The 138,709-nt window shown below is 43.6% G+C and overlaps 5 protein-coding genes across 9 annotated transcripts; 4 read left to right on the top strand and 1 right to left on the bottom strand.

The window, feature by feature from the left end:
- The first annotated feature begins 14,842 nt into the window (after nucleotides 1–14,842).
- Nucleotides 14,843–21,977, top strand: LOC129828612 (uncharacterized). 2 transcript variants are annotated; one of them, XM_055889689.1, is made up of 7 exons: nucleotides 14,843–15,232; nucleotides 15,360–15,458; nucleotides 16,118–16,180; nucleotides 16,288–16,393; nucleotides 16,580–16,851; nucleotides 17,898–18,084; nucleotides 21,172–21,977. In XM_055889689.1, exons 1-7 carry the CDS (start codon nucleotides 15,116–15,118, stop codon nucleotides 21,327–21,329), a joined length of 1,002 nt encoding a protein of 333 aa, XP_055745664.1. In that variant the 5' UTR covers nucleotides 14,843–15,115; the 3' UTR covers nucleotides 21,330–21,977. The 2 variants fall into 2 exon arrangements, with proteins under 2 accessions (XP_055745664.1, XP_055745673.1); XM_055889698.1 differs by having other exon boundaries at nucleotides 14,845–15,232; nucleotides 16,121–16,180.
- A 31,550-nt stretch (nucleotides 21,978–53,527) lies between these two features.
- Nucleotides 53,528–63,741, top strand: LOC129828604 (proline-rich protein 15-like protein A). Of its 2 annotated transcripts, none has more exons than XM_055889666.1 (2): nucleotides 53,528–53,928; nucleotides 61,986–63,741. In XM_055889666.1, the coding sequence occupies exons 1-2, from the start codon at nucleotides 53,887–53,889 to the stop codon at nucleotides 62,358–62,360; spliced, it is 417 nt and encodes a 138-aa protein (XP_055745641.1). In that variant the 5' UTR covers nucleotides 53,528–53,886; the 3' UTR covers nucleotides 62,361–63,741. The 2 variants fall into 2 exon arrangements, with proteins under 2 accessions (XP_055745641.1, XP_055745649.1); XM_055889674.1 differs by lacking the exon at nucleotides 53,528–53,928 and adding an exon at nucleotides 56,936–57,211.
- An 8,074-nt stretch (nucleotides 63,742–71,815) lies between these two features.
- Nucleotides 71,816–95,083, top strand: LOC129828591 (oxysterol-binding protein-related protein 7-like). 2 transcript variants are annotated; one of them, XM_055889646.1, is made up of 22 exons: nucleotides 71,816–72,034; nucleotides 81,193–81,403; nucleotides 81,887–82,027; nucleotides 82,332–82,385; nucleotides 82,559–82,672; nucleotides 83,082–83,264; nucleotides 83,465–83,597; nucleotides 83,742–83,863; nucleotides 84,040–84,141; nucleotides 86,398–86,560; nucleotides 86,805–86,938; nucleotides 87,611–87,712; nucleotides 88,012–88,207; nucleotides 88,813–88,863; nucleotides 90,715–91,004; nucleotides 91,651–91,788; nucleotides 91,918–92,060; nucleotides 92,308–92,452; nucleotides 92,655–92,805; nucleotides 93,065–93,191; nucleotides 93,546–93,668; nucleotides 93,941–95,083. In XM_055889646.1, exons 1-22 carry the CDS (start codon nucleotides 71,964–71,966, stop codon nucleotides 94,050–94,052), a joined length of 3,006 nt encoding a protein of 1,001 aa, XP_055745621.1. In that variant the 5' UTR covers nucleotides 71,816–71,963; the 3' UTR covers nucleotides 94,053–95,083. The 2 variants fall into 2 exon arrangements, with proteins under 2 accessions (XP_055745621.1, XP_055745628.1); XM_055889653.1 differs by lacking the exon at nucleotides 88,813–88,863.
- A 242-nt stretch (nucleotides 95,084–95,325) lies between these two features.
- Nucleotides 95,326–109,705, bottom strand: LOC129828577 (TANK-binding kinase 1-binding protein 1-like). 2 transcript variants are annotated; one of them, XM_055889628.1, is made up of 11 exons: nucleotides 109,608–109,705; nucleotides 101,604–101,860; nucleotides 100,480–100,608; nucleotides 99,654–99,758; nucleotides 99,210–99,360; nucleotides 98,935–99,116; nucleotides 98,687–98,751; nucleotides 98,385–98,494; nucleotides 97,585–98,096; nucleotides 97,191–97,451; nucleotides 95,326–96,996 (listed from the first exon to the last, which is right to left on the bottom strand). In XM_055889628.1, exons 2-11 carry the CDS (start codon nucleotides 101,835–101,837, stop codon nucleotides 96,868–96,870), a joined length of 1,878 nt encoding a protein of 625 aa, XP_055745603.1. In that variant the 5' UTR covers nucleotides 101,838–101,860; nucleotides 109,608–109,705; the 3' UTR covers nucleotides 95,326–96,867. The 2 variants fall into 2 exon arrangements, with proteins under 2 accessions (XP_055745603.1, XP_055745611.1); XM_055889636.1 differs by having other exon boundaries at nucleotides 98,687–98,748.
- A 10,421-nt stretch (nucleotides 109,706–120,126) lies between these two features.
- LOC129828568 (pyruvate dehydrogenase (acetyl-transferring) kinase isozyme 2, mitochondrial-like) lies at nucleotides 120,127–127,878 on the top strand. Its single transcript, XM_055889615.1, has 11 exons — nucleotides 120,127–120,417; nucleotides 121,043–121,184; nucleotides 122,317–122,388; nucleotides 122,676–122,860; nucleotides 123,670–123,759; nucleotides 123,997–124,074; nucleotides 124,245–124,321; nucleotides 124,476–124,574; nucleotides 125,493–125,603; nucleotides 125,812–125,925; nucleotides 126,053–127,878. The coding sequence occupies exons 1-11, from the start codon at nucleotides 120,300–120,302 to the stop codon at nucleotides 126,194–126,196; spliced, it is 1,230 nt and encodes a 409-aa protein (XP_055745590.1). The 5' UTR covers nucleotides 120,127–120,299; the 3' UTR covers nucleotides 126,197–127,878.
- The last annotated feature ends 10,831 nt before the right edge of the window (nucleotides 127,879–138,709 follow it).

Below are 138,709 nucleotides of genomic sequence, written 5' to 3'. Positions count from 1 at the left end.
CATTGATGGGAGAGAGAGAACCTATGGACAATAGACATGCACACACACACACACACACACACACACACACACACACACACACACACACTGGCTCTGCAGCCCCGGCGTCTGGCCTCCATCAAAGCTGGTGTGACGTAGAGGTGGGAAGCGCAAACTTACACACATTCAGCCCCCTTTGTGAGAGAGAGCCAAGTCAAATAGGGTGAATTATGTTACACAGATCTGACAGAGTGACAGGGGGTGATTTGTACAAGCCAGGCAGAGGCAGTGCATGGCCATGATGGGGCCATGGTGCTCTGGGTAATGGGAGGGGTTCAGGAGTGGAATGGGGATTTGGGGCTGGGATTCCTAAGATACGTGGACCGCAGTCGGGCCGTTGGGTCAGATTCTCCCAAAGCTGGGTCATAGGATTATCTAGGGAGCACTTAGCTAAGACAACACTGGACAATGTTACAGACAGACATAGAATGTGGTTATGTCATTCTGTAAATCCTGCCCTTGTCCACTCGCAATGTATTTTCTGTCTATTGTGTAATGTTACTAATGTGTTATTAACGTTTTTAATGTTCTTAATGTAGGCTACTTAAGTAGTTGGTATTGACAAAATCTAATTCAGAAAGGACACCCACATAAATAGGTGTGTATATTATTTCTTTCTGCCTTTCTGTTCCCCTAAAAATAGGCCTACATCCCAATACACAAGTAATCTAGTTAGATCAACTCCATACCTGGCTCCACCAATACGCCTATAACATCAGCCTCAAGGTTTGTTCTGCTCAGTTTAATTTAGTTCCATAAGATGATCCAGCTGGCTCCCAACTGTCTATGTGACAGATGCAGCCCAGATCCTATATATATATATATATATATATATATATAGCCACGAAGTGCAAAGGCTGACTCTTATTGGTTGGAATGTATTACCATATCCTTTGCTGATTGGTGTGTGACCTGACATTGACAAATTGGTCTACAGCTGATTGGATATTCCAGTGATGATGTAAAAGTGGGCTGAGCTGGATGGAGACAGGGAAGGGTGGGGCGGAATAGGGGGTACGCTGTCAATCATCAACTGTGGTCAAAGACGTGCTATTTTTTGTTTTCTTTAAATAAGACTGTGGGATTACATATAGGTTGTGTCTGTAGTCTAACGTCTTGTTAATGAAGAATAAAAATGGAAAGTGCTTTACTGCTAAACTAGCCTATGATAATTAAAACATCTTATGCAATTACAATTTAAATAAGATCGTAACATTTTCATGAACTGCACTGTATTTTCTAGGCTATAACTGTCAAATGCCTCTGCCTTATTGTTGTACACTTTAATGTGAGCCTTTCCACCCTGTGGGTCTATTATTGACGGTCTGTGGAGTATAGACCATAATCATTTTTGCAACTATAATTTGACTGATAGTAGTCCCTATATCTATTATGTTTTAATGAGTGCATTGGTTTTAATTGAACAATCAATAACCCCCTTCCCAATCTAATTATCTTGCAAAGATTGAATTCGTTGAATATGAAAGTTTAATTTCATATTCTCACCTGCACTATGGAAGCACAATATGTCCTAAAATGTGCACATTTTTTACTCTCCAATATTTTCCCATTGCCAAATGGTTTAGTCTGTGAAATGTCATCTTGAAATGTAATTACATTTATATGAAGTTCCAGCTGGACATATAAAATTAATTATCACATTCACACCGGGTTGCGAACGACGCCATAAAGAATACGGACAGCCAGTATTCGAGGCCAGTCATTCTCTGTGCCCCGCGCGCCCTGGCCCGTGGAAACAGTCGGGTCTGTTTCAACAGAACACCAGTCCTGTCTCCTGCATCTTGTCAAAAGTCGAGCCAGGCTGCCAAACTCTCGTCTCTCAATCAGCGACGGGAGGACCACATGCTCATTGGGGCCGTTTTTTACCCTAGCGTGCCACATGCTCCATTTCAAATAAACAGCCCTGTTTGGCGCACCAAAGCCAGCCATCTGCCCAAACAGAGCGCGCGGGATATAAATGATGGCCAATTCTTAAACAAATAAACTTGCACACAATCTCAGACCGCGGACGCACACAATCTTCGTAAAATGGAGCCGAATTAGAAAAAAGAAAACGATTTGTCGTCTTGAAAGGTAAACAAGGCGACAGGTTTCTGAAAATATGAGGTGACAGGCGGGACTGAGAGGTTTCACAGAAAATATAATAAACAGGAAGTCAATCAAGCCAAAGTAAATTCGAGCCTTATGTTGTAAATTAAAGGCTAAAGTAGGCTAACCTAGACTACCATGTTTTGAAAATGGGATTCTCAATGCCATATAAGGCCGAAGCTTGTAGGCTATTTCCCCAATATTGGACCTGGCATATATATATATATATATATATATATATATATATATAACATAGCATATAGCCCTGCTTTAGGGCTATACCCTACACATAACTTTGAATTCCGTTTCAAATTCATTCAAATTATGTAATGTATATGGTAAGCTATTTGAAAAATCAACATGTAGGCATTAGTTACATTTGATAATCTATTGAAATGAAAAAGGGCCTATATTTCCCCAAATCTGGACATTGTAATTGTTTTGCCTACCAAATGTTTATGTGTTTTTAAAAGTTCACATCAAGGTCCATTTCATGCAAAATATTGAGGGCCAATTATGGAGTTTTTATTCCTTCAACGCATACACTCTAACGCACATGATTGAAAAAAGGAATTTGGTACGCTATGATTTGTTTGTTTATAACTAAGTAACCCTTAATCAATTAGTAATATGTATTAAACTTACATATTTAAAGGCTTATTCATAATTATTCGATTTTGGGGAACAATAATCATTTGTAGTATCTCATAGAAACAGCAGCTTTTTTCCCTATACACTGAGTATACCAAACATTAAGAACACCTGCTCTTTCCATGACAGGCCACTCAATATTTAGATGTTCCTAATATTTGTATAGTCAGTGTATAGATAGGCTACGTAAACATGATGGGCATGCAAGTGGTACCTCCTTTTGACCAGTAGATGGCAGAAGAGTACAATGGTCTTCAGAAAAGCAAAAGCACACTATAATCACTCCTCAGTGTCTCGCCGGCACATCTCTCGCTCAATCTGTACGTAAAATGAAACTGGTGACGTGTGTTACATAAAAATGACACCAAAAGCAACCAACGTGGGCTCATATTTTTATCATGATATATAATGATGGTATCCACCTTGACTGAGTGCATATTTAGAGCTTCTTTCTTACATACATTGGCTTACATTCAGTTCAAAGTATGAACCCAGACATATCAAACTGGTTTTCAATAGCAAATGTGGTCACTGCCGTTCGAGAAGAATCTTCCCAAAAACAAAGATATTTACTTCAAACGTGCGACAGTTTGAAGACAAAGGAGGAGGATTAAAACATAAACAGTTACACAGTGTGGGAAACACAAGGTAATCATACATGGTTAGAGGTTTACAGAGCTGTAGTGTATTTATGTGTTCTTTCCAGTACAATCACAAACCATTGGTTTACAATGCATATCAAACCATTGCCAGAGTATTATGAAAATGTCATGGTGTGAGTTTTGTAAACAAGCACTCTCTCACCCCCATCCTGTACATGATAAAGTCAATTAGGAAGGCATATGTGGAATGCAGCGTTCTTAAAACGTTGCCATGACGTTACTTTGGAGTTTGACACCCATGGGTCTAGTCTGATCGGGTCAGATGGGGACCAAAGCTTATTCAACTTTCAAACGCTGCCGCCGTCAAATGCTTTCAATGGCCGTCACATGCCTTCAACTGCTGTTATTTAGCTGGACCAAATAGTGGTGGTGACTGGGAAGTGAAGGCTTCTCGCTTGGCTGTGGCTGGCTATGATTGACAGAGCATGGCAGTTAGGCTGGTTGTGTGGGAGACTGATGTAGCCTCAGTACCCCGTCACTGAACAGATTTACAAAGGCCGACAGAGTCAACAAAGGCTTGTCAGAATGCTCACACAGGCACAAACAAACACATTTCTCTGTCTTTGTCTGTCTGTCTGTCTGTCTGTCTGTCTGTCTGTCTGTCTGTCTGTCTCTCTCTCTATCTCTCTGAGAAATTGGTGGAGGGCTGTCAGAGTGTTGTGATGTCTGACGATGGGTGTGACTATCAGACACACATGTAATTGGTGGCAGGCCTTAGCAAGAGAGAGGGCGGGGGCGGGCGGTGGCGGGGGGGGGGGGGGGGATGTTAGCGCCAGAGAAAAAAGGCTTGAGAGGGAAAGCAAAAGTGATAGAGAGAAAGGTTTTACACAGCGTCCAGGTTACACACCTGCTGAATGAAGATGTCCCCATTCAGAGGGTACAGTAGTTCAAGCTGTTACCTACCTTTGGAGATTGTTGCAGGGCCACATAGAGACCCATGATCCCCCTTGGGAGTATAGTGAACTTGGAGTAAGATTAGCCACCGGTCTGGAGAAGCATACATATACAGCATGACACTGTTATCAAATGTTTGATTAGTCCTGCAAAATGGTCTCTCTGTAAGTGTTTGAGAAGAGTTCACAGCAGACACTGTGGCACTTACAGGACATCACACTACATTCAGACACTCAGAGATTCTTAGATATTTCTTTGCATTCCGTGGACGACAGTACCAGATATAGATAACATCAAAGAACATGTTTCGCTAAAGCACGTAAGATACCTCAGCTTTGCCTGGAGGTGTGCGGTAATGCTAAATGTAAAAAATGGATGACACACTTTCAACTATGTGTGCTTTGTCTATTTCTGCTAACTGGTGATTCAGCTGACTCGCTCTGGATGGAACTGCTCTATTCTTCTAGGAAATCAGATGCCATGAGTGGCTAGCGGGTACCAGGAATCATCCACCACAGATAGTAAAGTTCCCCCCGCTCTGAGGCTTTGATGAGTTTTTCTTCGAGTTCGAGTTTTACTTTCTTTGTCTCCCTTTTCTTGTAACTAAACTGCATCTAAACTGTTCAATGAAATGTAAAAGAAAAAAAAAGAAAGACCGCTTGCTTTGGTAGCATAAGGATCTGAAAATCACTTGAAGAACAAGAGATTAAGTACTAAAGATTTCAATTGGCTCACATGCTGCACCAATGGGGAACAAAGACCCCTTTTGTGTTACATATAGAGGTACAAGCTCAGCAAAAGATTCCCTCCAGGTGTGATGTGACCGAACGCAGCCTGCCTCCCAAGTCCCCTTGAGGCCATGCCAACACTGGAAAGCCGGAATGGAACAACGACTAACCAATGTTGCTCCCTGAAAAAGGAAGACCTCAGATGTGACTAAAGGTAGAAGAAAGGTAATGCCAATACACTGGTGGATAAAAAAAGACGGGCAAGTGACTGGGTGCTCCTCAATAATGTCAATCTGTCACGCTCAATGGATCACTTAGTAAGGCACATAATCATATGAAGGGGGCGAGACCTGCCGTGACACTAAATCAATCCGCCAACCACGCTTCATCCCGGGCCTCTGTCTCTTAGGCGCTGAATTATGACACGCTAGGCAGCCCGCAAAGGTGTCCGCCATGTTGCCCACTCCGATGGCCTCCTCTCCTTCCCCTGTGCAAACTCCTACTTTTAAGGATCCGATAAATTCCGCCACCCCCTAGGGGTTTTGACAAGGCACGGTCTAGCGTGGTGTTTATGGTCGAGGGGACCGTGGTCGGTAATTAAGGCTGACCGGAGGATGGACGGGGATCAATGGAAGCGCGTCGGAGTGGCATAGGACGGTCCAGTGTTTAATGGCCGTTGGGGGGGGGGGGGGGGGGGGCGGAGGATTCTAACTGAACTAATTGCAGGGCAGGCTCCTGTTATGATATTAGAATGGATTTAATGTGCAAGACGTTACGGGGTAGAGGGATGAGGATCAATGAGCAGGGCGGGATGGGACAGCAGGCCCTGGAGTGCAGGTTGATGTATCGAGATCTCTGAGGAGAACCATGGAGGAAAGCACAGGCAGGCAGTTACATGAAGGAGTGTGTGAGGCTGAGTGAGAGTCGAGGACGTATTCCCGCCCGAAGGAAGAGCAAAATCCTGACTTATGTCAGACGTGCTCATAATAGTAAACGCACGTAAGGAAGCGACTGACTTGATTGTCACGGCGTAGCCCGAACTGTCAAGGGAATCTTCTATTGGCATCGATGCATAATATGTAGCCTATGCTGATGTCAGTGGAAGATTTGATTGAAAGCTTTGACTTACTGGCACATCTCAAGTCAATGGACCTCCGAGAGTGTAGTGCCTAATTCTAAGTACAAGCAGGCATTAGTATCAGTGTGTGAGGCCATACTGGCGGAGGGCTGAGAGAGATTTATGATGGACATTATGCTAATTGCACCCAGCAGTGTGAGGCTGGAGCTCTAGTCTTCTCTTACCCCCCACGTCAGCTCTCCACGTATGAAACAATTACGCACGGTAAAGGATCCAACCTCCACGGGTTGGAACGCTCGTTTACGTCATACAGGAATAAAAATACACCTCTACAACTGACACAGGTCACACATCCCACCGTGGGTCTTTCTTCTCTCTTGACGCAGAGCCGTGTTTCTGCTAATCAGGACCCCGCGTGCGCTTACAATAAATCTCAGGGTCTTGACGGGCCTTGCAAATAAAGCAAACAGCCCCCATGGTTCTGTCGTGATGTTTGATTTCCATCCGCCCACTGGAAAGTAGGCCCAGCCATCTATCACCCGCTGGATCTGCCGTCCTCTCAATCTCTCGGCACTCACCAGAAACGAGACCCAGCCTGATTGGGCTTAATGTCAAACACATGGTCCTGATCGGCCGGCGCAACTTTCCCACCAGAGCTCCAGAAGAGACGCCCTCTCTGATCAAGAGAGGAACCAACCGAAAGCCAGGCGTCGTAGACCACCGCTCTGGCAAGCGGCAAACAAAACAGGATTTTCTCAGGGATTTTGACGTGTGGTTTGGTTCGGGCCAAGGGATTTTTTTTCTCGCTTTTGCATTTTGGTTAGCAATGGTGGTGGGGTGGTTTCCGATGAATAGGAAAATCATTTATGTTTGGATGGATGGTGTTTGAAGGTATTGGTGTGTGTGTGTCTATTGTCTATGGTCCTGACTAAGGGTTCTTGATTGAACCTCCCCCCCCCCCCTCTCTCACTCTCTCTCTCTCTCTCTCTCCCATTCATTCATTCACAGTGCGGAAGGCCTTTGGTGGGCTGTAGAACCCTTTTAACCTGGAAGTGCTCTGATTGGACCAGGGGTCAGTCTTTAGGCCTCTAAAGCCGCTCTGCCCCATCCGTCACTGTCACACCACTATTAGTGCTATTATCATCAAAGTAACACTGTGAATTATAGCACATGCAAAAAGCCCGCTGTCCGGACTCGGTGAAACTCCCATCGGTGACATCACTGAGGAGAGAGGAAAAAAGGACTCTAAGATGCTTACACAGAGGCTAAAATGGCTGACACAGAGGCTAAGATGGCTGACATAAAACGTGACAGACTGGCTGACAGGGTTTTGGCTGGGTGAATGGCATCTGGACAACTAAAGCACCCAAAACTATACTACTAGTCAGACACCTGAAGACAAAATGGCTAACTTCTCTAAGACATTTGTAGTAATGTACTGTATCTGGCACGTTTGGGGTCAATCCAGTCTCAGTATCAATCGATTCAGCAGATGAATTTAAATTCTCTTCAGATTTATACCAAGGCTATACATTGCCATATTGTATTTTTTATATGACTGTGCTCACAACATCACAGTAATGCACCTTGGCCAAACAAACCACTTCCCTATATTTTCAACCAAACTACCTCCATACATTTTCAACCAAAATACCTCCATATATTATCAAACAGAATTAGTCCCATTGGAGAAATAGAAAACACTGTCTTTATAAGTTGCTGAGCAGCTGGAGCTTCTGCTCTCCACATGGTTCCTCGTGTCTGAGGCCTTTCCCTCTACTTGTGTCTCAGGAAGAGACATTCACTGTTCACAGCCTGGCCATGCCTGCGACACAGAATGCCAGAGCATTGTCCCACAACACCATGTGTCAGTCTTAGTTATGGCCAGAGCATGCTTCTCCCAGAAAACATCATTTCCCCCAGAAATCAGCCGCTGCATATTCATGAGGGGCGAACAAAACGGTGTCAGCGGAGAGGAAAAATCGGCGCGGCGGGGGGCAGATCTGAGAGACAGGGCGTGGAACGTTCTCTAAACATTAGCCTTCAACCTGTCCATCAACGGTAGGCCTGTGGACTTGAAGCACAGCAGGTAGCCACAGACTCACTCATGCTACAGTCAGAGAAGCACAGACAGCCAGGCACACACAGATAAGCTACGCTCACAGACACATATGCCCAGCACAATGAAACAAACAGACTCACATTTCATTGATTCACAATCACACACTAGATAGAAATACAGGAAGAGGGTAACAAAGTATTAGATACATCTACATTGGGTTGTGTTATGTCTATAAGCATGACTTCTTTCATTCATGTGTAACGTATGTGTTCTTGTGTGTGTGTGTTTCTATTTGTATGTGTCATGTGTGAGTGTCTAGGCCTCAGCAGTGGTCACTGATCCCATGTGAATGTGTGTGTGTGTGTGTGGGTTTGTATGATAGTGGATTACAGCTTGTATGAGAGTACTTGTGTGTGTCCACCTCGGCCCCCACCGGCTCTGTTCATCAGCACAGAAATCATTTACAGCCCTACAGGGCTGCTGGGGGAAGGGGTTAAAGTTCAAACCTGATGCCCCCGTCTGGTCAATCAAAACCCACTCAATGCCAAAGTCCAGCCTCTCTTTTTATAGCCCCATTCATTCTATCAATCTGTAATGGGGGCCAGGCCGGGGAGGGAGGGAAAAAGTCCTGCTTCTGTTGGATGGAGCCTTCGTTTTTCAATTATCTCCAGGGGCATGGGGCCACAGTTTCAATTTCACTCTGGAGGAGAGGTTCCGTGTGTAACCTTATCGCCGCCTGATAAACATGACTTTTTCCTTTGAACCCCTGGCCCCTCTAATATTGCTATAATCTGTGTTTGGCTCCTCAGCTGTCAACAGGGACACCCCTGAGTGGGGAAGTCAGAGCTCTGAGCAGGGGCCAGTCACCTGGCTTGGCGGAGATAGGCTTCTAAAAAGAAGTGTGATTGCATGGGAAGGAGGGGCGTGAAGCAACAAGCTATAGCTGGGGTTGGGTTTGTGTATTTTGTGTGCTCTCTCTCTCTCTTTCTCTCTCTCTCTCTCTATTTTTGTTCTCCATCAAAGACAGGAGGCAGAGTATAGAGTAGATTGCTTGCTGGTGCTCTGCAGGCGAACGCTCCTCAGAGAGAACAATAGACGTCGATGCATTATCAATATTCCTCCTCTTTCAGTGTCAGACCCACTTAAGTGTGAAAAATATGCAGTGGATGAATCAATAGGTTATTCCTAGGGGGTGCTGCCCTGTGCTATCTGTGACACAACTGCTAGGGAAAGGGACTGTTACATTTATGTAGCTCCTTTGTGTCTAGCTAGAGTGAAACTGTACACTTCTTGGATAGACTGACTCAATAGCCATGTCATAGTTCAATGCCACACTTTATATAAGTTCTGACATTTTAGGTCACGATGAGAGTAAGTTCTACAAACATTTTATTAGAAGAGCACAAGGGGAACTATCAGGATATTAGGAATGAACTGTACATTAATGAATAGGCTATTGATTCACATCAGGAGACAAGTTGTGGGTCATATTGTTTACTTCAGTGGTTATTATGAGTCGCTACCAGTTAGGCACAAACGTAATTTCAACGTCTAGTTTGGATTTACATTTGGTTGAGTTGTCAACTAGCATGAATTAAACGTGACATCAACAACAACAAAAAAATTGGTTAAAGTTGGGTGAAAAAAATACCAAATTCTTACGTTGATGACCTTTTGCAAATCCAATCAGTTTCCCACATTGATCCAACATCATCACATTGCATTTTTTTGTTGAAATGACATGGAAACAATGTTGATTCAACCAGTTTTTGCCCAATGGGTAGAAAACACCTAGAAAGGGCCTCCCGAGTGGCGCAGTGGTCGAAGGCACTGCATCGCAGTGCTAACTGTGCTTCTAGAGATTCTGGGTTTGAGTCCAGGCTTTGTTGCAGCCGGCCGCGACTGGAGACCCAGGGGCGGCGCACAATTGGCCCAGCGTTGTCCGAGTTAGGAGAGGGTTTGGCTGGCAGGGATGTCCTTGTCCCATTGCACACTAGCGACTCCTGTGGTGCAAAATTTGTGAACTAGGCCTTTATAACTCCAATATTAGAGGAGAAAAATGCTACTCATATGACCCATGTCGTTTTGGAAAACTTTACATGTGATGATATTTCACATGAAGTTTCACATGTGGATTAAAATCTTCACATGATGCCCTGCAAACAAATACTAGTCGTTAGGATGTCCCTGGAACATTACAAAATAGCACAGTGTTTCCCACTTACTTGACACACTTTGACATGCATTGTGTATGTTTATTTATACAAGCATTATTATTCAACATGTCCTCACCTGGGACTTTAACTCACATACTCTTGGTTCACAGCATTCCAGTCTTCCTGCTATGCCATCATGTCTGTGTCAATGACTGATTTCACCTGTAGTCCTACACTTTAGACTTCAAAGTAATTCTCAGCTTTGTATAATACACTCAAGATAAACTATTACATTCATCATAGTGATTCAGGAGTAATACGCCCCTACAACATTAGACAACTATACAGAAAACCCTTGAATTGCTAAGATAAGTCAATGAAATCAAGGAATAGAGAATAGCCAGATTAACTGATAACTAAAATAGCAGTGCAGATGGCACTTTTGCCAAGTGCAGAGATGTATTATAGATAATGAATGTGTAGGGGACTTCAGAAAATGCTATAGATTTTGTAGCGCAGCAGAAAGATCAGCGTACCCCAAGTCAAAAGGTTATGTGTTTAAATCCTAGGTGGGGTCATATTGAATAGTCAGCACTAAGTGATCACGTCAAATGTAATCATATTCTCATTGATTAAAGTTGTATTTTTTTATACACATTTTAGCTGAACATAACTTAAAATCCCCATACCATCGAATTACTTGCCTTACAAACAAACAAAAATGTGACATTTTCAGTTTCACATGTTTCAAATGTGGGAAAATCGAACTCTTACATGTGGAATTGCATTTTCACATGAAAAATGTTCAAAAATTTTGTCCCGTGGTTTCATGGTATCACATGTTGACATTTTGCATCCCTATGTTGTCACATATATTTGACGAGGTCATGTGCTCAAATGTTTTCACATGTGTAGTTTCATGTCATCACATGTTGCTTTTACATGTTATCACTTCACATAAGATCACATCAAAATCATATGTTTTTTTGTAAGGGACAGTAGCCTAGCCTAAACTGTAGTGTACTAGGGGGTAACTAGCCCCCTGGGGTAACTGACCCCCCTGTAATTCACAATAACAACACAAGATGTTATTTTCCAACACTCACTGGCTGCCACTGCCTCTGCTCAACAAAACATTTCCTCTGTGTCATCACAACTTTTGGAGATATTTCAACAAAATGTGTTTTGTGGTACATTGATAACATTTATTATTATAATTTTTTATATTCCAATGAAGTTAGATCTATATACAGTACCAGTCAAAAGTTTGGACACACCTAATCATTCAAGGGTGTTTCTTTATTTTTACCATTTTCTACATTTTAGAATAAGCGTGAAGACATCAAAACTATGAAATAACACATGTGGAATCATGTAGTAACCAAAAAAGTGTTTAACAAAAAAAATATATATTTTAGATTTTAGATTCTTCAAAGTAGCCACCCTTGATGCCTTGATGACAGCTTTGCACACTATGGGCATTCTCTCAACCAGCTTCATGATGAATGCTTTTCCAACAGTCTTGAAGAAGTTCCCACATATGCTGAGCACTTGTTGGCTGCTTTTCCTTCACTCTGCGGTCCAACCTATCCCAAACCATCTCAATTGGTTTGAGGTCCGGTGATTTTGGAGGCCAGGTCATTTGAGGCATACTCCGAGCATGCGCTGACCAACTGGCAAGTGTCTTCACTAACATTTTCAACCTCTCCCTGTCTGAGTCTGTAATACCAACATGTTTCAAGCAGACCCCCATAGTCCCTGTGCCCAAGAGCACTAAGGTAACCTGCCTAAATGACTACCGACCCGTAGCACTCACGTCTGTAGCCATGAAGTGCTCTGAAAGGCTGGTCATGGCTCACATCAACACCATTATCCCAGAAACCCTAGACCAACATCCATTTGCACAACGTCCTAACAGATCCACAGATGATGCAATCGCCATTGCACTCCACACTGCCCTGTACCACCTGGACAAAAGGAACACCTACGTGAGAATGCTATTCATTGACTACAGCTCAGCGTTTAACACCATAGTGCCCTTCAAGCTCATCACTAAGCTAAGGACCCTGGGACTAAACACTCCCCTGTGCAACTGGATCCTGAACTTCCTGACGGGCCACCCCCAGGTGGTAAGGGTAGCTAACAACACATTCTCAATGCTGATCCTCAACACTGGGGCCCCTCAGGGGTACGTGCTCAGTCCCCTCCTGTTCTCCCTGTTCACTCATGACTGCACGGCCAGGCACGACTCCAAATCCATCATTAAGTTTGCCGATGACACAACAGTGGTAGGCCTGATCACCGACAACGATGAGACAGCCTATAGGGAGGAGGTCAGAGACCTGGCCGTGTGGAGCCAGGAAAACAACCTCTCCCTCAACGTGATCAAGACAAAGGAGATGGTTGTGGACTACAGGAAAAGGAGGAGCGAGCACGCCCCCATTCTCATCAACAGGGCTGTTGTGGAGCAGGTTGAGAGCTTCAAGGTCCTTGGTGTCCACATCACCAACAAACTAACATGGTCCAAACACACAACAATGGTCCAAGCACACCAAAACAGTCGTGAAGAGGGCACGACAAAACCTATTCCCCCTCAGGAGACTGAAAATATTTGTCATGGGTCCTCAGATCCTCAAAAGGTTCTACAGCTGCACCATCGAGAGCATCCTGACTGTTTGCAACACTACCTGATATGGCAACTGCTCGGCCTTTGACCGCAAGGTACTACAGAGGGTAGTGCGTACGGCCCAGTACATCACTGTGGCCAAGCTTCCTGCCATCCAGGACCTCTATACCAGGAAGTATCAGAGGAAGGCCCTAAAAAGTGTCAAAGACTCCAGCCACCCTAGTCATAGACTGTTCTCTCTGGTACCGGAGCGCCAAGTCTTGGTCCAAGAGGCTTATAAACAGCTTCTACCCCTAAGCCATAAGACTCCTGAACATCTAATCAAATGGCTACCCAGACTATTTGCATCCCCCCATCTTTTACACTGCTGCTACTCTCTGTTATTATCTATGCATAGTCACTTTAATAACTCTACCTACCTGTACATATAACCTCAATTACCTCAACTAACCCGGTGACCCCGCACATTGACTCTGTACTGGTACCCCCTGTATATAGCCTCGCTATTGTTATTTTACTGCTGCTCTTTAATTATTTGTTACTTCTATATCTTATTCTTATTTTATTTTTATTTCTTTACTGCATTGTTGGTTAGGGCTTGTAAGTAAGCATTTCACTGTAAGGTCTACACCTGTTGTATTCGGCTCATGTGACAAATTCAATTTGATTTGATCAGCAAAACACCCCCACACCATCACACCTCTTCCTCCATACGTCATGGTGGGAACCACACATGCAGAGATCATCCGTTTACCTACTCTGCGTCTCACAAAGACACCAACTATCTTAAAGGACAGATTTCCACTTTTAACAAGGCACACCTGTTAATTGAAATGCATTCCAGGTGACTACCTCATGAAGCTGGTTGAGTGAATGCGAAGAGTGTGCAAAGCTGTCATCAAGGCATTAAGGGTGGCTACTTTGAAGAATCTCAAATCTAAAATATTTTTTGATTTATTTAACACTTTTTTGATTACTACATGATTCCATATGTGTTATTCCATAGTTTTGATGTCTTCACTATTATTCTACAATGTAGAAAATAGTCAAAATAAAGAAAAACTCTTGAATGAATAGGTGTGTCCAAACTTTTGACTGGTACTGTATATTTTTTAAATATAGAAGAAGGAAAGCCTTAAGATAAATACTCCACTTGTTTAGATAGAAAAATGTAGATATTTTTTGAGTAAAGTAGTAATATGTTGGATGAGTGTGTTGTGGGCAACTCGACCCAACCCCCTCTCTCTACTAGGGGGTAACTGCCCCCTGGGGGCTAGTTACCCCTTTATGGTTATGAATGTATTTCTACCTGTCATTTAGACAATGACTAGCCCGGTAAGCGCTAGTTTATGCTAGCAACTTCACTAGCAGTAAATGCTAGCCAGGTATCTAGTTAGCATAAGCTGCTAGGAGTTACCCCGGTACTTAAAAAATGCCCCTTTTCCAAAAACGAAATTTAATGAAATAACAAAAAAAAGTGTAAACTGTAGCCATTTATTTTCCTTTATAGTTCATTTGCTTAAGCATGATCTTCATCCACAAACCATTTTATTTCCCAAACGTTGCTTTTTTGTATCAGCAATTAGACATTGTTTTTAGGGAATTAGACATTGTTCTTAGGGAATTAGACATTGTTTTTAGGGAATTAGACATTGATTTTAGGGAATTAGACACTGTTCTTCGGGAGGGCTAGTTACCCCCTAGTACCCTATAGCATCGTGATGCAATTGAAATTCACATAGTGTACGTTATCCCTTCGAATAAACCCTCCCATTCAAATAATTGTTAAATAATTAAACATGTACTTGAAAGTCATGATCATGCCCATGTGCTTTCATCTTGAGCAGGCTTTGTCCAGTCTTGCCATGTCATGCCACGGTACATTTAACCGAACATAGCTTAAATCAAGTGTGTGGAACACAATTCTACTAAATGAGCTGCAATAAGTACAATAAGTACAACCGTAACAAATATTGTTCCCGGCGCCACGGTTGCTGCTGGTGCCTACCCAGCATTGACGCGAAAGTCGGGGAGCCGAGCACAGTGTATTGACCAGCATGTTCAAGAAGCAGCCAGTGTTTCAGCGGGGGGAAAGGATAATGGGAGAAAGATGAGAAGGAAAACAATAGCAAAGCGCATTTTCGACCTCGAATATGAAGAAGAGGAGGAGGAAGACCCTAAATATGAAGACTTTGGCATCACGACATCGCACAGCCAGCCTCCATGTGTACGTAAACGTTTAACGGTTATTTGTAGTCTGGTCTTTATACAGTAGCTGCCCATTCGGTGAGGAGCGAGTATTTGTCGCTCACGATTTATGTCGCTAATTACCCTACCCGGACTGTCTATTACAGCACAGACTGCAGAAGAGAAGAAAGCACACACACCCGGTGAAAGAGAACGTAGAAGAGAACCCACCATGCAACACCGCTCACCAGAAGTTGAAAACGAGGGTTTGGCTCGAATATTATCATACAATATTTTTGGGACAAAGTTTTCTCTAGTATCTGTCGGGGTTGGCACGCGTCTGCTCATTATGGTGGCATCATATGCCCATCTTGACCGACCGACATAAATCCTATTTGTACGTTAGTAATATAGCACCTCACTTCCTCGCTTGAGGGTTTACAACTTGGAAGCCACAAGGCTGTAGTAGTAGTAGTGACACAGAGAGCATTCACCTCTCAGCGGTGTTTTGTCATAATGGCGCTAATGTGAGAGAGAGGCATGGTGGGGGCAGCCATTGATCTCAATGATGGAGCGAGGGGGAGAGGAGAGCAAAAACCTTTGGCAAGGGGAGGTGGTGAAAAGAACGACAAGCCAAGACAGCAACAAGTAACATGTTGCTGCTACTCCTAAATAAAAGAAGGATTCTGAATCATAGCTTTACAATGCAACTTTATTTATTTTTTGTCAAGACATGAGAATTTATGAAGACTAATATTTTATCATCATCACAGGGATTTTCTGATGTTTCAATCTAGCTATGATTTTGACCATAGCGGACCATAGCTGACAATACATCATATAATAAATCAAATTAAAAAACACTGACTGACCCACAATTACATATAAGTGAGACAACTTGTACGATTAATTTCTTATCTCCAAGCAGGTACTAGTGTCAGACAACCCCAGTGTCGAACGCATCGAGGATGGCGACTTCATGGCAGAGGTACACTGGATGATGGCAGTGTGCATGTGTGTGAGTGCGTGTGTGAGTGCTTGCATGTGGTTTAGACTTTCTATGTATGACTTTTTGACATCTTCATTTCTCTCAAGGGTCTTGGAGGCCTACAGTCACGCTCAAAGGCTGACCTGGTTGCCATGGTGCTGAGCATGCAGCGAGAGATGGACAACCTGAGGGAGCAAATCAGATGCCTCACAGGTGAGGGCCAGCAGGAGAAGTAGGAGGAAGTTGTCCCGAGACACTGATCTGAGTTCATTTTTATATTTTCTCTGCTAATGATTAAGGTCAGGAGTGAGGGAGGAAATGCTGTTCCTAGATCTGTGCCTAAGAACAACCCAGGATGCTTTAATCTCTTGGATTTTTGTGGGATTCATACTATGCTAGCGTGTGGAAAGTTGGCACGTAACCTGGAGGCCCTGATCGAGAGGACGGAGGTGTGGTCGAGCAGCACGGACCGGAGAACTACATCTCCCAGCATGCCTGAGATCCTGGTGAGGAGTGGTGCCATGACAACGTCGGCCCTGCTGGCCTCTCCAGGGGTGCTGAACGGGTGCTGGGCGGGCAAACTAGAGCCCCCCCACCCCCACCAGAATGGATACCCTCCGGGGTCTCATGAGGGGGGTTCCCAGATCAACGGACCACCCCTCTATCAGGAGGTGATGAACCCTTTAAATGTCTTTGACGTCAAAAATACATGGCATAAGTTTTCAGGAGAGGTAAAAACTGTACTAGAAGTCCTTTTTGATGTCATGCAATATGCAAAATAATATCTATTCTTTGAAGTTGACTGAATAGGCCTTTGGTCTTTGTCTTATAGCAGAATGCCAATATACAGCCGGGTCCATAATGATTGGCGCCTTTGATAAAGATGAGCCAAGTAGACTGTATAAAATAAATAATACAAATACTGAGCTATATTGTATGCAAAAAAAATGGGAAATGTAATTATTTTTATACTAATACAATTGCTCAGAGAAAGAGATTTTGTTTAACAAGTGATAAAATACAATATAAGGGTCAACATTTTTGCCATCCCTGTTTTCAATACTCTAGCACCCTCCCCTTGTGAGGATAATGACACTGAGCCTTTTTCTAAAATGTGTTATGAGTTGGAGAACACGTTGGGAGGGATCATAGACCATTCCTCCATACAGCATCTTTCCAGGTCCTTGATATCCTTCGTCTGTGCTTATGGACTGCCCTCTTCAGTTAAAACCCCAACATTTCAATGAGGTTCAAGTCCAGAGACTGAGCTGGCCATTGTGAAATGTTGATTTTGTAGTCAATTAACCATTTCTTTGTGAATTTTGATTAGTGCTTGGGGTTATTGTCTTGCTGGAAGATCCACTTAAGGCCAAGTGTCAGCCTCCTGGCAGAGGCAACCAGGTTTTTAGCTAAAATGTCCTGGTACTGGGTAAAGTTAATGATGCCGTTGACCAAACAAGGGCCCCAGGGACAGTGGAAGCAAAATCATTTGGACCCCTATCTCTTTCTCTGAGGAATTGTATTAGTATAAAATAATATAATTGCCAAAAATGTTTAGCTTATAATGTAGCTCAGTATTTGTCTTTTTTTTTTTTTTACACAGTCTTTTTTGCTCATCTTTATCAAGGGTGCAACAATTACGGACCCCACTGTATCTCTAAAATGGGATGGGCCACTACAATTTTAAAGATGCAACCTAATGTCTTATACCATCCAGTTCATCACTGCGGAGCTGCTTGACCGCTGTAACACGGGGACCACTGCCCAGAAGCTGACCAATGACCTGCTCCGGGGCCTCTATGAGAGGGACTGCCTGGCCTCTCACTCCATCTCCGGCATCGTCAACAACAAGAGGGGCCAACCCAAGCCTGCCCTGCCTGCAGACGAGATCCAGGCAATACTGAGTAAGGTCTCGTCTGTACTACAGCCTGAGATAGCTAAACACATCCCCTCATTACAGCTAACCACATCCCCCCCATAACAGCTAGTCACACCACCCTCATAACAGCTAAACACATCCCCCTCATAACAGCTAAACACATCCCCTCATTACAGCTAAACACATCCCCTCATTACAGCTAAACACATCCCCCCCATAACAGCTAGTCACATCCCCTCATTACAGCTAAACACATCCCCTCATTACAGCTAAACACATCCCCTCATAACAGCTAAACACATCCCCCTCATAACAGCTAAACACATCCCCTCATTACAGCTAAACACATCCCCTCATTACAGCTAGTCACATCCCCCTCATAACAGCTAGTCACATCCCCCTCATAACAGCTAAACACATCCCCCTCATAACAGCTAAACACATCCCCTCATTACAGCTAGTCACATCCCCCTCATAACAGCTAAACACATCCCCCTCATAACAGCTAAACACATCCCCTCATTACAGCTAAACACATCCCCTCATTACAGCAAAACACATTCCCTCATAACAGCTAAACACATCCCCTCATAACAGCTAAACACATCCCCTCATAACAGCTAAACACATCCCCTCATTACAGCTAAACACATCCCCTCATAACAGCTAAACACATCCCCCTCATAACAGCTAGTCACATCCCCCTCATAACAGCTAAACACATCCCCTCATTACAGCTAAACACATCCCCTCATTACAGCTAAACACATCCCCTCATTACACCTAAACACATCCCCTCATAACAGCTAAACACATCCCCTCATAACAGCTAAACACATCCCCTCATTACAGCTAAACACATCCCCTCATTACAGCTAAACACATCCCCTCATTACAGCTAAACACATCCCCTCATTACAGCTAAACACATCCCCCTCGTAACAGCTAAACACATCCCCCTCATAACAGCAAAACACATCCCCCTCATAACAGCTAAACACATCCCCCTCGTAACAGCTAAACACATCCCCTCATTACAGCTAAACACATCCCCCTCATAACAGCTAAACACATCCCCTCATAACAGCTAAACACATCCCCTCATAACAGCTAAACACATCCCCTCATTACAGCTAAACACATCCCCTCGTAACAGCTAAACACATCCCCCTCGTAACAGCTAAACACATCCCCCTCATTACAGCTAAACACATCCCCCTCATTACAGCTAAACACATCCCCCTCATAACAGCTAAACACATCCCCCTCGTAACAGCTAAACACATCCCCCTCGTAACAGCTAAACACATCCCCCTCATAACAGCAAAACACATCCCCTCATAACAGCTAAACACATCCCCTCATAACAGCTAAACACATCCCCCTCATAACAGCTAGTCACATCCCCCTCATAACAGCTAAACACATCCCCCTCGTAACAGCTAAACACATCCCCCTCGTAACAGCTAAACACATCCCCCTCATAACAGCAAAACACATCCCCTCATAACAGCTAAACACATCCCCCTCGTAACAGCTAAACACATCCCCCTCATAACAGCTAAACACATCCCCCTCATAACAGCTAAACACACCCCCCTCGTAACAGCTAAACACATCCCCCTCATAACAGCTAGTCACACCCCCCCATACGGCAGTTGAACATGTCACATTTCTCGCACTTACCTCATGCTACAATGGAAATACTGTTCACGTCAACTTCGTACTTTCCTATTAAAGTTCGTTGAGTGCAGGGACTGTAGGTCGATCTGGATAAGAGTGTCTGCTTAACCACTACGGTAGCAGTGTTGTTGTTTCCGTTTGACTTCAAGTCTGCCATTGTCTGGGACCCGAACTGCCGTGTATAGACCCCGGTATTCTAGGTACAGGCTTAGAGATGTATAGAGATCTCACCTTTGTATCTGTGCTATTATGGCATCTGACAACATGGGCTGCGCCATTGAGGCTATCGCCATTTGAAAGCTTTCGATGAGCTTGTTGTTTTGAAGAAAAGCGTAAAGCTAATATTGGTGATTTACCCACACCTGCAGTGCTGGAGTCTTGAACCTCATCTTGCCATTCATTTATTGTGCCCACTAGATGGCGGTGATATAGCTTAAAGCCATTTACAAGCTAGACAAAACAATTTGCAGAAGACACCAATGCGCCAACAAAGCTCATCGCGAGCATCGACGGGGCTGAAGTGGAGCGGGTCGAGAGTTTCAAGTTCCTTCGTGTCCACATCACCAACGAACTATCATGGTCCAAACACACCAAAACAGTTGTGAAGAGGGCACGACAACACCTTCTCCCCCTCAGGAGATTTGGCATGGGTCATGGGATTTGGCAGGGGTCTCCAGAGTCACAAAAAGTTCTACAGCTGCACCATCGAGAGCATCCTGACCGGCTGCATCACCGCCTGGCTTGGTATCTGACCGTAAGGCGCTGCAGAGGGTAGTGCGTACGGCCCAGTACATCACTGGGGACAAGCTTCCTGCCATCCAGGACCTATATACTATGCGGTGTCAGAGGAAGGCCCAAAAAATTGTCACCCAAGTCATAGATCTTTCTCTCTGCTACCGCATGGCGAGCGGTACAGGAGCGCCAAGTCTAGGACCAAAAGGCTCCTTAACCGCTTCTGTCCCACCTCTGTTTTTACACTGCTGCCACTCGTTGTTTATTATCTATGCATAGTCACTTTACAAATTACCTTGACTAACCTATATCCCCATGCATTTACTCGGTACCTGTACTCCCTGTATATAGCCTCGTTATTGTTATGTAATTTTCTTGTGTTACTAGTTTATTTAGTAAATATTTTCTTAACTCTATTTCTTGAACTACATTGTTGGTTAAGGGCTTGTAAGTAAGCATTTCACAGTAAGGTCTACACCTGTTGTATTCGGCGCATGTGACAATAGAATTTAATTTGATTCGACAATGCTCTGATCATTGGTGGATCACCCCCAACCCATAGGAATCCCCACGCAGTTGACTACTTTAAAATGGCGGAACCCCTTAATGGCAATGTCCTTGCCAAAAACGGGTTATTTCCAAGTAATGATAACTTTACATCTCTATAGGTTTCTGATCTTTGACCTCTCACCCACAGGGGCGGTGCAGCACTACTTCCCAGGGAAGACGGACTCGGAGATCAAGGGCTACATCCGCCAGAAGCTGCAGAACGAAGCCAAGCGGCTCCGCAAGAAGCCTCATCTGGCCGTGAAGGTGGAGCCAGAGGCCGGGGCGGAGAGTACTTTCTACATCTAAGGGGTGTGGCCCCACCAAGCCCCACCCCCTGTTCCACCCAGGGAGTGAAGTGGCCCGCCCCTGTCCAGGTTAAAGTGCAATTATGGGAGAGAGACTCACATAATAACTGCTGTGAGAGGGAACCAAAATGGAGCAGCCTTATCAACACCAGTCTAGTCTATCTGTTTGTCTGTTCATTCCCAGCCATGTCTCTGGTCTGGGAGAGAAATAGGCTAGTGAGGGAGGAGTCTATTTGTCTGACAACGTGATCATTCCAGGGGAAGTGTTATTGACTCCAGTCTGATCGAGACTAGTTACTGCTCAGGTGAAGTTAGATGATACTGTCGCTTATTCTTCCTCTGCCCTTTGGCATCGTTCTCAAGCCTCAGCTAGCCAGCCAGCAGTAGTAGGCCTAGTAGATGGCAAGTGATTTGTATCCATGTTTAGTACTCTTGTTTCTTTGAAGGAGGTAGCAGTCAGTCGGTGCTCTGTAGAGAAGTCGTAACAGAAGCCCTGAACAACATGGCCGACAGCGAAGCTGCGCTGCACTCTGTGTCACTTCAGTTTGATTTACAGTATTGTCATTGACCTCGTGAAATGAACCTAGCCTTAGTATTGAATTAATTACAATGTTGCTGAATAAAAAATGACATTTTTTCCCCCCCAAAGCATCATTGTGCTTTTCTTGCCATTTTTTTGCCATGATTCTGTCAGAACTAGACGAAACTAGAACTGATACTTACACGTCATGTTATCATAGCAGTAATGCCCCTCAAGACATTTTAGAAATGTCTTAGTTTTTACATCTATGGTATCTTATAAAACATAACATTGAAATTATTTTAAAATGAAGAGATCTAACCTACCCTTTTCTAATGATTACTCTTTACGTTGCATGCTGCATCAAAATGAACCCCTAATTATTACCTAACAATTATGCCAATGCAACTGGAGACCAATAACTTGTCCAGATATTGGCCATAAGATTCAGCTGTCTTTCAAAAGGACCTGTGTTCTTCCTGAAGCCCCAGGAAGAACAAGAGTTTTCCCCAGGTCCTCAGAGGAACCCAGCCTGGTCCTCACTCACCAGCTGTGCTCCTCACAAAAGACCCACAACGGAGAGGCTCCCACCGGGAACAAAGGATGGCGTGGGAACCACATATGCTCCCTAATCAATACACCCCTGTCCTATCTCTCTTATCCCACACCCACACACACTCAGACAGACGTATGTACGCCACAAATCTGCTCCGTCATTATCTGTGCTGCATGAAGCTAATCCATTTAGGTGTCAATATCACTGCAGATAAGTGCGTGACAATGGTTTGTGTAGGACCAGGGTTTATTTAGACCTGGGTTGGACAAGGGAGTGTGTCTTTTTAGACAATTGGTTATCTCAGCCATCAAATCAAATTATATTTGTCACATGCACCGAATACAACAGGTGTAGACTTTACCGGGAAATGCTTACTTACAAGCCCTTTCCCAACAATGCAATTACATTTGTAGCATTTTTACTAGCAAAAAATGAATTGGTAATACAATAAAATAACAATAACGGGGCTATATACAAGGAGCATGGTACTGACTCAATGTGTAGGAGGTAGTTGAGGTAATTAAGGTGATATGACATGTAGGTAGGGGTAAAAGTGACAGGATAGGATAGAGGATATCAGGATAGATATGCAGAGTAGCAGCAGCGTATATGAAGAGTATGAAAGTGTGTGTGTGTGTGGCATCAATATGTATTTGTGTATGTGTTTTGTGTCTGTGAGTGTATGTAGTGTGTGTGTGTTTGGAGTGTCAGTGTAGTATGTGTGAGTGTGTGTGTAAAGTCCGGCGAGTGTGCATAGAGCCAGTGCAATAATCAAGTCTGTTTCCTGTAATCTAACCCCTTTCTGTGGATGGAATACCTTTGTTATGTGTATCTGCCTTGTTTTGCCACTGTATCTCTGTCCTGCAGTTTCCATGACTGAAATGTGTTCCTGTCATTTCCTCAGCAACTCATCAAAGATGTTGCTTTATATCTTGAAAATATATATTATGCCAGTGGTGGGAAAAGTACTCAAAAAGTACTCAAGTAAAGACACCTTAATATAAAATGACTCAAGTAAAAGTGAAAGTCACCCAGTAAAATACTACTTGAGTAAAAGTCTGAAAGTATTTGGTTTTAATATACTTAAGTATCAAAAGTAAATGTAAAAGTACGAATAATTAAAAATTCCTTATGTTAAGCAAACCAGACGGCACAATTTTCTTGATTTTTTTATTTACGGATAGCCAAGGTCACACTCCAACACTCAGACGTCATTCAAAACCAAAGCATTTGTGTTTAGTGAGTCCGCCAGATCAGAGGCAGTAGGGATGACCAGGGATGTTCTCCTGAGAAGTGTGCGAATTTGACAATTTTCTGTCATTTTGAGTGTCAGGGAAAATGTATGGTGTAAAAAGTATATCATTTTCTTTAGGAATGTAGTGAAGTAAAAGTAAAAGTTGTTAAAATATATAGTAAAGTACAGACGACTTAAGTAGTACTTTAAAGTATTTTTACTTAAGTACTTTACACCACTGTATTATGCTACCCAATGCATTGCTCTGTGACACCATAAATATACATTTGTGATACATCTTCTCTTTCAGTAGATTTTTGAGACCATCTAACATCTAGATAGTCATCTCTCAATTAAAGGAGGCAGAGGTTTCGCCTAAGGTGTGGCGGTAACGATCGGACCTAGATAACTGTGGCCCCTTCAAGCCCCTCTTCTCTAAACCGTGGGGGCCATAGATAGATGTATAACCTTACCATGGCTCTCTCCCTGAACTGGGTCAGAAACAGCAGGGAGGGAAACAGATTAGATGTGTATTAAAAGTGAATTGAGTGTCTTTCCCCTGCTGTGATTTTTAATATATCATTTATGCCACATTTCTGGTGGCAAGCAAACACATCCCACAATGCCTTGGAACGCAGGGCGCCAGCGTACCCACAGTGCCACACACGCACACTACACGCACCGCATTTACTTTACATTCATCTTCCATCTCTGTCAAACCGCAGACAAATATTTCTGGGGGGAAATAGACTGTCTTAATTGACAGAATAATGATTTGTCTTTGTTGTGAGTAGTTTGCCAACAATACATTTCTTTCAACAAAGTATTTTAGATTTGTAGCTCTGTAAAATATTTTTTTCGTCTGTAATATTAATGTATAACTGTTACAGTTAGGATTTGAAGTTGTTCTCTGCTCAAGAATGCTGTAAGCTATGAGCAATATTTCTTCAAATCAGCTTTATCCCAGTGAATGTATGTGGCCAGTCAGTTGGCGAGGAACACATACTTTCCCAATGTCCTCAAATGTGATGTGTCCCGTAGACCGAGCATAGAGAGGCTTACAGATATTACAGTACTCAGAAATAGGACAGTATGGAATCTAATAACACTGATAAGAGTGGCTAACACGGTAGCTGCCCAGTCATCCATGCTAGCACTACTATCTTATTCGTTTCACATGACACTCAGCAGACAAACCAGCGTCCTGTGATGTCACAACAACATTGGGTCCCGTACAGTCATCACAGTAATGCAGGATAATGTTGTTGAGATGGGGTAATTTTCCTCAAGTCCCAATGAGGATATAGGCTAGTGTGCGGAACAGAACAGGGTAAGGCTCCTAGGAAAAGGGTCTGGTCTACATGATTGAATGGCTAGTGATCCGCTCCTCTGCTCAATGTCATGGCCTCGCTCTCTCTGAGAAACAAACAGAAGGGTTAGAATAAACGAGAGGGTAGAATAATGGAATTGACGTGTGACTATATGTGTGTGTAAACTGGACACACATTTTGTCTTTACATACAAAAACGTGGCGATCCATATGTATTTGGAGAACACACATATTAATGAATGTCCACGTGAGTGTAATCTCTTTGTCGTGGCGCAAGGAGCAGTGTTCGTGCTCTCTCTGATGGTAGCCGCTCCTGTCTGTCTGTCTGTCTGTCTGTCTGTCTGTCTGTCGGTCTGTCGGTCGGTCGGTCGGTCGGTCGGTCTGGAGCCCCAGGCGGTAAAAGAGGTGACCATCGCCCCAGCAGCCAAACACACAACGCACCAATCACCACAGCATGGGTGGTTGCCCAGGTAACTACAGCCCCTCGAGATGCCCGATCGTGGGTGTGTGTGTAGAGCAGGGGGATGTCTGACTCTGAACCAGGGGACAGGGCTCGACTCAGCCCCAGCCCTGGTCTGCCTCACAGAGCACTAACACCTGCCCACCCCCGATCTGTGGGGAATAGTGGCAGAGAGCAGATGAGGACCCTTAAAAATATAGTGAGGGAAGAGAGAGAGAGAGAGAGAGAGAGAGAGAAGGCAAAGGGAAAAAGGGAGGTGGGCTGGGTACGTAGGCAGGCAACTAGGTAGGGTTAGGGCCCAAATGAGAGCAGCTGTCCAATGAGAGGAGTGGAATTTATTTATTATCTGCTTGGAAGAGGTTGTTCCACAGGGTGGTTTGATTAATGTCCAGCCCTCCATCTTGTCAGTCTGTTTTTGTCCGCTGAAAGGAAAACAAAGCGCAGGGGGCCGGGGGGATGCAGCGAGGGTGTGGGGCGGCGGTTAATGGCTGCCGCCGCCGCTCCTTTTCATGTCATCTGGGCCTGTCAGCCCTGATTGATGGCTCCGACAATGATTGGACAGACCCCCGGCTCAGTGCTTATCACGGGCAGCATCGTGACAGAGAGAGAGAGAAGGAGATATTTACTTGTCCAATGGTGTAAGAGAAAAAGGTACAACTCACCAATAGCAAGGGAGAAGCAGATTGAGCGAGAGAGAAAAGAGAGAGAGAGGGATTTGGTTGCCCTATCGCGTTGCTGGGAGAGAGAAAGAAAGGGAGAGAGAAAGAAGAGAGAGAGAGAAAGAGAGGGAGAGAAAGAGAAAGAGGAGGGAGGGATTGTGAGAGGTTTCTATTGAGCCTGTTCAATTACTCTAGATTACATATTTGGATACAACATTCAGAAAACGTGCCTAGTGTGTCCAAATCTTTGTCTTGGCACAGTGGGCACTGACACATTTGGTGTTAGTGTATTAATCTGCCATCACCAATAATGCTCAGTTTACAAACCTGCTTCCATTCCCGCTGTTTCGAACCCCTTACCTCTGTCAACCTCATTGGGTTATACAGAGTACACTGGATCACTGAACCGGAGTCCTGTTGTAGAGCAGAAATTAAAGAATGCAACTATGAATACGACCCTGGAAACCAGATGGTATATGTGCTTGTTTCAATTAAGATGAAAGAAAAGAAAATATCATCACAATTACTTAGGTCATTTACATTTACCAAGTCAATTCGGAAAAAAAAATACCAGGCAATTACTGTAAAATAAAGTATTACTCGTTAATCATATTTAGAATGACATACATAACACCGTAGCACAACAAGCTTCAAATGTTCAATATGTATATTCTTCTTCAAAGTAATGCCAGCTGTCATAATCTGCCCTAATTTGTCAAGGCCAGAGTATACAAAATATTAGCAATACCTTCTTTATCTTGATTTACACCCCCCGCTCCCACTTTCTGCACTCAGAACAGCCTCAATTTGTCGGGACATGGACTCTACAAGGTGTTGAAAGCGTTCCATGTTGACTCCAATGTTTCAAGTTAGCTAGATGTCCTTCGGGTGGTGGACCATTCATGATACACACAGGAAACTATTGAGCGTGAAAAACCCGGCAGCGGTGCAGTTTTTGACACAAACCGCTGCACCTGGCACCTACTACCATACCCCGTTCAAAGGCACTTCAATATTTTGTCCGCCCATTCCACATCTGAACGGCACACACACAATCCATTTCTCAATTGTCTCGAGGCTTAAAAATCCTTCTTTAACCCGTCTCCTCCACTTCATCTACACTGATTGAAGTGGATTTAACAAGTGACATCAATAAGGGATCAAAACTTCCACCTGGATTCACCTGGTCAGTGTACGTCATGGAAAAACCAAGTGTTCCTAATGTTTTGTACACTCAGTGTATATACAAACACGCATTCACATGGGATCAGTGACCACTGCTGAGGCCTAGACACTCACACATGACACACACAAATAGAAAAACAACCACACCCAAGAACACATACGTTACACATGAATGAAAGAAGTCATGCTTATAGACATAACACAACCCAATGTAGATGTATCTAATACTTTGTTACCCTCTTCCTGTATTTCTATCTAGTGTGTGATTGTGAATCAATGAAATGTGAGTCTGTTTGTTTCATTGTGCTGGGCATATGTGTCTGTGAGCGTAGCTTATCTGTGTGTGCCTGGCTGTCTGTGCTTCTCTGACTGTAGCATGAGTGAGTCTGTGGCTACCTGCTGTGCTTCAAGTCCACAGGCCTACCGTTGATGGACAGGTTGAAGGCTAATGTTTAGAGAACGTTCCACGCTCTGTCTCTCAGATCTGCCCCCCGCCGCGCCGATTCTTGTTCATAATGTTTTATACACTCAGCGTACGTCAACTTGTGACAGTCTTTATGTCGGCATTGTGTTGTGTTGGGATATGTCATGACTAAGGGGCAGGAGTTTTTCCTGACCACATGAACAGACCGGACAAGGAAAACGTCTGTGACTGGTCATGTCACATGATCAGGAAATACCCAGAGCCTTAGTTGTGACAATAGATTTCTGGGAAAATGTCTCGGGAGGTTGTACTGTACGCATAGTGTCCCTGTCACCATGGTATTACGGGGCAGGACTGCCTGGTGAACCCTAGTCTCACGAGTCAGGTAGCAGCACGGAAGTGAAAGACAGACTTCAAGGCTAGTTGAATCCCTCTGGATAACACTCAATTCAAAGGAGACTGGGAGATAACCCCTCTCTCCTTCATTCTCATATTTTCCACAAGTTATTCCACCTATCAGTGCTTTCCTCAGTTATCCATCTTGAAAACCAACACCTTTCAGCATGTGGAAGATTACATAACCCCTATTGCACTGACTCCGAGTGATCAGAGTCCTGCCTAGTCTCTTAGTGGTTCTTAATTTGGACCCCTCTTCCTGACCAAAGCTGTCATAGGGGAGAGAGGAGGAGATAGGAGGGGGTCTCCCAGGGCCCTCTGAGTTACTGTGATTAGGTTTGGGAACGGGAACATATGCAAACGGAGCCTCGGTGGCTGGGGGGACTCCTGATCCCGTGGCGCCGCCCGGTTCCTCCGCCCCCCCCACCTCCCCAGTGAGCCAAATGGATCCACAAATTGAGTTGGTTCTGCTTAGTAAATCAGATTTAGCATGGGAGGGCCACGCCATTACTGGGCTGGAGAGTGTTTAGGGTCATCTGGTTTAGTTGGGAAATTGATTATTTTTGTTTTTTTTGTTTGTCCCCCTCCTGTTTCCCTGCCACCCGTGTACCCGTTTCTCTCCTCTTTTTGACCCCTTCTTTCCCCATTTCTGTCTCCATGGTCTGTCTCTATTTCTCTTTTATATCATTTGATTCCTCAGCTAAGTGAAACAGTTAACTCACAGCCTGAGCACATTGGAAGCTGTACGTGTAGTGGAGGTGTTTGAACTAACCAAAAAGTGAAATGTATCAGGAAATATGTCAACAACTTCCCATGATTTCTCAACTAAAATTGGACATGACCATGTTAAAAATGCTTCAATGTTTTTTTTTTTAAATCTAAAGATACGTTGCTGATAATATGCTAGTGGAAGATAAAACCTTTGCTAGCAGATAGGCTACACTAACAGTTCCTCGGAAAACGTATTACAAAAAACACGACGTTTTAAAGTGTTGTTTTATTCTCTTTCCATTATGCTGCGTGAGGATGAAAGACAGACACTCCAACGAAATACCACTCGCTCTAACCACCTTCCCCAGAGCTACAACGTCTAAGCTCCCAACCACAGCTCTCGACTTCTAGAAAAATCCCAACGAAGGATGGTATACATCAGGGGTTCCAACATTTTGCACGTTTAAGCTTATTTCCTGTAATTCTACACACTTTGTCATGGGGTGCAGGAAAAATGTTGCGGTTTTAAAGCTCATGTCTAATGTGTATTTATGTGGTATTTGAGTGACTCAAACCTTACAACAAAATCTATAGGCAAAAAAAAACCTAGCTAAAAAAACACTAGCTGACATGGGCTAGTTGATCTGGACATTTCTGACAAGCTATAAATAGCTCTCTATGGTATGCAACAACTGACATGACAAGAGTGATGATGCACTACCCAATTTCAAAATTGCGCCTCGTGCATTCTACTATTTCGATTTTCAAGAGTAAGTTGAAAGCCAGACTGAGGGTTCGCCCTCCCTGCCGAACGCTCAGTTTGGGAACCACTGCTATACTAGCGGCTAGAAGCTCACTACTGTTGTTGTTCAAGTGAGTCACACACTGCCGGCACAGCTTTAATAGCTACATGGTGATAATCAATTACCCCAAATTAATTAACACTCCTGTCTCATTGCAACACTCCCAACCATCCATCCACCCACACACACACTTCTCCCTCTCTGGGAGTTTGTCACACACATCCAGTGAAGACAGACTAAAGCGAAATACAAAGTTCTAGAGCCAATGTTGAGTCGTGGCCCGGTAAAGGTGAAATTATACAATCGTGTTGCTACGATATGAAAGCTAATCATACTGTTACATACACTCTTAGAAAAAAGGGTTCCAAAAGAGTTCTCCCCATAGAAGAACCCTTTTGGTTCCAGGTAGAAACTTTTTTGGTTTCAGGTAAAAACCCTTTTGGGTTCAATTTAGAACCTTATGTAGAAAGGGTTCTACATGGAACCCAAAAGGGTTCTAATTACAACCAAAAAGGGTTCTTCAGAGGGTTTTCCTATGGGGTCAGACGAAGAACCCTTAAAGGTTCTAGATAGCACCTTTTTTTCATAGAGTGTACTGCCTGTTGTGACTGTGTCAAATCGATTCTCATAACTGCACTTAATATAATATGATATGCCATTTAGCAGACACCTTAATCATACGCGCACACATTTTTATATATAGGTGGCCCCAGCAGGAAACAAACCCACGACCCTTGGCATCACAAGTGCCATGTTCTACCGACTGAGCCACACAGGACTGCTCATAACCCGTTACGTGATGATATTGGTGGTGCATAAGTGTTTGCGGGAAGGGTTTCCTAATGTCTGAAGTGACTTAGCTGCTCTGTTCACTCAGTTAGACATGTCTCTCCTCAGCCCTTGTCCATTTGTCTCCCTCCTTTCCTCCATGCATCTGTCTCTCTATCTTAAAAGGCCTATCTCTTTCCTTCCCCTCTTCTCCACCAGTGTGTCTACCTATCAGTGCTTTTCTCAGTTCTTTCCTTTGAGCTTTAACCTCTGTTCCTCCATTGCCCTGGTCCCATCTCATTTCCTCTTGATCCACCCCACCTACGTTTCTCCTCTCACTCCCTCTATTTTCACTCTGCATCTTAACCTCCTTCTACTTCTCCTCCTCTCTCCCCATCCTCTCTCTGTCTTCCCTCCTCTTTTTCTCCACCCTCTCCCTCTTTCGCTCTATGCATCACTCCACCTCTCTCTGTTTGATTGGTCTCCTCCCCTATTTTGTGTGTGTTTGTGTGTGGCTGTGTGTGTGTGGAGAGTAGGATGGCTACAGGCCCAGAGGGGATTGTTGTGGAAGACGAGCAGGCAGCCAGCAGGGATTCTAACATCAGCCAAGCACAGGAGGAGACCAAACAGACAGAGAGAGAGGTGGGGTGATTTACGAAACACACACACACACACACACACACACACACACACACACACACACACACACACACACACACACACACACACACACACACACACACACACACACACACACACACACACACACACACACTGAGAGAAGCTTGTAGTCAGCTGGAGGCTGTAGAGGGTTGGTATGGCAGGACCACGGGGGAGTAGAGGGTGTTTTAGGGGGGTGACATCCCTTCCCAGCGGTACGCACAATAGGGGGGTTTCTTCCGCGCCCCTCAGTGGCAAGGGGCCCCCTCCCTCACCCCTGGGGCCCGAGCCCCTCTGGTGTCGTTAAGTGAGCCCTGAGTGAGATTGATTGGGGTCAAGACCCCCCCACCTCCTATACCCCGGGGCAGTGCCCAGCCCTCATCCTCTCCTTTTCCACCCCCATCTAAAATACGCTTGGATCAGTCCAGCTGCTCCTGTTCCTCTCACTCTCACTCCTCTCTCTATAGCTTACTCTCCCCTCTTCCCTCTCTTTTGTGACCCTTCCCTCCTATTCTTTTCCCACTCTGCTCTCTGTCTGTGGATCCTCTCTGATTAGGTTTGTGTTAACTGCCTCTTTGCTGGAAGACCGTAAATGACACTGGTGGGAGGAAATAGGGTCCTCCGGAGTCCTCCGTTCCCCCTCTTTCTCCAGAGAAAAGAGAAAATAGACAGAATGAGTGAAGTCAATGACAATGTGTAACACGTTTCCCCCTAACAAGCCGTCTTTGTTGAGCTGAACTGATGATCAAATGAATGCGTTGTTTGTTGAGGAAATAAGGTTTTGAACCCAAAAACATACAGATACTCATCCCAAAAAAATCGGTGAATTTGTCTATTTTGAATATGAGCCACTGTGTTGTTGATGGAGTACACATGGGATTCCCAATACACCCACCTCTCTCTTTCTTTCTCTATACCGATCTATCTCTCCTCCCTCTCACACACACACACACACATCCACACACACAGAAGCCCCCTTTCTCTCTCGGCCCAGTGGTTGTTGTTTATCTTCAGCTGAGATGAAACCATCGGTCCATTCCTCTCAGTGCAGGGAGGACATTTGTCTTGCCTGGCAGCCTTGCTCCCCCTGACCCCTCCGTTGGTCATCTCCAGTGACCAGTCATGGAGCATTCCCATCCCCCCCCCCCCCCCCCCCCATCCTCCCCTCTGCACCCCCATACCCACCCCATCCACGCGCCCCATCCAGCAGAGGATACCACAGTAAACAATGGGTCCTTCAGGACCACAGTTAAACAACATGCTGGTCTGAGGAAGACCTCAACTTTCTTCTTCCTGAAAGTTCTCTCAGCCTGCCAGTCATTCTAGTATGATACCTTTTTGCATAGCCTCATGGGACATGTAGTAAATGACCAACCTTATTCAGGTTTTCTGTGTGGGTCTCCTACGTTAAGAGGTGCACTTGTTACTGATATCGCACATAAGACATTCTTAAGTGCGACCTATGAGCGAATGCATTTGTCAAATGGTTATGAAAGGACTAAAGGCAATGCTAATGCGTTGTCAATAGCTTTAAAATATGCATTTGATTCAAATGGCATTGCAATGACAAGCGCATCAATGCATTCTGAAATGTGTCAATAAAGCGGCGTTAAGAATCAATAGCCTCAAATCTGATGTCACAACAGTAGTGCATTGAAGGTATTTTACACACCGTGCCACATGATTTGGTTTGAATGAAAAGCCAAACACAAAGACACACAACATCAACAACAGTTGAAGCCTCTGCCTGACATTACCATAAGGACAAAATTGTGTTTTTAATGGACCTTATTTTCTCCTCTCTCAATTGCCTCATTGTCTCTCACCTGCCATTCTATGGTTTCTTACTTTCATTCTTTCTCTCGCTCCCTCCTTTATTGTTGCCCCCTTTAATAGTCTCTCATATTCCATCTCTCTGTCTCTCATATTCCATCTCTCTGTCTCTCATATTCCATCTCTCTGTCTCTCATATTCCATCTCTCTGTCTCTCATATTCCATCTCTCTGTCTCTCATATTCCATCTCTCTGTCTCTCATATTCCATCTCTCTGTCTCTCATATTCCATCTCTCTGTCTCTCATATTCCATCTCTCTGTCTCTCATATTCCATCTCTCTGTCTCTCATATTCCATCTCTCTGTCTCTCATATTCCATCTCTGTGTCTCTCATATTCCATCTCTCTGTCTCTCATATTCCATCTCTCTGTCTCTCATATTCCATCTCTCTGTCTCTCATATTCCATCTCTCTGTCTGTCATATTCCATGCCACTGTCTATCCTCAAAGATCATCTTCCTATCTCTGTATTTCCTTTCTCTCTGCCTTCCCCCTCCTTCTTAACATTTTACCCCCCTCCCTCCGACAATCCCTCTCTCTCCCTCCCTAACTCCTTCTCTCTGCAGGAGCAGCGCTGTAGCAGAGAGATAATGGCCGCCGGCTCCTCAATCTTGGGAGTGTAATGTGTTTTTGACGTGGGATTGTGCCGCCCGCCCCGAGGGGAAGCATGGAGACGACACCATGATCGAGTGTCAGGTGCTGCTGGCAAATATCTCTGTGTGTGCACTGTGCAGTGTGTGTGTGTGTGTGTGTGTGTGTGTGCATTGTGTGTGTGTGTGCATTGTATGTGTGTGTGTGTGTGTGTGTGTGTGTGTGTGTGTGTGTGTGTGTTTGTGTGTGTGTTTGTGTACAATGTATGTGTGTGTGTGTTTACAGTGTGTGTGTGTGTGTCTCTGTGTGTGTGTGTTTACAGTGTACAGTGTATGTGTGTGTGTACAATGTATGTGTGTGTGTGTGTGTGTGTGTGTGTGTGTGTGTGTGTGTGTGTGTGTGTGTGTGTGTGTGTTTGTGTGTGTGTGTGTGTGTGTGTGTGTGTGTGTGTGTGTGTACAGTGTATGTGTGTGTGTGTGTACAGTGTATGTGTTTGTGAGTGTGTGTGTGTGTGCATGTGTGTACAGTGTATGTGTGTGTGTGTGTACAGTGTGTGTGTGTGTGTCTGTGTGTTTACAGTGTACAGTGTATGTGTGTGTGTACAATGTATGTGTGTGTGTGTGTGTGTGTGTGTGTGTGTGTATGTGTGTGTGTGTGTGTGTGTGTGTGTGTGTGTGTGTGTGTACACAGTGTATGTGTGTGTGTGTGTGTGTGTGTGTACAGTGTATGTGTTTGTGAGTGTGTGTGTGTGTGCATGTGTGTACAGTGTATGTGTGTGTGTGTGTACAGTGTATGTGTTTGTGAGTGTGTGTGTGTGTGCGTGTGTGTACAGTGTATATGTGTGTGTGTCCATGCTGGAGGGCTACTGTGAATCGCTCTGCATATCAAAAAGTTACATAATGATGTCTATTTTTTAGCTAGTGTCCTTGAATGGTGGGACCACCAATATCATTTTCCCTCTTGTAAAAATATATTCTCTTCTAACCCAAGAATTTCTTCAGAAATGGTTTGGAGCAACTCTATTCAAACATAATAAAGTGATGGCCTCAAGCTCCTACTTTTATGACCAAGGAATCTCCATGCCATGCTGTGCTCTTCAGTTACTGCAGTGTGACTTGTGGTTTGATTGTACTGTGTGAGTCTAATGGGCTGCGTGATGCTGCAGGAGAACACCCGCTGGCCCCTCGACCCACTGTGCCAAGGCGCTGATTTGTCCTACCCTGCAAACCCCCTGTCTCAGGTATTTGATTTGAACTTTACAAAAGGATAATAGAGAGTCTGCTACCATATCATTCAGCACTCTCACTCTTAGCCCAAGTAAATCAAATCAAATCAAATGTTATTGGTCACATACACATGGTTAGCAGATGTTAATGTGAGTGTAGCGAAATGCCTGTGCTTCCAGTTCTGAATATGCAGTAAAATCTAACAAGTAATCTAACAAATTCACAACTACTACCTTATACAGTGGGGAGAACAAGTATTTGATACACTGCCGATTTTGCAGGTTTTCCTACTTACAAAGCATGTAGAGGTCTGTCATTTTTATCATAGGTACACTTCAACTGTGAGAGACGAAATCTAAAACAAAAATCCAGAAAATCACATTGTATGATTTTTAAGTAATTCATTTGCATTTTATTGCATGACATAAGTATTTGATCACCTACCAACCAATAAGAATTCCAGCTCTCACAGACCTGTTAGTTTTTCTTTAAGAAGCCCTCCTGTTCTCCACTCATTACCTGTATTCACTGCACCTGTTTGAACTCGTTACCTGTATAAAAGGCACAAGGCTGGGATGGGCTACAGGACAATAGGCAAGCAGCTTGGTGAGAAGGCAACAACTGTTGGCGCAATTATTAGAAAATGGAATAAGTTCAAGATGACGGTCAATCACCCTCGATCTGGGGCTCCATGCAAGATCTCACCTCGTGGGTCTCACCTTGCAATTGTCCGTGATGTGTACGCTGAGGAACTTAAAAAGTTCCACCTACTGTCCCGTCGATGTGGATGTGGATGGGGGGGGGGGGGGGGGGTGCTCCCTCTGCTGTTTCCTGAAGTCCAAGATCATCTCCTTTGTTTTGTTGATGTTGAGTGAGAGGTTATTTTCCTGACACCACACTCCGAGGGCCCTCACCTCCTCCCTGTAGGCTGTCTCGTCGTTGTTGGTAACCAGGCCTACCACTGTAGTGTCGTCTGCAAACTTGATGATTGAGTTGGAAACGTGCATGGCCACGCAGTCATGGGTGAACAGGGAGTACTGGAGAGGGCTGAGAACGTGGGGCCCCAGTGATGAGGATCAGCGGGGTGGAGATGTTGTTTCCTACCTTCACCACCTGGGGGCGGCCCGTCAGTAAGTCCAGGACCCAGATGCACAGGGCGAGGTCGAGACCTAGGGTCTCGAGCTTAATGACGAGTTTGGAGGGTACTTTGGTGTTAAATGCTGAGCTGAAATGAACAGCATTCTTACATAGGTATTCCTCTTGTCCAGATGGGATAGGGCAGTGTGATGGGGATTGCATCGTCAGTGGACCAATTGGGGCGGTAATCAAATTGGAGTGGGTCTAGGGTATCAGCTAGGGTGGAGGTGATATGATCCTTGACTAGTCTCTCAAAGCACTTCATGATGACAGAAGTGAGTGCAATTGGGCGATAGTCATTTATTTCAGTTACCTTAGCATTCTTGGGAACAGGAACAATGGTGGCCATCTTGAAGCAAGTGGGGACAACAGACTGGGATAAGGATTGGTTGAATATGTCCGTAAACACACCAGCCAGGTGGTCTGCGCATCCTCTGAGGACACGGCTAGGGATGCCGTCTGGGCCAGCATCCCTGCGAGGATTAACACGTTTAAATGTTTTACTCACATTGACCATGGAGAAGGAGACCCCACAGGCTTTTGTAGTGGGCCGTGTCAGTGGCACTGTATTGTCCTCAAAGCGAACAAAGAAGTTGTTTAATTGTCTGGGAGCAAGACGTCGGTGTCCGCGACGGGACTGGTTTTCTTTTTGTAATCCGCGATTGACTGTAGACCCTGCCACATACGTCTCGTGTTTAAGCCGTTGAATTGCAACTCTACTTTGTCTCTATACTGACGCTTTGCTTGTTTGATTACCTTGCGGAGGGAATAGCTGCACTGTTTGTATTCGGCCGTGTTTCCGGTCGCCTTGCCATGATTAAAAGCAATGGTTTGCGCTTTCAGTTTCACACGAATGCTGCCATCAATCCACGGTTTCTGGTTAGGGAAGGTTTTAATGGTCACAGAGGGTACGACATCTCCAATGCACTTGCTAATAAACTCGCTCATCGAGTCAGCCTATACATCAATGGTATTGTCCGAGGCTATCTGGAAGATATCCCAGTCCACATGATCGAAGCAATCGTGAAGTGTGGATTCCGATTGGTCAGACCAGTGTTGTATTGACCTGAGCACAGGCATTTCCTGTTTTAGTTTCTGTCTATAGGCTGGGAGCAACAAAATGGAGTCATTGTGAGATTTGCCGAAGGCAGGGCGGGGTAGGTCTTTGTATGCATTGCGGAAGTTCGAGTAGCAATGATCCAGAAAGCTACCAGCTCTTGTCGTCCATTCGATATGCTGATAGAATTTAGGAAGTATGATTCTTAGGTTAGCTTTGCTAAAATCCCCAGCTACAATAAATGCATCCTCAGGATGTATGGTTAACAGTTTACATAGAGTCCAGTGAAGTTCTTTCAGGGCCGACGAGGGATCTGCTTGGGGGGGATATACACGGCTGTGACTATAATCGAAGAGAAATCTCTTGGAAGATAATGCGGCCAGCTTTTGATTGTAAAGAATTCTAGGTCGGGTGAACAAAAGGACTTGAGTTCCTGTATGTTGTTGTGATTACACCAGTAAATCATAAGGCATACACCCTCGCCCTTCTTCTTACCAGAGAGATGTTTATTTCTGTTGGCACGATGCGTGAAAAAACCGGGTGGCTATACCGACTCTGACAATATATCCCGAGCCATGTTTCCGTGAAACAGAGAATGTTACAATCTCTGATGTCTCTGGAAGACAACTCCTGCCATAATTTCGTCTACCTTGTTATCTAGAGATTGGACATTGGCGAGTAATATACTCGGAAGCGGTGGATGGTGTGCTCGCCTTCTGAGTCTGACCAGGAAAGACGTATTCGTGGTCGTAATGATGGTAAGTTGACATCGTTTGTATATCCAATAGTTCTTCCCGGCTGTATGTAACAACACTTGAGATTTTCTGGGTTAACAATGTAAGAAATGATACATAAAAAAAACAAATAACCGCATAGTTTACCAAGGACCTGAAGTGAGGCGAACATCTCTGTCGGCGCCATCTTGTCATCAACTCCAAGTTGCTGTATATCTCCGCAGAGCAAAAAGAGGGTAGCATTGTAGCCTATGCAACATGGCTGTCGTTATGTTCCATCTTGAAGTAGGCCCATATACCACTATTCCTTCAATATCTAACCATCACACATACAGGTTCCACAGCCTAACCACGAAAACTTAAAAAAATATTTAAAAAATCTGAACATGCGTCCCTCGGTACCTCTGAATACTCCAAATGTCAGATTTGGAATGCCATAGATCTGTGACGTGACAAAGGGCCCCGGAGAACAGCGGGAGAAAAGGACACTGCCTGATACTGCACATCTCTGTAAGAGGGGCCTTCCTCTGAGAGAGCACCGTGCTTTATGACTTCAGGGCCTGACCTCAGAGGCCTGAGCAGAGAAAGAGAGAGCCATTAAAAAACAGATATTTCTCTGTCCTGCTGACACGGGGGATCCCGTCGTCAGAGGCCTGCGGCAACACAGAAGCCCTGTGTATGGATCATGTCCACGTTCTGATTTCAGACAGGTGTAGACGATTAAAAGATGCATTGTGAACTGACTGTGATCCGATTTTTACCTGATTTTGATCAGATCTTGTAAGTATAAACGGACAAGATCAGGAAAAAAGGCAGCATGTTTGAACCATTTAAAAACTGGGCTATTGAGGCCATACATTACCAGCCTGATTGAGGTTTTTTTTCTGGTATGAAGAAGAGAGTTTGCTGGGAAGAGGGGGCAACTGATGACAGCTCTGAATTCAAAGATGTTGGGTTGTTTCAGTGCATCTGAGAGGGTGATTTTGTATGTCTGTGGGTATATATCTGTGTTCTGTACATGTGTACAAAGTACAAACCTATGCTGTAACTATCTACAGTAAGGGTTCATTTGGCTGGCAAACTAAATACCAGTTTCTTCATCCCATCCATGATTATTGTGTTTGTCCTTGTATGTTTGATGTCTGTCTGTGTGTGTTTGTTTGTGTGTGTGTTTGTGTGTGTGTGTGAGTGTGCGGGTGTGTGTGCTCGGCTAAACCGAACAGCTGGCTCATTTCCACTCTCTGGGTTAGTGACGGCTCTCACTCACAGACACACCAGAGGATTTTGGGGCCACACAGGGCCACACTGCCATCTGATAGGGCCACTACAGGAGTGCTATTTATCTAAGGTTAGGTTACAGCAATTACAGCAGGGTCAGCCAGACTGACACACACACACGAATGCTAACACACACGCATGCACGCTCACACACTCACACGATGATACGCACGCACGCACGCACGCACGCACGCACACACACACACACACACACACACACAATTATAACAAAAGGAGTCAGATTCTCTCTCTCTTTCTCTCTCACACACTCTAAACACAGCGAAAGCACTACCACGTCTGTCACTGACAAGCTTCTAGCGAAATTACAAATCGGACATCGACCTCCGTCACGCTGCCCTCTCCTTTCGTCAAACTCTCTACCCCGTCTCCCCTGTCCCCCATCCACCTTCGCTAACCCCTTTCCTACCTGTCACCTCATCCATGACAATGCTTTTACAGCCAAAGCCCTCCTCACCCCTTAACGTCCCCCCTCCTCACCCCTTAACTTCCACCTCCTCCCACCTCCTCTCATGGCTGCTTCTCTGTTCAAGAAACCAGATGCTGCTCTGTGAAACACTGGCCTACCGCCAACAACCTCATTATATTATGCATATGGTGGATCACACAGTACTGGTTCACACAGTACTGGTTCATATAGTAGTGGTTCACACAATACTGGTTCATATAGTGCTGGTTCACACAGTACTGGTTCATATAGTGCTGGTTCACACATTACTTGTTCATATAGTACTGGTTCACACATTACTTGTTCATACAGTAGTGGTTCATACAGTAGTGGTTCACACAGTGCTGGTTCACACAGTACTGGTTCACACATTACTTGTTCACACAGTACTGGTTCACACATTACTTGTTCATATAGTACTGGTTCACACATTACTTGTTCATATAGTGCTGGTTCACACAGTACTGGTTCATGTAGTGCTGGTTCACACAGTATTGGTTCGTATAGTCCTGGTTCACACAGTACTGGTTCATATAGTGCTGGTTCACACAGTACTGGTTCATGTAGTGCTGGTTCACACAGTACTGGTTCATGTAGTGCTGGTTCACACAGTATTGGTTCGTATAGTGCTGGTTCACACAGTACTGGTACATATAGTACTGGTTCACACAGTGCTGGTTCACACAGTACTGAATCACACATTACTTGTTCATATAGTACTGATTCACACAGTACTTGTTCATATAGTACTGGTTCATATAGTACTGGATCACACAGTACTGGTTCATATAGTACTGGTTTATATAGTACTGGTTCATATAGTACTGGTTAACACAGTACTGGTTCCTACAGTACTGGTATCAGTACTGGTTCATACAGTACTTGTTCATATAGTACTGGTTCATATAGTACTGGTTCACACAGTACTGGTTCTTACAGTACTGGTTTATATAGTACTGGTTCATATAGTACTGGTACCAGTACTGGTTCATATAGTACCGATTCACACAGTACTGGTTCATATAGTACTGGTTCACACAGTACTGGTTCACATAGTATTGGTTCACACAGTACTGGTTCATATGGTACTGGTTAATACAGTACTGGTTCACACATTACTGGTTAACATAGTACTGGTTTACATAGTACTGGTTTATATAGTACTGGTTCGTATAGTACTGGTTCACACAGTATTGGTTCACGCAGTACTGGTTCCTACAGTACTGGGTCATACAGTACTGGTTCACACAGTACTCATTCATATAGTACTGGTTCATATAGTACTGGTTAATACAGTACTGGTTCCTACAGTACTGGTTCATACAATACTGGTTAACATAGTACTGGTTCATATAGTACTGGTTCTTATAGTTCTGGTTCACATAGTACTGGTTCATATAGTCCTGGTTCTTATAGTTCTGGTTCACATAGTACTGGTTCTTACAGTACTGGTTCCTACAGTATTGGTTCATATAGTACTCAGCTCCGAGAGAATGAGGTGGATATCTGGGTTATATGTGTGGGAGTAAATCAGTAGAGGTTACCCTTGATTCAGAACAAGCGGGGTTAGTGTGTGTGTGTGTGTGTGTGTGTGTGTGTGTGTGTGTGTGTGTGTGTGTGTGTGTCTGTGTGTCTGTGTGTGTGTGTGCGCGTGTGCGTGTGTGTGTGTGTGTGTGTGTGTGTGTGTGTGTGTGTGTGTGTGTGTGTGTGTGTGTGTGTGTGTGTGTGTGTGTGTGTGTGTCTGTGTGTGTGTGTGTGCGTGTGTGTGTGTGCATGCTTGACATGTTTCTTTGTTATTGAAGAGCGAATTCTATACGAGTCTGTTCCTAGTGACACATTTTAGCCCCTGAATTAAATTGTGTCCCTTCAATTAAAAAAGTACAAGACATGAAACACATCATGTTATATGAAGAGAAACACTACCAAATATTGTTGACACATTGGAATCCAGCTAAAGATGTTATTTGTTATAAATGGCATCTTATTAATTATTAAGTGATGCCCTACAATTACTACCAAATTCACACACATTGAGAAAATTGTAAAATGGTAATTGCATAGTAATTACCTAATAATTACCATTTTGTTTCTTTGGGATTAATTAAATGTAGCACCATAATATATCATTTAGCACTCGATTGTTATCACTTGTGTTGAATTAATGAATAACTAATTATTAATAACATTTGAAAACCTCTATTTATTCAGATAATTTTAAACCATGTGGACTAGCAAGAGAAGTGTGTGGGTTTCTTCTTTTCCCCCTCATGTTATTCAACTCTTCCCATGCACCTGCAACAGAGATGTGCGAGCGGCTTTTGAATTGTAAAGCCACGTGAACTATTACACCTACAGTTTGAATGTAAAGAAATTGAATGTTGACTGTATAGAGCAGCATATTTTGTTTGTCTTTATTTTCATCCAAAGAACCAGCTTGAGATACTATGATACTAAATGTTTGTGGGGCCTATATGTACGTTTTTGTGGTCTATATCTATGTTTTTGGGGTCTATATCTATGTTTTTGGGGCCTATATCTACGTTTTTGGGGTCTATATCTATGTTTTTGGGGTCTATATCTATGTTTTTGGGGTCTATATCTATGTTTTTGGGGTCTATATCTATGGTTTTGGGGCCTATATCTATGTTTTTGGGGTCTATATCTATGTTTTATGGGGCCTATATCTATGCTTTTGGGCCTATATCTATGTTTTTGGGACCTATGTTTAGTAAAAAAATAAAATAATTAGCCTATACCATTTAAAAACATCTTGCTTAGCAGTTTTGATTGAATGGGAACCTCACACAGCAATCCTATTACTTATGCTCTATTGGGTTTGAGTGACTCTGGAACTGTCCTTCAACCATTATGGATCATATTAGAGATAAAGCCGTGTTCTGTTCTAGCCTATGATAAACAAAAGCCAGACTTTATATGGTAAAAACAGGCCCACCCAGTCAGTCACTGCTCTGTGGTGCCACGGTCTCCCCCTCCCCCTCCCATGACCTCTGACCCCTAACTTAATGTCACCCCCGAGGCGCTGGTAAATTGACCCCCTTGGAGATGGACGCACAAGGACCCTCTGTTTGCGTTGTCGGAGGAGTGGGGGGGTGGACGAGCGGTCCAGACGCCTTGGCTAGGGGGTGACAGGGAGGGACACTGGGGTGTGTCATCTATTCTATCCTTCTATCCTTTCTTCTCCTCTTCCTTTCCTGTCTTGTCCTGTCCCTGGTGCTTTTGCCACGGCGCCTGGCAGATGTCACCAGGTGGTGGCACCTCTGGTAGCCGGGTGACAGCCAACCAGAGCCCATGGTTTATGTGTCTATCACTTAGAACTCTGTTACCCGACCCGAGTCTGATGGGTCCCGGCATTTTACAACGGGTTAGAGCTGGATAGGGCCTATTTTTTCATCAATAACGAGGATACGGACAGGGCTCGGGTATCACTAGATTGATCACTAACATTTTGAAGCTGAGCCCTTTGTGCGTGCTCTTCTGCGTTGTGCAGTCATTTCCGACTAAGATCATAACATGGTGTCAGACGTGCTTCAACCTCGTCAAATATAAAACAGGAGAGAATATATTTCACAGGAAAGAATGTTTCTTGAGTTTTGTCGGAGTTTAGAGTGACGAAAAGTAGCTAACAGCCAAATGCTCTCTCATGTCTCTTCATTGAGCAGAGCAGCCCAAGTGACGCTGTTGCTATGGATACTCACAGACCCAGAGCCACCATGAGCAGAGTGCATGCAGAGTGAGCTGCGTGCAGGGAGCGAGTGACAGACAGAGAGGAGCAGCTAATGGATTTACTAACAGAGGAAGTTATTTCTGATTTCGGGTTTTGGGCAGGGCTGGGCCTTAAATTTGGCAGAAGCAATCGGGCCTGGGCAGGGCCTGAAGGTCGTGGGCTTTGGGTAGGGCTCGGGATTAAAATCCATGCCCGGGCAGGGCTCTAATGTCACTGTGTGTGTGTGTGTGTGTGTGTGTGTGTGTGTGTGTGTGTGTGTGTGTGTGTGTGTGTGTGTGTGTGTGTGTGTGTGTGTGTGTGTGTGTGTGTGTTTGTGAAGCTTCTATTTCAAAGACACTATGCTACACTAATAAACTGTTCTGAGATCAGAGTTAGGTTCACTGCAATCATTCAGATTCACATTGACAAAATACCCAAACACAGATTTGAGGGGTACGTCCAAAATGGCGTTACTTTTGACCAAAATAGTGCACTACTTTTGACCAGCAGTGCAAGCAGTAGTGCTCTATTAAGAAAATAGGGTGCCATTTGGGATGTCACAACACGTGTCAGATGAGTGGCTTGAATATGAGTGCGTCAGCCTTCTATAAATCCTCATATAAATCCTCATCTGTGCAGTCGAATCACTGATGTGTCCATGCAGGCAGAGCTATGGTCGTCATTACCACTAACGAGGATCATTTCTATTCATGTATTCCTCTCCTATCTTATATTCGGCATTTATGTGTTTCTATGTTGAACCGTTAATCAGCTGGTCCGGTTAATTAGGTGTCACTTTTCCATTTACAGTAAATAACATAATGGCAAGACGTGTGATAGTTTAGGTACCAATGGTTACCAACGGTACCAATACAGAGTTCCGTATCTTTCCATGTAATGTCTCTGTGAACACCAGATAAACTCATCTGAAATAGGACTGTGAATAAATACCATCTGAAAAATACCAGTTACAAGGTACCTCTACGTTTTAATTTATTTTATTTAACTAGGCAAGTCAGTTAAGAACAAATTCTTATTTACAATGACTAGGAACAGTGGGTTAACTGCCTTGTTCAGGGGCAGAACAACAGATTTTTTTACCTTGTCAGCTCAGAGATTCGATTTAGCAACCTTTCAGTTACTGGCCCAACGCTCAAACCACTAGGCTACCTGCCGCCCCGTATACTACATACGGTAGTATAACATGCTGTGAGACCCACAGTTGTAAGGGGCAATATAAATGTGAGGCATAACTGTCAAATCATTACTGTTACACACAGTTTCCCTTGTGTTAGAACTGATGTTCCTCTAAAATGGGCCTCGGGACATTGCGAAGAAACAGTTTGCCATGGTAATGTAACGGAGGAAGGGCAGAAGAGAGAGAGGAGAGGGGAGCGAGGGAATTCCAATTTCGACGGCTTCGAGGCTGCCACCTCCTTCTCCAGATGCCATCGCCATGGCAACAACAGGCTGGGAACCTGACCTTTGACCCTGCCTGGGGTCTGTACTGAGGGTCGTCGGCTGACCCCTGCCGTTTGTACAGAAAGTCCCGCGGGCCACAAGAGAAAGAAGGGGGGCCGAGGTGGGAAGGGACATCTGCTTGTGTGTGTGTGTGTGTGTGTGTGTGTGTGTGTGTGTGTGTGTGTATGTGTGTGTGTGTGTGTGTGTGTGTGTGTGTGTGTGTGTGTGTGTGTGTGTGTGCGTATGTTAAATTATTTCTGTTATAGTGTACTCTTGTGTATGTACTGTGTAGTTAGTGTGTCATGAAGCACATTGGCGCTGCATTACTCAACTTTACTCCTAACTGCATTACTCAACTTTACTCCTAACTTTTTTTTAATGTTGGTGTTTTTTTATTGGGCTAGACAACTCCCTTCATTCATGATCACACTAACTCTACACAGACATATTCTATATGTATCCGTGCCCATAGCAAGGCTAGGTGCCAAAACCACTACTGCCATTTACTGAGTAATGTCTTTTTCCCACACCCTCAGCTACACTGATGACAAAGTTGTTCCTGTCAATCAAACTGGCACTCTCAATCCTGATTGGATAACATCTCTCTCACATTAATGTGATTGGATAACTCTCTCTGTGTAATGAATTAGTCTCTCTCTCTCTCTCTCTCTCTCTCTCTCTCTCTCTCTCTCTCTCTCTCTCTCTCTCTCTCTCTCTCTCTCTCTCTCTCTCTCTCTCTCTCTCTCTCTCTCTCTCTCTCTCTCTCTCTCTCAACCTAGGCTCCACCTCTCTCCACTCTTTGTGCCAGTGGTTTAGGGGTTAAGGAGCATGCCTATCTCTTTCTGATGATTGCATCCCAAATGGCATCCTATTCCCTATATAGTGCACTACTTTTGCCCAGACCTCTATGAGTCCTGTTTAAAAGTAGTGTACTGTGAAGCAATAGGGTGCATTTTGGGACGTATCCACGGTCTCTGAATATACAGACACCATCATAACATGAAGGAGGATTTCTGGGAGTGATGATCCGTTATTGCCGAGCACAGTAGACCGGTATGCAGAGAGAGATACAAAAGGGCATCCTATCCACTTAATAGCGTACTACTTTTGTCCAGCACCTGGTCAAAAGTAGTGCACTACAAAGTGAATAGGTTGCCATTTGGCAAGCACACAATGGTTCTGCTCCAAGACCTGTGTGGGTTTGTGAGTCCTACTGTATGAAAGGGCCTAAAGGGGAGAGTGAAGGGTGATGTGCACATACAGTTGAAGTCGGAAGTTTACATACACCTTAGACAAATACATTTAAACTCTGTTTTTCACAATTCCTGACATTTAATCCGAGTAAACATTCCCTGTCAGTTAGGATCACCACGTTATTTTAAGAGTGTGAAATGTCAGAATAATAGTAGAGGGAATTATTTATTTCAGCTTGTATTTCTTTCATCACATTCCCAGTGGGTTAGACGTTTACATACACTCAATTAGTATTTGGTAGCATTGCCTTTAAATTGTTTAACTTGGGTCAAACGTTTGGGTAGCTTTCCACAAGCTTCCCACAATAAGTTGGGTAAATTTTGCCCCGTTCTTCCTGACAGAGCTGGTGTAACTGAGTCAGGTTTGTAGGCCTCCTTGCTTGCCTTGACTTTGTTGTCCTTAAGCCATTTTGCCACAACTTTGGAAGTATGCATTGTCATTGTCCATTTGGAAGACCCATTTGCAACCAAGCTTTAATTTCCTGACTGATGTCTTGAGATGTTGCTTCAATATATCCACATCATTTTCCTGCCTCATGATGTCATCTATTTTGTGAAGTGCACCAGTCCCTCCTGCAGCAAAGCACCCCCACAACATGATGCTGCCACCCCCGTGCTTCACGGTTGGGATGGTGTTCCTCGGCTTACAAGCATCCCCCTTTTTCCTCCAAACATAACGATGGTCATTATGGCCAAACAGTTCTATTTTTGTTTCATCAGACCAGAGGACTTTTCTCCAAAAAGTATGATCTTTGTCCCCATGTGCCGTTGCAAACCGTAGTCTGGCTTTTTTATGCCGGTTTTTGGAGCAGTGGCCTCTTCCTTGCTGTGCAGCCTTTCAGGTTATGTCAATATAGAACTCGTTTTACTGTGGATATAGATACTTTTGTACCTCCAGCATCTTCACAAGGTCCTTTGCTGTTGTTCTCGGATTGATTTGCACTTTTCGCACCAAAGTATGTTCATCTCTCGGAGACAGAACGCGTCTCCTTCCTGAGCGGTATGACGGCTACATGGTCCCATGGTGTTAAATCTTGCATACTATTGTTTGTACAGATGAACGTGATACCTTCAGGTGTTTGGAAATTGCTCCCAAGGATGAACCAGACTTGTGGAGGTCCACAAAATATTTTCTGAGGTCTTGGCTGATTTCTTTTGCTTTGAGTTTGAAGGTAGGCCTTGAAATACATCCACAGGTACACCTCCAATTGACTCAAATGATGTCAATTAGCCTATCAGAAGCTTCTAACGCCATGACATCATTTTCTGGAATTTTCCAAGCTGGTTAAAGGCACAGTCAACTTAGTGTATGTAAACTTCTGACTCACTGGAATTGTGATACAGTGAATTCTAAGTGAAATAATCTGTCTGTAAACAATTGTTGGAAAAATTACTTGTGTCATACATGAAGTTGATGTCCTAACCGACTTGCCAAAACTACAGTTTATTAACAAGAAATTTGTGGAGTGATTGACAAACGAGTTTTAATGACTCCAACCTAGGTGTATGTAAACTTCCGACTTCAACTGTATATGCCGTGTATAGTTACAGTATGTAACACATATCCATACATTTATACAGAATACAAACCCTCACCTTTGGCTATTTAAAGTGTCTTCTCACTACATAAGAGGAATCTGTTTGACGGTTTCGCTATTTCTCAAAATCTTCATAGGGCCATGTAGTTTACAGTGTCAGGGTGTGAAAGGCACACACACTCACACACACATACACTAATCTCTCTGGCCTCCTATCCTTTACAGGTCTCTTTATAGAGCAGCAAGGCCTGTTGGGACCTCAGGGGACTAGGACCAATGAGGGAGGTGGGGGAGTGGCCAGGGCCCACAGACACATCCTGTCTGTAATCAATGTTCCAGGTGTAATGGATGCCATGTGACAGCTGCACACACACACACACACACACACACACACACACACACACACACACACACACACACACACACGCACACACACACACACACGCACACACACACGCACGCTCACAAACAAACACATGGGTCGGCCCACTATAACGTCTTGTCCAGCCACAGTGTGTGATGTTAAACATACGGCCCAGCCGCCTGGCAAGCCCATGTATTACCAGTGGGGTTAATGTCAACACAACTAGGAGTATAAAGACTTGGATGAATGAGGCAAAGCTATGATATTACACAGAGTGTCTGTGTGTGTGTGTGTGTGTGTGTGTGTGTGTGTGTGTGTGTGTGTGTGTGTGTGTGTGTGTGTGTGTGTGTGTGTGTGTGTGTGTGTGTGTGTGTGTGTGTGTGTGTGTGTGTGTGTGTGTGTGCGTGTGTGAGTTTTGGTGTGTGTGTACTCTTGAAAAATGCTGATCTCTCTCTCTTTCATGCTGTAAAGACGTAGACCAACTTAGTGACAGCGTGATGGTTGTCAGATTGAAGCGTCTCTCCTGTAAGCCCACTGTCAGGGGGTGTTGTTTTATAATTAGCTACTAATTAATACAGCTGTTGTAGCCCGGGCCCAGTCACAAGTTGACACAATACAACTACTGGTAAGAACCAAAACCATCCAAGTGAAACACGAAGCCTGTCTTCCCAGACTGGATCCGTCTAGAAGAGGATTTCTCCTGGGATCTCTTCCATAGGCTAGAACATCTGTTTATTATAGCATGTATTGTATTTCTGGGTATTTTCAACATACAAAATAAAAACTTGGGAGCAGTCATTTCAATACTGCTGTACCACCAGCTTGATGTTGAGTATTTGTTCTTTTTAGTTCATTCAAAAGTATTCAAGTTAATCTAATGTCTCCCAATTCATACATTTAGACGAAGAAAAAAAAAAAGCATTTGAAAATCGAATTCAGAAATGTTTCATTTAGAAACCGTTGATTATGCAATTGTTTGTTATGAGGAGCTTTCATCTAATTCTGTTTTAATCTTTGTGAAAGAGCAACACCGTAGCCAGGATAGCCTACATACAAATGCCTGGGAGGCATCTCATCTTAGAAGAAATAGCACGCCGCCACTGTAAAGGCTAAAATGGATATTTCTGTGGAGGGAAGCATGGCAATACATTGAATAATGTCAGCAGATTGGGTATCTACGTTATATTTGATCTGCTGGGACAGACCTTATCTGTCTCTTAGCTATGGAAGTAGTATGATGGTATTGTTTTAACAGCCTGTGACACAGGGTTTTAATATAAATGACGGATGTCGTGTTTTCGTAGCGCCGAGAGATCCTCGCCACTTACCACTGATAACTCAGGTGGTGCGTTAACCCTGCCACTCGACAACCGCATTATTAAACGTTCCTGGCTGAAATATGAAGTGGAGGAGAAATGGATGTGATTATTTCTCTCTCTAATGCTTCATATTTATCTCTGTGTATTAATCTGGTCATGGACAATTGTACATTTTCATTTTCACACACACACAGACACAGACACAGACACAGACACAGACACAGACACACACACACACACACACACACACACACACACACACACACACACACACACACACACACACACACACACACACACACACACACACACACACACACACACACACACACACATACACACACACACACAGCATAATACTACACTAGTAATATAGTCAATATAGTGTACTTTTGGCCGTATAATGTAACACATAAAATAACTGTTTAAATCAACTAATGTAGGCTTTACAGACTCAATGAAAGCCTACAGCTCAGAAAATGTGGGCTTCGAGGCCCCTCAAAATGTGCCCAGATCTGTCCAGAGTATTATCATGGAAATGGTGTCAGATACAATGCAGTGAATTCATTATCATGCCTTTATTAAGATCCAATTTACATAGAACTACAAAGACAAGCTAGCAAAGAATCCAGACATGATTTACATGTGTGTGCCTCTTATGCAGTGTGTGTGTGTGTGTGTATACACAGCATCATGTTTCTTGTCATTTATGGGGAGGTAAACATGCATGTAATGAGGCCTTTGTGTGTGTGTGTGTGTGTGTGTGTGTGTGTGTGTGTGTGTGTGTGTGTGTGTGTGTGTGTGTGTGTGTGTGTGTGTTTATGTGTATGTATGTATGTATGTATGTATGTATGTATGTATGTATGTATGTGTGTGTGTGTGTGTATGTATGTGTGTGCGCGTGTGTGCGCGTGTTTGCGTGTGTGTGTTTTCCTTTGTCTTTAAGGTGTGTAAATCTGTCGTTTAGGTGATTGCATTTCTCTATGCGGATGAGAGTAAGCGTTTATCTGTGCTCTGCAAGAGGAAGGGGTGTGAAAATGCTGATGCAATGTGTGTGTGTGTGTGTGTGTGTGTGTGTAAAAGTCCCATGAAACTGATTGCACGCTTATCAAAGCATTTGATACAGACAATACAAAATGCATAAAAACAACCATTTTGGCAAGCCTCTTGCAAACCACAGATCCCATAGTAGAGTTGCTGTGGTCGAGTGTAGCAGCATATTAAAGCGCCTTCATTAATTCTGAGTGTGTGTCGGATACGTCACGATCCCTGCTCTTGAGACAGCCCGGGCCTCATTTTTAACAGTGGATTTATTCATTAATATACCTGAGATGGATAAAAGGTTAGTCCTTAGCATCACTAAAGTGTAGGAGACTACCAGATTGGCATGGTCCAAAACTGGGATGAGTACCAATCGTTGCTGACCAGTCCAGAGCAAATTAAAGGGACAGTTCACCCTAAAATAAACGTTTCACAGACGCTTTCCCAGCTCAAATGTAGTTTAGGAATGGACCATAAGACTCCGTATCTCACTCTATCTGTTCTTTAGGTCCCAGGATGCAAAACCATACATCTACAGGATTGGGAATGAAGGGAAACATAGGCGCCGTCTAATGACATTTTAAATGGTCATCAACCCAATCATCATGCGCGCTATAGGGCTACAAAAACGTTGGTGCTGTTCCCTAAACCAAGAACACCATCATCTTTCCCTAAACCTACAGACCCAGGTCTTAGTCTAGTTACTCTTCTAACATACTACGAAGCGGAAGGTAAAGTGTTAATGCCGATCGGCAGCCATCAGTTTAATCATAATCAGGAGGCTAAAGAGGAGTAATGGAACTCGGGCTCCGGGCCGCGCTTGTGTTCCGCCGTAGATTAGCCGCTGATTTGCATAGCGCCTTCCTTCATCCCGGTAGCGGCGGAGACAGGTTGTCCTCCTCGGACACAGTCAAGCGTAGCCCCCGGAGCCGCTTTGACAAATGGATCTGCGCAGCGCTTGTCTTTGGGCTGGAGGGACCGGGGGGGGGGGGGGGGGGGGGGGTGGGGGGGGGGGGGGGCGTGGAGGCAGGGAAGGGGTAGTGGTGTGGACAGTGATTGATAGCCGACGTGGCAAATAGTGCAGAACTTTTTTTTAATAGGAGTACAAGAGGTGTTTAAAAATCGCAGTAATGGAGAAATATGGAGCCGCGGGAGGGAGGGAATGGGAGGGAGGGAAGGTAGAGGGGGGGGGGGTGGGGCAGAGTGAGGAGATTTGATTTAAAAAGATGGGTTTTTGACTGGGTTTCTCTGTTGACTTTTGAGAGGCATGTTTCTGTGAGCGTGTGTGTGTGTGTGTGTGTGTATGTGTGTGTGTGTGTGTGTGTGTGTGAGCGTGTGTGCGTGTGTGTGTGTGTGTGTGTGTGTGTATGTGTGTGTGTGTATGTGTGTGTGTGTGTGTGTGTGTGCGTGCGTGCTACTGTGTCACTCTCTTGTTGTATCAATTGAACATATTTTGCTGAACCAAATGGAACTTTTCCATTCCATGTCAGATGATCTTGGAAACAATCCCAGTTGTCAAGATGTGATGGGATGTTGACACCAGCTGAGAGTGGTGACAGTGCTTTGTATGTTAAGCAGCAGCTCTAGCAGGCTCAGATTGTATTCTGAAACCAGATGTTTGGCCTATCTGTCCATCGATGGAGAGGAAGTGCCGGTTAGCTCACCTATTACATGTAGAAAAGGGTAAAAAACCCTCCTGGGACTCTATGTAGTTTGTACTTTTATGCTTTCAACTAGTGTGATCCACTATCTTGCCAATTCCAATGTCATCACTGTTGTCATTACAGTCACTGTGATCGTTGCCGACATTCGCACAGTCGTTAGTGTTACCATCATCTTACTATCATCACAGCTTTGACCATGAACGATGTTACTGTCGGATCATCATCACCATCATCACCATCATCATGAGTTATTGCGGCGCTGACACAGCTCGATTACCCACCATTTGAAATGGGAAGTGGCTATTTAGGTAAATGGAAAAGAAGGACCATTCTACAGTCTGACTGAACGGGTGATCCACTGGGCAGGGCCTGGAGGTATTGAAGGTAAATAGAATAGTAACAAAACAGCAAATACATCACTGCCAATCAATAAAGGATGCTATGAATTGGTTGTGTCAAACGTGTGCTGCAAGAAACCATTGCTGCAAACCATTGCTGCAAGAGGAGAATAGAAACCGGGGTGTAGTCCGATGCCCCCCCCCCCCCCCCCCCCCCCCACACCTAACCTGTTACGCCCACGTATTCTGAAGAGATGGCTGGGGGTGAGGGAAGAGGGTGAGAGTGTTTGTGTGTTTGAGGTGGTTGTTGTGAGTGTGTGTATGCATACATTTGTGTTAGGGGGGTGGGTGTGTATTTGTGAGTCAGGTGTGTGTGTATGAGTGTGTGTGTATGTGTGTAGGACAGACGGTGGTGGTGGGGTTCTAATGGATGGCTCCCATCATTCACTGTGCCTCCTCCGCCGCCCTCGGTAATGAGTGACTGGAGTGATGGGGTGGGCATGAAGAGAGGGAAGGAGGGATGGAGGGAAGCAGGAGGATGTAACAGTGCTTTGAGTGTCCTGCTTGACAGAGAGCGAGAGAGAGCGAGAGAGAGAGAGAGAGAGAGAGAGAGAGAGAGAGAGAGAGAGAGAGAGAGAGAGAGAGAGAGGGGTGTGGCACTGGGGTACCCACTGCCATGAATTAAGCCCTCTCTGCTGTGAAATTAAAATGGAGTCGCACGCGAGCGAGAGGAGAGAGGGGAAGGAGAGCGAGAGAGGAGAGTGAAGGGGGCTACCTTGTGCTTAAGGGGACAGCCCTCCTTCAGAATCACATTTACAGAGCACCTCTCTCTCTCATTCTCTAAGTCTCAATTCAAAGGGATTTACTGGAATAGGAAACATATGTTGACATTGCCAAAGGAAGTGAAATAGATTATAAACAAAACTGAAATAAACAATAAAAAATGTACAGTAAACATTACACTCACAAAAGTTCAAAAGGAATAGAGCCATTTCAAATGTCATATTGTGGCTATATACAGTGCTGTAACTATGTGCAAATAATTACAGTACAAAAGAGAAAATAAATAAACATCACTCTCCCTCTCCTCTTCCCTCCACTCTCCCTCTTCATTATTCTACCAATGATCCACCCATTGTTCTTGACAGCTGTTCCCTCTGATTGAGTAGAATGCTGTATTTCTAAACTGTGTGTCTGAATCCTGAAATATACAGGACATTATCAACTGTTATTATGAAATCACGAGGTTTTGAGTGTAAATATGCCCAACTGCCACCTGGTGTCCTATCACCACACTACCGCAAACAAAGACAGTACAAAAACCTTTCAAACCATTGTACCCATCTGATCAGCTTCCCTGCAACGATTGGGTAAGACCACAGGGTGGCAGTGTTACTTAAGACTCCCTTTACAACTTTAACCATCTCGTTTGCGCAGACAACAGGCATTGGTACGAGAGAAGAAAAAAAAACACACAACATATTCAACCTGGTTCTTCTCCTGACATCAGTCATTTCAGTGGCGTCGTGATACAACAAGCCCCACTAGCAACCAGTGGACTGTAGTCTGTAAGTCTGTAAGACGCTCCCCAGGACTTGGAGCAGGACCCAGAGTTTCTAGCTGTGCTAGACTGACCCGGTGGACCCACAGCCAACGTGCCACATGGGAGAGCAGCACGGAGGTGCCACGGAGGTTTCCTAGCGCCAGAGAGCAGCGTGGCCTACTCGCTTTAGAGGTCTGCCACCAGCAGGACAGCACGAGGGAAGTTACTGCCATGGCAGAGTGCCAGCCCTGTGTGTGATGACAGAGAGCCCAGCAGTGCCCAGTGATGTCATGTACAATGCTGGTTGGATGCCCTCTGCTGGGTAATGTGAGTACTACACCAGGTGACATGCTATTTGATAGTCTCTATTGCTAGTGGGGCTTGTTGTACTAAGGAAATATTTGACCCAAATGCCCTGACCCAAATGCTTAGTCTGGCATCTGTAGTAGATTATAAAGAGTGACTATTACAGTTTCTGTTAGAGAGGTCACATTGCTTTTTGGGGGGGATGGCCAATGTGATGGAATCCTTGCAATGTCTCTTCTGCCATTGTGTGTATGTGCAGTTCTAGTCTCTGTCCACAAGGAGGTACTGTTGCAAAAACCACTTCAACCTCAATAAACTATTTATACCCCCTGGTTGATTATTGGCAGACAACGCCTAACAACACATGCTTAACCAACATCATATCAAAATCAAAACACTACAGACACTCACACAGGCAAAATGACAAGAATAGCATACATCTAGTGTAAAACACAGTGCACATTGTATTGACATGCCTTTACAGTGCGATGTGATAGTGGCAGTGTCTCGTAGATTGACAGGTAGATTATACTGCACGTAGAATCAGTTTGACAGGAAAGAATCTTCTATTTGGCTCGGTGGCACGGCTTTCCTTTATCTGCGAGCCAGTTGTGATTGATGCCGGGACGTATTTGCTTATCTACGTCGCTACAGTTCTGTACGAGGCACCTGCTTTGAATGAACACGGGCCCTTGACTATGTTTTCACACAGAGTTGATAATCCAGCCTCCGCAAACAGTCATGTCAAATTGGCATCAACGAACGGTAACGTTATTGTTGATCGCAAGTGCTATTGAATCAGATCTTCTCTCACAAGCGAATGACATTGTGTCTACGATATATCCCCCCCCCCCCCCCCCCCCCCAGCTCTCTTGTTATCCACCAGGTAAACCAAACCGACACCATCAACTAGGACCTAGCAGTAGAGGTAAAGTTCACCCCCATTTTCCCCACCCAGGTACAGACCAGAGCAGAATTGTTCTGTGCTTTCTGTGATCGACCGCCAGAAACGAGGCTCCGTTTGTAGGGCCACGTGCTGCTTTCTGTCTAAGGCCCCTGTCACCTTCAAGTTCAGATCAAATCCAATTGTATTTGTCACATGCGCCCGAATACAACAGGTGTAGTAGACCTTACCGTGAACCACCCGTAACCAACAATGCAGTTCAAGAAAGAGATTTCAGAAAATATTTACTAAATAAACTAAAGTCAAAAATAAAATAAAAAGTAACACAATAAAATAACAATAGCGAGGCTATATACAGGGGGTGCTGGTACTGAGTCAATGTGCGGGGGTACAGGTTAGCTGAGGTAATTTGTACATGTAGGTAGGGGTAAAGTGACTATGCATACATAATCATTCTCCTCCTCTCTGCCCCTCTCTGTCACATACTAACACACACGTGACCCCTATGGCCCTTTCTCATTCTCCAAACATCTATTGGTTTGAAGAACTGAAACACTCATTTCAGAGGTCAGAGGTCAGAAGGAACAGTATGTGTAGAAGCCATGTGAACTCTTGTGCAGTGCTGGTAAAAGATAGTGTTGTTGGGTGTTGGATGGTGTGTCCCTTTCAATTGTGTTTGTTTTCCAGGCATCTGCCATGCATCTGCCAATAAAACACTGCCGAGACACACGCCCAGCCTATCCCAGAAAGGGGGAGAGAGAGAGATGAGATCAGACAAAGAGAGGGAGGGAGGGCGCATGACCACTTCTGCCCAGAACATGCAAACTGATATGAAGCTGAGATATGCTTGAGATCTAAGGATGGCATTGTTGGGGGTTTTACATGGTGAGATTGATAGGACAGGGGCCGCTGCTCAGGCCTATTTCCTCCCTCTTCAATCTGATCTTTCATAATGCTCATAGCGCCATATCAAATAAATGTATTATTGTAGAGTTCAGATAGTCATAACATGATATTATGATATAGGATAATGGGTTCATATCTGTGCTAGTTCAAGTTGTAGACTACATCATGTAGGTAGTCAGAGAAACTGTACGTGCCCACTGTCGCCCTTATGCTTCAGGGAAAGTCACTGGCGAAACATGTATATGAAACAGCGAACACGTTCACCCAAAAGACACGCCTTGATTGTGTTGTTTGTCCATATCGCCCTTCTAGAGACACGTATCGCACGATCACAGGTTTATGGGCCTTAGCAAACAGATGGTTGACTACTTGGAGCTGGACACAAGGAGCCATGCTCTCTAGGCTTGTGGGGAGAGATGAGCTGGGTTTTATAAGGCCTCTTTGGTTTTATGGCAGCCATTTTGGGTCATAAGGATGTTTTCAACTGGCATGTGATCTGCCAGTTTCAAGCTTTCTCACAAGCTGTCTTGGAGATTGTTTTATTGTGTAGCTGACGTTTGTGTCTGAGTAGGTTTCGCTTTTTGGGGATTTATTGGCAGAGGGCTGGAGAGGGTCGTACGAGACTTCGGCTGTCTTACTCATTGAATGAAAATACGTAATATATATATTTTTTGCCTCGTCGTTGTATGTGTCTGAACGTGTGTGTTGTATATTCAGGCGAGCGATAGTGATACACATGTGGTTTATGTATCCAAGAGCTTCTAAACAACACGTTGACATCCAACCATGATGCCAATACAAACTGAAGCCATGGAGATGGGCTTTCTTAATACCTCCGAGGACTAAGCCTTTTGGTTACATATTAACCAACGTCCTACTTCTGAGGGAGTTTTGAAAACTGTAACGCCAGGCATGATGAAAATCAACATGGATACAACATGATATCTGATGGCGCGCAGATCCCCGGTATAACCATAAACAACGATCGTCCCCTCTAACCTCTCAAGGCTTGACATAGCTGGTATTAACAAGCCTTCTTGTCCGACTGAACCAGCAGACACGGTGAACGTGTTGGCAGAGTGATTTGGCAGAACATGTAATAAGTCGAGCGGATCTATTGAGCGTCTATCTACGCTCTTCCCGTCTCACTGTCACCCTGGTTGTGTTTACCCAAGTCCCAGTGGGCGGAGTCTATAGTGTTCAACTCAGCTAAGTGTGTATTTGTGTGACAGGAGGAGGGACAAAGGTTGCACCTGTAGCTGTACACCTGACTATCAGAGAGAGAGAGAGAATAGACTGAACAGGGGAGGACGAATAAGACGAAGGGAAGGATAGCAGTAAAAGGATAAGCGTGGAAGAGGATTCTGGAGTGGATATTGGAGTGGGAATGATCTGATATTTGAATCAATGAATTTGGCTTTCCTAGCAGGGTTTTTCCCATAAACTATTAAGCTTTGGGAGGAAGGTCGCCTCCAGATCTCTACATATACACAGGTGAGGTTATTACACACACACACACACACACACACAGTGTTGTACAATCACCTTGTGGGGACACACAATTCAGTCCCATTCAAAATCCTATTTTCCCTAGCCCCTAACCCTAAACCTAACCTTAACCTGAAAACCTAACCTTAACCCTAAACCTAGCCCTACTCCTAACCCTAGCTCCTAACCCTAAAACTAACCCTAGCTCCTAAACCTAACCCTAAAACTAACCCAGGCTCCTAACCCTAAACGTAACCATAACCCTAACACTAATTCTAACTTTAACCCTAAACCCCCAACCGATAGCATTTAAGCTTGTGGGGACCAACAACATTTTTGTAATAAGCATTACTATTCTTGTGAACACACACACACACACACACACACACACACACACACACACACACACACACACACACACACACACACACACACACACACACACACACACACACACACACACACACACACACGACACACACACACACACACACACACACACACACACACACACACACACACTAAGCTGTACCTTGACAGTACACAATTAACAACATTTTGCCAGATGTACAGCAAGATTGCAATGGCAAAATATGGATGATCAAAATCGAAGAGCTTGTTGTATCGTTCTCCACAACGTCAAATGTTGTGCTTACTGCACTCTTCGTGCAACATACCTAATTCAGATGGACACCGCTTAAACTGACTGAAAGTGGACTTCAGACACAATAGGCTTCCTTGGGCCCCTCCAGTTAGCAATAAGGACCTTTGAACGGTGAGCCTTTTGACCATACACACACACTGAGTAAACACTAAGCTGTTAACACACACTGCACCTAACTGATTGCACTGTGCCGTGGTGACTGTATGTCAATGTGTCTACATTTGTATGGATTCAATACAATGCTCCCACTAACTGCGTTAGCTGTAAAATACCAACATGACACCATCATTTGTGTAACTCGCCTTGACATCTTACTCTTCGCTAATAAGTAATAAGTATAATCTTAGTCACGGCATCAATTTAACCTATACCAAAACACGCATAGTATATCCTAAGAGGAAATGACCACTGCACTAATGGCCAGCATATTGGCCACTGTTGTGTCAAAGCCTGCTTAATGCAATAGTTTGACAGATGCATGAGAAGTGAGGTTGTCATTTTAAGGGACTTTCCCCTCATGTTTGACCATGCTCCACATTTCGTAAATATTTGAATTCCCAGATAAGAGTCTAACGTTAGCATGGGAATGGAGCTATAGGCTTTATTGCAGACAGAGTTATCACCAAAGGTGACTTTCCTATCAGTGGCGTTAACCCCAGTCTGCACACACAGGTGGATGTTTACCGTAGTGTAGACTCTCCACATGACTGGAAGGATCGCTACAGAGTGTACGGTCACATGGTCTCACTAGAAATCTGGGCTCTAAGCGCAGGTTTACTACCTGTAATGGAGTGAAATTGTGATTATGTTTGTTTGATTGATTTTCTGGATGAGGAATATGGACATGATCATTGTTACCTTGAAGGGATTGCCTCTGGCCATTCCAAATAGTCACGCAACACAGCCATAAAATGAATGATTCTCTAAAATGGAGATTTCCTGTTTTCTTATGGAATTCCTCATGACATCATTTAAACCAACTCAGTGCTTGGAGCTTTACTGGCAGTAACCTTGTCTGTTGAGCTGGACAACTGGCTGCACCAACGACTAGTCCAGGACACGGTCCCGCTACTTGACCGATGGTCTGCTCTGAGGAGGGTGTGAAATGGGAAATCTAGGTTACTGATGGCTAAAGGACAAGAGGTGGAATGACGGAAAGACGGACCGGGAGGATGACCCGAGCATGAGCTGCGTTGAATGTCACTGACTGACTGGCATGCCGATGGGCAATATAACGGTCAATAGAACTAATGAGGAAAACCGCTTGAGAAGGGTCATAAAATGGGTTGCACTTTGACTGCAAAATAACCACCCACACATAGGGCAGTACAACAACGTCCGGTGAATGACATATGTGTTCGTAAACCCAGCTAATCAATTTATCATTACAGATATGTTAGGTTGAATAACAATTGACCAGTAAAATATCAACTGTCAACAAGAAATGATTCCACATGAAGCCAGATATTTAACACAAGACATATCTTAGACGGACTATTATGCTGAGGCAGATAAAAAGACGGCCAGACTAGCTTTGCCTCTGAACGTTTCACCCTGGCAGGAAACCAGTCAAAGGAACTCAAACATTAACATGTTGGCCAAGTGTATCGGCTGTTTTGTGTTGAGAGAAAAAAATCTGTCTTGGTTTCTGCTTGTTCATCTACACAACAAAACCCAACCCTCAGCTATCAGAACAAAAGTCACCAGAACCAGTGGTGTAAAGTGCTTAAGTAAATATATATATATATTTATTTTAGGGGGTCTGTCACTTTTAGGGGGTCTGTATCTGTACTTTTATTTACTATTTATATTTTTTACAACTTCTACTTTTACTGCCCTACATTCCTAAAGAAAATAATGTACTTTTTACTCCTTACAATTTCCATGACACCCAAAAGTACTCATTACATTTTGAATGCTTAGCCGGACAGGAAAATTGTCAAATTCACGCACTTATCAAGAGAACATCCATTGTCATCCCTACTGCCTCTGATCTGGTGGACTCACTAAAACAAATGCTTTGTTTGTAAATGATGTCTGAGTGTTGGACTGTGCCCCTGGTTATCCGTCATTTAAAAAAAAAACAAGAAAATCATGTCGTCTGGTTTGCTTAAAATAAGACATTTTGAATGATTTATACTTTTACTTTTGATACTTAAGTACATTTAAAACCAAATACTTTTCGACTTTTGCTCAAGTAGGATTTTCTGGGTGACTTTCACTTTTACTTGAGTCTTTAAAAAAAAAAGGAATCTTTATCTCAAGTATGAAAATTGGGTATTTTGTCCACCACTGATCAGCACCCAAACAGATCACCAAAATTACATTAGCATATTCTATGGAAATTTCCACAGCGTTGCTAGGCGACCGGCGGGTAACAGCCTACTCCCTTCTTCTGGGGGGAGAGTGGCACAAAGCGGAGGCTTTATCTGTGTGCAGCGAGAGTAGAGCAGTATGTGTTTGTGTATGCTTGTATGCTTGTGTGTGTGTGTGTGTGTGTGTGTGTGTGTGTGTGTGTGTGTGTGTGTGTGCGCACGTGTCTATTTTTACGTTTACTACATGTGTGTCCCTCCGTTTTCATGTGTGTGTTCGCCTTTGTCTGCGCTTCACATAGTTAGTCTTGTCTTCATGTTCTAGATGTCCATTTGTGTTGATATAGTATGTGTGCTGGTAAATCAGTACATGTTTGCTAAAGTGGGAAGGTGGACTTGTGTAGAAACCCACAGGACAGACAATACAACCTGCTCTGCCTGTATTACACAATGAGCAGCCAAAATCTCCCACGGCTGTTACAGTCCGAGCAAGAGCACTTAACCTGCACCGACGCACTACAGAACACATGACTTCTGGAAGTCCCTTTGATATTTTGTTTGCAGAACGGTTTACCTGGAGTTTAATAAGCTTTTCACTCGCTAACACCAGGGTACCTTTCTGTCTAGTCCTAACAGGGAAACTTCCATTGAGATGAAACACGAAACTGAAACTCCCGGTTGAAAGAATTATTCTAATGACTGGTTAGATTTGAACCAAGGCCAGGGGAATTTCAGCTGGAAAAATAAGTATATTAATTATCAGAAATGACTGCATCAGAATGGAACTAAACCCAATCTCAGGTTTGCATTAGCAGTAGTCGTTGTAGTAGTAGTAGTAGTCATGTCTATTGTGATAGTGGTGGCAACAATGGTAGAGGGATTGATAATGGCAGTAGTTGTGGAAGAAGTAGTGACAATGGTAGAGGGATTGATAATGGCAGTAGTAGTGGCAGAAGTAGTGACAATGGTAGAGGGATTGATAATGGCAGTAGTAGTGGCAGAAGTAGTGACAATAGTAGAGGGATTGATAATGGCATTAGTAGTGGCAGAAGCAGTGACAATGGTAGAGGGATTGATAATGGCAGTAGAAGTGGCAGAAGTAGTGACAATGGTAGAGGGATTGATAATGGCAGTAGTAGTGGCAGAAGCAGTGACAATGGTAGATGGATTGATAATGGCAGAAGTAGTGACTTGCTATTCAAAGAGCAGCACCTCAGTACCAGAGATTGGGCAACTTGTGAGTGTTACCCCATCCTAGAAAGGGTTTCGCTGAAATATGAGGCACTGTATTAGCAGCCAGCACGTTTAGCTTGGCCACCGCACAATAGGAGTAACCCGATCACCAGCGGTGCCCTGTCATCACTCTACCATATGGTGCCTATCGAGTTCCCCTGAAATATTCAGGAGAGCTCAGTCCGTTCCCCCTGACACGGATCTATCTGACACGGATCGATCTGACACGGATCGATCTGACACGGATCGATCTGACACGGATCGATCTGACACGGATCGATCTGACACGGATCGATCTGACACGGCTCTATCTGAGCTGGGCGGTGTTGGGAGTCAGGTTACTGTGGTTAGGGCTTATGGTAAGAGGTGTGGCAGGAGTTTGAATGGGGAATGAGAAGGGAGTAGTTAGGGGATTTTACGTAACTCTCCCTCCCTCTCGCACTCTTCCCTCTGAGAGGTCATGACTCATGTCTGATCCATCTTCATTGTAAACGTTGGAGCTATAAAAGCTACAGTTAACTAACTTATTACTAAACCTCTCTCGCTCTTTCTCTCCCCACACCAACCCAAGGCCCCTCCATTCTTCCATCCCGCTCTCCCTCCTCTCTCTGTGTTTGTGGTCATGGCTGACCCATCGCCTGGCTGGTGGAAGCTCACCTTCCTACGTAAGAAGAAGTCGGAGCCCAAGGTTCTGTACGAGATCCCAGCGGAGTACGGCAGCAATACCACACCCCACGGTGGAGCGCCCGGGCCAGTAGAGGGCGCCACAGAGGACAGCCAGTTGAACGCCCGTCTGGAGAGGATAGTGGATAAGACCACCACCAAGGGACGCCATGTCAAAGTGTCCCACTCAGGACGTTTTAAAGAGAAGAAGAAGGTCAGGGCCACGTTAGCAGAAACCCCCGATCTGTTCCCTGGTCACGAGCCTAGCAACGAGAACCTCTGAGCTGGGAAACAAAGTTCACACACACATGCATACACACCAAAAATGAATGGCTTTCTCTATTCAACTCATTCATGCACACTCAAACACAGAAGACGTTCTCTGCCTCTCCCTCTGCCTCTCCCCATTTCACACGGTGCCCTCTATCACACTCAGTAACACACACAGAGATGAAGGGCAGTGCATCCCATTGGGACATGTCATCTGTGTCAATCCAGCCAGAGATCTCTGTTCTTTATTCCCTATAAATGTGGGACTGACTGGGAGTCTTTGTATGCATCTTAGTATCACACTCTCTGTCTCTTCCATCTATAATCAGTGGAGCAGTGGAAGAATGGGACACCTGATTCTCCCCTGTCTGTCTGCTTCATACCTAGGCCATGTTTACATAAACAGACTACCTTTAATGAGGTGCTATTAGTCATCTTCGATTTTAAATATTCAACAGATCACAGGAACAGGGAGGAGTTTCAGGGCATGCATATTACACTGTACAGTCATTGTACGGTACAGAATGTGTACTTTACTGGTGTTGCTAAGTTTGTCATCTGTACAAAGCAAATAGGTAACGTATGAAACAGACGTTTGCATAACAGCTTTATGACCTAGAGGAGATGGTTACCGACTGTTGGAGGTTGACTGGTTTCCATAGCGACAGACTGTGTCACGTGTCATTCATAAACATGTCACCTCAAAAATCAATTGTTCTAAAATCAATTGTTCTTAAACTAACCTGAGTATATTTTGTTCTGTTTTGTTTTTTTTAAAGCTTTTTTAAAAATACCGGTAGGCTTCTCTATCCCTTTAGAATTTAACCTCAAACTAGACAAACGTTTGAGTTTTTCTTTGAGTTGCACTTTCTAATGTATAAGTCAAGGACTGCTTCATAGATAGACTGCAAGGTTTCAACACAGGTTCTATGCACTTCTCCAGTGTTTCTTCAGTATTTGCAGCAGTCTTTTCAAGATATTGGCAGACACTGAAGACAAACCAAAACCAGAGATGGAAGAGGAAGCGAGACACCCCACTTGCTGTTTTTTTTCTGGTTCAATGAATGTCAATGAAGTACTGTAAGTGGACCAGACCTAGTTGCTATTGCATTGGTGGCTATGGGAGACACACCCAGTTAAGTAGACCGGAACTGACTATTTATTTTCAATGGTAAAAGGCCTGAGTGAACTATCTTCATTTATCCACCATCTTTGCTAAAACGACACATGAGATCCCTCCTCAACAAAGACTGAAAAAGTATCTTCCATTTCATTTTCACCTTCTACACTTAATGACAAAAATCCCTTTCGTTGAAATTGTGCTGTACATTTGGAATAATTTTGTAAAATAAATACAGACTTGTTTTTCTAAATAAAATATATATCGGATTTTATTGAAACGCTTAAGGTTCTTTCTTGTGTTACTGTGAACTCATTCCATGATAATGATGATAATGATCATGCAAAACGGTGTGACAAAAACAACAACACAGAGTTACACATAAACAAATGTACAGTCAATGACACAAAATAAAAGAAAAACAGAAAAATCTATGTACAGTGTATGCAAATGTAGAAGAGTAGGGAGGTAAGGCAATAAATAGGCCATAGAGGCGAAAATAATTACAATTTAGCATTAACACTGGAGTGATAGATGTGCAGATGATGATGTGCAAGTAGAGATACTGGGGTGCAAAAGAGCAAGAGGGTAAGTAATAATATGGAGATGAGGTAGTCGGGTGTGCTATTTACAGATTGGCTGTGTACAGGTACAGTGATTGGTAAACTGCTCAGACAGCTGATGCTTCAAGTTAGAGAGGGAGATATAAGACTCCAGCTTCAGAGATTTTTGCAATTCGTTCCAGTCATTGGCAGCAGAGAACTGGAAGGAAAGGCGGCCAAAGTAAGTGTTGGCTTTGGGGATGACCAGTGCAATGTACCTGCTGGAGTGGTGCTACGGGTGGGTGTTGCTATGGTGACCAGTGAGCTGAGATAAGGCTGGGCTTTACCTAGCAAAGACTGATAGATGACTTGGAACAAGTGGGTTTGGCGACGGATATGTAGTGAGGGCCAGCCAACGAGAGCATACATGTCGCAGTGGTGGGTAGTATATGAGGCTTTGGTGATAAAACGGTTAATGATGCCCTCTAGTGGGAACAAGCACAATGTTTATCTCAAAGTTGGCACATTCGATCTAGGCAGCAGGGTTGGGGTCAATTCCATTTCAATTCCAGTCAATTCAGAAAGTAAACCAAATTCCAATTCCAATTCGACATTTCCCTTATTGAAAAGCATTGAAGAGATTTGGAATTGGAATTTCAGTGTACTTTCTGAATTGACTGGAATTGAAATGGAATTGACCCCAAACCTGCTAGGCAGTGTCTATTATGGCGGTGGATCACAATCTGTTAATTCCCATGAACCCTCCAGGAACATGAAACAATACACAAGTAACAACTAATACTACGTATCAGTTATAAAATATTAATACATGCCATTTTGATGCTAATACTGTCCTTTGGACCTGCATATCCAGGCTTATCAGGTGTGTAGGTAGTGCTACTATGATCAAAATTGTATTTGTAAATTATGTTAGGGATTATACGGGATGGAATATCCTGTACATTAAAATATAATGTCATACATTCAATACACTTGTACAATAAAATATCCTATGGCTATGATCCAACATTTTACAAGTCTGCTATGGCAATTGACTACCACCAGAGGGCAGTGATAAGGCAGGGAAATCAGAGCCATACGCAAAACTCCTTTGACAGAGAAAGAGAGAGAATGAGAAATAAAGAGAGAGAGAGAGAGAGAAAGAGAAAGAGAAAGAGAGAGAGAGAAAGAAAGAAAGAAAGACAGAAAGACAGAAAGAAAGAAAGAAAGAAAGAAAGAAAGAAAGAAAGAAAGAAAAAGAGAAACAGACAGAGATAAGGGGAGAAGTTCAATCGAGGAGCAACAAGGGATGACAACATAGAATGAATGACACTGAAGAGGCACATTGACAAAAAGGAAAATGAACGTGTGCCTGTGTGAAAGAAGCTAGGATAGAGTAGCAGAGGTAAATAAGGTCTGATGACATGGAGTCTGAGCTTGCTAAACATATCAAGAATCTCGCAGACCAGTTTCATGGGCTTAGTAGCCTCAAATGCAGAGAACTTGCTTACGAATTGGCACATCGAAACAACAGTCAAGAAATAGAAGGGTAAGTTATATTGAATAGAGAGGTCTACAGTATACTGAACAAAAATTTAAACGCAACATGCAACAATTTCAAAGATGTTACAAAGTTACAGTTCATGTAAGGAAACCAGTCATTTGAAATAAATACATTAGGCCCTAATCTATGGATTTCACATGACTGGGAATACAGATATGTATCTGTTGGACACAAATACCTTTAAAAAAAAAGGTAAGGGCGAGACCATTGCCTCATGCAGATCTCCTTCGAATAGAGTTGATCGGGCTATTGATTGTGGCTTGTGGATTGCTGCCCCACTCCTCTTTAATGGCTGTGTGAAGTAGATGGATATTGGCGGGAACTGGAACACGCTGTCGTACACGTTGATCCAGAGCATCCCAAACATGCTCAATGGGTGACAAGTCTGGTGAGTATGCAGGCCATGGGAAAAACTCTGACATTTTCAGGTTCCAGGAATGGTGTACATATCCTTGGAACATGGGACCGTAGTTTATCATGCTGAAACATGAGGTGATGGCGGCGGATGAATGGCACGATAATGGGCCTCAGGATTTCGTCACGGTATCTCTGTGCATACAAATTTCCATTGAGAAAAATGCAATTGTGTTCATTGTTTGTAGCTTATGCCTGCCCATACCATAACCCCAGTGCCACCATGGGGAAAACTGTTCACAACGTTGACATCAGCAAACCGCTCGCCCATACAACGCCGTACATGTGTTCTGTGGTTGTGAGGCCGGTTGGACGTTCTGCCAAAATCTTTAAAACAACATTGGCACGACAATGGGTTTCTTATGGTAGAGAAAGAAATTAACATTCAGTTCTCTGGCAACATCTCTGGTGGACATTCCTGCAGTCAGCATGGCAATTGCACACTCCCTCCAAATTGAGACATCTGTGGCATTGTGTTGTGTGACAAAACTGCACATTTTAGAGTGGCCTTTTACTGTCCCAGCACAAGGTGCACCTGTGTAATGATCATGCTGTTTAATCCGGTTCATGATATGCCACACCTGTCAGGTGGATGGATTATCTTGGCAAATGAGAAATGCTCACTAACAGGGATGTAAACAAATTTGTGCATGCCATTTTTGAGAAATAAGCTTTTTGCACGTATGGAATATTTCGGGGATCTTTTATTTCAGCTCATGAAACATCGGACCAACACTTTACATGTTGTGTTTATATTTTTGTTCAGTGTACATCTGAATGTAGGCATATATTTAACATATACAATATACCACACCCCCATTCCTTGATTTAAACTTTGACCTACCAGCACCATCACACACTGTCACAGGACACCATCACCCACTTACCCCAAGGCCGCTCAACTTACCCTGTCCATAAGCTGAACTTACCCCATACCCGGGGTAAGTTGTGCCAGAGTCCACTTTTTTGGGACAAGCTAGGTTTTCAAAACTGTTCTGTTTAAATTAATTGTGATTATTTCCAGTGATACACACAAACACTCTCTTATCAAAAGGAAACTTCCACCAAAAAAAAGATTGGTACGTCTTACTTGATTTAAAACCTTTTGCTCTTCTGGGAACATAGGTCCTTCACAAACTTCCTCCGAAGACGCTATGTGGTAAAGAGTCCCATTTGCACCAGTCACATACGTTGTTCTAAACTTCAAGCCGCAGAGATACCACATGAATTGAGTCGGGACTACAGTTTACTGTAAGCGCACTCTTCCCGTGGACTTTTTACATCAAAGTACTGAGAGAACTACCTGTTATCTTATCTTCAGTTGAGGCGGAAGAAAAATGCTGTCAGTTGACAGAGATGTAAGACACATGTTAACAACTGAACTCTACAGACATGTGTATTAGGCTTTGGGTTCCTTTAGTAACTCTGCAGTAGCTACTCATCAGTGATCGGCCTTAAGGCGACACCGACACTTGTGAAGCATGTCACCTTTTCCTTCCACCAACTAGTTGTGGTTTGGAGGTTATCAAATGGATGTGTTGTCACGTTTATGTATAAAGTACTTGACGTGCGTGTGTGTATAAGTTGGACGTTCAAGAGGTTTACGGTCAGGATGTAGAAAATTAATGCTTGTAGGTCAAGTAGGTATCCGTAAGGCCACTTAACCGAGGTCAGGTCACAGGTGAGTGGATGGGTTGACCCCTGTTACCTTATCCGTATGTCGGACACCTTAATCATAAGCTCCAAGAAAACAAAATGGAACTGCTATGAAAAATGTAAGCCTATCAAAAATGTAGCATTTGTACAGGAACAACTACTGGTCATACATCACAGCTTACTCGCGCTAGCAGCTTACTTGCGCTAGCAGCTTACTCACGCTAGCAGCTTTTACTCCCGCTAGCAGCTTTTACTCGCGCTAGCCAACTCAGTCAATAGATTCCAGTACACAGGCTGAGGCCAAGAGACATACCATTGTAGGTAGCCTCATCCATCAGTTACTGTTGCTGTTACATAAGGAGGTTCTTGCAGGTTTCTAAGGGAAAACACTGTACAGTATACATGAATGTGGCATCAGGTACTGTAGCCTTGTGGTGGCAGGTAGCCTAGCGGTAAGAGCACTGGGCCAGGAACCTTAAAGGTTGCTAGTTCGAATGCCTGAGCTGACAAGGTGAAGAATCTGCCGATGTTCCCTTGAGCAAGGCACGTAACCCTAATTGCTCCAGGGTCGTTGTTGATAATGGCAGACCCTGGCTGTGCCCCCACTCTCTCAGGGAGAGTTGGGATATGCAAAAGACACATTTCCAATTTACACATCCATACACTCTTGTACGTGTGTGAAAGAGGACAAATATTAGCGCTTACTCCCCTGAATGTAATGTGGGGAAAATACACATAAATATCACATTTTTGTGCAATACTATGCCACCTGGTTTCAGAATGTGAGGTAATCTGGTAAATAACTAAATACAACTAAACATTTCTAAGGAAAAACCGGCACAATCATCTCCAGGACTACATAAGGTCCATACACCCTCCTCAGCTCTGTACAACTGTCCCACTGGGCACAGACGTCAATTCAACATCTGTTCCACGTTGTGCCTTTCTTGTGGAGCTGGAAATATTTTTTTGTTATTTACCAGAGGACCTCACGTCTTTAAATCATGTGTCATTGTCTGGCTACAGGTAATCCACGTTGGTGGAAACAACGTTTATTCAACCAGTGTGTGCCCAGTGGGGTCTTAAAGATGGACTTCAACCGTTAGCAATATCAGATTTCTCTCACAACAAAATATTACTGTCAATACGTTTATCCAGTGGTGGAAAAAGGACCAAACTGTCGCGCTTGAGTAAAAGTAAAGATACCTGAATAGAAAATGACTCAAGTAAAGGTAATTACCCAGTAAAATTCTACTTGAGCAAAAGTTTTAAAGTATTTGGTTTAAAATATACTTAAATATCAAAAGTAAAAGTATAAATAATTTTTAATTCCTTATATTCAGAAAACCAGATGGCACCATTTTCTTGTTTTTTTTATTTACGGAAAGCCACGGGCACACTCCAACATTCAGACATAATTTACAAAAGAAGCAGGCATGTTTAGTGAGTCCACCAGATCAGAGGCAGTAGGGATGACCAGGGAGGTTCTCTTAAGAAGTATGTGATTTTGACTATTTTTCTGTTCTGCTGAGCATTCAAAATGTAAGGAGTACTTCTGGGTATCAAGGAAAATGTATGGAGTAAATAGTATAATATTTTCTTTAGGAATGTAGTGAAGTAAAAGTAAAAGTACTCAAAAATATTAATAGTAAAGTAAAGCACAGATACCCCAAAAACTACTTAATTAGTATTTTTACTCTAAATGTTTAACTCGAAAACCACTGCGTTTATCATATAATACATGTACACAACTTCTAAGATCAAATATTCTGAAATGTTTAACTCAGATGGGACTTTCATCTCACCTGTATTATTAGATTGGCTACTGTACTCATGCGTGTGATTTTCTGTGAATGTGCTCTAAGTGTTTCATAATGGTGGTACGGCATTGAGTTGTACATCTGTGTCAGTGGTGTAAAGTACTTAAGTAAAAGTACTTTAAAGTACTACTTAAGTCGTTTTTGGGGGTATCTGTACCTTACTTTACTATTTATATGTTTGACAACTTCTACTTTTACTCCACTACATTCCTAAAGAAAATAATGTACTTTTTACTCCTTATATTTTCCCTGACACCCAAAAGTACTCGATACATTTCAAAGGCTTAGCAGGACAGGAGAATGGTCCAATTTGCACACTTACCAAGAGAAGATCCCTGGTCATCCCTACTGCCTCTAATCTGGCGTATTCACTAAACACAAATGCTTTGTTTGTAAATGATGTCCGAGTGTTGGAGTGTTCCCCTGGCTATCTGTAAAAAAATAATATCAAGAACTTGTGCAGTCTGGTTTGCTTAATATAAGGAATGTCAAATGATAATAATTGTACTTTTGATACCTAAGTATATTTAAATCCTTCTAGACTTCTAGACTTTTACTTCTAGACTTTTACTCAAGTAGTATTTTACTGGGTGACTTTCACTTTTACTTGAGTCATTTTCTATTAAGGTATTTTTACTTTTACTCAAGTATGACAATTTGGTACTTTTTCCACCACTAATGTGTGTGTATTTAGATGTATATACATACATTTTTTCTATGAGTGTTTAAAGCCTGTGTGTAGTCCCGTGTGGCTCAGTTTGTAGAGAATGGCACTTACAATGCCAGGGTTGTGGGTTTGATTACCACAGGGGACAAGTACAAATGAAAACACTTGCACTCACTATTATAAGTTGAGCTGGATAAGAGTGTCTGCTAAATGACTAAAATGTAGCCAACACATGTGACCACATACTCAGCAGCACTACATACATGAATGTGCCTAAGTTGAGATGCACGTCCTCTGATGCTTCTGTTAACAGCTGAGAGAGAGAGAATACCTTACATTCCTTCACATCGCTAGGGCAACTCGCATTGGCCCATTCTTGGCCCTGCACTTTTTATTTATTTATTTTACCGTTATTTTACCAGGTAAGTTGACTGAGAACACGTTCTCATTTGCAGCAACGACCTGGGGAATAGTTACAGGGGAGAGGAGGGGGATGAATGAGCCAATTGTAAACTGGGGATTATTAGGTGACCATGATGGTTTGAGGGCCAGATTGGGAATTTAGCCAGGACACCGGGGTTAACACCCCTACTCTTACGATAAGTGCCATGGGATCTTTAATGACCTCAGAGAGTCAGGACACCCGTTTAACGTCCCATCCGAAAGACGGCACCCTACACAGGGCAGTGTCCCCAATTACTGCCCTGGGGCATTGGGATATTTTTTAGACCAGAGGAAAGAGTGCCTCCTACTGGCCCTCCAACACCACTTCCAGCAGCATCTGGTCTCCCATCCAGGGCCTGACCAGGACCAACCCTGCTTAGCTTCAGAAGCAAGCCAGTAGTGGTATGCAGGGTGGTATGCTGCTGGCGCAGCATGGGCTTATGTTTGAGGTGTCGGTCATACCGGTTTAGCAAGGCCCAGGCATCCTATTAACAGTGCATCTTGTGTGTAACTATCACTAGATTCCTCCTGCCCACCACAAAAGCTGGTTCACAACCCTGGAGCACTTGGGGAGGTGTATGTGTGTGAGAGAGAGAGAGAGAGAGAGAGGGAGAGAGAGAGAGAGAGAGAGAGAGAGAGAGAGAGAGAGAGAGAGAGAGAGAGAGAGAGAGAGAGAGAGAGAGAGAGGTAGGCAGTTTACTAAGTGAAACTGCCTATCTTGCATGTAGATACGGATGTGATTGATGATGTGATGAAATGCCAATAATAATAATAATAATAGCACATTGGAGTGTCTTTTTGTTTATGAGGAAAAGTTAGGTGTTTTATTTCCCCCCAAAACAACACCAAACAAAGGCTATCTTTCCACTAAAGAAAAAAAAATACTATTCTGTGTGTGACTTCATTTTGTAAACATGTGGTTTATTAGGTCTACTCTGGTAAACAATTGTCATTTAAAATATATTACTAGTGAATATAATATATTACTAGTGAATATAACCTACAAACGATAACCTACAAACGACTAATTCATGCAAAGTCAATCAAATCATGTGTGCACTAGTGTCACAACATTGATGTAAAAATGACCTGTTAAATTCATGTTATCTTTCTCTGATGCGTCAGGAATTTGGAGAGGTAAGGGTTTATAACTAGTGCGTGTTTTGGCAACTGGGAAGTCAGAAAAAACGAATTCCGTCTTGGAATTCCGAGTTGGATTTTTCCCAGTCGGAGTTCATTTTTCCGAGTCCCAGTTGTCGTGAATGCACTGAAGTAGGACATTTCCGAGTTCACAGTTGTTTTGAACGCGGCATATAGATCGGACACACCTTTTTCACCTGAGACACTCGAATTTCGACGACGGAGTGACGTGGTGCTACGATATGACAAATGGGAGGAAGCAAAAGAAAGTCAGTCTCCTTTCACGCTGGCCAAGTCCCTGCGTTATCCACGGATTTCAGGTTAGTTTTTCGTTCTTATTTGATTAACAAAACGGAATAAATGAACATAATACAAGTGCATTGAATTGGTTGAAACGAATGTTTGATTTAGAGAATTATTAGTAATTGTTTAACTTCCATTGAGTTTGATCAATTACGGATCGAATTTCGAGTGTTTTTGTTTTCTTTGCTTAGGCCCATGTTTTAAGTAAAACCACTCATATTTTGTTTGAGGTTGAACACCTTGAACTTCAATTGTGCCACCATAGGAGATGTAAGTGACTGCTGCCTGCTGCAATTAGCTCTCACAGTCCCACATCAGAATTAGACGTCAATCCATGTTTTTTTAAACATCTAATTTGGAAGTTGTATCAAACGTTAACTTTCGAAGTGTTTACGGTTAAGTTTAGGCATGATCTCCTAATGGTTAAGATTGAGGATGGGCTTAAAACAAAAATCTCAAACAACTTTCTATTGCTGGGTTCGAACTTGCAACCTTAAGAATTGGAGACAGATGGTCATCCACAATGATCACCGTTGCCCCTAGTGGTTGGTTTCCACGTCACTTCCCGATGTCCTCAGACATAGATAGACATCGAATACTGACTTGTATCACGGATGACCTGGCTGGCCTTTTTAAGCGTTCTCAACATTTGAGCCAAACTTTTCTGAGGCCACAAAAGTCACAACAGTACTGTAATTAGGCCTACCTTTTCTGAGCAGCAATTGGTCCCTTTGTCGTAACATTATATGGCTTTGACGCGTTTGTGTGTTAACACGAATGTGCTCAAATCCAGGTGGCCAACTAATTTTTAATCAATGCATGGGATACAGTGAGGATCTAGTGATACGTTTCTTGTTCTTGCTATATTTGCTTATTCTCACAGACTTCTGAGATTCAGTGAAAATGAGGCTATCAAATGCTGTTTATTTTCAACTCTCCATCTCTGCTTTTCACTCGTGTTTTCTGCTTACCATCTTTGTAGAAGTATATACATCCAGTTACTCTCTGGCCTCAACTGATTTAGGACTTGAACTTCCATTGACCATGTCCTAGTCTTGGTAACATTCTAAGGTAAAATGGTAACATTTGTATTGCGCTCATATTGGCTTTTAGAACTATGAACAAGTTGGCTATTAACACATTTCTGGCTCTTTAGTGTAGCTATTTTAATGAGGAAGATTGTCAGTCACACTGTTAATGGCCTAGTTGGTGATAAAGGTGACAGTCCATACTTCCCTCAAAACATATATGGGTAGTGCTGAATGTCTGTGGTTTTATATAATGCTTTACAGATGGCCAGCCAGGGTGAGCATTTAGGAGTGTTGCATCCCAGCCTTACTGAAGGTTGCACCGTGTGTCTACCCCTGATTCTGATCAACCCAAGTTGTAGACAAGGGAGTGGATATGGTACGCATGGGGGCCCGTCAAATGTGATTTCGACCAATGCTACGGTACGAGTATGTCCCACAGCCATAGATACAGTCCTGCAGAATGTCAGCCATGTTGGAATTCTCTTGGAACAGGCTTGGAACATGCAGCGCCAACATAGCTTACGTTGGCAATCTCTCCAAAAAAAGCATCCTCCTTACCCCACGACACTTTCATTGAATGCCTCATGTTGGATTTCTAAACCTTCGAACCTAGTCTAGAAGGTGGAACATCCCAGGTGTCCCAGTAGCAGCAGCAGTGTCATCGAGGCTGTAAGGGGCCCTGTGTGTTGGTGCAGCATGCAGCTCAGGCACATTCCTGGAGCACAGGAACCTGTCTGATCACCCTGTGCCTGCGGCACCTGAGGCTCTCTTTCTCTCTCGTGACTTTCTTTATCTCTTCTGGCAGTTTTCTCCTTGGTGTTCCCGTGATCTGCTTCAGAGATCATTCTTATTTATTGGGCGCTCCTCTTCCTACCAAGACTCCGACGTTGCGATTGCTACTCTGGACTGCATCAGGAGTAAGCTACAGCGGCTGGGTTGTTTGTAGATGTTATACTCTTGGTTGTTAGGAGTTCCTTGGCAGTTGCTATGGTTGTGTTACTGTACACAGCTGTTCAGAACATTTGATCCAGATCCAAATGAATCAAGCATCCAGAACAGGCTCATGTTTTGTTGGTGTCGGGTATGTGTCAATAATTCTCTAATTCAAACCATAAGATATGCAGCTAGCAAGAGCCCTTTATCAATGCTGACAGGACGCTCTGGTTTTTCCAAACGTCGCCACACTTTCAGTCCGCGTGTTTTTAAAGGCCTGAGAGACATAGTTGCCCTCTTACTCAAAAGAAGTCCATTTGTGTCCTTGTTTTCTGGTTGAACGACATATTCCACATCGCTATTGTGTGTGTCAGTCCCTGTAACATTCTTCTTCGTCCCGACTTAGCATGAAGCTGACCATGTATCATGACGACATAAGCCTCAAGTCATTTGGTCTGCGAGATTCAGGAATGCCATTGTTTGATGAGTGTATTTTATTTTTTTATGATTTCAAAGCCACCCAAGAGGGTGTGAGTGCAGTTTCAGTTGACTAGTGTGTGCTACATTTTTCATGACATATTGTAAATAATCAGCAACAGCAACTCATATTACTCCCTGTAGAATGAGAAAATACAGTCAATTACCTAGAAAGTTGTTTGTGTTCGCCACCAGTTGATGGAGAAACTGTAATCAAAATGGCCTCCTCAGCTAAATGTAATCTGCGGGATATTGGAGTTTTTCTGTTTTTTTTTGGACTCTGCTGATGCCCCCTCAGTCAATTTTGTCAGCAATAACTACCATGAAATATACTCGTCAACAACCTATTTTTCTTGACAAAATACTGACGATAACAAGACGAGAAGCCCTGGAAAAATACTATTACAAATTACTTTTCATTTTAGTTGACAAATGTAACGAAACGAGAATTCCACGTGAAACGAATGCACATTCAATTTGACATGAAGCTCCTTTTCATCTGTTTTGTCCAATCATAAGCATGCCAGGTTTAGCAGACTATTTCATGCAATCCTCTGATTACCTCTTCGTCTATCATGTCTTTCTGTTGCGTGGGCTGCTTGGGAAAATCTTGCTCTCCCAACACACAGCTCCTGGAAGGTCACTCCCCTCTCTTTTGAACTGATGTGCAGACAGGAAACTAATTGTAACTTACCTCAGTTAGAAACAACAATACTGTCATTGATTCTTTGCTTTCCTATAGGCCGTTTTTGCTCTGATCCCACCAGAAGCTCAATTTTGCCATGTTATTGGCTGTTATTCATCTGCTCTTGCAGTCTGTGAATGTAAGTTGTGGTTTATTGTTTTTGCTGAATATTAGGAGTACAGTTATACTTCTGGCATTGTTGGAAAACTCACATTATCCCCTTTTGAAGGAAATCACTTATTTCAGGGAATGTCTTCAATTTTTTTGCATCTGTGAACTTCAGTTCTTAGAAAGGATTTCCTTATAGACCACTGATCTGTTTGGGGATGCATGGCTTCAATGTCGGTAATTTTTCTTTCATGCGAGTTGTCCTTAAACATGCTGTCATCAAATACCTTTGCACTGTTTGGGTAATGTATCACTTGTTACAGTTGACAGTTTCATTATTGATGTCCAGCCTGAATCTAGACATCTCATTTGGTCGTCAATCAAGATGGCGACAATATGAAGATGATGTACACGTGGTTGCTGTGGTGATCCTGTATGTATGGTATTGGGGTGTGGAACCTACTTTCCGTCTTGGCTCCACCCACTCACCCTCCAGTCTTTGATATGTAACATAGCCCTGCTTGGTAACCAGATAATAGTCCCTTTATAGCATCTAACACGAGAATCCAAGAGAACAGTGACGCACCAATGTTGATATATTATATTGTTTACGTATTTAATTGATTAAATACATAAACGAGAAACTAAAGACATTTACATGTGTAATAGTAGACATAGAGGAGAAAAGCCAAGCCCTGAAATAATTTGGGATGCTTTTAAGGCGTACATTAGGGGAATGATAATCTCGGCAAAAATTACATCTGCGTTAGTGATTTATTTCTTTAATTTTAATTACTATCTTAGAAAAAGCCCATACTTATTTACAAGGTAAAGAAGAAAATGCAATTTCAGAATTTAAGCAGGAATATGATCTTTTACTTTTGAAGAGCGCCAACAATTACAGGTTAAACTCAAAGCATACTATTTAATGGTAAATAAACCTGGTAAACACCTCGTAGCGCTCACAAAAATAATACAGTTATAATTTTAAAAGATAAGGATACGAAAGCAATAAATAGAGAACGCTATAAATAGCCATTCTAAAAGCTACTAGGGATTTCTATATAAATCAGAATGAAATAAATTGGACTGATCCTACAGCCTTCGTGGACTCTAGCCCTGAAGCAACTATCAGCAGATAAAAAATTATCACTAAAAATGGAAAGTAGCCCCCTATTTTACTCAAATGACAACATCAGTCACTCGATTCAGTGCTTCCGAGTTCCATGTATCAAACAGTTATTTCCGTTATATTAAAACCAGGAAAATCTGGAGTCCCCTGCAGATTTTAATAAATTGCAACAATAAAATAATAACAAAACTCCAATGTAACAGACTGGCAGAAGTCTTACCAGACTTGATACATTTGTATTTACTATGGATCCCCATCGTTTATTTTATTTAACTTTTAATATAACTAGGCAAGTCAGTTGAACAGATTCTTATTTACAATGACCCTATCCCGGAAGATGCTGGGCCAATTGTGCACCGCCTTATGGGATTCCCAATCACTGCCGGTTGTTATACAGACTGGAATCGAACCAGGGTCTGTAGTGACGCCTCTGGCACTAAGATGCAGTGCCTTAGACCGCTGCGCCACTTGGGAGCCCAGGCAGCAGCTACTCTTCCTGGTGTCCAGCAAAATTAAGGCAGTTATACACAATTAAAAACATTACATTTCACAACACATTGCAAGGGCTTCATGTTCAGTTTTTTGTCCTAGCACTACACAGCTAATTTGAAAAATAATCAACTTATCAAGTTTGGGAAATGCTGGTATAGTATGTATGTTATCATGTGCGTGTGTCTGTGCCTCTTCAGTCCCAGCTCTTTCATTAGGTGTATTTTTACTTGATGTGGAACAGAGTTCCATGTAGTCATGTGCCACCTCCCATAGTCTGTTATGGACTTGGGGTCTGTGAAGAGACCTCTGGTGGCATGTCTTGTGGGGTATGCATGGGTGTCTGAACTGTCCGCTAGTAGTTTAAACAGACAACACGGGGCATTCAACATGTCAATACATCTCGCACATATGACTTTGAGCCAGGAGAGATTCACACTATTTTAGCTCTCGTGTACATTTAAGGGCCAGTTGTGTTGCCCGGTTCTGGGCCAATTGCAATTTTGTTTTAGTGAATGATTCATCCCAAATACAAGGCTTTCATTTTATGAAATATTTAGGACTTATTTCTTGCCACCCATTCTGAAACTGACTAAAGCTCTAAGTGTTGCAGTGATTTTACTTGCTGTGGTAGCTGATGTGTGTAGTATTGAGTCATCAGCATACATGGACACACAGGCTTTACTCAAAGCAAGTCGCAGGTCATTAGTAAAGATTGAAGAAAAAAATGGCCTAGACAGCTGCCCTGGGGAATGCCTGACTCTACCTGGATTATGTTGGAGAGGCTTCCATTGTGTTCTTTAATGATGATGTCAAAAACTGAACTAAAGTCTAACAAAACAGCTCCCACAATCTTTTTATAAATGTATCTAAGCCAATCGGCCGCAATCTGTAAGTGCTGTACATCTTGAATGCCCTTCCCTATAAGCGCTATGAAAATTTGTTAACTGTAAAAGTTAGCAAAAAAATAATCGTCTTTTTTCAGGACCCTGTCTTCCAAAGATAATTCGTAAAAATCCAAATAACTTCACAGATCTTCATTGTAAAGGGTTTAAACACTGTTTCCCATGCTTGTTCAAAGAACCATAAACAATGAATGAACATGCACCTGTGGAACGGTCGTTAAGACACTAACAGCTTACAGACGGTAGGCAATTAAAACTTAAGACACTAAAGAGGCATTTTTACTGACTCTGAAAAATACCAAAATAAAGATGCACAGGGTCCCTGCTCATCTGCATGAACGTGCCTCAGGCATGCTGCAAGGAGGCATGAGGACTGCAGATGTGGCCAGGGCAATAAATTGCAATGTCCGTACTGTGAGACGCCTAAGACAGCGCTACAGGGAGACAGGACGGACAGCTGATCATCCTCGCAGTGGCAGACCACGTGTAATACCTGCACAGGATCGGTACATCCGAACATCACACCTGCGGAACAGGTACAGGATGGCAACAACAGCTACCCGAGTTACACCAGGAATGCACAATCCCACCATCAGTGCTCAGACTGTCCGCAATAGGCTGAGAGAGGCTGGAATGAGGGCTTATAGGCCTGTTGTAAGGCAGGTCCTCAACAGACATCACCAGCAACAACGTCGCCTATGGGCACACACCCACCGTCGCTGGACAAGACAGGACTGGCATAAAGTGCTCTTCACTGACGAGTTGCGGTTTTGTCTCACCAGGGTTGATGGTCGGATTCGCGTTTATTGACGAAGGAATGAGTGTTACACTGAGGCCTGTACTCTGGAGCGGGATCGATTTTGGAGGTGGAGGGTCCGTCATGGACTGGGGTGGTGTGTCACAGCATCATCGGACTGAGCTTGTTGTCATTTCAGGTAATCGTAACGCTGTGCGTTACAGGAAAGACATCCTCCTCCCTCATGTGGTACCCTTCCTGCAGGCTCATCCTGATATGACCCTCCAGCACGACAATGCCACCAGCCATACTGCTCATTCTGTGCCTGATTTCCTGCAAGACAGGAATGTCGGTGTTCTGCCATGGCCAGCGAAGAGCCCGGATCTCAATCCCATTGAGTACGTCTGGGACCTGTTGGATCGGAGGATGAGGGCTAGGGCCATTCCCCCCAGAAATGTCTGGGAACTTGTAGGTGGATAGTGGGGTAACGTCTCACAGCAAGAACTGGCAAATCTGGTGCAGTCAACGAGGAGGAGATGCACTGCGGTACTTAATGCAGCTGGAGGCCACACCAGATACTGACTGTTACTTTTGATTTTGACCCCCACCTTTGTTCAGGGACACATTATTCAATTTCTGTTAGTCACATGGCTGTGGAACTTGTTCAGTTTGTGTCAGTTGTTTAATCTTGTTGTGTAAATATTTGTATGAACATATGTTAAGTTTGCTGAAAAGAAACGCATTTGACAGTGAGAGGACGTTTCTTTCTTTGCCAAGTTTTATCTAGTCAAACAATTTTTTTTACAAAAGTTTACTAAGGGTTGTTAACATGCTGTTTTATTGAATGACTTGCTTCACTCCAGGCCTGAGGGGGCACACTTTCCTGTATGTTTAGATTGAAGAGATGGAAATAGGAGTGGCAATATCATCTGCTATCATCCTCAGTAATTTTCCATCCAAGTTGTCAGACTCAGTTGGATTGTCATTGTTGATAAAAAATAAAAATTCACCTCTTCCACACACTTTAAGTAATATAAAATTACAATACTTGTCTTTTAATAATTTGGTCAGTAATGCATGGCTGTACAGGTTCCGAATTTGTTGTTGTCATGGACTTTGTTGAAGCTCCTTTGGCAGCGATTACAGCCTCGAGTTGTCTTGGGTATGATGCTACAAGCTTGGTACTCCTGTATTTGGGGAGTTTCTCCCATTCTTCTCTGCAGATCTTCTCAAGCTCTGTCAGGTTGGATGGGGAGCGTCACTGCACAGCTATTTTCAGGTCTCTCCCGAGATGTTCAATTGGGTTCAAGTCTGGACTCTGGCTGGGCCATTCAAGGACATTCAGAGACTTGTCCCGAAGCCACTCCTGTGTTGTCTTGGCTGTGTGCTTAGGGTCGTTGTACTGTTGGAAGGTGAAACTTCACCCCAGTCTGAGGTCCTGAGCACTCTGGAGCAGGTTTTCATCAAGGATCTCTCTGTACTTTGCTCTGTTCATCTTTCCCTCAATCCTGACTAGTCTCCCTGTCCCTACCGCTGAAAAACATCCCCACAGCATGATGCTGCCACCATGCTTCACCGATGGGATGGTGCCAGGTTCCCTCCAGACGTGACGCTTTGCATTCAGGCCAAAGAGTTCAATCTTGGTTTCATAAGACCAGAGAATCTTGTTTCTTATGGTCTGAGAGTCTAGGTGCCTTTTGTAAAACTCCAAGTGGTTTGTCATGTGCCGTTTACTGAGTGGCTTCTGTCTGGCCACTGTACCTTCCCCAGATCTGTATCTCGACACAATTAAGTTGTGGAAACATGATGCACCGGAGCTCAATTTTGAGTCTCATAGCAAAGGGGCTGAATAGTTATGTAAATAAGGTATTTCTGTTTTTAATACATTTGTAAAAATGTCAACCTGTTTTCGCTTTGTCATTATGGGGTATTGTGTGTAGATTGCTGATTTTAAACAGTTTTATTTAATCTATTTTAGAATAAGGCTTAACAATGTGGAAAAAATCAAGGGATGTGAATACTTCCCGACGGCACTGTATCTGTTTACATCTCAACATTGGTGTGTCACTGTTGTGTTGGATGCTATCAAGGGACTGAAGACATTCTTCCATGGAATAGGCTAACTCTGGAGTACTAGTAGATCGATCCAATCATTATATGATTTTTTTATTTATTTTTTTTTTACTGTGGAGTTATATCTGTTTGATACTTTTGATAATCTCTCATGCTGTAGATTAGGTCTAATTTAAACGTTTTCAGGAAAATATTGTTTTGACTGAAATGTAAAAATGAGCTGACAATTTAAAAATTGCTAGTAGAATTTGAATAATGCATTGTCACATTCTTTGGTCAGCACTCCTGGACCTTGTCTAGTACTGCTTTGTCCACCATGGTCTTCATAAGGCCAAGCCAACCATAAGTTTGAGGGAGTTGGGGTGGATGATGTGTAGGTTGTCTTCCTCATGATCCGAGGGCCCACTGCAGCAGGGCAGCACACGTGAAGTGTGTTCCTGACACTTGAATTTCAATAAAAGACGTCCTCAAGTCTATTTATCTGATCTCTCATCATTTAAAATGGGACAGTTAAAGCGTATGAAGCTGCCAAATGTGAAACCAGTTATAATGTCACTTTTTTTTTTTTTTTTTCTCCTCACATTACTGTTCCTTTTGTCTCAACAGAGTTGTGTTTCCTCTGAGAGAACCTTGTCGAAAAGCAGAGCTTACTTTTAGCGACGTTGTTCATCCAATCATAATGATGGACCCTCGGGTGTGCCCACCCTCACTCAACAGCAGCCAATCAGTGATGAGCCTGGACAAGTCTCCTTCTGGAGGATTCAAGGCTGGACACTCACGGAACGACAGCGCTGGGTCATCACGCAACTCCCGCCAGGTAGTTTCTGAGCCGTTCCTTTTTTTTAAAAGGATCTTAGAGTGCGAGTGGGGTGTGCCTGGCTTTTGAATATGACGGGTCTCCTCTTTACACCATAATGCAACCAATGATGTATATAACCATCACGAATATCTCTATGGATGGATGGCTGAATGGATGAAACCCACATAGTGAGGATTAAGTTCTTCATGGACAATGCAACATTTTTATTTTATTTAACCTTTATTTAATTAGGCAAGTCAGTTAAGAACAAATTCTTATTTTACATTGACGGCCTACCCCGGCCAAACCCTCCCCTAACAAGGAACGACGCTGGGCCAATTGTGCGCTGCCCTATGGGACTCATGAGCACGGCCGGTTGTGATACAGTCCGGGATCAAACCAGGGTCTGTAGTGAAGCCTCTAGCACTAAGATGCTGTGCCCTAGACCGCTGTACCATTCGGGCTCCAAACTAATGAAAACTGTATCTTCCCCCCCGATAGAACTCCAGGCACTGGGAGGTGTTGGATGACCACATGGACATGGGTTCAGGGATCGGGTCAACGCTGGACATGAGCATCCCTGGTATCTGTGAGGGCTTCTTGATGAAGAGGAGGAAGTACCCTTTGAAGGGCTGGCACAAGGTAATGCAAAGGCTTTACTTGGCAAGCCAATTTGAAGATCAGTTGAAAGCCAGTTGAAGCACTGTTGGCAAGCCAATTGAAGCACAGTTTTGCTATTTAGTTTTGTTTCACCACTTCGGACTTCCTGGGGTGTATTCACTAGTAGCCAAATGGAAGTAAATGGCTGGAACTTGGCTGGAAGGGACTAATCCAGGGTTTCCCAACTAATCTAAACCTCTCCGAAAAATAAACGTGTTCTCATTGCTACTGGGGTGCACTTATGAATACACCCCCGTCTAATGTGGTTCTGTCTCTCTCCTTTCAGAGGTACTTCCTGCTGGAAAAAGGCATCCTCAAGTACTCCAAGACACAGCAGGATGTATGTATTCACGATACACGACCAAAAACACAAATTCAATTCACGATTGCAATCATTCTGAAATTGGTCAAGTGCCGTATTGTAAATGTTACAGGCTATGTAATGCTTGTTTATACACATTGGACAATACAGTGTGGGGCGGTTTTCATCCATTCTAATGTTCCACTGGTCAGATCCAAAGAGGAAAACTCCACGGCTCCCTGGACGTTAGCCTCGCTGTCATGTCCATCAACAAGAAGTCCAATCGCATCGATCTGGATGGTGGAGACTATTTATACCACGTCAAGGTACACGGAGTACGCAAAATACTAAGAACATGCTCTTTCCATGACCTAGACTGACCAGGTGAAAGCTCTAATCTTTTAATGATATCAATTGTTAAATCCACTTCAAACAGTGTAGATGAAGGGGAGGAGATGGGTAGAAGAACCATTTTTAAGCCTTGAGACAATTGAGACATGGATTGTGTGTATGTGTACCATTGAGGGTGAATGGGCAAGACAAAATGTTTAAGTCCCTTTGAACGGGTGCCAGGCACACCGGATTGTGTCAAGAACTGCAACGCTGATGGTTTTTTCACGCTCAACGGTTTCATTTTCACATCTGTTTCTTATCCAGAATAAGTAGCATGTCCCCCCCCCCCCCCCCCCCCCCCAATTAACGTAATTATTAATCTAGAATTCACTCTCCTGTTAGGCCAAGAACAATGACTTGTTCTACATATGGCTGACCAAGCTGTGTGCCCATCGTGTCTTCAAGAAGAACGAGGCCTTGGGCGTCCACCAAGGAGTCCTCCATGCCCTCACCATGGGCAACAGCACGTTGTTGCCAGCCATGGCCAGTCTAGCCCAGAGAAACCAAGCCGCCATGCCAGGCATGGTGAGTGAACAGAGAAACAGGGGTGTGACGCAATGTGGTCTGCTACTTGCAGTGCTACAACGAAATATGTTCTGGTCACACCGAAATAGGTGAAGGTATATTCTGAATAGAACGAGGACTTTATACACATTGGCTTTGACTGACACTTGACTACTCTTTTTTCTCTTTCCCTCGTCTGTCCCCACATCATGTGGTTCCAGTACCCTCACTACGCCAGCTCTGCCTCGGTCTACCAGGCTGAGATGGAGGTTCCGCCCGCAGCAGCCCCAGGGGTCAACGGCAAGGTGGCAGCATGGCTCCAGCAGACCCACCAGTCAGATACCTGCTCTCAAGGTAAGGTACTTCCATGGGGAAAGCTAGGGAATCAAGGCTATCAGTTTTCAATTCAGCATTAAATGAATATCCAGTTATTTTCAGAGCTAAGCTTTCACTCCAAAGCTTTATCAATAATCTTCTCTGACCCTTGACCCCCCACAGAGCTAGCTCGTTCTCAGTTGGACTTGACTGAGTTGGCCAAGCTCATCCAGAGGCTCAATTGGCTGGAGAGTGGCCAGCAACCAATCTCCAACAGTGACCTAGAGCGACGAATCAACATACAGGTAAGGTCACCGCCCTAACAACTACTCTACAACCGCACATGCTGTATATGAGATGTTCTCTATGGGGGGGAAAAATGGCACACCTGTAATTCTGAGGTGAGTGTGACATTGGAGTATTCATTTAGTGGTCGGCTGTTCTTTAGTCTGAGCATGTATCTATTCTACCTGTCTTTCAGAATCTGACTCTTAATACCCCCAAGGCCAAGAAGGAGAGGAAGACGACAAACAAGATATTTTGTCACTCTCGCACCCTGTCCGGAGTCGAAGCCCGCGGCACGGTAAGTTTTCATGTCCTATACAGTGGGTATCATATGTTTTTCCACATTTTGTTGTTACAAAGTGGGATTGAAATAGATATCATTTTTTTAAAAGTCATTTATACAGAAAATACTCTGTCAGTGAGAAATACCATTAGACAATTTTCAAATTAACAGAAATGTAATGACTAAAATATAGTTGCATAAATATTCACCTGCTTTGTTTAGGCAAGCCAAAATGAGTTCAGGAGTAAATGTGGCTTAACAAATCACATAAGTTACATGGACTCACTCTGTGTGAATAATAGGGGTTGACATGATTTTTTAATAACTAACCCTTCCTCTGTCCCCTAGACAGAAAACATCTAAGGTCCCTCAGTCAAGTATTGAATTTCAAGCACAGATTCAACTACAAAGACCAGGAAGCTTTTAGAAAGCCTCATAAAGAAGGGCAGTGATTGGTAAATGGTTAACGATATCAAATCAGACATTGAATAACTCTTTACGTGTGGTAAAGTTAATAATTGTGCTGTGGATGATGCGTTTATACCACCTAGACGCATCAAAGATACAATCGTCCTTCTGAGCTGCAGGACAGCAAGGAAACCACTCAGGGATGTTACCATGAGGCCATAGGTGATTTTAAAACGACTATGGATTTCAATGGCTGTGATGGGAGAACTGAGGCTGAATCAACGTTGTAGTGACTCTACAATGATGGCTTAAAAGACAGTGAAAAGATGAATACAAATAAATATACAGAATAAAAATACTCAATCACTGAAGTAATCCTGGGGTGGAAAAAACCCCACAAAAAAAAACCGACAAAGGAATATACTTTCTCGCTTAAATGCAAAGCTGTAATTTGGATCCAATCCAACACATCACTGAGTAACTGCCTCCTTATTTTTGAGCATGTTGGTGGCTGCATCATGGTATGGGTATGCTTAACATTGGCAAAGACTGGGGAGTTTCAGGACAAAATGAAACTGGATGGAGATAAACGCAGGCAATAACTTGGAGGAAAACCTGCTTCAGTCTGCTTTATGCCAGGCACTGGGAGAGGAATCCCCTTTCCGCTTGACAATAACCTACAACACAAGGCCAAATCTACACTGGAGTTGCTCACCAAGAAGATAGTAAATGCTCCTGAGTGGCCAAGTTAGTTGACTTAAATCTGCTTAAATCTATGGCAAGACTTAAATTGCTGTCTAGCCATGATCCCCAACACCTTGACAGAGCTTGAATTTTGAAAAGAATAATGGGAAAATATTGCATAATCCAGGTGTGGAACGCTCTGATAAGACTTACTCAAGAAGACTCACATCTGTAATTTCTGTCAAAGTGTTTCTAACATGTAATGACTCAGGGGGGTGAATACTTATCTAATCAAGGTGTATTAGTGTTTAATGTTTGTATTGTGTTGCTTGTTGACAAAAAGAGAACAATTGCATCCATTGTAATCCCACTTTGTAACAGGAAAATGGGAAATCTAGGGAGTTGAATACTTATGTAACACTGTACAAGACATTAGTCATTGAATATGAACGTTTTCTGGACATTTCTGTGTCACGGCTGTCTCGGAATCCTCCTACTCTTCTACTTTCACCCACTGTCCCCGCATGTCCCCTCTTATTTTTCATTTATGGTTTAGGGACCGGTACAAACACATTGACACATTGCATAAACAATAATCTGATGGTTGACCCTAGTATATTTCTAGCTGACGAGATGGGTTTTTCTAAAGATGAGAAAAGTAAAAAAAACTCAGCAATAGAAATTGCAGAGATTCTACAAAAGACGTAAGGCTACTAACATAGAATATATTAACTAAGTTCCTGGCCGCGTCATGAAACGTTGCGCACGCACTTAGGCCTCCGAAGGGGCTTGTTTACATTTTAAATGAATGACAACTCCCAACTTCAGAGGCAGCTCATGCAAGTTAACAAACATGTAATTAGGTGGTCTTCTACAACATGGTAGATGTCATCGAAGGACTAATTACCTAGCGAGCTAGCAACAGGCAAGGTAATAAAAAAAGAAGAAAAGATGACGCTAGATAAAGCCAGGAGAATAATGTACTTGTTGAGCATAATTCTAGCCATCAGTTTTGTTTTCATGGTCATCACTTACTGTTGCGTTTGTCAAGGTCCCGACATCAATGTAAAGCTATTCTGATACAGCCACAGGCCATTTTGATGCTAGCATACGCGTGCGTCACTCGAAAGTGAAACACAAAATGGCTCTCTACACACAAACTTTCCTCTCTTCCCTCAGTTTACTTCCAGCCACCTGAGCACATCGTCCAACCAACTGAGTGTGGGAGCCTCCTCGGTGTCGTCCATCCCGGACTATGTGTACTCTCAGCTCTCCAACCCCCTCATAACCTCCCCCGAAGCCAAGAAGATCCAGCAGGACATCTGTGCTTTGTCCTATAGGGGTAAGAGAGAGGTGTTACATGGTTTTGGGGCTCATTCGATGGGGTGTTAATAAAGTTCCTCATAGGAAAGTCATGTGTAGAGCTGGTTATAGTGAGGCTGGTTCTGCAACATAAAAAAGGACCTATGTAGACCACTGCAATCTGGTAGTAATTGAATTACTTTAGTTGCTTAGGGACTTATGTCGATATTGATGGAAACGGGAAATCAAATTAAAATGACATTTGTCCTCCTTAATCTTCTTAGTTCATGCATCTCTCAAGTCCATCCACGAAGTGCTCGCCCTGGAACGTGAGCGGGTCCGACAGGCTTGGACCGGTCCAGACCTACGCTCCTCCACCTCCAATCAACTGGCCACCCTGTGTAGCACACTGTCTGAGGTAAAAGGCACATACACAACATATACAGTACACACGCTGAGACGGACATCCTGCTATACACTAAGAACATACACCATTGTTAATGGCTCCAAAGGAGAGACCTGCATTTCTTTGTTGTTTTTTTGGAAGTAACAAGAAGAACAGGAAGAGACTTAGCGACCAATAGAAAGGCTTTGTTCACATCTAGTCAATAACACTGTGGTCTCTGTTTTAAAACACACACAGCAGACGTTTCGATGGGCCACACCTATTCTCTCGCTTTCTTTTGCTCTCTCCTTCCAAAATATAGTCCCGTCTCAGTGTGCTGCTGTTCAAGTGTGTGTGAAACCAGCCAGAACTGGTTTGGGCTGTTTGGGGCTGGGACATCTCGGTACTGCCCATCAGGGATAGAACCATTCCTCCCTGTTCTCCTGTTTTGAGCCTGGATGAAACAAAAGCCTTTTCAAATGTAAAGCCACTTGTTCGAACAGATTAGATTTATCTTGGTGAGACAACTTAAACCTTCCCCAAATGAAAACTTCCACCACATGTGCATACTGTACATTTTGTCCAACTTACCTGCATATGGGCCAAGTTATATAATGTGACAATGGGAAATGAGCTTAATATTGTGCTTGCTTTTCATACAATTCTCTACAGTATCCTAATAAGTCACTGTTTGTGTGTATCCAGCTGGAGGTGCAGTCTTGCCAAACCAAAGTTCATTCCCTGTCCCTTTCCTCTGGATCCACGGGGAGTTCCAAGGAGTCCTACAGCACTGTGCGTCAGGACCAGGTGTGTATTCAGCCGCCAACCCCCACTCAGCAAGAGGCAGGCTGCCACTCGTTTCTGAATGCGTGTCTGGCTGTGTACTGTATGTCTGCCTGTCTCTGCGGCTGCGTGTGTGCCTGTATGCATGGGATTCTCTATCAAAAGAGCAGGATTTTCTTCCTTAACTTTCTTTTATAAAACATTATTGACATCACTGTTATCCGTCTGAAAGCGTTGATTTTGTATGCTTCCTGTTAACTATAGTCTTATTCTTCCTCCTTCGGTCACTACCCCCCCCCCCCCCCCCCCCACACACACTCCAGAATGCTGAGACGACGCCCTCTAAGGGCTGCTCTGTGCAGCGCACCCCCTCGCTGGCCGACTCCATGGCCGAGTACTATGATGCCAGAGATGTCATCGTCTGTGAGAACTCCTCTGAAAACGGAGAAGAGGAGTCTGATGAGTCCGGGCTGAGTGACATCACCACCACCAGTAACTCTGAGCCAGACGAGGTCCATGGTGAGCCGCCACTCTTTGGATATTACTGTTTAACTGTGGTCCTAGAAGTAAAATGACTAGAACGGCCACTCTAAGGATGTGTTCTATAATATTGTGTTTGAGCAGTCCCATTATACCTTGAATGCAGTTCGGTCTATGTGGTCCATTTGAGTTTTTGTCTTGAAAAATAAGTAACAATATGCATTTGATTTGTTTTAAATTCAGCAGTATCTAGTAAAGCTGGGACGATAAACCGAAAATGATCAATACTGACCGAACCGACCGTTTATCGAGGACGTTTTACTGATATCGATTTTAACGATAAGTAGCTTTTACTAGAGGAATGTGTAGTTTGAAATGAAATGTCTGACAAGACAATTGATCACCACAACCTTCAAATTAGTAGTTTTAAGGGTAATATAAAAATGTAACTAATGCACATTATTGTTAACTTGTTTTTCAATTTACCGTGATCATTTAGTCATTTTATTGTGATATGGATTTTTGTCTATATCGCCCAGCTCTATCTAGGTAGTTATACTCATGAACTCGGCTGACACCAACATTGGGTGTGTATATATGTAATCTGTGTACAAATGTATTTTTATTACGTTTTCTGAACATAGCTTCCACTTTGCCTGCAGAGGCAGTATCACCGGACCAACCGCAAACAAAAGGTATTTTGGGACTGGTCAAACTGAGTGGTGGTGAATTGCGGCCATATTGGAAGTCTCATATGGATCGTTTAATTCATTGATGCACATAATTTATTTGAAGACGGTACATTTTCAATGTTGTACATGCAAGCATACTGATTGGACCCTGAAAACGCCCTAGTAGTCAACTCATTTTATTACTATGATTTTATCATCTCTCTCTTTCTTCTTCCTCTTTGTCCTCCCGAGGTGTCTCTTTGGTTGTGTGGGACTGGTGACAATTTAACAAACGCATTATTGTCTAATCTGTATAGATATTTCATGCTTTAAACATCTTACCCTCCACCTCAATCCAACATCAAACTCTAATTTGGAAGATGGAGAAATCGAGACTGTCATTACTTAATTTTTCCTCCTGTTTCACCATCCTCCTTTCCTTGACAGCTTTGGGACTTAAGACATTTTAAAGGGATGGTTCATCGTTTTGGCAAAGAAGCCTTGATTTTGACAATTTTAAAATGCATAAAGAAACAAGGCAACAAATGAATGTACCAAAAATTGCTGAGGATTATATGCACAAGTCTAAAGATTTGTTTCCATTGTGGTCCTCTAATGGTAGCCGTGTCTGCAAGTTAAAACAAGAGACATTGGCACTCTGGCATACATTCATTCATACAAAATGTCGATTGTTTACCGTTTATCTACTTAGGATCTTGTGGATACCATTTTTATCTCTCTGCGTCCAGTATGAAATGAACTGCCAAAATAAAGGAAACGCCAACATAGCTCTAAATAGGACGCTGGGCCACCACGAGCCCGGCAGAACTGCTTCAATGAGCCTTGGCATAGATTCTACAGTTATCTGGAACTCTATTGGAGGGTTGCGACACCATTCTTCCACGAGAAATTCCATCATTTAATTTGGTGTTTTGTTGATTGTGGTAGAGAATGCTGTCAAGTGCCGCTCCAGAATCAACCATAAGTGTTCAATTCAACCTGGTCTCAGAGCATTTCGTATTATTCTTATGTAAATCCAAGACACTCCATTTAGTATATTTACATTTACATTTAAGTCATTTAGCAGACGCTCTTATCCAGAGCGACTTACAAATTGGTGCATTCACCTTATGATATCGTATATGTTTCGTATGGTATGTATTCATTTGTGGAATCCATCGGCCATTTCTTATGTTACAAATTGAAATTTGTATTATCTGTTACGAATTTGCAAAACGGACGTTACGAATTCTAGCTAGGCGGCTAACGTTAGCTAGGCTGTTCAATTGGGTTGAGATCTGGTGACTGAGACGGACAGTGTTTAATGCTCATCAAACCATTCAATGACCACTCGTGGATGGGGGCATTGCCATTCTGGAAGAGGCGAATCCCCTCAGGGTATAAATGCTTCACCGTAGGTTGAAGGTGATCACTAAGAATGGCTGTGTATTTACTGGCTGTTACCTTGCCCTCTAAGGGGTTGAGTGGCCCCAAACCATGCCAGGAAAATGCACCCCACACCATAAGAGCTGCCAGTTACCTGTAGTTTTGCCAGCCAATGCTAACTAGTGTTAGTGTAATGATGAAGTCAACATGAACAGCTAGTATGCTAGCTATTCCAAAGACCTCCAGGCATTGTGCTAACGCTATTTGGCAACATCCTTCAAACTGAACGCAGAGACATAACAGGTTATCCACAAGTTCATCTGACCCTGGAGACAATCCTGAACTCTCCCTTTAAGGGCTGAATCATGTCAAATTTTTAAATGTTCAAGCCATAAGTGCTGGGCGTAATTGTAAAAAAACATGTGAGATTCAATAGGATATGTATAGAATTCCATCTAACCTTTGTCGTGTGCCCTCTCCCCCTGGCAGCCTCTGCCACCCTGAACTACCGCACCAGCGTGTCCAGAGCCCCGGACATGGTCAGCACCGTGCCCACCAACACAGGCCGCCGCACCTTCCTGCCCGCCAACTGTGTCGACAACAGCCACATTGGCATCATGACCATCCTGTACAACAACATTGGCAAGGACCTCTCACGTGTGTCCATGCCCTGTGGCCTCAACGAACCTCTGAACCTGCTGCAGAGGGTGAGCGAAGAGCTGGAGTACTCTGAGCTTCTGGACATCGCCAACAGCACAGAGGACCCCTTCGAAAGGATGGTAAGGCGGCCCGACACGTGCCTGACCTTAAAACGAAGCAGCTCAAGTATAGGTTTGTGCTGCCACACCAGCGTTGGTGCTGATTCAAGTGAATTGATGCGCCTGTAGATTTGCTTAGTTGAAATCTGGAAAAAAAAGGTATATGCTTTCTCAAATCAAATGGTATTGGTCACGTGCCGAATACAACCGGTGTAGACTTTACCGTGAAATGTTTACTTACGAGCCCTTTCCCAACAATGCAGAGTTACATTTTTTTTTAAACGCTAACACAATAACAAGGTTATATACAAGGAGGACCAGTAGCGAGTCAATGTGCAGGGGTGCCAGGTAGTTGAGGTAATACAGTATGTACATGTAGGTAGGGGTGAAAGGTGACTAAGCAATCAGGATCAATAATAAACATAATAGCAGCAGCATATGTGAAAGTCTGTGTGTGTTGGAGTGTCAGTGTAGTATGTGTGTTGGGTAGAGTCTGTGCATTAGAGCCATTGCTCTAATGACAATGAATGGGGTCAAATTGAATTGCAGATTTAGCATGTAAAATACTATAGTATTTTGGGGTAGCAGTTTTCTTCAGGTACCATTTGATATTGTTGATGGGTGCGATCTCACTCATCCATTTTCCCAAACCTTCTTTTTCATGAAGCTATACATTGGAGTTTTCTCCATCTCTGGCTATGCCTGGGCTACCTGGCGGAACCGCTACAAGCCCTTCAACCCCGTCCTGGGAGAGACTTACGAGAGCCACCGCAAGGAGCGCGGCTTCCGCTACATCGCTGAGCAGGTAGGACTTGAATAATCCTGACCCAGAATCATCCTAGATTCCATCTGCAAGGCAAGTAACCCTTAACTGATCCAGGGGGGTTTCCACTGACGATTCAGTTATTTAAGGTTTTCCCCTTTCTGTTCCCAGGTCAGCCACCACCCGCCCTGCTCCGCCGTGCACGCAGAGTCTGAGAACTTCACCTTCTGGCAAGACCAGCAATGGAAGAACAAGTTCTGGGGGAAGTCTTTGGAGATCATCTCCTCTGGTCCAGTGAATGTCAAGTTGCCAAAGTGAGCGTTTATGCAAATTGCATCATGATTATTTGACCAAACAAAGAAGGAACGTAACCCGGCTTTCACATCGTTGTTTTGAATGCCTTGATCCGTTGTTCGAAGTAGAAGCTCGGGGACAGTGTTTTTCGATTGAGCTGATTGAGCCAAATGAGCTGTAGCAAGCTCAGGTGTCCGTGAATTTGAAGAGTGTGTCTTCATCCAGTTGCATTAAACCCATTTCTTCCTCTCTCCCTCTGCCCTCTAGGTCTGGGGATCACTACGAGTGGAACAAGGTGGTGACCTGCGTACACAACGTCCTGAGTCAGCAGAGGTGGCTGGAGCACTACGGCGAGGTGACCATCAGAAACACCAAGAGTGACCTCTGCACCTGCAAGATCTCCTTCGTCAAGGTGAGACCCCTGCCCGGTGCGCACAGAACCTAAAGCTCAATTGAAGGATAACCCCACATAATGAATAAAATGTAAAGGTTAACAGCCTGAATGGGGTCTAGACATTTGTGAAATCTCCAAAGCTTTACATATGGAAGTACCTAAGATGTTGCCATTGACACGGCCCCCTCTCTCGCCCTGCGTCTTTCCCTCTCTCCCTCAGTCCCGCTACTGGACCTCAGAGACCAGTAAGAACGAGGTGCAAGGCCAGGTTCTGAACCAAGCGGGAGAGGTTGTCCACCGGTTCGGTGGGCTGTGGCATGAGGGCATCTTCTGCGACACCCTGCCTAAACCAAAGTGCATCTGGAAGCCCAGTGAGTACTGCTATTATCGGAATCATCTATTATTTGCTATGTACGATAATCCTAATCTCTAATCCGATCTTGATATTATAGTTTATCCCATAAAATGGTGTAATCCACACCATTGTGCCTATTATCTTTTCCCTAATCCATTCTATTTCAGTGAATTCTATCTTATGGATGTTTTCCTCAATCCGTGAGTCCGTAATCCACTCTATAGTACCAGCACTATGTATCTCCTCACACAGTACCCTGTTTCTCCCATCCCCAGACCCTCAGCCTGATGACCACTTCCAGTACTACGGCTTTGGTCGCTACGCCAGGGAGCTCAATGAGCTGACCCCTGAACTCAAGAAGGTCCTACCTCCCTCAGACACCCGCTTCAGGCCAGACCAGAGGTGAGACCACCATCCATCCTGCTCAGTAACGCGTACGTAGAGGATGTTCAGCCGAGTGCACGTCATTTAGATTTGTCAAATGCACTGGAAGTAGGGCTAGGAATACTTCTTGAACATGATCTAACCAGGAAAAACTCTGGGCCCTGTACAGTAGGTAATGTAGGTGGCATCGTTCAGTGACATTTACTTCCTCAAATGTCAGGGAGCTGTGTTGTGCATTGATGTGATGCCACATCTGATGTGGCTGCGTGCGATGGTACTGTACACACAATTGACCCTGTTAACGCCTTTTTGATTCTGTCACATGCAGAGTGCAGCTGAATCTCATATCTCTCCACTGTTCTTTCCCCATAGGATCCTGGAGGAGGGAGATGTAGCTGGGGCTGACAGTAAGAAGGAGGAAGTAGAGCAGAAACAGCGGGACCGACGAAAGGAGCTGGCCAAGAAGGGAGAGGAGCACGTGCCTCGTTTCTTCAGGTGAGTCTCACCAACCGTCCCTTACGCAATCAAAGAGCATTTATTGTAGAAATAGCATGGCGGTGGTCATCATCCCTGCTATTCAATGTCTTTATGATTAGCTGAGTCGGGTGTGTTAGGGCAGGGTTAGAAGAAAAGCCTGCACCTGTAGCTTTTCCAGGACTTGTGTTGGTGATCACTGACATTATATTGTGTTCATGCACAGAATCTGATGCCCCTTTTTTAAAAGGTTACCTCACACTAGAAAGTAACTATACTCTTCCCTCCTTCAGGAAAGAGCTGGATGCGGCCGGGAATGAGATCTGGCTGAGCAACGGAACCTACTGGAAGATCCGCAATCAGCCAGGCTTTGCCAACACCAAGAACTTGGATCTGTGGTGTTGAGTAGACCTGGCAGAGCCTCCTATCATTTTGGCTTCATCATAGACTATTACAGCCCAAATGAGACTACTGAACGCAGATACTAAAGTTCCACTGACGGAAGAGGAGAGGTGAATGGAGTTTTGACTGCATGGATGAATCATTCCAGGGTGACTGTCTGCCATGGAGAGAGGAAATGTCAACGCGGAGTAGATGAGGACTACTAGGGATCTTTTCCTTCAAGTCTGATGTTCCCAAATTGATGCCGGTCTTCCACACCCCAGTGACCGCTCTGGTGTCCGCAAATATAAACTGGCTTGAAAATAACCAGATTGAAATTGGTTCATGCATTTAACTGCCAAGTTTACCCATTGGTGGTCGGAGATCCAACATAGCGTTTTGAATAATGTTACCTTGCATGTTAGAGATGCTTGATGCTTTTTGTCAATGTATTATGTCTATATATTTAAACACTTTTACTTATTGACATTTTAGGTCTATATGCAGATTTATTTAAATCAATTTGTGATATCAAATGCTCACTCTAAAGAGGAACTAACCGGGCAGGGGATTGTTTTTAAGACTGCTGTGGATTAATGGGGCTTTATGGGTAAGAAGGGCTACCTCTTGCACTCTCGATGGGTCTTACTGTGTTTTTGTATATTTAGTTGTCATGTCGAGTTGTACAGTACTTTACCTCTTTTGGACTTTTTAAATGACACATTGGTTTGAGTCACTGAATACCTCACATCTGTCTCCTTCCTCACCCGTTTTAAAGAACAGTGATCTATATAACACTTTCACTGCTTCCCTTAGTTTTTTCCTTGTATTTCTTTATCTAGAGTGAGTTTATAGATGTTTAATGCTTTTTAGGGTTATCTTTTCAACCTTGATTTAGGTTGATCCTATGAAGTATTTTTATGGATGTTTCAACAGTGGGTTTTATGGAAAAGAGAACCATTGTTACATTTCAGTGTAAAAACAATTGGAGGGCTATAGTCGGGAATCATCCAAAATGAACTGTTTTCTAGTCTATTTTCGAATAAATACTGAACTTAAAACGATTTGTTTTTCTTTGACACTGCAATGTATTGCAGCTATTGTAAGCAGTTGTTTAACTGGAAGGATCTCTTTTACTATTTCCCAACGCAGGGAATGTAAAATGCCTATAGGTATACAACATGTTCCCTTATGAGTTTAAGTCTAATGAATTGAATCGAAGCGTGGAACCCAGTACAACCAGTTGCTGTTCAACAGACTAGTCATTGAAGACTGAGATAAGCTACAGTTCAACCAGTTATATCATTTTGAAATGTAGTCTTTATTATTTGCGTTACAGAAAATCCGAAAGATGACTATATAAAGCGTAAACTAAACCTCATGATTCTACTGAAGGAAGAAAAGATTCAGAAAAGGAATACTGTAGTGTGTTGGAATGCAATGTGAACACATGGGTTCATGTCTATTTTCAAATGTCATTCCGTCATCTCCGATTTCCTGTAGCTCCGTACTGTTCTGTCTCATTGGCAGAGTGTCTTGGTGTTCCTCCAGAAGCGATCCCGCATTTGTTATCGTGGTTGATTGCAGTGTTACCGTCTATGGGGTCTATACTAATAGCGTTGTCTTCCGACTGGTGGCGTCAACCCTCCTCGTCCCTCGGCCGACTGATCAGTGCCGACTGACGTAAAACAATGTACTGATGGTAGATCCCCATCCAGTGTATTCGGATCATATTGATTGCTGTGCAAATTTCAGAATAGGCTGAGTTGAGAAATCAGCTGATGTTCAGGTAATGTGTTGTGTATCTTGTCAAATTCCTCCCTCGTTGGGTTTTAAATTGTATTGACAACCTCTAGGCAAGTACCAGAGATGACTGCATATAAAGCTTCAGTATTCTGAGATTCACAAATCATCCACGGAGAACAACAGCCTGGATTCACTGTACAGCTCCAACAAAACCAGAACATATTCAGCCTGTTATTACCCTAGTTTTAATCACTGCGGTACAATGTCCTGAATCCCTGAATGTCAATATACAAAGGAGTTTCTTATGAGGTACCTATAGTGGTCCATCCTATCCCTGTTTCAGGGTCCTTGACATACCGCCATAGCTCAACCGTTTATAGCTATTATCGCCAACCCCTCTGATTGTCATCCTTGACTCATTTCATTTAATTATATGAAGACACGTGAGATACTATAATTCATTCACTAAAAGATTGGTTTTCATCAAGATTCAAGAAAATTCTTCTTTCCATTTGAACTAAATTCCAAAAAAGTGCTGTGTACCTCCAGTTATGAATATGCCCTTAAAGTCTGGGCAAAGACTTCATTCTGGTTTGACGGAGAGTAAACTTTATGATAAAGCATGTAGTTAGCGGTGCGACCCATTTACTGATGGTTTTAAAAACAGTGCGAGGTAACCATGTCAAAGACCATACCTGATAACATGGGCGAGATAGGGAGCATTCAGAGACAGCATTGGCCCTTGTTATAGCCCTAAACTAACATGGTCAAAAACAGAGGTAAGGAAACTTTCCAGTTTAGAAAACGACTAGGGGCTTGACAGTATCACCTCTCTACAGTTAGATGGAGTCTGTTCCTCTAGAGTGCCATATTGCAAAGGGGATCCGCAATTGTGGTGCTGTCACTTTTCTTGAGGGTGAGCCCATCGTAAATCCTGTATTTTTTTCAGCAGGTAGAGTCATGACGCGAAGCAGACTGGAGTAGGACGAATTCGCCTCTGGACACTAAGGTCGGTTATGTGTTTTCCTGGTAATGGTTTAGGTTAGAATTTGGCAGGGTAAGTTGTTCCTAGATCTGTGTCTGGGGGCAACGGTTAGATCTTGCTGTTCTCCAGGTGCGTGTCGATGTGTTTGATGAGGGCGTCGTCAGGGTAACCGGTGGGGAAGGTCAGCTGACACAGCGGGCAGCTCCGGGCGTCGTTCTCCTCCGTCTCCATCCACAACTGCAGGCAGCCAATCACAGAACGGCACCCGTTAGGATGTGTAAACACTCAACTCTAAGGTAAACACTGTAAATGTACTCATTGTAATAACTGAAGAACTGGTTTTCTATTTGTATGTCATGTAAGGATGCTCTGATTTATTACTGCTATTGAGATACACTACTAAGCTCTGAAGTCTAGCAGCAACAACTCACATTGATGGATGGCCAGGACTGGGCGTGGTCTGCGTCCAGGTACCCTGGCAGGTGGCAGGTGAGAGTAGCTGGGCCATTTGGGGCCAAGAAGGAGGGGCAGGGAGGGGGTTCCCGTGAGCTTACCCCCATGACCCCCAGTGTCCTGGGAGGACTGGCCACCGGGGATGGGCATCTCCACTCCTCCTCATCATCAGACGACTGGGGCGGGGTGACCAGTGGAGTGGGGGCCGGGGAATCCTCCAGATGACAGAAGTGGCACCCCTTTGTGGATAAAAATGGTTATTTTAATGTTTTAAAATGTTACTCCCTAATACAACTCATCCAAACGAGTGGTGGGTTTAAAAAATGTATAAAATAAGGTTATATAAGTTATATATACACATGTGGTGTGTACCTCTGCAGCTAGAGGGAAGCTCTGCTCCAGGTCATGGTGATGGGGACTACTGCTCAGGCTGCTTCCCCCTCCTCCTCCTCCTCCTCCTCCTCCTCCTCCTCCTCCACCACCTCCTCCTACAGCTCCACGGGCCGAGGCCGGCCGGGGGTGCCCCGCCAGGGTAACCCTGGGCGGGCGGGAGTATGCCCCAGGCTCCCCCATGTTCCTGGGCTTGGGCAGGGTGGAGACTGGGTCACGGAGTAGCCTGGGTGGGGGCCTCTGGTGGGCAGACGAGTCGGCCACCTCCGAGTAGCTGCGGCGCCCCTGGAAGCGGGCACGCAACCGTTGGCTGGTTGGACGGCAGGAGTAGGAGGCTGGGCCGGTGGGTGAGTAAGAGAGGCCGGTGGGGGAGTAGGAAGCGGGACCAGAAGGGGATGAGGAAGGTGAGAGGGGAGGAGAGGGGTGGAGGTGGTCTGGGGAGGGGCGTTGGGAGGCCGGGGAGCGACGCTGGGGGGCTGGGGAGTGTCTTAGGACTGGAGGAGAGAGAATGGGATGGTTATTATAGTCCATTGGTGCCACTTTAGCACAGCTGGTAGAGTATGGTGCTTGCAATGCCAGGATAGCGGGTTCAATTCCCGGGACCACCAGTACGTAAAATGTATGCACATGACTAAGTCGCTTTGGATGAAAGCATCTGCTAAATTGCATTTATTATCACAAGTAGTGTCCTTATTGGCACCCTCATTGGGCATACTGCAATTCCACTCCATTCAGCGTGCATATGGAGCACAATCTTTAATATTCACATGTTTTCTACTGACCCATTTGCTCGTGGGATGCCTTCCTGAGGATCTCAGTCTGTTTGACAGCCAGACCTCTCACACGACCCAGCTCCTCTGTCAGTTCAGTGTAGGCCAATGCCAGGTTCACCCTGCACAGGAGGGACAATGTTAGGATAGTGTCCAAAATGGCACCCTTTTCCATATATAGGGCACCACACCCTATGGGTCCTGGTCAAAAGTAGTGCACTAAATAGTGAATAGTGTTCCATTTGAGACGTGGTTATTCTACTGACATACAGTAGCTACATGCCAGGAGTATTAGCTGGGCAGCTGTCACTCACTGTTCATCTCCTGCCTTCTTTATCCACTCCACGTCACAGTGCTCACAGAGTGTAGTCACCTCCTGCTGGACAGAGACAGACGTGTGTGTGTCAGTGGAGACTGCTGAGGGGAGGACGACTCATAATAATGGCTGAAACGTAGCAAATGTAATGTTACCATTCCACTGATTCTGCTTCAGCCAATACCATGAGCCAGTCCTCCCCAATTAAGGTTCCACCAACCTCCTGTGTGTGTGTCACTATCTGACCTGTGTCTGTACATCCTGCTGCAGCCTCTGTAGCTCCTCCTTCATCTCCGTCTCTCTCTGACACGCCCCCTGGGCCTGCTGCCGCGCCCCTTCTAGCTCCGCCTCCAACCGCTGCAGCTTTAGGTCGGACACGGCGTCCAGACTACGAGAGCTCTGCAGGGTCGGACCCCGCCCGTTCCGCTCTGTAGTACACATCCAGGTACAGTGAGAAACATATACAGAAACGCACACACACGCACACGTCCGCACTCACTCAAACATACAAACACACTCACCACGAGGCACGTCCAGACTGGTGTGTAGCTGTAGGTAATGAATGTTCTTGCTGTGCAGCTGAGCACTGAGTTTCTGCAGGGACCCCTCCCTCTGCCTCAGAGCTGACTCCAGACCACAGATACGCTCCATGTGCTGCTCTGCTAGTGTTGTCTGATGGAGAGCACACACACACATAGATGTAGGGTACATACACACAGACACACACAGATGTAGGGTACATACACGTGTGCAGGTAGCGGTCTCACACACGCACACACACCTCTGAGGTACCTTGCTTTGCTGATGGAAAACTGATGGTCAATATAGTGGTTGCTTAAATTTGTATGTAAAGGATTCTATTTCATTATAATGCTTTAGCCTATAATACTGTCCCCTCCCGCCATCGCTCTACCCGTACTACTCATAGTGTCCAGGAGGGAGCACTGTTTCCTACTGCGTCTCACCATCTTGTCCAGGTCTCTCTGAACATTACTCTTCTCCATGTGGATCTTCTCATAGGCCTGAATCACATCCTCCAGTCTCTCCTCTCGCTCTTTACTCTTCTGGAGCTGAGGGAAAGGTGGAGATATACAAAGGGAAACGTTAGAGCCAAATAGCCAATTTGTATACAATAACCAGAGCATTATTAGTTGAATTATTAGTGTGAAGCCATTATTATATTATATTATTATATTATATTATTATAGGAAAGGTTATTTGAGAGAGGAAGTCGGGCCTACGAGGAGGAGTCTTGGTTAGACGGGGGAGCGGTATAGTTTTTTGACCGCACTTACTTGCACTTACTCATATGATAACTTGAATTTACTGCACACAAAACAGCCTTCATTTATTGCACTTATACGGTATTAGAATTAGAGGAATTATAAGGAACATTTTTGTTTTACCCATCTTTTATATTAGCAAGTCTAAGTTTTATACGCTTGAACGAAGAAGCATCCTCGTGTTTGTAAACTTGCAATCCAAAGTGCCACACTGCCATCCTCTCTACGGACGTGCAGTAAAGCCTGCGGCGAGGGTGTGTCCCAAATAGCCCCCCTCTCACCAGGGCAGTGGTCATATTTGTTGGATGGAATAGAGAAAATATGCCATTACAGGAAAAGTGTAGGAGAAAGGAAAATGTGTTCGATGTGCAGTTCCCCACCCCTCTTCCTCTTTTCTCCTCTTCTCCCTATTTTACTCTCCTACCTCTCTCTCCCCTCACCACCCTCTCTTCTCTCCTCACTCTCCCCTCTCTTCCTCTACCCCCTCCACTCTCCCTCCGTGTCTTACCTCCTGTGTGAGTGAGTTGACTCTCTGTTGCAGGTTGGTGGTCTCTGACTGCAGTAGGCTGGTCTCCTTGAGTTCACAGGAGCAGCACTGTAGGGTCCTCTCCTCCTCAAACTCACTGATCATAGGGAACTGAGGGAGAGGAGGAGGGGAGAGGTACAAGAGAAGGACAGAGGAGGAAAATGAGATGAGTAGGTGAGAAAGTAGATCAAAGGAAGACAGTGAGAATAGGACACGGAGGGTCACAGCACAAAGATAGGAGATGGAAAAAGCAAAAGGAGAAGAAAAAAAGAGTACACCAGTGCAAGTCGAGGTCAGATTATTATTAGAGGTTAGAAAATAACCTTCCCCTACCACAAGCCTTTCCACTGTGAGTTTCAACTGAATAATGGCCTCATTCAGGTATGCCTGAATGTTTCAATACTTTCAAAATCAATCCTTCCTTCCTCCTCTCCTGTGAGTAATCACTGATCGAACTCAATTACAAAGGAAAAAGCACAGGTTCCATAGAATAGCTTTTACCAATTCAGTCAAGTAAAATCAGTGATACCTTTAAAGGGATAGTTTGGGATTTTGGCAATGAAGCTTTATCTACTTCCCCACAGTCAGATGAACTCGTGGATACCATTTTTATGTATCTGCATGCAGTTTTGAGAAAGTTGCTACCTAGCATTTGCACATTTGCTAACTAGCATTAGCGAAATGACTGGAAGTATATGGGAATAACTAGCACTTCCAGTCTTTGTGCTAGGCTAGTTAGCATTTTCTTGCGAAATTACCTCCAACTTCACTCATACTGGACTCAGATACATAAAAATGGTATCCAGAGTAAATCTAACTCTGGGGAAGAAGATAAAGGGCTAAAATCCCGAACTATCCTTTTAAGGGGGATGCCTCTTAAAAATATTCAAAAAGGGACATTGGATGGCTGATGTAGACATACAACATCAGTGTTGCATACTATCTGACCAATCAATGTCCGTGTAACCAAATGACACACTATTCCCTATATAGTGCACTACTTTTGACCAGGCCCCATAGGGCCTCCCTTTAAAGTAGTGCAGTATAAAGGGAATAGGGTGCCATTTGGGACGTAGCCTCTGTCATGAACAGATCAGTCAACCTACCTTGACCTCATAGTTCTTCAGCTTCCTCTTGATGCTGCTGTTCTCTCGCTCCAGGCTGGCCAATCGCGTCTTGATGTCATGGTAGGCGGCGGCCAGGGCGAAGTGAGAGGGGTACATGTCGTCTTGGATGGGTGAGGCCGACCAGTTGACCCCCGACCCCAAGCCGCAGCCGTCATCCCTCAGCCCCTCGCCCCCGCCCAGGAGGCCCAGCTCGCCCCCAAAGAGGGACTCCATCCCTCAGGCAGGTCAGTGGCTAACTGAGGGGACACACAGGAAGGAGGGTAAGTCATTAGAGCCAGTCATTCTGTAATACTAATTTTATGAACTGCAATACCCAATCTTTGACTGTGTCCCAAGTGGGTGTCATTTGGAAACTATTTTAGATTTTTATTCAGAAAATGCTCTCTTCTTTCCCATCCATGTGGGATTGAGACATATAGCTGGATCTACACAAACACAACAGATTGCGTTGACACATTTCAAGGAATCTTCTAAAACTGGTATTTTGGAGTGAAGAACAATCACTTCAACGACAACATCAAACAACACTGTAACTCATGTTAGTTGACTTGTAAACAGACCACAGCGCCCTCTAGCATAGAAGGCTAAGATAACAGGAAGGATGTCACCTCATCGCAGCATAGAGGCAACAGGGCAGCTGCGCCACCCATAAGGCCTCTTCCAGTTCAGTGAACACACACTACTGTCCCCAGGCCTTCTGAGGGAACAGAAGGCTGTGGTCGTTCCGGCGCTACCCTCTCTCCGCCAGCACTCTCCTCGCTGAAGGGGGCGCTAACGAGGCTCAAATGGCAGAGCAACGGGCCCTGGCGCAGCTCTGGTGTGAGTGAGAGCCATGGTCGACGGGGCATATAGAGTGGGCGTGTGCTAAACCTGCCCAGCAGAGTCTGTCCACAGTCTAGGGCTAGGCTACACATTACCCGCTCCATCTGCCACCGGCTAAATCCGATTGGCTGTTGCCATGATTGCTATACCATCCCACATCCCGAAACATAACAAACACCTTGTTTCTTCTATTGCTCCCTCTCCCCACTCGGTCGGGAAATCTGGAATACTCAACGAAAGAAATATATAGATGCGTCATGGTGTGCTCTTCTCCCTCACTAGCTTTAAGCACCAGCTGTCAGAGCAGCTCATAGATTACTGCACCTGTACATAACCCATCTACAATTTAGCCCAAACAACTACCTCTTTACCTACTGTATTTATTAATTAATTAATTTTGCTCCTTTGCACCCCATTATTTCTGTCTCTACTTTGCACTTTCTTCCACTGCAAACCAACCATTCCAGTGTTTTTTAGTTTTTATTTTACTTGCTGTGTTGTACTCACTTCGCCTCCATGGCCTTTTTATATTTTTATTTATTTATACATATATCTGTTTGCCTTCACCTCCCTTATCTCACCTCACTTGCTCACATTGTATATAGACTTATTTTTTATTTTTTTTCACTGTATTATTGACTATATGTTTGTTTTACTCCATGTGTAACTATGTGTTGTTGTATGTGTCGAACTGCTTTGCTTTATCTTGGCCAGGTCGCAATTGTAAATGAGAACGTGTTCTCAATTTGCCTACCTGGTTAAATAAAGGTTAAATAAAATAAAATAAAAAAAGCCTAGATGTAGGCCAAACCAACTGTCACATACAGACAGCCATTGCTTGTGTATGTGGAAGGTTTCCCAGTCCAAAACACATTAAGGTGGCCAACGCTGTAACGATCAAATATTCAATATTAAAGTATCCATACTACTCCATATAGAAAATGTACGTATATTCCCCTGAACTATTTTCCCCTTCCCCTCTCCAAAAACAAATACATACACACAAAAAACGATACATTATGCATACATATACATATAATCATGCTGAAGTCCCCTGGCCTGCAAAAGCTGAAGGGCTGAATCATAGTCTGTCGTTACGCTCAGCTTGGCTCATATATTTACAATTACAGGAGACCCGAGAGAGTGGTGTTCTTTTGATGTTGTTGGGTCTGCCAGCTGCATCTCTCTTTTCCGATTCAACATCATTCAACATCTCCACAGCAAAGGCATGAATAGATATGGAAACAGCCCAATGAAAGAAAGGCTTTCCAGCTTAGGTACCATGGTGAACCACATGTTTCAAAGCTCCCTAAAGTCACTTTCTGAGTACCCACATGGTCAACATCCCTCCTCTGACATCAGTATACCCCAAAAAGAAAGTGACCACTAGAAACCAATCTGGGACCTTGTTTTACAGTCTTTCCCAGCACAATTGCCCCTTCTGGGATGAATAATACTAAAAGTTGAATTGGATTGCATTGAAACCATGTTAACAGACATAAACCAGTTATTTCCCCACCTAACCACCCTTGTCCCTGGAGCTCGGGACTGCAGCTGCCGCAATGCTCCAGGTGGGTGGTGCCGTTGCATCCTGTAACGCCCACGAGATTCACCCGTTGGAGACGAGCCGCTTTTTGAGTTAAAGGAGCAATCTGCAGTTGCAACATGCATTGCTGAACATTTAAATCAATGATGTACACTCAGGGTAGGGATGCAAAATCCCGGGAACTTTCAATAAATTCCCTGGTTTTCCTGAAATCCCGGTTGGAGGATTCCGAGAATAAGAAGGGAATAAGCAGGAAATCCAGAAATCTCCAACCAGGATGGCTGGGAAACCAGGGAATTTATTGAAAGTTCCCGGGGACTTTGCAACCCTAACTCAGTGTACAAAACATTAGGAACACTGGCTCTTTCCATGACATATACTGACCAGGTGAACCCAGGTGTGATCCCTTATTGATGTCACTTGTTAAATCCACTTTGATCCGTGTAGATGAAGGGAAGAGACAGGTTAAAGAAGGATTTTTAAACCATTCGACAATTGAGACATGGATTGTGTATGTGTGCCATTCAGAGGGTGAATGGGCAAGACAAAATATTGAAGTGCCTTTGAACTGGGTTATGGTAGTAGGTGCCAGGCGCACCGGTTTGAGTGTGTAAAGAACTGCAACGCTGCTTGGTTTTTCACACTCAACAGTTTCCCGTGTGCGTCAAGAATGGTCCACCAGCCAAAGGACATCCAGCCAACTTGACACAACTGTGGGAAGCATTGAAGTCAACATGGGTCAGCATCCCTGTCGAACACTTTAGACACCTTGTTGAGGCCATGCCCCGACGAATTGAAGCTGTTCTGAGGGAAAAAGGGTGTGCAACTCAATATTAGGAAGGTGTTCCTAATGTTTTGTACACTCAGTGTTGACCCATTGATTGTTGTAGAATAGAACTTATAATAAATGCCTCGTGAGCTTAGTTCAACTGTCGTACCCCATCAGAACCCCAAATATAAGCTTGTTTTACTCCAATGTTTTTAAACAACGTAAATGTAAACAAACACTGTATATCCCCAAAAACATGGTTAAAACTATACATTTGATATCACGCATGATCAGTTTTAAGAGTGGTTACATTTCACCAGCCCCATCTTTCAGCTTTTTACCAAAACAGAGGCAGGGTGCCCGCTTTGTTATTGTTTCAATGGCGGATAAGCCCCTATAACCCAATGTGTATGCAACCCAGCGGCAGACGTTCCCTGCCAACCCGCCGCTGTTTGAGTCTCTATCACGTATTCATCGCCGGAGGGAGGAGACAGCTGGGTGGGTGCAAGACTGATGACAACTGGATTGATGAGTTGGTTAGGGCTACTGTACACCAGAGCATTAGAATAAAGTCTGTTAAGAATGGGGTTTTGTTGGTTGTTCGGGTCTCTGGAACTGAGGCAGGAGCAAAGAGTTGTTTCTAATACAGAATATCAAAACACTTGACAGTGTGCAAGGTCAAAAGTTTTAAGTCAGGGATGCCCAACATTTTCTGTGGACCCACCCATGTATGTTGCTTACATATGGTTTGTGCCTCTATGCATGTGAATCCCTTTAAATATGCAACACTTTTCCTCTTCTCTAAGTCTCCTTTTGGTTGCATGTGGTTTGCGTTTCTACCTCGACTGAAGCCTAGCCTGGAGACAGTTATACTTCTGGCGAGAAAGGTCAAGCATCTTTCCTTTACTAACACCTACACACACCCACCCACACATGCATCACTCACTGACACACACAACACACACACACAGTACACGCACGCACACACATGCATTTACTAACACCTACACACACACCCACACATGCTTCAACTCACTGACTCACACTGCACACACACACACACACACACACACACACACACACACACACACACACACACACACACACACACACGCGTCCTCTCTCTGCTGCGAAAGCAGAGGACAGAGTAGCGACAGTCAAACAGGAGCTGCTAGCGAGCCCATTCCCCCCAGGGTCAATCAGAACAAGCCCATATGTCAATGTCACATGGCTAATTCATATTTTAATGTTCCGGATATCAGCCAGAATGGATGCCCCGAGCAGACACTAGCCTAGCCAAATGTACTGTAGAGATTCAATATGCGTCTACGCTTTGGTTCAGTGTTAGTTTAGCACGATGCTTCTGTAAGCTAGCTACTGCAATGGTTTAGCATCATAGTACACTTCAGTGCTGTATTTGTTTGTTATACTTAAGCAAGTAGCCTTGCACGAGCGAGCCAGAATGGCTCATAGGAGCAGGAGCCTATCTCCTGGTTCTGTAGTGTGAGGCAGCTTGATGTACAAGTACAACCCCTGGACATGACACTAGTCTATCGCAGGGCCTTACCCCCAATCTATCTCCTTAATCCTGAGTGCCAAGCAGAGACGCAGAGATCGGGTCCCATTTTTACCTTCTTTCAATCTCAGGGTGGGGACACTGACCACAAGGCCAGTGAGTTGGTTTTCAGGTAGGACTACACGTAATCCCCAGTAGGCCTACACGTAATCCCCAGATGAACGTTGAACTCTGCTCTAGTAAATTGGTTATTTCCTTGCTGCTTATAATCTGGCACTTAGGTCAACTACTTTATAGATGGATGGCTGCATCTATCATAATGGCCACTTCAGTGTATGCAGAATGATGCCAAAGGTTGACACTTAAAAGGTACAGGACTGGACACTTTAAAGCTTGAATCCTTCATAGAAATGGAAACGAAGCAGGCACCCCGTCTCTGATTTGGTAAAAAGCTGATGGATGGGCCTGTGGAAATGTAACCACTCTCAAATTCATTCACAGAGCTACGGATGCACGTTTTGAGGATATAGAGTGTTTGTTTAGATTTACATTTTTTTTAATAAACATTGGAGTAAAACAAGCTTATATTTTGGGTTCTGGTGGGGTATGACCGTTGAACTAAGCTCATGAGGCATGTGTAAGTTAGATTCTTCAAGAATCAATGTGTATATATCATTCATTTCTAAGTAAAAAAAAAATGTATGTTTCAGCTAGCTTTAAAGGTCCTTTCCGATTGAGCCGACATCTGCAGCATTTACCATGAATGCAGTCTCGGCAAACGCATAAACATTGCCTTTAAATGTATATTGCGCTGTAGCGCGTCTCCAGCGCTAGGGATTGAATCGAGCCCTTAGAATGTACATGGTCCTTACAAAGACAAACAAATGGCAGGAAAACAATGTCTTTTGAAAGGAATGCATTTCTTTATTCTAATATAATTTCAGGGAGGGATGAGAGGACAAACCCAGGGAAAGAGATGAAGCAAAACGAGGAAAGGGGGAGAGAGAGGAAGAGGATGAAAGGATAGAGAGTGTCCTTGAGGATTGGCACTGTCCTACATGTGAGGGGAGAACTGAGGCCAGTACTGGGGGGAGGGGTCACACACACACACGGTCAACAGCTTAAAAAGATGTTGCATATGCGCTTGTGAGGGGGAGATGGGTAGCCTAGTTCTGACAGGACAGAAAAACAGGGACACAGACAGGGACACAGACAGGGACAGACACACGAGATAGGTGTGTGTGCAACGAGCCAGCGACCTAATCCACTGTAGCCCTGTGCAGAAAATCATCTATACGACAGACACACACACGTGTTTTACGTACTGAAAGCCGACCGTTCCCATCAACCTTCACATTACAACAAGCCCCAATTGAATGCGGTGCTCCAAACAAAATAAACCCAACACAATCATACAGCCAAAAGGCACAACACAACAATTGGTGGTGGGTGAGGTGTCTCACCTCCATATAACATAGGTTGTATTCCAAATGGCAATATTTTCACTATATAGTGTGCTATTTTTGGCCAGAACACTAGTCAAAAGTAGTGCACTATAAAGGGAATTGGGTGCCACTTGGAACGCACACCCTTAACCTCTCTTACAGTAGGCCTGGTGGAACATGTTACATAATAGACTACATCATAATCATTATCATTGTCAATGGCCCACGAGCATGCTTCGTCATGCATCAAGTGCTGTACAGGCCTATCTGTACGGTCTTCTCCAGTAATGGATTTGACTTACACACTGAAAAGCAACTGGTGACAATGCATCCAGAAAGCGGTGGGCTTGAAAGATCAATGAGGAATGTTAAATATTGCTAGGCACACATGTCTACATCATCATTGTGGCATTGTTGCTGCTGGAATGGAAGGCCTTAGTGGTCTGAGAACAGAAGGTGTCCAAATAGCCTACTTGATTTCAGGAGGGACATTAAGTGATGTTAGACCTTTAAGCAAGACACCCCGGACACTTAACCTTGAACGTTTCCATAAACAGCTGTATCAAAAGAATCAATTGAAATCGATCGAATAGATGGGGCTACAAAAATCAAGCCATGACTTTTAGGCAAACCTGATTTCTTACTAAAATATACTTCAGCGATAGGCATTACCTTTACTAGTAACATAAGTTAACTGAATAACACTCTCATACCAACACGTCACTCTCCAAAGTACCCCCAGATACAGTAGTTACTGGCTATGCACCGACGCCGAATGTCAAGCATCTAGGGATGCTATTCCCTGCGGGTTCCGTTAGCTGATCCTTTCGCTAACAGCCTCTGACTGGTTCGGTGGGTGGTTAATGGACAGTCAATTACTCACAGTGACCAGTGAGGCGCGCTTTAACACCATGCACAGAAGGATCGATTCCTCTGATTTAACGGATTCTGCCTGTTGGTTTCCTCAAACGCACGTCCAGCTGTCTTTGTTAATGGCACATATTTTTTCGATGGTCACGGTCTGTCATAGTAGGGACATTTCAACGTATAAACAGGACAACTTAGACAATTGAAAGACCTACGCATGGTGTTTACATAACTGAACAAAAATGTCAAGCACCATGTTTGATCAAGGACATTTTCATTTGAATAAACTTCCGTTGACCTACCTGTGTATGATGCATTCGGTGCCTGTTATTATATAGGGGTGGTTCATAGACATAGTTACCAAGGCAACTTCGTTTATAGCATGTAGGCTACGTTTGTGTTTCTAAATAAATGATAAGTGAGAGAACCATTTTGTTCTGAAGCATTGTCAACATGAACATTCAGCACCACTAGCAAGTGAACAGCGCAAGTTTGTATACGCTGCTAAACCAGTCGGGAACTGTCCAGTGTACCGTAGTGCTGATCTCTCAAAGCCACAAGCACCAACATTGGGACAATAATATAGTTATGTCATGACAGTTACCAAAGACACAATAATCAATCACGTGCATGAATATCTCCGTAACCAACAACCACGTCGTATGCTATTCGTGGTTGTGTAGACTACATTTGTCCTGTGATGACTCACAATAGAGCATCTATATCGTTTCTCTCCTTTACGGCAAGACACCAGTGCTCGTTGCCATTCTCACTTTGTAGCGCAATCAGTAGCTAGCCTCGTCTACAACATGGATGTATAGAGCGACGCTGTTCTCTCCATCTCTCCCAACGAAAACAATGAGCTCGCGCTTTTCCCCTTCCTCCTCACGTCGAGCTCTTTTTATAAAAAATAAAAAAACATTGCCGTGAGCGTTACTTAACACCTGTTTAATTTAAAAAAAGACTCTACAAAGGCACAACAATAAACACTGTCAAACAAATACCACGATATACTTACGTGTCCTCGTGAGATGCTGTGAAAAACCCATAGCGAGAAAGGGGGTCAAAACGCCACCGTTCATTTGCGGTTTACATCGACAATGGTTGGATTGTGGATGCTTGTGACGCCCCCCCCCCCCCAACCCCTCTTTACACTCCCATTCTGTGATGAACCGAGTAGTTTTTACCAATAGAAGACGGCGAACTGGGTTGGAGCGGCGTTCAGATATGGCAAAGGAGTTGCATATCAGAAGATCACCGACATTTTAGAGTTTATGGCCAAGAATATAACAAAATGATAGCAACAAAAAATAAGCATGACATCCCCATATCATATAGGTAGTGTTCAATTGTCACATTCTTCGTCTCATGGATCTCTTTGTGTCCCTGGTTGCATAACTGCCTGAATCAGAAGAAAAATCTATATTCTGACACAAAGTGCTGACGTCGAAGCTTGATTAGATTTCTGTATAAATAGATTGATGATTCATTTTATCTCAATTATGGAATTTTTTTATTTATTGAGTGATGGAGCTTGATTATTTTTATGAGAATATATTCTCTGATCCAGATATGCAAAGTTACGAGTTATTGAAATGAAAGGGCTTCTAGATGTTCTTTGTGTGTCAACTTTGTGGAAAATAGATATGGACTCTTGTAGAAAATGTATTACATGCTACAGTGTCCCTAATGTATCTGCTCACAGGACATATACCAATTGGAACTTCTAAAATAATGCAGTCATTGCAGATGGTGGTGCTTGTTGACTGCACAGTGTCGCCATTATCTGTCGACAGGGTTCCCTTCCACTTCTCAGACTCCATTCATCCATTCAGGGCGTAGACCACCTTGACTTAATCACTCTCCCTTTTTCGCTCTCTGTCTCTCTCTCTTTCTCTCTTCTCTCTTTCTCTCTCTCTTTTTTCTCTCTTTCTCTCTCTCTCTTTCTTTCTCTCTGTGGCACATGTCCTGCATGCGAAATATAATATAGCCAGCAGATGGCGACCATGTTTAATACAATGAACAAAAATACAACATGTAAAGTGATGTTCCCATGTTTCATGAGCTGAAATAAAAGATCCCAGAAATGTTCCATATGTTCCATATGGACAGAGTATTTCTCTCAAATTGTGTGCACAAATTTGTTTACATCTGTGTCAGTGAGCATTTCTCCTTTTGCCAAGATAATCCATCCACCTGACAGGTGTGGCATATCAAGAAGCTGATTAAACAGCACACACATTAAGGGGATATATTTGGGGTAAGGCCCTGTGATAGGCTAGTGTCCTGTCCAGGGGGTGTACTTGTACATCAAGCTGCCTCATGCTACAGAAACAGGAGATAGGCTCCTGCTCCTATGAGATGTTCTAGCTTGCACAAGCCTGCTACTTACCTACTACTAGAAAATCAAACCCCTATGAAGAGCAAAGCAAATGTTACACATATAGAAATGGCATGTAAACAACATGTACAGTATGTTGACTTAATATACTGACTCTGGAGTCACCGCAATCTGTTAGATGTCATAATCAAAACAAGAAACGCAATTGATAGAGCAGACACTAGGTTCCTCTCCACCTGATAGAGCATGGTATTTACTCTATGCATGCAAATTCTATGTTTGGCCAAACTGTTAAAAACAGTTAACTGTTAAAAATGCCACCTGACCTTGATCCACCCTCTCCTGCAGTTGAGCCTGTGCCACATATACGGAACTCCCTTACGCTTTACAAGCTTGTCTCACACTATCTAATTCCATCGTAATCAAGAAGGTCTCATCCACCGATATGAAACTATAGCCTATCTCACAGTCATACAATCTATTTACAGTATATGGGCATTTAGACTATCCGTGTCTAAATGAAGTGTCAACTTCCTCCATCCAGGACATACCGCTGTGCTAATCAAATGCACTTCTCAAAGCACTTCTCCCAATCATTTCATGTCTTCTCATTTTCATTTCAACTGTTGAGTTAGATGGAAATAAATGGAATATTACTAGTCTGAGCTTTTGAGTCTCTAGTCATTAGCTAGGCCTAGTGGAGTCACAGTGGAGGCAGGAGATACACGACAAGACCAAAAGTATGTGGACACCTGCTCGTTGAACATCTCATTCCAAGATCATGGGCATTAACACGGAGCTGGTCCCCCTTTTGCCGCTAAAACAGCCTCCTCTCTTCTGGGAAGGCTTTCCACGAGATATTGGAACATTGCTGCGGAGACTTGCTTCCATTCAGCCACACGGTCATTAGTGAGGTCGGGCGATTAGGCCTGGCTCGCAGTCGGCGTTCCAATTCACCCCAAAGGTGTTCGATGGGGTTGAGGTCAGGGCTCTGTGCAAGCCAGTCAAGTTCTTCCACACCGATCTCTACATAGCATTTCTGTATGGACCCTCGCTTTGTGCACGGGGGCATTTAAAAAAATAACCTAATAATTGAACCTTTATTTAACCATGCAAGTCCGTTATTTTTTTAATTATTATATACAATGGCGGCCTACCCCGGCCAAACCCAGATGACGGTGTGACAATTGTGCGCCGCCCTATGGGACTACCAATCATGGCCGGTTGTGATTCAGCCTGGAATCGAACCAGGGTCTGTAGTGACACCTCTAGCACTGAGATGCAGTGCCTTAGACCGCTGCGCCACTCGGGAGCCCATTCATATTGTATTATCATGTTGAAACAGGAAAGGGCCTTCCCAAACTCTTGCCACAAAGTTGTAAGCACATAATCGTTTAGAATGTCATTGTATTCTGTAGCGTTAAGATTTCCCTTCACTGGAACTAAGAGGCCTAGCCCAAACCATTAAAAACAGCCCTAGACCATTATTCCTCCTTCACCAATCTTTACAATTGGCACTATGCATTCGGACAGGTAGCGTTCTCCTAGCATCCGCCAAACCCATATTAGTTCGTCGGACTGACAGATTGTAACGTGTGATTTATCACTCCAGAGAACGCATTTACATTGCTCCAGAGTCCAATGTTGCCGAGCTTTACACCACTCCAGCTGACGCTTTGCATATCGCATGGTGATCTGAGGCGTGTGGGCGGCCATGGAAATCCATTTCATGAAGCTCACGACAAACAGTTCTTGTGCTGACGTTGCTTCCAGAGGCAGTTTGGAAATTGGTAGTGAATGTTGCAACCGAGGACAAATGTTTTTTATGTGCTACGAGCTTCAGCACTCGGCGGTCCCGTTCTGTGAGCTTGTGTGGCCTACCACTTCGCAGCTGAGCCGTTGTTCATTTCCACTTAACAATAACAGCACTTACATTTGACCGGGGCAGCTCTAGCAAGGCAGAAATTCGACGAACTGACTTCTTGGAAAGGTGGCATCCTATGACTGTGCCACGTTGAAAGTCACTGAGCACTTCAGTAAGGTCGATCTACTGACAATGTTTGTGTATGGAGATTGCATGGCTGTGCGCTCGGTGTTATACACCTGTCAGGAAACGCGTGTGGCTGATATAGCTGAATCCACTCATTTGAAGGGATGTCCACATACTTTTGTATATACAGTTGAAGTCAGAAGTTTACATACACCTTAGCCAAATACCTTTCAACTCAGTTTTTCAAAATTCCTGACATTTAATGCCAGTAAAAATTCCCTGGTTTAGGTCAGTTAGGATCACTACTTTATTTCAGGAATAAGAAATGTCAGAATAGAAGTAGAGAGAATTATATATTTCAGCTTTTATTTATTTCCTCACATTCCCAGTGGGTCAGAAGTTTACTTACACTCAATTAGTATTTGGTAGTATTGCCTTTAAATTGCTTAACTTGGGTCAAACGTTTTGGTTAGAATTTTGCCCCATTCCTCCTGACAGAGCTGGTGTAACTGAATCAGGTTTGTAGGCCTCCTTGCTCGCACATGATTTTTCAGTTCTGCCCACAAAATGTTCTATAGGATTGAGGTCAGTGCTTTGTGATGGCCACTCCAATACCTTGACGTTGTTGTCATTAAGCCATTTTGCCACAACTTTGGAAGTATGATTGGGGTCATTGTCCATTTGGAAGACCCATTTGCGACCAAGCTTTAACTTCCTGACTGATGTCTTGAGATGTTGCTTCAATATATCCACATAATTTTCCTCCTCATGACGCCATCTATTTTGTGAAGTCCACCAGTCCGTCCTGCAGCAAAGCACCAACACATGATGCTGCCACCCAGTGCTTTGCGGTTGGGATGGTGTTCTTTGGCTTGCAAGCCTCCACTTTTTTCCACCAAACATAACAATGTTCATTATGGTCAAACAGTTCTATTTTTGTTTCATCAGACCAGAGGACTTTTCTCAAAAAAGTATGATCTTTGTCCCCATGTGCTGTTGCAAACCGTAGTCTGTCTTTTTTTATGGCAGTTTTTGGAGCAATGGCATCTTCCTTGCTGAGCAGCCTTTCAGGTTATGTCTATATAGGACTCGTTTTTACTGTGGATATAGATACTTTTGTACCTGTTTCCTCCAGCATCTTCACAAGGTCCTTTGCTGTTGTTCTGGGATTGATTTGCACTTTTCACACCAAAGTACATTCATCTCTAGGAGACAGAACGCGTCTCCTTCCTGAGCGGTATGACAGCTGCGTGGTTCCATGGTGTTTATACTTGCGTACTATTGTTTGTACAGATGAACGTGGTACCTTCAGGCGTTTGGAAATTGCTCCCAAGGATGAACCAGACTTGTGGAGGTTTACAATTTTTTTGTGGTCTTGGCTGATTTCTTTAGATTTTCTCATGATGTCAAGCAAAGAGGCACTGAGTTTGAAGGTAGGCCTTGAAATACATCCACAGGTACACCTCCAATTGACTCAAATGATGTCAATTAGCCTATCAGAAGCTTCTAAAGCCATGACATAATTTTCTAGAATTTTCCAAGCTGTTTAAAGGCACTGTTAACTTAGTGTATAAATTTCTGACCCACTGGAATTGTGATACAGTGAATTATAAGTGAAATAATCTGTCTGTAAACAATTGTTGGAAAAATTACTTGTCTTGCACAAAGTAGATATCCTAACCGACTTGCCAAAACTATAGTTTGTTTCAACAAGACATTCGTGGGGTGGTTGAAAAACGAGTTTTAATGACTCCAACCTAAGTGTATGTAAACCTCCGACTTCAATTGTATATGTGATTTCAGATTGTCTAGACAGGTGTACTAATGTCACACAGTGACCCTCCAAGGTGTAAAATGGGCACTGCCAAAGAAAAATACCATACAATCCTGATACATAAATAACATGTGGATTACAGTGCCTGTAGACACCTCACCCACCTCAGGTTCACAGTTTCCACAGTGTCGCCTTAGAGTCTGCAATTCTAAAGATGTTTTAGATTTTCCACAGAAATATCTTGATAATGGTAAATGCATATTTCATGACTTTACCATTTGAAAAAGCAAATGTTTACTAGGTACTAGGTAGACATACATTGATTGATATATTGATTGATGACGTTGATTGTCCTTCAAGAGGAAATTCAAGAAAACCATCTCTGACTCCTTATATGTAATTGTGCCCTGTCACTGCTTGGGTTTCACTGGGTGCTGAATGATTGGCATCCCAATGTCTATTACCATGGCACTTCCCACTTGACCACAGCTTGTCTTTTCCATGTCAACAAACTATATTGGGCTGGGTAGAAGGGGAGAGGGGGTTGTTTTAACTGGGTGAGAGGTTGAGGGAGAGGGGCTTTCTAAGAGAGATCAGTGTACTGGGCCAATCTTTTCCAAGCATGATGTTATTAATAAGTATACGCCATTTACAGTCTATTAATACATGGTTATTCATATATTAATATATTAATACAGGTTATTAATACATGTTTCTGTTCGTCACCTAATTTGACCATTAAACGTGTTGAAATGTGTGGTCTAGAGTGCTGAGTGATGCACTGTGACAAGGATCTTTCCTAGGAACCGACATTTGGACAGATTGGGCAAGACCTGTCTCATCTCCTTTGACATTATTTCCAGTTAACTCTGGTCCGGTACAACACTGTTTCTCTAGGAAGAGGAGGGTGAAGGACCATGATGAAGGACCAGGAAGATGATTTTCATGTGTTTTATTTTTACATTCATGACTACTAAAGTCATCTAATCTAACGGTGGTCATCAAATGTCCATAGTATTAGCTTTTACTACTCAAAATGGTTAACCTGTCTAGGACTGGGGTTCCGAACCCTTCGCCAACAGCCAATAAAATTGCAGGGTGCCAAATACAAATCAACAGAAATCTCATGAATCAAATTTCTCAAACATACAAGTATTAGGCACCATTTTAAAGATACAATTCTCGTTAATCCAGCCACAGTGTCTGATTTTAAAAAATGCTTTACAGCGAAAGCTCCACAAACAATTATGTTAGGTCACCACCAAGTCACAGATAAACCCAGCCATTTTTCCCACCAAAGAGAGGAGTCACAAAAAGCACAAATAGAGATAAAATTAACCATTAACCTTTGATGATCTTCATCAGATGACACTCATAGGACTTCATGTTACACAATACATGTATGTTTTGTTTGATAAAGTTCATATTTATATCCAAAAATCTTATTTTACATTGGCGTGTTAGATTCAGTAGTTCCAAAACATGCAGGGATATTGCAGAGAGCCACATGAATTCACAGAAATAATCATAATAAATGTTGATGAAAATACAGCTATTATACATGAAACTTTAGATACACTTCTCCTTAATGCAACCGCTGTGTCAGATTTCAAAAAAACTTTACGGGGGGCCTCCCGGGTGGCGCAGTGGTCTAGGGCACTGCATCGCAGCACTAGCTGTGCCCCCAGAGTCTCTGGGTTCGCGCCCAGGCTCTGTCGCAGCCGGCCGCGACCGGGAGGCCTAGCGGGGCCTAGCGTCGTCCGGGTTAGGGAGGGTTTGGCCGGTAGGGATATCCTTGTGTCATCGCGCTCCAGCGACTCCTGTGGCGGGCCGGGCGCAGTGCGCGCTAACCAAGGGCTCCGGGTGCACGGTGTTTCCTCCGACACATTGGTGCGGCTGGCTTCCGGGTTGGAGGCGTGCTGTGTTAAGAAGGAGTGCGGCTTGGTTGGCTTGTGCTTCGGAGGACGCATGGCTTTTCGTCTCTCCCGAGCCCGTACGGGAGTTGTAGCGATGAGATGTAGCAATGGATACCACGAAAATTGGGGAGAAAAGGGTGTAAAATGTATTTAAAAAAAAAAAACTTTACGGAAAAAGCATAATCTGAGAACGGCGCTCAGAGCCCAAACCAGCCAGAGAAATTCCGCCATGTTGGCTAATCAACATTATTCAGAAATAGCATTAGAAATATTCACTTACCTTTGATGATCAGAATGCACTCCCAGGAATTGCAGTTCCACAATAAATGCTTATTTTGTTCGATAATATCCATCATATATGTCCATTTATGTCCAATAGCTTCTTTTGTTAGGGAGTTTGGTAAACAATCCAAAAGCGCGATCTGGTCCATTCGGACGAAAGGTTAAAAAAGTTATATTACAGGTCGAAGAAACTTGTCAAACTAAGTATAGAATCAATCTTTAGGATGTTTTTATCATAAAAGTTCAATACTGTTCCAACCGGAGAATTCCATTGTCTGTAGAATTGCACTGGAACGAGAGCAACCTCTCGAGTGAAAGCGCGTGACTGAGAACGAGGCTGTAGGCAGACCCCTTAGTAAAACATCTCCCATCCGGCCCCCCTTCACATGAGCAGCCTGAGACCACGTTCTAAAGACGGTTGACATCTAGTGGAAGCCTTAGGAAGTGAAAAATAACCCATATCCCACTGTGTATTCGATAGGGGTGAGTTCAAAAACTACAAACCTCAGATTTCCCACTTCCTGTTTGGATTTTTTCTCAGGTTTTTGCCTGCCATATGAGTTCTGTTATACTCACAGACATCATTCAAACAGTTTTAGGAACTTCAGAGTGTTTTCTATCCAATACTAATAATAATATGCATATATTAGCATCTGGGACTGAGTAGGAGGCAGTTCACTCTGGGCATGCTATTCATCCAAAAGTGAAAATGCTGCCCCCTATCCCAAACAAGTTTAAAATAAAAATACAGAATACGTATACAAATGTTATTTCTTTAAAAAGTGGTTAAAATAACCATCATAACTGATCAGCCTAATGCTAGCTTAAATGCAAGTTAATACACCCGACCTTGATAACCAATTGACTGTTCACTCAGATCGAATGTTTTTGTCATTTCCCCCTTCAGGCCACGTGCAAAGCAATAGGTTGGTGCATTGCTTGTTGGCCTGGAAAAGCGAGTATCCATTGACTGGCAATCGGCCATTTTGCTACTGTATGTGCTTTCAGTATGAGGAAATTAAGCAACTAGTGCTCTCCATACTGATATATACTGTATTACGTAATCAACATATTCCTATCCCTCTCTCGTTTGGGCCCACAACAATTTAACCTATTGAGCAACATTGTGTATATTGCACTGTATATGAACTTTAATTTGGCGTCCTTTAGTGTATAAATGACAACACTGGTGAACTTTAGACGGTTAGGACACTACTGTAGGCAGGCCATACGGTTTGCAGACTAGTAGACTATACTGCTAATACTGTCAAAGCAGCAGGGCAGTATGCTATTCCCTGCACATGGTGCACTGGTCCAACTGATTGTTATATAATCCTGTACTATGAGCACGGTCCCTCATGTCTGCTGGTCCGGTTAACTGGATCACTGCCCTGTGTTTATAGTACACTACCACAACAACTAATCATTCTAAATTACACATGACCCTTCAACTCTTCCTCTCCTTGTCTCTCTGTCTCGTCGTGTCCCTTCACAAGCTAGCCAATGAGTAAACATAGCTATCTAGCTACATCAAAAGAAAGGAGCTGGTCAACAGGATTAACTGTGCCCTCTTAACTGTGTCTACATGCTGTATTAGGATGAATCCTCACCATCTCCTTGGACGATCATGCCTACACCCTGTCTGATAAGAGGGTAGAATCCCCAGACTCACCGTCTTTCTCTCTCTCTCTCTCTCGCTCTGTATCTCTCTCTCTCACACACATGAGCGCACACACACACGCACTATAGTGGAATTTGGCTGGTGATAATGAATAATAATTTCTTGCATTTCTAAAGCGCTTTTCATAGAATCTCAAAGTGCTTTAAGAGCAAATTAACAAACAAGCAATATGTCATGACGGGTCAACCAATAGAGGCCAAGCCTTTGAAAGCTGCATCCTCTGCAGATAGAGAGGGTCAGTTCATGGCTTGAGTGAGGGGAGCTGGACAGAGGATGCTTGATGATCTTGTAGAGGGCAAGTCTGGGAACCAGTCTGAGTCTTATAGCCACTCCTCTTCCAGTCTGTTTATCACCACTTGGCTGATGCCTCATCAGCTCTGGGTGCCAGAAAGCTCACCCCACAAAGTTTAGAATAGTAGCCAGTCGTCCTCAATTCGAGCCCTCTGCCTCTGGTATAAGCAGCCAACTCTAACCAATAGATTACCGTCCTCCCCGGCTGCTGTTGTCATTGACCATAAACCCAAGCCTGTTCTCTCTCTCCCTATCTCTTCTCTCTGTCTATGCTCTGTACTGTACCTCACCTTGTTGATGGAAACACATGCTCTGTCATTTCTATGTTGTGCTCTTAACCTTGTTATGGAAACACAGTGTCATGCCCACTCCATCAACTCTCACCTTGTTGTGAATGAACATCATAAAAAGATTATGGTGGCGTGTTTACTACTATAGCATACAATGGCACCACTTGATTTTACAGTCCTGTTTTAGATTGTATTTACCTGGCATTGTCCAAGGGAATATATGTTCTATTTTCTAGACGGTAACAAGCAGGAATAAATCAATAACTTTCTAGTTATGTACTTCATTATTTATTTATTTTTGCAAATGACTCAAATTCCTTTAGGATTTTCTTTTGCATAGCCTACTTCACCAGATATGTAAGCTTGTTGTGATGGTCTTGACTTGTTTTTGTCTTTACCCCTCTCTGACTGGAATGGAGGGTGTGTGAAGTTCAGTGCTCCTTGACCAAGTATTGATACCATTACTGTAAACATGTAAAGTATTTTTGTACAGTATTGACCCCATGAAGACTAGTTGTCTGCTAATGGGGATCCAAATCTAAAACAAACAGGTTAACATGTTTTTTGGGGTTGATGCCATGGTGACCATGCTTCTAAGTAAAATGAACACAGGAATGTGGAAATATTTAAATAGGCTATCAATTATAATGCGATAACCTATGCCCTGCATTCACAGAAAAAAAAATCAAATTGAGCCCTTGTTTTCTGGACAGCAGTAGGCTACCATCCATGAACGTCACCTTGTTGAGGTTGTCAACAGCATAACGTTGATTATTTCCAGACAGGCGACAGACGTAGGCTACCGGTAGGTTAATTGAGGTTATGTAAATTAGAGGTGGCATAAACAATCTGTCAACTCCATCATCATGCCCCTGTTGGGTTGTTGACCATATCTTGTGGGGTGGGTTCCCAAGCACTGCGCACCCACCGCCCACTCTCATTGGCCAGTCCTGCGCATAAAGCAATGCTATTGGCCGGAGAAGTCTACTTCAAGACATTTCCGACTATCGCAATCTTCAGAAAATCAACATTGGTACGTAAACACTCGAGACAGACCTAAACGGACAGCAGCTATACGTCTTGTATTCTGAACGGACATTTCGATTTTTCTTTACTATCAGAGGAATTTTTATTTGCCTTGCATAATGAAGTTTGTCAGATTCCTGATGAAGAACGCTGCTTTGGCAAACGTGCCAAAGCATATTGACCATTTCTCCAAATTCTCACCATCACCGTTGTCTATGAAGCAATTCTTGGATTTCGGTGAGAAGAATATAAGACTTAACAGCATCATTTTGAATAACAATGTCATAATGTTGCTCTGCAAAGAATTCGAGCGACACAATGTTTCAATATTAATTTCAGTGTCGTGCACACTGATAGAGAGGGATGTCATTGTATGTTTTGCTAGCTTGCAGAATAATAGATGGTAGCAAATGTAAAGAAAATGGTAATTGAACCATAAACGATATAGTGGCGTAATCTCAATCTAAGCTACAACGCTGAATATGGTAATTAGATATCAAATTATAGTTGTTTACACTGCGTTGTCTCATGTGCAAACAATACTACATACGGATGTAGGCTGGTTCAAGTTTGACCACAAACAGCAGTCCGATGTACTGAACATGTTTACATAAGGAAACCTGGTTGTTCCAGCTAGCCAATCATAATGTTTAAATGTAGGGTACAACGTTACCATTGTTTTCATTAACGATATGAGATACGAAAGGAATAGGCAGAAGCCTGTCTGAATAGGCCATAGTTTGGCATGCACAGATGATGATGAGGATAAATAATAATAGCTATTTTTATTACACAATTGTTTTGAAAAATCCTCAAACACTTTTGCTCTAGCTTATCTAACTTTGACACCCACCATCTCCAGGTTCTACAAATGCCTGCGAGAAGACATCCTTTGCCTTCCTCAGACAAGAACTCCCCGTCCGGTTGTCCAACATCATGAAAGAGCTCAACCTCTTACCGGACCGGTTGTTGACCACACCATCGGTGCAGCTGGTGCAACGCTGGTAAGAGCCAGCTAGAGCAATCAGGAATTTATCCGGAAATGTTTTACATAACTCGCTTTATGTGTGAAAACGTACACTTTTAACGGGACTGTAGGCTATAATGTCGCCATATAATATATTGTGCTATAGTGTCAGCACAAAAGTGTTTATTGTTTGCAGCATAGCGTACATACTTGGGGTTTGATTAAGTTAAGCAACATTGTTGTTATAGCCATTTGGCCAATGCGCAGGACAGGCCAGCATAACTCTAGTGTCCCAGCTGTGCGCCACTCACTCGCGCTGTGAACTTTGTCCCAGTTCCCTCCCCTCCCCTCGTTGTTTTCGACTAACGGCTGTCTTGGCAGGAACACTTGAAACGAGGGGGGAAGTACAGTAGCCTACGTCCACCACTGCTGCGCGCGCTCGAGTGCGAAAGGGGAACTTCAAGTGCAAACTGTACAATTGCACTTGTGTAATAGCCAATGAAAGCATATTGCACTTTGGAAAACACAAAATACCTTTTACGAAAAAAATAAACGGCAGAAATCTAAGGTTTTAGAATGTGCATTGGAATGCTTTAACTCAATTTGATCATGTCATTTTATTGCACTTCTATGTTATAACATGATTTGACACTGTATGATATTCTTTGGTTTATTTTATTGCCATGACTGCATTTTATGATGAGAAGCAGGCTGGAAGGAAAAGCCTCGTGCAGAAATGAAGGCTCAAGTTGACTTGATTTAGTTGGACAGAAGAGGCTCACTGTGCTGTCCTAAGCAGCATATGAGAGTGTCAGTGGAGTAGATTTCCTACTGCTGTGTGTATTGGAATCACATGGACATATTGAGAAACACACACACACACAATGTGCCTAGCAATGCGAGATGGATGGGGGGTGTCCTGGTGTCAGAGCGATGCAGGAATGGCACCTAGCTGGTCCAAAAGCCAACTGGAAAATGACCAGTGCAAAAGTACCTTCGCTATCTATTGACAGTCTCTATTGACAGAGCCTGAGACCCAATATCCTGTTGCTTTACTATTGAGAATCAATGTTTTTCAGTGTTTAAACAAATGTTGACAAGATGTCTGTTTGATTGTAACGTGGCAATAGTAAGGTCACTAAATTAACTCTTCCTTCTCTCTCTTCTAGGTACATCCAAAGCCTTATGGAGATCTTGGACTTCCTTGACAAGAGCCCAGACGACCACAGTGTCTTGCAATCGTAAGTTTGCACCAGCTTCCGCTAACTCCGCCGTATTGTGGTCCTGTGTGGCTCAATCGGTAGAGCATGGTGTTTGCAATGACAAGGGTTGCGGGTTTGATTCCCACCGTGGCCACCTGTACGTGAAATGTATGACTGTAAGTCGCTTTTGATAAAAGCGTCTTCTAGATGGCATATATTAATCATCCAATACTAACTCTGGAAAAACTAGCTAGTTATTGCATGTTTGGGGGAGGGAGATTGTTAAAGTCTAAGATTGACAGCCCCCTTTCTCTCCCTCTCTCCAGGTTTGTTGAGTCCCTGGAGACCATTAGGAACAGGCACAATGATGTGGTGCCCACTATGGCGCAGGGTGTCATTGAGTACAAAGACACCTTTGGCCAGGACCCGGTCACTAGCCTGAACATCCAGTACTTCCTGGACCGATTCTACATGAGCCGTATCTCCATCCGCATGCTCATCAACCAGCACAGTAAGTCCCGCCTCTTGAGGTCAAATGCATTCCTCATTGATCAATTCAAAATAAGTTTGTCAGTTAAAGCAACTGTTTAATTTCAAACATAGTTTAGGGGATGTGTTTTTGGGACTTGCCAACCTCTCACCAATTCCAGAGGAGCAATTCTTAGTAAATAGCTGTTGCTGATGGTTGACAGGGATTCGCCTAAATCAGTTTGGCCTTGATCAATCCAATTCCCCTTAACTGAACTTGCAACTCAAGCATAATGCAATGCAACAATTTGGCCCTGGCATTGAGCAAGCCGTTTGAAGCTGAGATTAATGCTTACACTGTTAGTCTTGACACACATCCAAGTAGTGTTCTAATTGTGCTAGCAACCAGCTATACAAGGGTTGGCATGGAAAGACTGGCAGAGGTACTTGCACATGCTGAGGTAGACTTTTTTTTGACAGTCTCAGCCCGGAGGCCTGACTATAGGACAGGAAATAGGGTTGTTATGAAAATAAAGACCTCACTTTACTTGTTTTGCCTCTAGAATGTTCCGACTATAGTAGGATAGTATTTTGTGTTGTCAGCTCTTATGAAACAAATGAAAAACAGGTTCAAACTGCCCACAGGGTTTGGACCCCCCCCCCCCCCCCCCCACCTCAGCACTATTTGTCCAAGGTCATTCAAACAGAACTGGGCCTTGCCGGTCCTCTCCTGCCCAGTCTTGCCTTTTTCAATAATTCACCAAAACATTTTGGACTTGGTCCACCACACGTAACATTCTAACTCTTCCCCCTTTTCCTTGCCTCCTCCCCTTGTCCCCTTTTTCTCTGCAGCGCTTGTTTTCGACGGGAACACCAACCCAGCCCACCCCAACACCATCGGGTGCATTGACTCCCTGTGTGATGTCACTGAAGTGATTCGAGGTAAGAGAACCAGTCTTTGGGGCTTACTCATTAAATTGGTCTGAGGTGAAAATGAGGTGGTAGGGGGATAGAAAGACCCAGTTGGAAGTGCTTATTCTGTTTATTTGAAGCCGGTAACTCACAAAGAGTGGCTCTACCTACATTTGGCAATCGTGTCCATTTGTTTTTGCAGAGTGAGAGCTGGAAACAGCTAATTACATTTCTTTCTTTCATTCCTTCTCGTCTCTTTCTCTCCAGATGCGTTTGAGAGTGCCAAGATGCTCTGTGAGCAGTACTACCTCGGGGCCCCTGAGCTGGAGCTAAGGGAGATGAACTGTAAGCACAGCAGGCCTCTACACACCCTCACAATTAATGTGAATTTGAAAAAAAAAAGAACACATTATCGTAAAAGCTTAATAGCATCACATGCAGTGCGTTAGTAGCTATAGGGAAATAAACTAATGCAATTATGCGAACTTCATAGTGTGTTATCCTTTCCTTTTCAGCCAACAATGTCAGAGATCCAATCCAGATCACTTATATCCCCTCCCATCTCTACCATATGCTGTTTGAGCTCTTCAAGGTGAGTCCATATAATGATATCTTAAAACTCAAAATGTATGATGGGGAGGACATTGGCTGCAAGACTTTAGTACAGTAATATCAAAGTATGATGGTGTTTGGTCAGATTTTATGTGTTGACAAATACCTGCACATTCTCTTCTGATGTCCCCCAGAATGCCATGAGAGCTACAATTGAGACCCATGAAGTCAGCCACAACCTCCCACCCATCAGAGTCATGGTGGCCCTTGGCGGAGAGGACCTGTCAATCAAGGTGAGTGACAGGGCAGACTTCCAATCACAGTGCTCATATAGCCTTGCAGGAATTAGAATCGCGACGATGAGGGAACTGGGGCAAAGTGTAGAACGTTTGGAAACTTGGCGAACCAATATCTAAAACTGAACATTTCTAATACAGTTAAGCTCCTTGAAACAACAAACCCAAAATAGAACCAACACATAGGCCTACAGTATGTGACCTCTAACCTCAAACCCAATCCTGTTATTCATTGAAACTCCCTCGCTGCATAACCACCTCAAAATCTTAGTTGAAACAACCCAATGGTTTGTAAGAGAAAGATGATGCTGGCTGTAATGTTGTGCCATAGCTTACCTCTCTATTGTGCCCTCAGCCTAGTTCACCCCCTAGTACAGCCTTAATTGAGTTATCCAAGGCATCATTCTTATCAATGATTAATGCAGAGCCACTGAGCCATGCTCTCATTAACAGGATTGGACAAAGTATATAAAGCCATATTTAGTAAGGGATTAACTAAAGCTGCTATTGGTTGATATCGTTAACCTTTCCCCCAATTAGAATCTTAGTAGTGGTGAATGTGAAACTATGGCTGTCTCAATGAATTGAGCTAAGTCCTCTCATAATCCACCTCCACCACCAGGTCCATCTGTTCACCTCTGCACTAGATTCCTTGATTATTATTCCTAATGGCCTCAGCATTTTCTTCTCTCTGGCCCAATGTTCTAATCCCAGGTTTATATAACGTAATAGGCTTTTTTTTTCATGTATTCTTGTCCAATATGTAGTGTTAGTCGGTGTTAGCTCTACTTAAATAGACTCAGATTGAAAAATACAACATTTGAGATAATGTCAATAAATGGGTTTGAGCTGAAGTGTAATTTCTTTCTCTCTCTGTCTCGCTCTCTTTTTCTTTTTCTCTCTCTCTTTTTTTAGGTGATGGATAGGGGTGGTGGTGTCCCCTTAAGAAAGATTGAGACACTCTTCAGCTACATGTACTCCACAGCTCCCAGACCCGACTTCGGTGACAATCACCGTGCCCCACTGGTGAGTGATACACACACATCTACTTATATCACCTCACAGAACCTAAAACCGCACAGACGCCATACTTATGACTAGATAACCTTCTTTTCTTTAGCAGTATTTCTCTACCTTGAGGCCAACGATCCTATTTTTAATTGTGCTAATAGTTCCAACTATGTCAATGAATTTTTGTTAGCCATAACATTTCCCCTATTGTGTGTCCCTCCAGGCTGGTTTTGGCTATGGGCTTCCCATTTCGCGCCTCTACGCGCGTTACTTCCAGGGAGACCTGCAGTTATACTCGATGGAGGGTCATGGTACTGATGCTGTCATTCACATGAAGGTAAGAGGCAACTACCTACTACCTCCTTTTACACCTCAGATACTAATAACCTACTAATAATAAGTTGTCACATCCCTAGACATGCTAATTGCTAACTCTATCTTCCATCCCCCACTCTCTCCCTCAGGCATTGTCCACAGATTCAGTGGAGAGGCTTCCTGTGTTCAACAAGACAGCTCTGAAACACTACAAAGTTAACCTGGAGGCAGATGACTGGTGTGTTCCCAGTAAGGAACCACTGGACCTGGCCTTACACAGAGTCGCCAAGTGAACTTTGACCTTTCAATTACCTTAAGCCCTAAGGAGAGAGAAAAAGGGCCAAATCTCAATGGGACCTAATGTTGACGTGGTGGTGGGGGAAAGACGTCGTGAACCAATCCTGGAGGAAGTCTATAAGGGAAGAAGCCTCTGATTGCACAGCTTTAAAGCCCCTGGTGGTGTCCTGTTTCAGGAAGTGGGAAACCCACTCACTTCCTGTCCTGACTAAAGTTGTGTTCCTAGGAAGGGGGGTTCAGGGACAGGGGATTGAACCAGTGCCTTAGAAAGGCCATCTTCCAAAGTGCAAGTGATTGTAGATCTCAAACTACCCTGCTCCCCAAATTGCTATACAGTCTGATCAGTCTGTTCCATCCCACACCAAGGCACTTAGCGGGAGCCTCCTGCCCCACTTAGAACACCTGGATTTGGGGTTGACAGTGTAGGAGGGGAACCTGAAAGTGAATGAGGGGGGGGTGTGAAAAATGGATCCTGGCAAAGATAGATGGTCAGAGAAGGAGAAAAAAACAAAGGCGCAAGTGGGAGATCTTGTCATCCCAGTAGAACATGGGATTGACAATTACAGAGTTTTGAAGGTTTAGGTGAAGTACGTAGTCATGATGGTATTCACTGTGAAGGATAGCCACTTCATTTGAGGATTGTTTCAGTGGAGGTCGCATCATTTCAAATCCTTATAAGAGTATGGGTAACACACAAAGGGGGTGTTACTTAGCCGTTATCAGTGTTGTAAAGCATGGAGACAGCCAGCGTCTGGTTAGCCTTGTTGGCACCACCCTTTAGTTAGTCAGAGCAGCTATGTCCGGTTATAACCTGTTATGAAGATTGAAGTTGTAGCAACATAACTATTCGACTGTAGTATGGCAAACGTGTATTAAAGATAATGAGTGCCTATTGCCAAGTGGCCAACATTTCAAACATCAAACATTCTAATGTCCTTGATAATTGCCTATGCATGCAGACAACAGATTGTTCACGAATATTAGCCAATTAGTCATTGTTTTCCTGGTATAAAAAGAATGTATTGTATATGGACCTACTTTTGTGTGGATTGGTCAGTGAGAAAATATCTATACGCGACATTGTTTTCTTTCCATTAGTTTTAACAAAATGTCCAAAACGCGTACAAGTACAGACAACCGAATGTATAGTTTGTGCTCATATAGCCTTACGGGAATTAGAATCGCGATGATGAGAGATCCGGGGCAAAGTGTAGAAGTGTTGGAGACTTGGTGAACCAATATCTTAAACTGAAAGTTTCAAATACAATTCAACTCCTTGAAACAACAACCCCCAAAATAGAACCAACACATAGGCCTATGTGACCTCTAAGTTTATAATTGTGTTGGATGGAATTCCTTGCCTGTGTGAATAGCTTGATGTAGCATGTAGAAGAAAACGTGGAGATGCCTTTTCTAAGATGGATGACTGCACTGTAGAAGTTTGTTACTGGTACCACCGTAGTGAAAGTTTGTCCTGCTTTGCAATAGTATGAACACTATTGGTCCAGATGTGTGCGGATCCCTAGTTACAGTTGACCCAGTCAACTGAGTATCTTCTAATCAAGCCAGAACGCTAGTTTGGTTTGTATTATACTTGAATTGAACAAAATGTACATTTTGAATGTCTTGTTTTTATGAAGAAAGTGATTATGTCAAATAAATCATGTCAAATAAGGAAGTTATTTTTCTTGTCTTGATTAAAAAACAAACACATGCATGAACAACAACTGTGGTTTGATACTGTACCTCACAGCTAAGGTCAAAGGTCCGTCATACCCGCTAAATAAGCAGCTTTCTGGCCAGCGTATGCATTTATGACTGAGTTAAGTTCAATGCTGTGACTTACTGTGCTGATCCAGAGTCATTCTCAGCATTTCAGCTCTACAGTCTGCTCTTCCTAGAACAGTTTAACATATCCATACTATCAGAGAACAAGGGGGCGGGATGGAGAGAGCCTGATGCAGGAAGCAATTAATCTTGTCCCGTCTGGCGGCACCCTTGTAACCAATCAGAGAGGAGAGCACGGCCCAGCTTTATGTAACTTTCTCTTCAAGAGAGAAAAACAAGTGTAGGAGCCAGGAGCCTACCATGCATGGAGATATAGACCTGAGTTATATCAAGTATTGTTTCTCCACTGCCTTCAAAGGCACCTCATGAGTGTTGAATCTGCGTCTTTGTGGGACTCACTACAAATCTACAGAATTTGAATTTTGGGCCTTCAGTTGTAGCTGATACACTATACAGTTATGTACAGTACAAAATGAAATCACCATACCATATTTTTTTTACCTTTCCCGTTGCTTCATGCAAGATTTATATTTCAACAACGGGTAACTTGGGATGGTTTCATAACACGTTTCTTCTGCAGATGTTTATTCATTCACTTTCAAACTGATTTCTGTTTCTTGGAAAGGGTACATTCCTGGAAAGTGTGTATGTGTGTGTGCGAGGCAGCGCACAGTCAAACTGCTGTGCTCCTCTCATTTTAGAACATTTTGTACAGCAGACGTTTGTGGACGTGGTTGGTTAGGCCTGTATGTTATATGAGGCGGCGGTTATATGAGCGCAATCAGAGAAGTGATTCAAAATATGACAAACCTCTGCAAGTACCAAATTGAGCAATCGGGGGAGAAGAGCCTTGGTCAGAGAGGTGACCAAGAACCCAATGGTCACTCTGACAGAGCTCCAGAGTTCCTCTGTGGAGATGGGAGAACCTTCCAGAAGGACAACCATCTCTGCAGCACTCCACCAATCAGGCCTTTATGGTAGATTTGCCAGACGGAACCACTCCTCAGTAAAAAGACACATGGCAGACCGCTTGGAGTTTGACCAAAAGGCACCTGAAGGACACTCAGACCATGAGAAACACGATTCAAATCAAATCAAATTTTATTAGTCACAGGTGCTAAATCAACAGTTGTAGACCTTACAGTGAAATGCTTACTTACGAACCACTAACCAACAATGCAGTTTAAAAATAATACCAATAAGAATAAGAAATAAAAGTAACATGTAATTCAATAGCAGCAGTGAAATAACAATAGCGAGACTATATACAAGGGGGTACCAGTACAGAGTCAATGTGCGGGGGCATCGGTTAGTCTAGGTAATTGAGGTAATATGTACATGTAGGTAGAGTTATTAAAGTGACTATGCGTAGATGATGACAACAGAGAGTAGCAGTGGTGTCAAAGGGAGGGGGGATGCAAATAGTCTGATTTCTTATAAGCTTCCGGGTTAGATTCACTGGTCTGATGAAACCAAGATTAAACTCTTTAGCCTGAATGCCAAGCGTCACGTCTGGAGGAAACCTGGCACCATCCCTACAGTGAAGCATGGTGGTGGCAGCATCATGCTGTGGGGATATTTTTCAGTGGCAGGGACTGGGAGACTAGTCAGGATCGAGGTAAAGATAAACAGAGCAAAGTACAGGGAGATCCTTGATGAAAACCTGCTCCAGAGTGCTCAGGACCTCCGACTTGGGTGAAGGTTCACCTTCCAACAGGACAACGACCCAAAGCACACAGCCAAGACAACGCAAGAGTGGCTTCGGGACAAGTATCTGAATGTCCTTGAGTGGCCCAGCCAGAGCCCAGACTAGAACCCGATCAAACATCTCTGGAGAACCTGAAAATAGCTGTGCAGCGATGCTCCCCATCCAACTTGACAGAGCTTGAGAGGATCTGCAGAGAAGAATGGGAGAAACTCCCCAAATGCAGGTGTGCCAAGCTTGTAGCGTCATACTCAATTAGATTCGAGTTTGTAATCGCTGCTAAAGGTGCTTCAACATAGTACTGAGTAAAGGGTCTGAATGCTTATGTAAATGTGATATTTCAGGTTTTTATTTTTTATAAATGATCTAGGATGTCTTAAAACCTGTTTTTACTTTGTCATTATGGGGCATTGTGTGTAGACTGTTGAGGGGAAAAAAAAAAAATTCATCAATTTTAGAATAAGGCTGTAACGTAACAAAATGTGGAAAAAGTCAAGGGGTCTGAATATTTTGCAAATTATTATTTTTGTATTTTTGTCATTTTGATATTGTTTTTCTGCACAAAGCCTTTATTACTCCTGTATTAGCAGAATAAAATGCTCCTCGGCACCCATTAAGGTTAGGGTTAGTAATTAGGGTTAGCAGTGTGGTTAAGGTTAGGTTAAAAATAAGATTTGATGACTTCGTCCGGTGCCAGCTAGTACCACTCTGAGGAGTTTCCTCCAAAACAAGATTCATGACGAAGAACGCTAACCTGCGCCTGGGGCACCGGGCAGCCTAGTGTCAGCTGCTGAGGATTCGGCAAAGGCTATTTGCTGAGGACGCACACAAAAAGGGAAGGAATAGAGCTGCCTATTCTCTGACTCCAGACAGTGTGTGTGTCAGTGAACTCTTTTCGTCAACACTAAAGCACAGCATGGCTTGCCTCACAGACTGCATCAATATGTGCATCTTGTTGTTTATATACACTCGTGTTGTCTGACTGCTTGAGTATCTGGTCTTTAAGCTCAGTATCAGCGTTTATGAGTGTGTCCCTGACTTCACGGAGTACCACTATGTACCCAGGTGGTAAACAAGTCTGCATGTGTGAGCGACGTGATCGGGTGTGGCGTACATGATTGGGGCTAGCATCACTGTTTAGTCAAAGCCAAAGTTCAACAAGACTGCTATCTACAGTACACTATCACGCCCCATATTGCAAAAAACACAACTTCCTGTGAGTAGTGACCTGGATGTGACATAACTAAAACACATACTGTACACATTAGATTACATTTGATTAGATTAGTTTATTAGTCATGTGCACAGGGTCGCAGATGTAATCGCAGGGTACAGTAAAATTCTTATGCTCCGAGCTCCAACAGTGCAGGTAAAGAAGGAGAAAAAACAACAATTATATATACAAATGTACAACTGTTGCGGTGTAGAATGGTCATATGGGAAGCAGTGGGGGGGTCGTGGGGAGTGAGAAGTGAATGAAAAAAGAATACAAAAATATAATATATATTTACAGCTGTAACAATGGTAAATGTCCATTTGGGGGTGGGGGCAGTGTAAATGTGCTGGGGGGGGGTAGAATATCCATAGGGGGAGCAGCAAATGGGGGGACAGTTTTAGCCATGATACTCCTATACTGCCCACTTCTGAGTGATGGAAGCAGGTAGAATGCTTCGGGTAGCCTTCCACAAGCTTCCCACAATAAATTGGGTGAATTTTGGCCCATTCCTCCTGACAGAGCTGGTGTAACTGAGTCAGGGTTGTAAGGCCTCCTTGCTCGCACACTCTTTTTCAGTTCTGCCCACACATTTTCTATAGGATTGAGGTCAGGGCTTTGTGATGGCCACTCCAATACCTTGACTTTGTTGTCCTTAAGCCATTTTGCCACAACTTTGGAAGTATGCATGGGATCATTGTTCATTTGGAAGACCCATTTGTGACCAAGCTTTAACTTCTTGACTGATGTCTTGAGATGTTGCTTCGATATATCCACATAATTTTCCTTCTCATGACGCCATCAATTTTGTGAAGTGCACCAGTCCCTCCTACAGCAAAGCACCCCCGCAACATGATGCTGCCACCCCGTGCTTCACGGTTGGGATGGTGTTCTTTGGCTTGCAAGCCACCCCCTTTTTCCTCCAAACATAACGATGGTCAATATGGCCAAACAGTTCTATTTTTGTTTCATCAGACCAGAGGACATTTCTCCAAAAAGTACCATCGTTGTCCCCATGTGCAGTTGCAAACCGTCGTCTGGCTTTTTTATGGCGGTTTATGGCTTCTTTATGGCTTCTTCCTTGCAGAGTGGCCTTTCACGTTGTGTCGATATAGGACTCGTTTTACTGTGGATATAGATACTTGTGTACCTGTTTCCTCCAGCATCTTCACAAGGTACTTTGCTGTTGTTCTGGGATTGATTTGCACTTTTCTCACCAAAGTATGTTCATCTCTAGGAGACAGAACGCGTCTCTTTCCTGAACGTTATGACGGCTGCGTGGTCCCATGGTGTTTATACTTGCATACTACTTTTTGTACAGATGAACATGGTACCTTCAGGTGTTTGGAAATTGCTCCCAAGGATGAACCAGACTTGTGGAGGTCTACAATTATTTTTCTGAGGTCTTGGCTGATTTCTTTTGATTTTCCCATGATGTCAAGCAAAGAGGCACTGAGTTTGAAGGTAGGCCATGAAATACATCCACAGGTACACCTCCAATTGACTCAAATGATGTCAGAAGCTTCTAAAGCCATGACATCATTTTCTGGAATTTACCGAGCTGTTTAAAGGTACAGTCAAATTAGTGTATGTAAACTTCTGACCCACTGGAATTGTGATACAGTGAATTAAAAGTGAAATAATCTGTCTGTAAACAATTGTTGGATAAATTACTTGTGTCATTGTCACGCCCTGACCTTAGTTTTCTATATTTTCTGTATTATTTTGGTCAGGGTGTGACGAGGGTGGGTATGTGTGTTTTGTCTTGTCTAGGGTTTTTGTTTATCTATGGGGATTTTGTATGTCTATGTGTAGTTGCATGTCAGCACTCTGTTATTATAGCTTCACGTTCGTTTTGTTGTTTTGTTAGTTTCTTTAAGTGTTCTTCGTTTTATTAAAGAAGAATGTATTCACATCACGCTGCACCTTGGTCTCCTCACTACGACGAGCGTGACAGAACTACCCACCACCAAAAGACCAAGCAGCGTGGTAAGAGGGAGCAGCGTTTTTTGGAGAGTTGGACATGGGAGGAAATCCTAGACGGCAAGGGACCCTGGGCACAGACGGGAGAATATTGCCGTCCTAAAGAGGAGCTAGAAGCAGCTAAGGCGGAGCGGCGACGCTACGAGGAGTTGGCGCAAAGAGGCGTGCACGAGAGGCAGCCCCAGAATTGTTTTGGGGGGGGCACACGGGGAGTGTGGCAGAGTCACCACGGAGAAATGCCCACCCAGACCCTCCCCTATAGGTTCAGGTTTTGCGGCCGGATTACGCACCTTTGGGGGGGGGGGGGGGGGGTACTGTCACGCCATGTGTGACGAGGGTGGGTATGTGTGTTTTGTCTTGTCTAGGGTTTTTGTTCATCTATGGGGATTTTGTATGTCTATGTGTAGGTGCATGTCAGCACTCTGTTATTATAGCTTCACGTTCGTTTTGTTGTTTTGTTAGTTTGTTTAAGTGTTCTTCGTTTTATTAAAGAAGAATGTATTCACATCACGCTGCGCCTTGGTCTCCTCACTACGACGAGCGTGACAGTCATGCACAAAGTATATGTCTTAACCGACTTGCTGAACCTACAGTTTGTTAAAAAGAAATTTGTGGAGTGGTTGAAAAATGAGTTTTAATGACTCCAACCTAAGTGTATGTAAACTTCAGACTTCAGCTGTACCTCCAAATCCTTTTTACAATTTTTTTTTCTTTTGGTTTATTGTTACATTTTCTTTAAAAACAGCTCATATATATTTTTGTACATAATTTTATACACATAAAATATGCATAAAAACAAAAAAACACAGCATATGAATATTACATGTAAATTTGTTAAAAAGTACATGTCGTTAATTAAAAACAATAGAAACATCCATGAATAAATTTACTTTTCTTTGTAAAAACATAAATTCTGTAAAATCCATTTAAAATGTGTACTAATGATTTAACAAAATTAAAACATTTTAAGACATGAAAACATGTAAAAAAAGTAACTTTGTTAAAAAGCTGTCTTCGGTCCTTTGTACAGGAGCCGGGTGAGTCCTTATCAAACTCGTCTCCTCTTGCTCTTCCGAATCACTTCCCATCCCATCCCGTCCTTCAGGGCCCAGAGGAGATCCCTCCCCTAGGCGCATCGCCCTTTGCACTGCAGCGCTGTCAGACCGTGGCCGCCGGGACCTTGGGTGTTGTGGGGGACCCTTCGCTTGGAGTCGAGGCCCCCTTTCTTCTGTACCACCCCAGGGGTTCTGTGGCTACCATGGCCACTGCCTGGGGGGTGGTCTCTACTCGTTTCTCTACCAGCAGGTTGCGGGAGGACCACAGTGCTTCCTTCATACACGTGAGGGTGGGCCAGAGGTTGGTGAAGGCCTTCGGGGGAATAGGCCTTCGGTCCACCCCATACTGCACGAGCTGGGGCGTTAGGTCCTCCCCTGCTGGCAGACACGGGGAGATCAGGGGGCCTGCTTCCTTACACAGGTCCCTGGCGGCTCTGCACTCCCAGAGCAAGTGCCTCACCGACTCCTCTTGGCCGCAGCCTGGTCGGGGGCACGCGGATATCTTCGCCATGCCTCGGGAGTGCATAACGGCCCTGACCGGGAGGATCTTGTGGGCAACCATCCAGGACAGGTCCCGGTGCCGATTCAGGAGAGCAGGATGGGCCACGTTACGCCAAAACGTTATGGGCTCGCCTATAGCAAACCCACGCACTGGGCACACTGTTTCCCGCTCCTGCACAGGAGAGAGAAGAGAGCAGTGTTTAGTTAAAACTGTGACTGCTTCTTTTTGCAGTTTAAAATGTCTTAAAAACTTCTGGAGCTGGGCGTAGTGTGTAGGGAGCAGGAAAGAGACTGGGGCTTGCAGGTCGACTGGGATCAGCCTCGGGGTTCTGAGGTATGATCCCAGCCAGAACCGTGCGAGGGCCTGGGTCTTGTTGTTGACCGGGGAGGTGGCAAGAGTGAGATGTAACGCTGTATAGCGGCTGCCCAGGAACAAGTAGAGGTCAGGCAAGCCTTTCCCCCCCTTGGACCTGGGCCTCTTGACCACCTCCCTCCTCAGCCTCTCCCACTTGCTTCCCCCCAGGAAGTAAATCCTTTTTACAATTGTGTTATTCAACAGTTATGCCAATTGATGCTGCAATGATATAACTACCTCTCCCTTCTTATCTCTATCAAAAGACAACAGCTATGTCAGAGATGGGAGGATGAATCCCCTTTTTGTCTGTAAAGAGATTGTGTAGCTTCATTGGTAGGTGCAGTCCTCCGACCTACTAACCATAATAGAGCCTATATTGATTTAGGCATTGATTTGAGGAATCTTTGCACTAGACTAGAACAACATTTCATTATTATCCAATGGTATTCAATGCAAGCTCAGTGAAAGAAAGGAGGGCTGCTTTGGTGATATCTGTTGAGTGTAATGGCATGTCTCTCGTGCCTATTATTTAGCTTTAAAGTGCTGATTTTAAATAAAGACTGTCCATTCCAAATGAGGCTAACACTTCCCTTTGGGCCATTTGCCTAAAAGGACAGCTGTTTTTTAGGAGATGAGTCTGGTTAATTACACCGGCTGTCACAGTTTTACATATCATTTAAAGGAAAGGTATCTATTGAAGTATCTATTCCTGCCAGCGTGATGTTAAGTCACTATCATATTATTGTATGCAGCCATTTCATCTGGGAATTTGCTGACGTAGTGTATTTATGTTACCCTTATAGTGGATTCAAAGATACATCGACATAAATATCACTTCCTTGACAGGTTGAAAGGAAAAGCAAAGGGTTTCCAGGAATCCAGCATTGGGTCCCGCACTTGCCTCTTGACATAAGAAAATCTCTGGAAACTACCAGGTCTGTGCTGTATGGACAGTAGCAATGGAATGATGTTCCCCGATTCTTTCCACCACTCTACATAAGGCTTGTCGACAAGTGTTTACTGCAATGCTCTACCAACTTGTCAAGGGAATTTTTCAGAAGGCCCCACGAGGTGTGCCTACGGTATACCCGTGCTGCCCGAAACACAAAGCATGTGTCCCTTTCACCCAGTGGGCTGGGACACCGATGACCTCAAAGATGCACGTCACTTTGTCACTATGCCGACAGCTACACTGTAACAGAATACCAGTACCAGATCACTTCTTGTGGAGTCATGTGCAGGATGTGTTGTGTGCTAAAAGTGGCATCGGAGCCTTGTAGCCTATCGTAGTTAGCCAGGCAAAGAAAACACACCAGATTTAGTTTCAGATCTACTTTATTATCCCACCAGGGGGAAATTAATTTGGTCATGTGCTTATACCAACAGGGATAGGATAAACAATGTGCTCTTCATATGACATAATTGTTCCTTTGCCTTCTCAACAAGTTGTAGGGAGAGACGGGAGCAGGTTGTTAGTAGGTGGGAACAGTCAGTCCTGTTGACTTGATTTGGGTGTTAATAAGAATTCAGATTGATTTTAATTAAATGTTCACCATTCAAGGGAATGCAGTATGAATAGCACCCATAATTAAATCCAAAACCTTCAAGACATATACTTCATACTGTACATTACATCAGATCCTATGGGTAATTTATTACTAATTGCGTTTGGAAATGTTTCTCGTGATTTACACGTAATTGACAGCAAAAGTAAATCTGAGCATAAGTATTGCAAGCGTTGATTATCAAAAGCATTTATTATTCAAGTTGTTGCTCATGGCGTAGCAGTCAGACGTCTTTTGTCCTCGTCTTGTCGTGTCCCGTGTTTATTTCGTGTACATATATATATTTAAATCTTTTTTCATCGAATATATTTTTTAATGTTTTTCTGAACCTCAACTTCAACATACTCTCCTGCAATCTGCCTCACCCAATGTGGTATGGATCTGCTATTTTCTTTACTTTGAATCAGAACCCCCAACAGGAGCTAGCCAGCTAAGTAGCTACTAGCTAGTAGTCAGCTAGCCAATGCTAGCGGTCATCAGATACCTTTAGCCTGGTCAACTCTCGCCATTCTGGACAGCGCGACTCAAACCAGAGCAAATCAGACTTATTTTTCTCCATATCTCCGGATTCCTACTGCAAGCTCTGGACCTTTTCACCTGGATCATCGCAGCTAGCTAGCTGCTATCCGAGTTGCCACTCCTGGCCAACGTCTCCGTCCCAAAGCAAGAACCAATTAGCCTGGAGCTAGCCTTTGCTAGGCCCATCTCCCGGTTAGCCGAAGAGGTCCATCAGCCACTCCTTGGGCTACAATACCTATTTTACAATACCTATTGGCCTGGACTCCCGCCGACCCTTCACGACTGGACTACCGATGTAATTCACCCGAGGGGGCCTTTCAACTGGCTCCTCCGTCACGACGTCCCCTGAATGCCCATCTGCTAGCCGTGGCCCGCTAGCTGTCTAGAGCATATCGGACTGTTAGCTTAAGAGGCCCATCGGACAAATTCTTTGGCCACGATACCTATTTTGCCAATTGGCCTGGACCCTTTTACCACACTGAGCCCTGCGGATCCACAAAGACTGGCCTGCCGACGTAACAGCACGGGGGTCTACAACTGACTTATTCCGTCGCGATGTCCCTCTAAGGCCCGTCTGCTAGCTTGCTAGCCCCGGCTCGCTAGCTGCCTCCGGCCCGCCGGAGCCACGGCGGGATATCATATATCATTATATGATATAGGGATATCATATAATAAAATGTTCATGAAATCACAAGTCCAAGACACCAAATGAAAGATACACATCTTGTGAATCAAGCCATCATTTCTGATTTTTAAAATGTTTTACAGGGAAGACACAATATGTAAATCTATTAGCTAACCACGTTGGCAAAAGACACCACTTCTTTACTCCACCATTTCTTTACTCCATCAGTAGCTATCACAAATTCGACCAAATAAAGATATATATAGCCACTAACCAAGAAACAACTTCATCAGATGACAGTCTGATAACATATTTATTGTATAGCATATGTTTTGTTAGAAAAATGTGCATATTTCAGGTATAAATCAGAGTTTACCATTGCAGCCACCATCACAACTCTCACCAAATGGACTAGAATAACTACAGAGACCATCTTGTATTAGCTAATTACTCATCATAAAACATTTCTTAAAAATACACAGCGTACAGCAGATGAAAGACACAGATCTTGTGAATCCAGCCAATATTTCAGATTTTCTAAGTGTTTTACAGCGAAAACACAATATAGCGTTATATTAGCTTACCACAATAGCAAACATCACAACAGCATTGATTCAAGGCAAAAATAGCGATAACGTATAAACCACCAAAATATATAAATTTTTTCACTAACCTTCTCAGAATTCTTCAGATGACAGTTCTATAACATCATATTACACAATGCATATAGAGTTTGTTCGAAAATGTGCATATTTAGCGGCACAAATCGTGCTTATACAATGTGATTAGTGTCCAAAACCTCAAGCAATCTGTCCGGCGCCATCTTGGAGAGGCACCTATTCTAATCGAAAACTATTCATAAACTTGACTAAAAAAATACAGGTTGGACAGCAATTGAAAGACAAATTAGTTCTTAATGCAATCGCTGGGTTACATTTTTAAAATTAACGTTACTTCAAAATACAGCGTGCGATAAAGCAAGTCTGCACTGCAAGTAATGGCGGCTTATGCATTTGACTTTTTTCAACAGAACAACGAATTATCAGCATAAATAGTTCTTACTTTTTGATGAACTCTCATCAGAATCTTGGGAAAGGTGTCCTTTGTCCAAAAGAATCGTTGCTCGGTTGTAGAATGTCGTCTTCAACGTTGCAATTAGCAGTAAACATTAGCCATGTGGGCCAGAGATACCCAACTTCC

This window comes from Salvelinus fontinalis, chromosome 2 (assembly GCF_029448725.1).
Source record: "Salvelinus fontinalis isolate EN_2023a chromosome 2, ASM2944872v1, whole genome shotgun sequence".
NCBI lineage: Eukaryota > Metazoa > Chordata > Actinopteri > Salmoniformes > Salmonidae > Salvelinus > Salvelinus fontinalis.
The sequence above is the reverse complement of the archived record's forward strand: the minus strand, read 5'-3'. Positions and strand labels throughout refer to the sequence as shown.

Bases quoted from the DNA above. Each gene is read 5' to 3' on its own strand.
- LOC129828568 (XM_055889615.1), top strand. From the start codon at position 120,300: ATGAAGTTTGTCAGATTCCTGATGAAGAACGCTGCTTTGGCAAACGTG. The intron at 125,604-125,811 runs GTGAGTGATACA...GTGTCCCTCCAG, and splicing joins ACAATCACCGTGCCCCACTG to GCTGGTTTTGGCTATGGGCT. The intron at 125,926-126,052 runs GTAAGAGGCAAC...TCTCTCCCTCAG, and splicing joins ATGCTGTCATTCACATGAAG to GCATTGTCCACAGATTCAGT.
- LOC129828577 (XM_055889628.1), bottom strand. From the start codon at position 101,837: ATGGAGTCCCTCTTTGGGGGCGAGCTGGGCCTCCTGGGCGGGGGCGAG. The intron at 100,609-101,603 runs GTAGGTTGACTG...CCTCTCCCTCAG, and splicing joins TGAAGAACTATGAGGTCAAG to TTCCCTATGATCAGTGAGTT. The intron at 96,997-97,190 runs GTGAGTTGTTGC...GGCTGCCTGCAG, and splicing joins AGTCCTGGCCATCCATCAAT to TTGTGGATGGAGACGGAGGA.
- LOC129828604 (XM_055889666.1), top strand. From the start codon at position 53,887: ATGTCATGTACAATGCTGGTTGGATGCCCTCTGCTGGGTAAT. The intron at 53,929-61,985 runs GTGAGTACTACA...CACCAACCCAAG, and splicing joins GATGCCCTCTGCTGGGTAAT to GCCCCTCCATTCTTCCATCC.
- LOC129828612 (XM_055889689.1), top strand. From the start codon at position 15,116: ATGAGAAGGAAAACAATAGCAAAGCGCATTTTCGACCTCGAATATGAA. The intron at 16,181-16,287 runs GTACACTGGATG...ATTTCTCTCAAG, and splicing joins ATGGCGACTTCATGGCAGAG to GGTCTTGGAGGCCTACAGTC. The intron at 18,085-21,171 runs GTAAGGTCTCGT...TCTCACCCACAG, and splicing joins CGAGATCCAGGCAATACTGA to GGGCGGTGCAGCACTACTTC.
- LOC129828591 (XM_055889646.1), top strand. From the start codon at position 71,964: ATGGGAGGAAGCAAAAGAAAGTCAGTCTCCTTTCACGCTGGCCAAGTC. The intron at 82,028-82,331 runs GTAATGCAAAGG...CTCTCCTTTCAG, and splicing joins CTTTGAAGGGCTGGCACAAG to AGGTACTTCCTGCTGGAAAA. The intron at 92,453-92,654 runs GTGAGACCCCTG...TCTCTCCCTCAG, and splicing joins GCAAGATCTCCTTCGTCAAG to TCCCGCTACTGGACCTCAGA.